At 53.3% G+C, this 108266-nt stretch overlaps 2 protein-coding genes across 3 annotated transcripts; one reads left to right on the top strand and one right to left on the bottom strand.

Moving 5' to 3' along the window:
* Nucleotides 1–2321: 2321 nt before the first annotated feature.
* Nucleotides 2322–59586, top strand: ZCCHC24 (zinc finger CCHC-type containing 24). Its single transcript, XM_047702308.1, has 4 exons — nucleotides 2322–2773; nucleotides 14713–14913; nucleotides 52825–52989; nucleotides 59326–59586. The coding sequence occupies exons 1-4, from the start codon at nucleotides 2528–2530 to the stop codon at nucleotides 59437–59439; spliced, it is 726 nt and encodes a 241-aa protein (XP_047558264.1). The 5' UTR covers nucleotides 2322–2527; the 3' UTR covers nucleotides 59440–59586.
* A 22985-nt stretch (nucleotides 59587–82571) lies between these two features.
* PPIF (peptidylprolyl isomerase F) lies at nucleotides 82572–89196 on the bottom strand. Of its 2 annotated transcripts, none has more exons than XM_047703127.1 (6): nucleotides 88908–89196; nucleotides 87704–87734; nucleotides 87100–87188; nucleotides 85333–85429; nucleotides 84724–84799; nucleotides 82572–83532 (listed from the first exon to the last, which is right to left on the bottom strand). In XM_047703127.1, exons 1-6 carry the CDS (start codon nucleotides 89109–89111, stop codon nucleotides 83397–83399), a joined length of 633 nt encoding a protein of 210 aa, XP_047559083.1. In that variant the 5' UTR covers nucleotides 89112–89196; the 3' UTR covers nucleotides 82572–83396. The 2 variants fall into 2 exon arrangements, with proteins under 2 accessions (XP_047559083.1, XP_047559084.1); XM_047703128.1 differs by lacking the exon at nucleotides 88908–89196 and adding an exon at nucleotides 88319–88473.
* Between the last annotated feature and the right edge of the window lie 19070 nt (nucleotides 89197–108266).

Here is a 108266-nt window from a genome sequence, read left to right as displayed (position 1 = left end):
TAGCAAACATTTGGGGATCATCTACTTTCGATGCAGCAGGCCTTGTGTAGGAACTATGGGGCAGGGGTGGGTGTGGAGAGGGGGTAAAAGGGGCAGAGGCCACCAGCATGGTTGCCAGGTATGACAAGAGCCCTCACAGCATCAAATCACTGAAGAGCAGGGAGCCCCTGAGCAGATGTCTCTCTAGGCTGGTGACAGACTCAGAGTTTCAGGCTGAGAACCATGACAGAAAGGTTTTGAGTAGCTAGCCCTTCTCCATGAGGCTACTTCACTACTTCCCATTTATTGCCTTATACCTGGTGGGACCTGCCCAGCCTGTGAAACAGTATGAATGTGTGACCCACACTGGGGAAAAATGCCAGCACTACAACATAACAGGACTCCCTTCACCCAGAAGGAGAGTGGGGGCCAGAGACGGAGAGCTCGGGGCTGGGCTTCGGTGCCTCAGGGTCTCCTCTGTGTTCCCCAGCTGCCTGCTTGTGCAACTGGAAGATGCCCCCTCTCTGAACAGCAGTTTTCTCTAAAATGTCCAGGGAAAGTCTAAATCGGTGGTTTCAAATCCTATTCCCCTTCCTCCCATCCTGGAACCTTAAAGATAGTAGTAGAGTTCCAGAGATGACTCCAAATATTTCCAGGAGTTATTACATTTATTTCTTTAAAAAAGTGTACCTTCTGCTTAAACAAATAGACTGAACATGATTTAAAATGTAAAGGGATAGGTCTCTGATAAAGAAACATAGATGAAAATAAACCTGGGATATGCACTATCATCTGTATTAATAATCACAGATTGTTTGATAGGCAAAATCTTTGACATCATTGAATGATCTGAGACAAAATCATCGAAGGGGCTCCTGGTTGGTGATATGGTGGGAAAGAGGGACACATCCCTGAAGACCATTCAGGTCCAAAAACCCACAGATGCTCTCTGCGTAGGTAGTGAGAGAAATCCTTGTGAAGGGGGTGGTGGAGAGTTGACTTTTATGGAATGTCTTCTGCTTACCAAACTCAAACTGGTCAGCTCATAAACATCCCTAGAGGAAGGATGGTGACCATCCCCATTTTACAGAGGAGAAAATAGGCTTGTTCGCTGAGGTTAGGCGCCATGCGGAGGTCACTGAGCTGGAAGGTTGCCAACTTGGCACTTGAACGCCCGGTGAAAGGGCTCCAGAGCCAGGGGTGCGGTGGGAGAGGTGACTACGTCCCCTTCAAACACCTCGCCTTTAGTTAGCTGCGATGGCTTAGCGCAGGCGCGGGATGACTGACTACCCCAGACTGAGAGGGTGAAGGCCCTGGGCTTCGGGATGTGTCAGGCCGAGGAGGGGACGGGGGCGGAGGTTTCCCCCAAGCATACTTGGAGTAGCTGGGTCGTTCTGGAAGGTGGGTGACAGTCGTCTTCCCGAGCTCCCCGTGTCCCATCTGGGGTCCTGGCGGCCCGCCGAAGCACCGGGTTCGGCTGGGGCCGGGGGTCTGGGCGGAGGAAAAGGCCGGCCCAGAGCAGAAATAGGAGAAGGCGGGGGGGGAGGCGAGGGAAGGAGGCGGGGAGTCCTTCCTGGGGCAGGAACCCGGGCCCCCCTCGGCGGAGCCGGCCCGAAAAGCGATTCCGCAGATGGAAGGAATTAAGTGGGAGGGGGAGGGTACTACGGTGATAGCGAGAGTAGGGAGGGAGGGAGGCGTGTGTGTGTGCACGCGTGTGTCTGGGAGGGGAGGAGGAGAGGCAGAGAAACACAGCAGACTAGACGGAAGTAGAAAAGACACACACACGCACACGCACGCACGCACTTAAGAGAGACAGAACCACAGAAGAAGACGACGAGCCGGACAGAGACAGGGGCCCAGGAGAGGTTAATCTGAAAGACAGAGGAGAGAGAATGAAAAAAGAAAAATCCGGCAAGAGAAACGAGTGAAAATGAAATAATTGCAGTGGATTTAGAAAGAACGAGAGACAGAAGAGCTCCAAGCAGAGCGAGAGCAGATTGATTAGGCCGGGGCTGTCCTGAGCTCCCTCAGGCTCCGGGAGTAGGGCGGATGGGCGGGCGCGGGGTGGGGTAGGCCCTGGAAGGGGTCCGCCCAATGGGCAGGCCCCCAGACCGCGGCAAGCACAGATGAGCCCTAATTCCTCGCTCTCCCCGCCCCCTACTCCATATTCAATGATACGGCCAATGGAAGGCGAGAACAGTGTGTAAGGGGCGTGGTCTATTTGGAGCCCGCCCCGGGAGCGGCTGCCGAAGGGGTCAGCACTGAGGCAGATAGCGGATCGCGGGGCGGGGCGGGGCGGGCCCAAAAGTTTCCTGCCCAACTTTCGCTGCCTCCTTCCTCCGCCCGCGCGCGCTGCGGCTGCAGTCGGGGGGAGGTGGCGGCGGCGGCGGCGGCTGCGGGCAGAGCGCAGGGCTCACGGCACTGGGCGATCGCCGTCGGGGCTCGGGCGGTGGGCAGTGGGCGCAGGCTCCCCGGTCCCCGCCCCTCCGCTGCGGGGGAGGGGGGCGCAAGCGGGCGGCCGGGGAGGGGCCGGCACCGCCGCCGCAAAATGAGCCTGCTGTCGGCCATCGACACGAGCGCCGCTTCGGTGTACCAGCCCGCCCAGCTACTCAACTGGGTCTACCTGTCGCTGCAGGACACGCACCAGGCGAGCGCCTTCGATGCCTTTCGGCCCGAACCGCCCGCAGGCGCCGCGCCCCCAGAACTGGCCTTCGGAAAGGGCCGCCCGGAGCAGCTGGGCTCGCCCCTGCACTCCAGCTATCTCAACAGCTTCTTCCAGCTGCAACGCGGAGAGGTGGGTGCCCCCGCGCGCCCCCGCCCTCCGTCGACCGCGCCGGGCCTTTTCCTATCGGCCTGGCTCTTCCTGGCCTGGCCCGGCCCGGCTCGGTATTGCCCGGCCCTGCTTGGCTTGGCTTCGTTCAGCTCTGCCAAACTCGCCACCCGATGTCCCCGGGGCGCCGGGAGCGCGTCACCTCCCGGCTGAGCTCGGCTCCCAGCAGCTCAGGCGCGGGCGGGGCCCTCTTGCTCCCTCTCCCAGCTCGGAGAGCCCTGTTGAAGCGAACTGGGGGGAGCCCGGGCTGGGCGGGGGGCTCCGGATTCTCTCCAGACAGCCCGGGCGCGGCCAGGGCGGAGAGCCCCTTCCAAGTGTCCTTCCCACGCCCAACCCCATCCCCCTCTTGGCCACCGCTCGCTGGGACCGGGAGTGCAGATTCTGCTCTGAGCTTCTCTGCAGGGGCCTAAAATCTTTTCTCCTCTGACCTCGGTGGTGGCTGACCCGAAGGGCACCCTGGAGAGCAGGGCTTTCCTGCTGTTCTTACACAGGGACCCCCAGATACATCCTCCAGCTGCTTGCCCTCCCCCAGCCACATAGGAAGTGGTTTTTGAGGGCTTGACCCCACAGACTGTGCTGTCCCCCGCCCTCCCAGACTGGAAGGAAATGAAAGGGAAATCCTCTTGAGCTCTTGGGAGGGGGGCTAGCCAGGGGGAGAGGTTTCAGCTGCCCAGTGCCTTCTCCAGAAACCTGGGCTGGCTGCTTTGCAAAGTCTGCCTGTTGGGTGGATTCGGTTACAAAGTGGAAGGGGCAGCGTGTCTTCCTCGCCAGACAAATACACAGATTGCCAGGACCTCCCAGCCCCTTTTCAGAGGTCTTCTCCAGAGCTTTCCTAGATACCACTCCTCTCTCCTTTCAGCTGGACTCCTCCTCCTCCTCCCCTCCCATCTACTCTGGTCTCTTTTGGGAATTGCAGATACCCTTCTGTGGCCTTCACTCATCTGTCTTCTGGCAGCTCTCCCTGCAAATGTGCAGGGGGAAGGGGTGGAGGAGAGGACACGCTTGAGGGTTCCTTTTCCTTCTGGGCCTGAGCATGGCATTTGGTTTAGGAGACTCAGAGTCCTGAATGAGTCAGGGACAAGGGCCTGTGAATGTGCGAGTGTGCTAGGATAAGAGGGGAAAGTCAGAGGGTCTCCCTTTCTGGTCCCATAATGTGTTCAACTCTGCCAGAGGAGGATGTGGACATAAAACGCTGACCTGAGGCATAGAAGTGGGCCAGTACCGCATGAGCTGAGAGAAGGACTGGTTGACCTGTGTTGGGTCCGTTGGGCATACCGCAGGGAGATGGGTCTGGAGAGCCACCCTTTGGTGCCAAGTGAAAGCATTTGTCTACCAAAGCTCTTTGTAAACTGTAAAGCACTCTCTCCACGGGAGGAGTTATTCTTGGCTGGGAATCCTCTCTCTTATAAGAGACTTGCCACCTCTTCAGGGAACTGGCTCCAATGACCGGCGACTTTGGAGTACAGGTTCTGGGTGGTTCCCCACTGCCTGGGTCTTTTTAGTTGTTATCTTACCAAACATTTGTTGAGTTCCATGTGCGCCCTTGGGGAAGCAGGGACAGATCAGTGAGGGCCCCAGATGAGAAGACAGGCAAGATGTTACAATGTGAGTGGTAGGTAGTTTTGTGTGGGTGCTGTGGGAATCCCAAGGAGGACAGTGGCCGTGACCCGTGTGACCATGAACTCTCACCCCTCACAGGTCGAGTGGGGCGGGGTGTCCCTAAACATCCTCTACTAGCCTTCCCCAGTTCCTACCCAGTGGTTGCCTTCTTCCCTGAATGGGGGTCTCTGCTGAGAGGCTTGGAAGTTTGGGGCCATCCAAAGTCTTCTGTAGGAGTAGGAAGTGGTGACTTCTGTTGGAAATATCTAACATTTCCATGAGATCCCAGTTGGATCTCAGTGAAACCTGTCTCTGGTCACTTTGCTGCTGCTGACCCCAGCTTCCTTTGTGAGGAGGGCCAGTGTAAAAGGAGCTGATAAAGGTTATGCAGAGCAATGGTAGAAAAAAGTCTCTTATGACCTGACTTTGGGGGAACGCCCTGTCTCTGCCTCTGCCTCAGTTTACACATTCATTGAATTTAGTCTCTGCTGCCCCTTAGGGTGGTATGGATGGGATTTGAGAGATACATACGCAAGCAGACAGGCCGAGCTGGGGGAGGTAAGAGGGGCTTCTCCTACGCTGACAGGCCAGTGGCTTCCTTGGAGGGGCTGGAGGGCTGTGCGGGCTGACTTCGGGATGGCTTTCTGGGCTGTCGACTCACTCGCTCTCACCCCTCACCCGCTTCACCTCCTAAAGCCTCTTGGAGCCCCAGCTGTGTTCCTGGGCTTTCCTGCATCCAGGGCTTAGCCAGTGACCTAATATGGCTCTGAAATAGCAACTGGCTGAGAAGGCATGAAAATATACCCCCCACCTGAATGCCACCGAGGGGCTGGTTAGAGAAGCAAATCATGTGTGGGCCGGAGGGGACTCTGTGAAGGGACCCAGGGACTCAGGAGCATCGCCGTTCTCTACAAGGCCTGGCAGGCCTGGTGGCAGTGCCTGCGGATGTGACTTGCATGCTGACCGCTGACCACGGCCTGTCTGCGCGGGTCCCGGTGCCAAGAGCCCACCCCCTCCCGCACCACCCCTAGGCTGCTCCCACCACAATAGCAAAACACCATGAATGCAGCTGGGATTTGGGCGGGGGAGTTGAGGACATGGGGGCACAGAAGCTCATTGTGCCCCTGGAACCTCAGCTCTGGAAGCTGAAGATAAGCCAAGGGTTCTGAGTGGAACACTGGCCCCAGGAGCAGAGAGATGGCAGAGTCTGTGTACGAGGGCAGGAGCGACACCAGGAGGTGTCTTGGACGCCCATGGGGGCTCTTCAGCTTCTCAGCGGGTGGTAAAGGTGCCAGGCCAAAGCAGGGACAGACATTTTGTGCAGTTTTTTAAAGGCCTCGGTCTAGAATATGGGCCCTGGGAGCTTCAGTTTCAACCCTTGATCTGTGGCAACAACTACATGTCTTTGAAGAGAGACTCTGGGGGCTCTTGGCTGAGCCCCTTCGCTTTCCTCTTAGGTACCAAGGAAGGCTGCTCTTAGAGAGAGTGGGGGGTTGGGTGGTGTGGGGGTCTTCCCTGCCAAGATTAGCTTGGAATTTAAATTCACAGCAGCGTAGGAGCTGTGGGACTCCACCTCCAGAAAAGGAGACATACCCCTCATTGTGAGAATGAGAATTAGCTTTTGGGCCCCTCAGAGGGATGCCCAGAAGCCCTCCTGCGTTGTGCCTGTACTCCCTCAAGAGGAGCTATGGCTGTCCCACTCCAAGTCAGAGTCGGAGGGCGGCTGTTATCTTTCCCTCTTCCTCCAGGGATAGAGAGACGTGGCTTTACAGTGAAACCATGGTTTGTGGAGGCTGGGGGAAGGGCTTTGGGGTCAAATCTGTCTGGAAAGCAAAAGACTGTCCTTCCCTTGGAGACACACAATGCCTCCCCCCGCCCCTCCCCCCAGCACTGTGAAGGCTCTGAGAAGTCCCGCAGCATAGAAACTTATTTCCCTCTCGTCAGCCCCACATTTCCATCAGTATTTGACCAGAGAATGTTTTGGCATAGAACGTTTGACAGTATTCTTCTGAACATCTCCAGGCCCAGGGACGGCTCCGTTAAGGCACATCTCTTCCAACCCTCAGGACATTCTTCCAGGAGCTGTTGACTCAAGCCCTCTCCCCAGCCCCACCCCAATCCTGGCGCTATCGACCCCAGCACTGCAGACCCCCTCGTCTTTGCAGCGCTAGCCTGTCCACTGAAGGCAGCAGGGGTGTCCCAAGGCTTTATGGACAGGGCTTCAGCCCTTCTGCAGAGAGGGCTATTAGAACCTTCGAGGCGCCACTAAGGTGTCCTGCTTTCAAGGGCCCCTGGGTGTTGACAGTCCTGGGAAGGTTTTGTGTGTCGCCTGTGCTGCCCACAGGTGCAGGTGAGCCCAGGCTGCCTGACCAGGGCGCAGGTGCAGACGAAGCCCCAGCCCGTGTGAGGATGGAGGTTTGCCTCAGTGGGGCTGAGAGTGGGCTTCCGGGGCTGGAGTTCGTTCCTAGCAACTTTCGTGGTCTGTGTGTGTTGGTGGGGAGGGGGTAGCGCCAGGTCCCGGGAGGGACAGACCTTCCAGACCAGCAGAGCCTGGGAGGCTGCCTGGCCCCTTTGGCCAGCCATGGGAAGCTGAGCTCTGACTCAGGCAACGAGGGCCGTCACTCGAGGGCCTGTAGGCCGAGGTGGCCCTATCCTCCCTCCGTCAAAGTAAGTTGACTGGGCAGGCCTGGACTCAGAGGGGAGGCCACACCTTGTGGACCTTCTGAGTCAGGTAGGAGGGAAGAGAGCAGGCAGGATTAGTAATTTGTAATGAGCAGTGGCAGTGAGCCAGGCTCTGTCAGCGCCTAAAGGGGCTCCTTGCAGAGAAGGCGGCCCCAAGTCATGGTCCCTTACTCTTGGGTAGGGCTTTCTTCTTGGCATCTCTTTCTTCATCTCTTTCTAGAAGAGAAAGCAGGCCTGGCAAGTCACCCTCAGCGAGTCGGTGGCCGGGCTACATCTAGAATGCCTCCATATTCCAGCTAGAACTAGCTCTGTGGCTCATTGTGCTGGCTGTCGCCTGGATTGTTCTCGGGGGCCCCAGTGCAAGGCAGGCAATCACCAGGAACATTCTGTCAAGCTCTGGGGCCTCTGATGTGTTGCCCCCAATCTCAGACCTTTTGAGGAGTGGTGGGCACTGGTCCATTCATCACGGGTCCCAGCCGTTGTGCTGTGTCCGTACCTCAGTCATACCCATGGCTTCAGCCCCTCCCCAGAGACCGGGTGTGGGGCTCCCTGGGATGGAAGTCCAAGGATGGCCTGGCTCTGGGGAGTCAGAGGATGGGCATGAGCCCTTGCTGGCACTTTTCTCTCATGGCGCAATCGGTGTGCAGCATCCCCATTGTCCAGGTGGGAAAACTAAGGCTCTTCAAGAGGAGGACGATACAGTCAGGGCATCAGTGGCAGGACTGGGGCTCCAGCTGAGGTCTCAGGAGGCTTGGTCTGTGTCGTGTGGCTGTGGGTGTGCTGGAGCATCATCTTTTATTCTGTCCTCCTCTATACTGTAAAGCTTCGAGAAGGCACTAAGCTTTGCACTGACTGCTGCTCGCACCTCAAATGCTCTTGCCTGCCCTCAACAACTGACAGATTCCAACTTCTATCTGGCACGAGAGGCTGCCCCTTCTCTGAGAGGCCTTCCCCAGCTGCCATGGGGGAGCTCACCTCCTTCCAGTGTCTGCGGCCTGTGGCAGAAGAGCGGGACATGCTTCTGGTGAGGCATGTCGTAGCATTTGCTACTGCGGACGAGCATCCGCTGTACGTGGGTCTGTCTACATTGTCAGCACGCTGAGAGTGGGAATCCTGTCTTTTTCCACCTGCTGTTGCTGGTCAGTGCCTGGGACTGACCAGTGTTCAGGTACTAAGTGGTTAGGTAGATGGGTGACTTGTGACAACATGAATGATCTCTTCAGCCTCTCTCTCTCTCTTTTTAAAAAAAGATTTTATTTATTTGACGGAGAGATAGAGAGTGAGCATAAGCAGGGAGAGCAGCAGAGGGAGAGGGAGAAACAGGCTCCCCACTGAGCAGGGAGCCCGATGTGGGGCTCCATCCCAGGACCCCAGGATCGTGACCTGAGCCTAAGGCAGCCAGTTAACCGACTGAGCCACCCAGGGGCTCCCTCCTCAGCTTCTTATCTCCTGTTTTATCTCACTGGCAAAATGTTTATGGATTGCTTGATTGGAAAAGAGCTGACTTGGGAGATAGGAAAGCCCTGTCCCTAGAGGTGTTCTAGCAGAAACTTAGGTATGCTCATGGTTCTTGACTCTGGACCTCTTCGAGAAGCTGAATATCACCAGAGTTCTCCTCAGTGCTCACACACAGAGCAGAGGCATCCATGCACACACAGACACACACCTTTGCCGTTATTTCAACGGGCTTCTGGCACCCCCCCGTGTTGACAACAGATCCAAACCGAGGCCACCTGCCGTAGGGGCTGCAGACCTCAGTGGTACCCTTGGACTGGCTGAATATTGGGGTCCCTTTCAGCCCTTAGGTTATCAAATTCATGCTTTCTGCTTTCATTCCATGACTACATTCTAGAGCAAGAGGCATCTGGTCCCCAGTGCTTATGCTCTAGCTGGGTGGAGGGCATACGGCTGGAAAATGTGGGCACCTGTCAGGTGAGCCGTGAGCTGGGCAGGAGCTGGAGGGATGGAGTCTGGAGGGAGGCTCTCCCTGGGACTTCTCTGTGTGTCCTGCCACCACTGTGCTCCTCCCTCTCTGGGTCTTTTCCTCATTTCTCTCTCCCCATTCCCCCCCACCTCCAAAAGGCACACAGATGGCTTATTTAAGTTAGAATCTCTCATTGAGCTCCGGCTGTGTACGGGGAACTGTGTTTGAATGGGCCTCTAGAAGGCTGTGGAGCCCTTGGGCATTCTTGGGCGAGGGGTTGCTGCCTCTGGTGATGGCTAGCCCTGCAACCTTCCTGGCCACACAGGAACCAAGCTGCGCTCTGACCACACCTGATAAATCTTCAGTCAAGATGCGAGTTCACTTTCCCATCAGCCAATGGGTGGTCTCCTCTCCCCGAGCGCAGTACACATCCACCTGTTCCTGGGGATGGGGGAAGGGTGTGACTCTGGGGGCTGGAGCCCCAGACAGACCCCAGGGGTAGAAGAAGTGCAGATCCCCTTGGAGAATGGGTGGAGCCATTTGTGAAATGAATGGTTTCTTGTGTTAAAGAGAAGGGTGTGGGTGCATATGTGTGTGCACGTGTGTGTGCATGTGTCCGTGTGTCTGGAAGGGGTGTGGGGTGACATTTTGGGCTGAGAAAGCAGTTGTCCAGCTGATGAAAGAAGAGTTGGGAACTAGGATCAGAGAGTCACCCCCCGCCCCATGCGCCCTTCAGAGCCATCTCTGGCCTCGGGTTTCAGCCAAGACTCAGCCTTTGCTCTGGTCACATTTCCTCAAATGCTCCCCTTGTCATGGCCTTGCCCACTGCCATGTCCTTTTCTGTGGGTGTTTCCACCTCTGTCTCCTCTCTTCTCTGCACTGGTTTCCTCTCCCTAGAGCAGGCTTCTTTGCACTTGCCCTAACCCCTGTCTGCCTCCCTCCCTCTGGACCCTCTCTGATCCTGGGAGGGCCAACAGAGTATGGCAGTTTGAGTCAGCCCTGGAAGTCTTGGCCTGCACACTCCAGGTCCCTCTACAGAACCCCCAGCCCGAGAACCCAACCCTTCATGCAGCACAAAGAAGGTGGTGCCTCATCTTGCCAGGCCTGAGGGGCTTGGCGATATGAAGTCACAGGCCCAGGGAGAGTGGTCCACCCCTGTGTTCTCCTTTGGCTCTCCTTACTGTAGGAGAAGCCAAGCCTGGAGGCCATGTGGGAGATGAAATGTAACAGGCTGACTGATCTGGGTGTGAGTCTCCCTTAGCCACATGCTGGCTGTTTTACCTTGGGCAAGTTACTCAGCCTTTCTGAGCCCCAGTTTCCAGCTCTATAAAATGGAGCCAATAATGCCCATCCAAATAGTGTTCTTGCAAGTATAAAAAGACCAGGAAAGAGAAAGGATCCAGTGAAGTCTAAGACACAAGCAGGATGAGAATAGATTTCAGCATCTTCCCCTCTAACTTTCCCCAACAGCCAAGCCAGAGCCTCAGAGAAGTTCCAGCAATGGGCAGGAGTCCAATGCTCCATCCCCCAGATATGGTATGAGGATCCCACACTTCCTGCCAGCTGCTGGGAGTGGGGAGGAGAGAGAGGTGGTCTCTTCCTTCAGGCTGGTGATTTGGGCCCAGTGGCTTCTATCCACCACAGTAGTGGGGCTGCCCTCAACCAGTGCCCATAGCGGCTTAATCTGGGGTGAGAGTGCTTTCCACTTCATCTGTGGCAACTCAGAGACCCCCCCCAACCTGAATCTTTAAGGTGTTAGGGCATTCACCGCCTCATCTGTCGAGTAGGGTTCCCAGACCCTTCTCTGCCTTTGACGATTTGCACCCAGGACAGTGGCAGGTATGAGGGATGGCAGAAACGGTCTGGGCTCTGGGGGTGACGGAATGTTGCAGAATTTTTGCCTTTTGATATGTCCAGCCCTGTGGGGAAATGAAGAGGCTTCAGAACTCCTTCATTCAAAGGCAGCAGATTCACGGGGTGATCCCCACCCAGCCTAGCCCTGACAGACAAGGCTATGGCCATGAGGTCCAGGAGGCCCCGGGAGGAGGCAGGGGCATCTGAGGCCTGAGTAAGAAGAAGGGATGGGTTCAAGGCCACACCACCAGAGGTATGACCAGATCGAAGGCCGGGTCCTGGAGGAGGTTGGATGGACACAGGGCACCCTGGGGGGACAGCCAGTGTAGAATTAGAGGGGGGAAGAGCAGGTGCCCCATGGGACACCAGGAGGAGAAGCATGGCTGTTAGGGAGTTCGGGGCTCCCTGATGAAGGGCCACTTCTGCTGGGCCTCACCCTCCAGCTATAGGCAGCAGGACTCAGAAAGGAGGTGCCCAGAGTGACCAAGTGCCCTCCCCATGTTGGGCTCTGGGGTGGTCTTTCAGTAGCTGGTGTCTGGACCCTAAGAAAGCGGGACTGCGAAGGTCATCCATGTTGCCCTCCTTCCCTGTTCCGGGTTCAGTTTACAAATGGGAAGCCCGAGGCCAGGCCTGCCTCCGCAGCCCGAGGGGTGGGAACACGGTGTGTCCTGGCCTCTGTGCCGACCCATCCCCGCAGGCCGGCCAGGGAAAGGTCTGAGAGCAGCTTGCCTTTCACCTCCATGGCCGGAGTTCCTTGGGGCTTGGGAGAGGAAACAGCTCGCTGCCCCACCCGCCCTTTTAGCCAGCTGGCAAGCAGGACTCATGGCCCTCAGGCCTGGCTGTGTGCCCTGGTCTGTGCCCTGGGCCTCTCTGGGCCTCAGTTTCTCCATCTGGAATGTGCGAGCAGTTGGGTCAGCTGTTCTTCTTCCTTTCCACTTGAAGGTGGTGTCGTCTTAAATTGAGGCTGAGGGAAGGGAGCTGGAGCCACCAGGAGGGACAGGCCAGAGCACCCGAGGGAGGCGGGCAGAGACGGTGAATAGGAAAGCTCTGACCTCGCTTCTCTTCCTGGAGCTGCTCGTAGGACAGAAGCTGTGACCCTCGTGAGGTAGAGGGTGCAGGTATCCAGCTGCTGGGGAGAAGACAGGCTGCTCGGAGGCCTCTGGCTGTCCAGGGACGCCCGAGGGGTCACCCATGGGCAGGGCAGTGTGGCCACAAGGCAGGGGAGAGGCTGTTCAGGGTGTAATTAATGCACTTTTTGGCACCCACCAGACTTCCCCTTCCTCTTGACAGTTTGCTGCCAAAACAGTCCCGATTCCTGTGAACTTGCTTAAATCTTATACAGAAAAAAAAAAAAAAAAAAGAAGAAGAAGAAGAAGAAAAAAGAAAAGAGAGAACGGGGGGAAAAAATGAAGAGGGCTGTTATTTGTGAAATTGCATTTCCCAGCCATGAGGGTGAGTCACACCATTTGGAGTTGGGAGTTTCTTTTCTGGATGAACTTTTCTCCAGGAGGCTGTGGTGGTGCTGCTCTCCCTCAGGCCTGTTTGGGTGAGGAGAAGCTTCCACTCAAGCTAAGGAGAGACCTGGGTGTTTGGAAAGGCCAGGTAGAGCCAGCGGGCCCTCTGGACAGACTGCCCTGGGGAGCTTAAACGTGCAGTTCTGGCCTGGGGGAAGGGGGAGCAGTGAGTTAGTGCGTCAGGGGGAGACAGTTTCGGTTTAGAACGATGAGAAAGTACTGGAAGTGGGTGGTGGTGGTTGGTGGTCGCAAAGTCATGGGCATGTACTTAGTGCCACGAAACCGTACGCTAAAAAACAGAACTAAAATGGTCGATTCTCTGTAATGAATTTCTTACCACAGTAAAGCTGTAGGCTCCAGGCTCTCGGTGCCAGGTGACTATTTTGGTAGGTAGGTCTGAGGTGGGGCCAAGAAAACCGTATTGGTTCAAAGTTTCTTAAGGCACTCAGTACAAGGTTGGACACATTTGCCTCATCTGTAAAATGGGACCACAGGTTGTGGTGAGCGTCGGCTGTCTTAATAAGTGTACAGTTTCCAGCCCCTGGGACACTGTAATTGCTTAGTAGATGGGACTGGGATCAAATCCTGTGGACACTGGACCCCTCTCCACACCCCTTGTCCAGAACTGTTGGTTGTCCAGAACTATCTCACACACCTGCGGGTATGGGAGACCCTCTGCCTCTCAGGATGGACCACTTTCTCGGCTCATCTGAGAGCTGGATAATCACCCTCCAGTGAAGGCAAGGTGTGGTATTTTGCACTGGTCCTGGGTTTCATGATAGCCCTGGGCAGTGGTAGAGCAGAGATGGTCCTCAGAAGCCTTTGAGTCCCATGCCCAGACATCATAGGCTGACTGACTGGGTGTTTGGCCTGGATGCCTTTTGGACGTGGTCCCTGCATCTTTTTTCCTAGGCTCCAGTCTAAACCTACAGGAGCAGGAACCACGGCCCAGAGAGGGAAAGGACTGGCCCCAGGCCACAGATCAGGGTGTCCAGGGAGCCAAGAAGAGTGGTGGTCCCCAGATGACGAGGGCTGTGTCCTCTAGGAGGGAATGCCAGGCCCCCAGAAATGGAACAAGTGGGGAGGCTGAGGTATACATGTGTGAGGGGTGGCATCTGTCCTGGTTTGGGGAGGGGTGCCTGATCTCCAGGGGCCTGCTCTCTGCTCCCTTCCCTCCCTGCCCACACGGAAGGGACACAGGAGGGACTGTACCCACTCTGAGCCTCCATCTGCCCTGTCTTCATAAGGGAGCCTGAGGCCACCTCTTCTCAGGGGCTGTCTTCCTCTAGAGGCCTGGGGACTTCCAGGAACAAGGCTGTCTTCCCAGTAGATCCAAGGCTCCCCAAGGTCTAGTGGTTCCCTGCTGGAATCCTTAAGCACCTGAGCGGGGACCAGAGGATGCCCAGGCCCCATGCCCAGGTTTGTCGTTGACCCTCCTGGAGGAGCTGCCTCTTTACGGCCTTGGCCTTGCCCCAGGAAAAGGGGACCATGGCTGTTCCCTGCCAACCTCACCACAGGCCCCACCTTTGCTAAATTCCAGTGTGCCTTGCTGCCCAGAGCCTGTGACTCCTATAAATAGAGGCTGTATACACCAGGAGGGGGCCTGGGCCGCGTCTGCTTTGAAGCCAGGCAAGACATCTGGTTCCTGTCAGCTGGAGGTGGGAGAGGTGGGAGAGGTGGGCCACTTCCTCCTGGGCTCACAGAGGGCAGGCCTGGGCCAGCCTCGGGGCTCCCCGGACATAGTGTGCACAGCCCTCATGCCACAGGAGACCAGGCAGAGCGCTGAACCTCAGTCTTCTCTTCTGTACGATGGAAACAATCCTGTACGCTGATGCCCCTCTTTCTTGTAAGATGGGAAAACTGAGTCAGCTGAGCGAGAAGTGACTTGTTTAAAGCACTAGTAAATGGCAAAGCCCCAGATCCAACAGGTTGCTTTCTGCTATGCCTGCTTACCTCCTGGGAATGTGTAAAGAACTAATGAGAACCGTCCTCCTCTTCCTCACTTCTTACTGAGTGATTCCTCAGTGCCAGGTGGGAGATACAGTGACCTCACTTGAGCCTCCTAGGAACCCTAGGAAGTGGCTCTCATTACTCCTGTTTTCCAGACAGGGCCCTGGGGGCCCAGAGCAGTTCACTGGCTTGCCTGTGGATGCGCAGCAGGAGTTAGGATATGAACTGGGGCTCTAGGGGGCCAGAGCTCCCGGGCAGCTAGAGAGTGTGCATTCACGAGTGTGCATGCATGTGCCCGTGGACATGTGCCCATGAGGCCATAGCTGCAAACAAGTGTGCCCAGGCCCGGGGAGCCCTCACATCTCTGTCCCTCCTCCCAGGCTCTGAGCAGCAGCGTGTACAAGAGCGCCTCGCCCTACGGCTCCCTCAACAACATTGCCGATGGCCTCAGCTCCCTCACTGAGCACTTCTCAGACCTGACCCTCACCTCTGAGACCCGCAAGCCCAGCAAGAGGCCCCCACCCAACTACCTGTGCCACCTGTGCTTCAACAAAGGACACTACATCAAGGACTGCCCCCAGGTAAGGCGCCCCGCTTCTCTGGGTAGAACAGGCCGAGCGGCCCCACCTCCCCCCTCCCCTACCTCCCTGTCCCCAGGGCCCCTTCCACCAACAAGTGGCCTTGTGCCCTCTGGTCTCCACCTTCCCCTCCTCTCCGGTATTTCTGAGGCACTGGCTGGCATGGATGGGACAGAGCCCCAGCCTGGGCCTGCCCTGGCTAGTGAGCAATCCCGGTGAGGGCCCCCAAATGAGGTTCCGGGCCTTCACATCTCCGCCAGTCTTCCTGCCAGGGTGGGTCCTGTTACAGTGGGGCAGGACGGGGGCCAGCAGCCTCCTCGCAGCTCTCCCGAGAGAGACCCCATCTCCTCACACTCACAGGGAAAGAATGCGGGCTCTGGGCCAGGAATCCAGATGTGCACCCCCTCCCCCAGACCCCACCTCTCCCTCCTCCGCAGCAGTGTTTCCTCAGTCTCCTGCCTGTAAGGGGGGAGGGGAGAGGGCCTTGCCCCTGACTTTGTGCCCCCCCACAGGGTAGGTCTGGGTGAAGGCCTTGGGCACTGCAGGCTGGGCCTCTCTCTCAGTGTGGGAAGAGGGCCAGGCGATGGAGAGTGTGGGGAGCAGCCCCGTCTCCCACCCAGTGCTTCGCTGTGATGGGCTGGGGCTCCTGGGGGCAGATCCCACTTGCAGAATGACTCCTGACTCTGGCCAACTGGGCTCTGGCAGCCTGGGGAGAGGGGGTAAGGTCGTTTCCAATACAGTACGAGATGGATCCGTGATTCTTTTCCCTATTATTTTTTCAAAATTTCTAATGTTTTTGTAATGTGTGTTTTTTGCTTCTATTTTACATATGTAATGGAAATGGGATCCTGGAAACTCAGAAAATCCATGTAGTCTTACCCTCCAGATGGTGGGAGCCCAGGGTGTGGCTGGGTGGGGCTGGGTGCCTCCAGACGCATGGAGGCCGAGATGTGCTTGCTGCTTGTGGCTCTTTTCAGGAATAGCTGTGCCGTGCTTTAGGTCCTCGCTGCGTGAAGTATGGCCAGGATAGCTGCCTGGGAGCTTGTCAGAAATGCAGTCTTAGGCCCAGCCTGTAATTGCATTTTAGTAGAAGTCCCGGAACCTGTGTATACGGGTGATCTCAGCCTCCTCCGACCCTTGGTCAAGAGAAGCCCACCCCTGACCCTGAGTGTGGGAGCTGGCCCACTGATGGCTGTTCTCCAGACCCCACTCCAGTGGGCGTTGTCCGCCCTCAGTATACGCAGGAAGCCAGGGGCCCTCGGGATGAGGAGGTCCCAGCACAGGGTAAGACCCATACCTCCCCAGGGGTTCTCCAGAAGGGATGAGGAGCAAGCAGGAGACTCAGGATCCCGTTGGTCCTCAAGGATGTGCCCCCGGCCCACCCTGGCAGCAGCCCCTTGCACCTTCCCCAGCTGAGCCTCTGCGAGGGGACTTTCAGTCACTTACCATACCTTGGAAACTTCCCTCATTGTCTCCTGCCTGCAGCCCGGGGCTCACAATTAGCCGACATGTCAAGTCTCTCATTAGCCTCTTGTTACATGATGCTTTGAGTGAGTTAAGCACTCACACGGGATCATTGAGCCAGTCTGTGGAGGTGCTGGAATTTCAACCCCGGCCAGCAGGTGACATTCAGACACCAACAGGGGCCCCTGGGGCTCCGAGGAGGTGGGCCATGCTGAGCTGGAGGTCTGGGAAAGCTTCCAGGAGAAGGAGAAGGAGAACTTGAGGGGGCTTGGCTGGTTGTTGGAAGAAGGGTGAGCAGTATCCAAAGGCAAGGGATGTTGAGGCAGCAGTGGAGGGACGGTGAAGGCGTGCAGGTAAGTGTGTGTGTGCATGCCCAGCCCTCTTTCCAGAGGGGCCAGGGCTCTCCTAAATGTGGGGACAGAAGGTCCCTGACCTCAGTGCCTCTCGACTTCTAGCACCGTGCAAACCCTGGTTCTTCCTTTATATTCTTTTAATGGATTACATAGCGAGTGCACTCGTGCAGGGCTCTTACCTCTTCTGCAGAAGGAATACTGGCCCATTTTACAGGTGAAGAAACAGAGTCTCAGAGAGCTGAAGTGCTGGAGAGAGGGCAGAGTGTCTATGAGAGCCCCAGGCTTGGGACCTCAGTGCTCTTTGCTTTCTTGAGCATCCATACCAATCCAGGCTGAGATGCCCATGACCTCTGGGGCCTCAGTTTCCCTCTCAAGCTGGTAGAGGCCCTCTTCGAGCTCTACCTCAAAACTGATTCTATCAGAGACTCCTACAGTCCCAGGGACCTCCTCTACCAGTCATGAGTAGAGTTCACAGTTCATCATCTGTGAAACAAAGCTAACCAGAGTACTAACACAGAGTAACGTGAAGATCCAAGGAAGTAATGCATGGAAAGTACTTAACACAGTGTCTGGCATACAGTAAGCACTTAATAAATGTTGGCTAGCATTATATTTTTTCCTCCTTTGGGTAACGATGGGGAGTGTGCCTATTGGCAAGGTACTAGAGATTTTGGCAGGCTGGAATATAATTAGATGCTCTCCACCCTCACCTGACCACGAACTCCAGGGGCAGGTGCTGGGCTGGATTCATCTCTGTATCCCCCTGCTGGACCAAGATACCACACACAGCAGACGCTCAGTGTAAGCCTTCTGGAATGAAGGAATGGGCAGACAGGCTTTTATAAGCCTGGAAACCTCTGTTTCAAATGAAATATTATGAGCTCAGTGTATAGAATATTTAGAAGTGGAGTGGGAGTGCTTGTTTTGGTAACACCTTTAGTGAGACAGAATCCACATACCATATAATTGACCCATTTAAAGTGTAGAAGTCAGTGACTTTTAGTATATGCAGAGCTGCTCAACCATTACCATGACCTATTATAGAACATTTTTTTTAAAAGATTTTATTTATTGAAGTAGTCTCTACACCCCATGTGGGGCTTGAACTCATGACCCTGAGATCAAGAGTTGCATGCTCTACTGACTGAGCCAGCCAAGTGCCCCAATTGTAGAACACTTTTATCACCTCAAAGAGAAACCTCATAAGCTTTAGCTGTCCCTACCCCCTGGCTCCCCAACTCCTAGTAACCCGTAATCTACTTTCTATCTCTATACATTTGCCTGTTCTGGACATCTCATATAGATAGAATCATCTAATATGTGGTCTTTTGTCACTGTTTTTTTTCACTTAGTATATTGCTCTCAAGGTTCATGCACATAGTAGCATTTATCAGTTCCATGATTTGGGAAGTGTTCTATCCTGTTCTATTTTCTATAAGAGTTTGTGAAGAATTAATATTAATTCCTCTTTAGGGGCACCTGGGTGTCTCAGTCTCTTGAGAGTCTGCCTTTGGCTCAGGTCATGATCCCAGGGTCCTGGGATCAAGTCCCACATAGGGCTTCCTGCTCAGTGGGGGAGCCTGCTTCTCCCTCTGCCTCCCTCATGCTCTCTCTCTCTCTCTCTCTCTCTCTTAAATAAATAAATAAAACCTTTACAAAATTTCTTCTTTAAATGTTTAGTAGAATTCACCCATGAAGCCATATGAACTTGGGCTTTCTTTTGTGGGTAGATTCAGATTTTCTATTTCTTCTAGAGTTAGTTTCTGTAGTTTGTGTGTTTTGTAGAATTTGTCTGTTTCATCTAAGTTATCAAATGTAGTGGCATAGAGTTGTTTGTAATGTTTTCTTACGATCACTTTCGTTTCTGCAAGGTCAGTTATAATGTCCCCCTTTTCTTTCTGATTCTTATAACTTGAGTCTTCTCTCTTTTTTTCCTTGGTCAATCTAGCTAAAGGTTTGTCCCTTTTGTTGAACTTTTCAAAGGAACAACTTTTGGTTTAGTTGACTTCCTGTACTGTTTTTCTGTTCTCTGTTACATTAATTTCCACTCGAATCTTTTAAAAAATTATGGTAAAATATATGGAACATAAAATTTACCATCTTAATTATTCTTACATGTATAATTTAGTGGTATTAAGAACAGTTGACCCTTGAACCACATCGGTTTGAATGTATACATGGATTTTTTTTTCAGTGAATACAATACAGTACAATAACTATTTTCTCTTCTTCATGATTTTCTTAATAGCATTCTCCTTTCTCTAGCAAACTTTATTTATATAGTATAGAATACATGTAACATGCAAAATATGGGTTACTTGACTAAGTTATTGATACGGCTGTTAGTAGTTAAGTTTTGGGGGAGTCAAGAGTTACACACCGATTTTTTTTTTAAACAACACTTACTTCTTCTTCTTTTTTTTTAAAGATTTTATTTATTTATTTGACAGAGAGAGATCACAAGTAGATGGAGAGGCAAGCAGAGAGAGAGAGAGAGGGAAGCAGGCTCCTTGCTGAGCAGAGAGCCCGATGCGGGACTCGATCCCAGGACCCTGAGATCATGATCTGAGCTGAAGGCAGCAGCTTAACCCACTGAGCCACCCAGGTGCCCTTCTTTTTTTTTTTTTTTTTAAAGATTTTATTTATTTATTTGACAGAGAGAGATCACAAGTTGGCAGAGAGGCAGGCAGAGAGAGAGAGAGAGAGAGAGGAGGCAGGCTCCCCGTGGAGCAGAGAGCCCGATGTGGGACTTGATCCCAGGACCCCGAGATCACGACCTGAGCTGAAGGCAGAGGCTTAACCCACTGAGCCACCCAGGCACCCTACACACAGATTTCTGACTGCTCCAGAGCTTGGCACCTCAACCTCCACATGGTTTAAGGGTCAACTGTACATTCACAGTATTGGACAACTATCACTATCCACCACCAACCATCACCATCCATCCATCTGTAGAACTCTCTTTTTTTGTGTGAAACTCTGTACCCATTAAGATACAACCCCCTTACCTTCCCCAGCCCCTGGCAACTACCGTTCTACTTTCTGTTGCTATGAATTTCATTACTCTAAGGACCCCGTAGAAGTGGAATTACATAGTATTTGTCATTTTGTGATTGGCTTATTTCACTTAGCATAATGTCCTCAAGGTTCGTTCATGTTGTAACAAGTTTCAAAAGTTCCTTTCTTTTTTAAGGCCAAATAATATTCCTGTGTGTGTGTGTGTGTAGACCACATTTTGTTAATCTAATTATCCGTCATTGGATAACTGGATTGCTTCCTCCTTTTGGCTACTGCGAACACCACTGCTATGAACATGTGCAGATAGCTCTTTGCGTCTCCGCTTTCAATTCTTCATTCTAATCTTTATCGTTTCCTTCCCTCAGCTTGTTTTAGGTTTAGTTTGCTCTTCTTTGTCCAGTTTCTCGAGATGGAAAGTTAGGTTAATGGTTCTACATCTTTCTTCTATTTTTAATATAGATATTCACAGGTATACATTTTCCTCTGAATTGCATCTTATAATTGTGCGTGTTGTCTCTTCCCGTTCCTTCATCAGAGAGTATTTTCTGATTTACCTTATGGCTTCTTCTGTGACCCACTGGTTATTTAGAAATGTGTTGTTTCATATCCACATATTTGTGAGTTTCCCAAATGTGTTTTAAAAATGATTTCTCCTTTCATTCCACTTTGTATTATTTTAGCACTTCTAAGTTTGTCGTGGTTTGTTTCATAGCATTTGGGCTGTCCTTTAGGATGGTTCATGGGCACTTGAGAAGCATGAATTCTGCTGTGGTTGGAGGGTTCTGTAGGTGTCTGTTGGGTCTAGTTGGTTCACAGTATTGTTGGTGTCTTCTGTCCCCTTGTTGATGTTCTGTCTCATTCTTCTAACCATTGTTGTAAGTGTAGGAGTGTTGAAATCTCTATTATTGTTCAGTTAACTATTTTTTCTTCGATTCTGCCAATTTTTGCTACGTGTATTTTGATACTCCTTTGTGAGCTACATCGATGTTGTAACTGTTGTATTTTCTAATGAATTGGTCCTTTTATTGTTCTAAGGTGTCCCCATTTGTCTCTAGTAACATTTTTGTTTGTTTGTTTTAAAATCTAATTTGTCTGATACTAGTATAGCTGGCTTCCTTATGGTTACTATGTACATGATAGGTCTTTGTTCACTTTACTTTCAGTCTATTCATATCTTTAGATCTAAATTGTGTATCCTGTAGGAAGCATGTAGTTGGATCTTGGTTCACTTTCTATTCACATTAACAATCCCTGCCTTTTGTTTGGATTGTTTGATCCATTCATATTATTGCTAATGCTTTTATTAATGCTCATTTGATATATGCAATTATTGATACAGTTGAATTTAGGTCTGCTGTTTCACTTTTTGTTTTCTGAATTACTCATGTCTTTTTTTGTTCCTCTGTTCCTCCTGTACCGCTTTCTTTTGCATTAAGTGATACTTTTCTAATGTGACATTTTGATTTCTTTAATGATTTTTTTCTACTTTTTATTTTATTTTTTTTTATTTAAAGATTTTATTTATTTGTCAGAGAGGAGAGAGCGAGTGAGCACAGGCAGACAGAATGGCAGGCAGAGGCAGAGGGAGAAGCAGGCTCCCCGCCAAGCAAGGAGCCCGATGTGGGACTCGATCCCAGGACGCTGGAATCATGACCTGAGCCGAAGGCAGCTGCTTAACCAACTGAGCCACCCAGGCGTCCCTTTTTCTACTTTTTAAAAGCTATTTCCTTAGTAGCTGCCCTGGGGCTTATTTTACATATCTTAACATATAAAATCTGCTTCAGATTTATACTGACTTAATTCCAATGAGATCTAGAAATGCGACTCCTTTATAGCTCTCTTCTGTTTTTCTGATTTTGGGGGCATTATCATTATACGTATTATATCTTTGTATGTTGCAAATTCAACAATACTTATAATCATTACTTTATGTAATTTTATGTGTCTCAGAGAAGCTGGAAGAAGAAAAGAGAGCAATTATATGCCCATAACTTTTGACATCTTAGCCCTTTAATTTCCAGCTTGTTGCTCTCTTCATTTGTTCCTGTGGACTCAAGTGACCACCTGGCATCATTTCCTTAACCCAAGACAGGTTTGCTTCTACCTGCCTCTTCTGTGCTGTTATTGGCAAATATCTTACATTTCCAAATGTTATAGGACCCGATAGTACAGTTACATATGTCCTGTTTTATGCACTTGCTTTTTAAATCAGCTAAAAAAAGAAAGGAAAAGAAAAAATTCATTTGTGCTATCTTTTATAATTATAAAACCACCTTATCAGAGCTCCTTATTTCTTCATGTGTATTTGCATTATGTCTGGGGTCACTTGCTTTCAGCCTGAAGAACTTCCTTTAGCATTTCTTGAAAGGTTGGTGTGCCAGCAATGAAATCCTGTGTTTTTGTTTATCTGGGAATGTCTTTATCTCATTTTCATTTCTTTTATTTTTTTAATTTTTTTTTTTAATTTGACAGACAGATCACAAGTAGGCAGAGAGGCAGGCAGAGAGACAGGAGGAGGAGGCAGGCTCCCTGCTGAGCAGAGAGCCCAATGTGGGACTCGATCCCAGGACCCTGAGATCATGACCCGAGCTGAAGGCAGAGGCTTTAACCACTGAGCCACCCAGGCGCCCCTCATTTTCATTTCTTAAAGATAGCTTTGCAGGATATAGAATTCTTGGCTAATGGTCCCCCCCGCAACTTTGAGCACACTGAATGTTACCCCCTGCCCTCCGGCTACCATCATATCTGATGAGAAGTCAGTTATTAATATTGTCGCAATTCCATCGTAAAGGATGTGTCCTTTTTCTCTTGCTGCTTGCAGCAGCATTTTCTCCTTGTTTTACTTTCTGCAGTTAATACGATGTGTCTATTTGTGGATCTCATTGTGTTTATCCTACTTGGACTTTGTTGAGCTGCTTAGATGTGTTAATTAAGATTTTTCATTGGATTTGGGAAGTTTTCAACCATTATTTCTTCAAATATTTTTTCTGCTCCTTTCTCTCCTCTCCTTTTGTGGAATGATTTTTCAGTGGTCTAAGTGCTTTTAAAATCTTAAATCTAGGGCGCCTGGGTGGCTCAGTGGGTTAAGCCGCTGCCTTCGGCTCAGGTCATGATCTCAGGGTCCTGGGATCGAGTCCCACATCGGGCTCTCTGCTCAGCAGGGAGCCTGCTTCCCTCTCTCTCTCACTCTCTGGATGCCTTTCTGTCTACTTGTGATCTCTGTCAAATAAATAAATAAAATCTTTAAAAAAAAATCTTAAATCTAACTGGGGGTAGAATGGAACCCTAGGCATTCACTGCCAACAGCCTGGATAGTGGCACCCAGGAACCGGGAGACACTCTGCAGCCCCCAGTGCAGTCAGGAAGGCCGAGGAAGGTTGGGCCTGCTGGCTCTGGCGGCAGTAAGAATGCCAGCTGGCTGTGAGAGAGGCATGGTTGCTCTCTGCAGGGCTCACCTCCAGGCTTACCTGTGCATCTCACATTGGCTTCTGTGCCCCAGCGTGGCAGGCTGTGAAGACCCAAGTGGCAGCGTTCCATTCTGAGCCAGGTGCACTTGAGCCTGCATGTGTATGGGGGTTTGTGGTGGGGGCTTGGCATGGTGCCACCTCTGTGCCAGGGATGCACAATCTGTCCAGGACAGAGCTGGGCCCAGAACATACTACGGAGTGTACAGGAGCCCTGTACTCTGTTAAATGATTCTTTTCCAAACTTAAGGGTGGAGAGAAATGTCCAGAGTTCAGTCATTGGACTGATGGGGCTTCTCAGAGGTACTGAGAGCAGTGTGAGGGGGATTGGGCACTACAGGAAGACTGGGAGCCCCCTGAAGCAGAGGCAGAAGGTGCTGGAAACCAATTACCAATGATGCTGAAGGGCAGCCCCTCTTTGTGGGTGAGGTGGTGCCTGGGCCAAAGTCCATCTCCAGCCAATGTCAGCACTGGCCCTAGAAGGTCCAGGAGTCAAGAATGTCTACCATTCAGTTCTTGAAAACCCCGTGTCTGCAGCTGTCTCCACCCTGTGCCAGGTGTCGAGTTCCAGGGTAATAATAATATTAATAACAGTGATACCAGTCTGTACACACTGAGTTGACCACTGAGCTAGGTGTGAAATATGCATTAACTCATTTAATTTTCTGAAAAACTCTATCAGGTCAATTTCCAGATGATAAAACTGAGGCCTAGAGAAGTTAAGTGACTTGCCTAAGGTCATGTAGTTAGAAAACAGCAAAGATAGAATTGGAATGTAGGCCTTCCTCATTCCAGAGCCTATGCTTTTTATTTTTTATTTATTTTTTTAAGAGAGAGAGGGGCTGAGGAGGGGCAGAGGAAGAGGGAGAGAGAATCTCAAGCAGATTCCCACTGAGCATGGAGCCCGACTTGGGGCTCAATCTCATGACCCTGAGACCAAGACCTGAGCCTAAATCAAGAGTCAGATGTTCCACCGACTGAGCCACCCAAGCATCCCCAGAGCCCATATTTTAAAAATTAGGTTCTGTGATCTGCCTTCACATCCAGACTTGGATCTCCACTGTCATTCTCAGAAAGTCAGGGTTCTTTACTTTTTTACTTTATTTTTAATTTTTTTTATATTATTTAAATTCAAGTTAGTTCACATACAATGTATTAATCGTTTTCAGAATGTCAGGGTTCTTTCTTTTTTTATTTATTTTTAGTCAGGGTTCTTTATAAAGATGGGTTTCTGGAGGGGCACCTGGGTGGCTCAGTGGGTTGGGGCCTCTGCCTTTGGTTCAGGTCATGGTCCCAGGGTCCTGGGATCGAGCCCCGCATCGGGCTCTCTGCTCGGCGGGGAGCCTGCTTCCCCTCTCTCTCTGCTTCCCTCTCTGCCCACTTGTGACCTCTGTTTGTCAAATAAATAAAATCTTTAAAAAAAAAAAAAAAAGATGGGTTCCTGGAAATGAGGAGGGATGAGGATGATGTGGGTAGGGGCCATAGCAGACCTGGCCTGGCCAAGCTGTTGTGTCTGGAAGATTGGAGCCCTGGCCCAGCCCCAGGGTGTCTGTGGCTCCTTGTGCAGTCAGGAAGGCCGGGGTGGGCTGGGGCAGCGAGAATGCCAACTGGTTGTGAGAGAGACATGGTTGCTCTCTGCAGGGCCCACCTGCAGGCTCACCTGTGCTTCTCACGTTGGCTTCTGCGCCCCAGTGTGACAGGCTGTGAAGACCTGAGTGGCAGCGTTCTGTTCTGAGCCAGCTGCACTTGAGCCTGCATGGGTATGGGGTTTTGTGGTGGGGGCCACCTCTGTGCCCAGGATGTACAGTCTGTCCAGGACAGAGCTGGACCCAGAACACACTAGGCTCCCAGCCCTCTCGGAGCTCCTTCTGTGTGCCAGGCCAATGCTCTGTAAGGCCCCATCCCTGTTCTCAGTGGGGTAGACAGAAACACTGCGGGCTGTTCAGGGTGGCCAGGCTCTGGTTGAGGTTCGTAGTGAAGGACTGCCTTGGCCTGGGGCTTCCTGTGAAGCCTCCAAGAGGAGGAGTCTAGAACTGGGGTGGGAAAGGCTTCCAAGCAAGCGTGTAAATAATGAGGGTATGCTTTCCGGGAAGCGCGAGCCCTTGGCCGTGGCTGGCGTGTGGGGTGCCTGAGGGGAGGAGGGGAGATGTGGCCACATCAGGTGGTGAAGGGCCCGTGTGCCAAGCTGTACAAACTTGGACTTTATCTGGAGGGCAAGGGGAAGCCATCCAAGGATTTAGGTGACATGCTCTGATTGGCATTTTGAAAGCTCACGGAGGAGGCAAGACTGCAAACAAAACCGGTCCAGTAATGTGGATGGATGATAAGACCAGACATTGGGCAAGGGAGGGTGAGCAAAGGTCGGAGGTGAGGGGACAAATTCTGGGCACTATAAGAAGGTACCATCTCTGGGGCATGGTGACCACTCTGGGCCACCTTTCCTCATCTCTAAAATGTATCTGCGATTTGGGGTCTGTGCCCTGATGGTCCACTCAGTGTCTCTGTAAGGAGGAAGCTGGGGTGTGCATGAGGGCAGGACATCCAGGACGGGCGTCCTTGCCCTAAGGCCCCTGTTCACCCTTCATGGCGGCTAGGCCCAGCCACACTCAGCCTGGCAGCCTCCCCATCAGGCGCTGAGCTGGGAGCAGAAATTCTCCAAACTCTCAGGCTCTGTCACTCTCCGGACATTCTCGGTGGTGGTGGGGAGGGGGCTGCTTATATCTTTGAGGGAGGTCTGAGGGGTGTCATCACCTGTGCCTTCTGTGTCCAGTGAAGGACCGGGCACTGTGATGGGTCTGGGGAGGGCCTGAGCCCAGGGGAGCTGCTGTTCCTGAGTCAGCATGCCCAGGGCTGCTAATGAAATCCAGATGTCAGACAGAAAACAATCATCGCCCCCACCCATCTGGCAGCTCGGGTTACTTGGAGATTGCAAAAGAAGAAGAAAAATAGAGCAGGGAGAGAATGGATCCTAGAACAGCTGAAACCTTAGAGCCGGCATATAAATAGTTTCAGGGTCTTGCTCAGATGAGGGATGGGAGGCAAGGGAAGAGCAAAGGCTGGCCCAGGGCCCTTCTTCCCCACCCCAATCTCTACAGCCCCTGGACCTTAGCCCTTGGATCGCTCCCCAGTCCAGAGAAGGCTGGGGTCCCTGTGGGGCTCTGTGACCACTAGCCCTTGTCCAACCCTTACCTGGGGTTTCCAGCCCCCCATTCCTGCCCTGACCTCACTGCAGGCCTGGGTTTCCTCTGGGGACAGAGGGGCTGGAGCTGGGAGGGGATGGGCAGAGAGGGACTGAGGGCATGCAGAATTTTCCCTGCAGAACCCTGGGCTCAGGATCCTTGATTAGTTAAGAGCCATCAGTGTGCTGGTGGGGAAACTGAGGTTTTCTCACAGTACCAGGCCAGGACTACATGTTATGAAGGATCCATAGAGTACGGAAGGAAGAAGGAGGGGAGAAGAAGGAAGGAAGGGAGGGAGGGAAGGTGGGAAGACAAACATCGTCATTATGTGACTCCAGCAAGGAAGGGCCGGCCCGGGGCTGGCGGTCTGCATGTGTACGCAGTAGTTCTGCAGAGTTCCTCTGGACCCTGGGGCTGGCCGCCTGGCCAAGGGGCTTGGGCTGTGATGTCCCGCACTTGGCTCAGGACCTGGAATGTCTCAAGCCTTCGGGGAATGTTAGCTGGGATGGGTGTTGACGGGGGATGGAGGGCCTCCAGATCGGCGAATAGGTGCTGACGCTGGAGAAGGACCCCAGAGCCAGTGCAGCAGCCTCTTCTGAGACTCCGTTTTTGTGGCTGGGTAGTTCTGAGCACAGACCCTGATGCCCGCCCTCCTGGGTTTGACCCCGGTCCTGGGATGTATTAGCTGCGTGTCTTTGGCAAAATTAATGGAATGTCCCTGGGCCTTGGTTTCCTCCTGTGTAAGATGGCAATCGTGGGATGTTATGAGGATACATGCATTACCTCATCTGTACTGCTTAACAGGGAGCCTGGCACCTCGTACACACGCCAAGTGGGATTTTTTTAATGACCATCATTCCTGTTATGCTCAGCTGGTTCGGACTGTTTTAAGACATTCTAGACGTCTGAGACAGTGCTTCAGGGCTGTGGGTTATTAGAGGGGGCCTGGTCCTCCCATCCCACCCTGGTCCCAGGCAGAAGGGGCTGGCTCTGGGACGGGCCAGAAAGGTGCAGAGGAGCCTTGGGATGGGGGCAGGGGGACCTCTTAGGCAGGGGTCCTAAGGCAGGAAGGTAGGGACTGGGTCCTGGAGGCTCCATTTTGCCCAAGTGGGTGCTTCAGGAGGAGGGTGCTAGGCATGGAGGGAAGATGCCCAGTGCCTCCTCTGGGCTGTAGCTCCCCTCTGGCCCAGGCTGAGGGATGGCCCAGCCAAGTGCTGGCCCTGGCACAGACAAGTGGGAGCAGCTGCAGTTGTCGGGGGAGGCAGGGCGCAGGGCGTGGGGGCTCCTTGGGCAGCCACTTGTCCATCCTTCCTGCTGTCCCGGGCCTGGCAGGAAAGAGCCCGAGAGGGCCAGTTTCACATCCTCAGCTGCCAGTTCTCCTTTTAAGTGGACCACAGAGGGTGACTTGGAGCTCCCAGCAATCTTGCCATGTCAGGTGGCCTTACCTTCTCAATCCTCTGCCCCTGGGCCCTGAGGGACAGGGATGTTGGCAGAATAGGGAGCCAGGACCCGTCCCTGGTCCTTGAACAACCTGCAGGGCTTAGTGGATAGAGGGCAAGCAGTTGCATCCTTGGACTGAATAGCTCCCCAATGTCACTTTCTCCAGGCAGGCTTCTCTGATTTCTCCTGTTCTCTAAGCCCAAAGGGACTGCTTTCCTCTGAACACCTGAAGGAGCCCATTCACTCACTCTTTAATTCCTTACCTGCCCATGGCTTCCTGTGTGCCAGGCTCTTGACCTGCCCCCCACTCACACAGTTGTTTTCCTCTTGGAGTAGCTCAGAGCCATGGAAACTTCTGACAGGGTCACCCCTTGGCCCCCTCAGCCTCACTGAGGACTGGAGAGAGCAGGGCAGTAGAATCTCACAGAGCTGGGCTCTCAGTCTGCACTTCTGCCTTTTCCCAGCTGCATGGCCTTGTGCCCATCACACAGCGTCACCCGGGTGTCTGTAAAATGGGCTCACCCACCTTGCAGGGTGTTTGTGGGAAATGGGCGCGCAAAGCAACTGATACAGAGCTTGGCATCGCACGGCCTTCGGGAAATGGCAGTTCTTGTTAGTCATACACGGTGCATTGTGGGGCCTCCCAAGCCTAATCAGCCCTCATTTGTAAAGAGCCTGCCTTCCCAGGGTTGGTGGGAGGTAGGTGAGAAGCAACCCGGGATGCAGTGCGCACCAGACCTTCCTCTTTCCTTTTCCCTGCCCCACCCCCACCAGCAGCTTAACCACACACACAGGTGCATGCCACACCTGCGCATACACATGTACACCTGGGGCTCTCAGCCTCTGCCTTAGCTCATACTATCCCCCCTCGCCACAGCACCCTTCCCTCCTCTCTTTCCTCCTACTACTTTCAGAGCCCAGTGGAGTCCCCCTCCCTCAGGTGCCTTTCCAGCCATCCTAGACGACCGGCTCTCCTCTCTGAACCCCACTTTTCATAACCAGCACCCCAAAGCCAGGCCTTCAATGGCTTCTCACCTGTACTGCCTCTCCATCTAGGCCCCAGAGGACAGAGCAGGTCCCTCGGGTGCAGGCTGTGCTCTGCCCCAGGCCTGGAAGGTGGCCCCACCGCTGCTCCAGGAGGCAATGCCTGCATGTTTGCCGTTTGAGGTCTGAGCCTTCCCCTGCCCCAGGACTTTGCCTGTGCCATGCCCTTGGCTGCTAATTCTCTCTCAGTTTCTCCTTCTTCTCCCAGCCCAGCCCACGTGTCCCCTTTCGTGTGGAGCATCCTCTGCGCCCCTCCATGCCCCCTGCCTTGCTGCTACCCCGGTTTGCTGAGCCCCGCCTAGTGGAGCTGATCTGCACACAACCCTCTGTCCTACTTTCTGGGGGCCTGGCCCAGGCGGGGGCTGTGTCTGCTTGGCCGGCAGAGGGGGCACGTGTGGGCTCTGGGGGCCGCTCTTGTCCCAGGCCTGCTTCTCAGTCACTGTCCAATTTTGGCCAAACCTGTCCTGCCCTTGGGCCCCCACACTGCCTGAGCCTCGGACATGGCGTCAGCCGGGGAGCCCATGTCAGAACCTGCATGAGACCCAGAGGTGGTGAGCAGGCTGATGTGTTTTTTTTTTTTTAAGATTTTTATTTATTTATTTGACAGAGATCACAAGTAGGCAGAGAGGCAGGCAGAGAGAAGTGGGGGGGCGGGGAGTAGGCTCCCTGCTGAGCAGAGAGCCCGATGCGGGGCTCGATCCCAGGACCCTAAGATCATGACCTGAGCCGAAGGCAGAGGCTTTAACCCACTGAGCCACCCAGGCGCCCCTGATGTGTTTTGAAAACTGTCAGCTTGCGCCATTTGCCCCACTGCCCAGCGAGCAGCCCAGTGCAGCCCACAGAATGTTTGCCTGAGTGACTAGACGGTATGTGGGCTTCTGGCAAGTGCCCTGTTCTGCGCCCGAGCCTTGGAGGCACATTCGTGAGGGCAGCAGTCTCCCTTCCCTCTGCATCTGGGGTGGCGCTCAGGGACAGGGCCTGATTGGGTCCTCCTGCACCGCGTGGTTTTGTCTGGCCTCTGAATTCAGGGACTGGTCACCACTGACCCGGCCTGCCTTGAAGAGCTGGGCTTTCTCCCCACCTGCTGCAGATTGGGCTGCGGAGAAGTCAGGCCGCCAGGCCAGGGAAGGATGCCCCTGGAGTGGGGTGGGGAGTCAGGGGCAATGAGACTTCCCTCCTGCCTGGCTCACAGAGCACGTCTCTCCGTGGCTGATGGGATTCTCACTGTAGCCTGGGCTGTTTCTGCAATCCGTCTGCCCACCTTCTTCTCTCTCTTCATCTCCCCCTCACTTCCTTTCTTCCTTCTTTTGTCTTGTAACAAAGCAGCACGGAGAGGTTAAGTAACTTTTTTCACAGCTGGTGAAGATTGGGCCAAGTCGGCCCCATCCCAGGGTCCAGCCTTTCCCACTGCCCCTCTCTGCCTACAAGAATGGTTTTGTCCACTAGGACACATTGTGCACCTGCTGTGCTCAGACCCAGGCAATGATCAGGCTGTGGGAGAAAGGGTGCCCCCTCTTGCCCCAGGCTTTCCTCACTGCCTTGTATCCTAGTGCTTCCCTGGCTTTGGCTAGGGAGGGAGGCTTTGTATGGGAGCTGGTGTCTCTCATCCCACAGGCTGGGGTGATGGTGAGGAAGGGGATGTATTTCCATGGTGGTGAGCCTGATGACAAGGATTAGAAGCTTCTGGAAGCCCAAGCTCCTCTACCCCTTGCTGGGGAGCATGAAGCTCAAATAGGGCCGGGGGTCCCCTCCTCCCACTGGACTTTCGAGCTCTGCCCATTCACCGGTTACTCCCTCTTCTGTGTTCCCCAAGATCTGCACACAACCAGCTTAGTGTTTTGTGTCCTGATTATGATCTTGGGGCAGGAGGGGCCCTGGAAGTCCTGGTGTGCAGTGAGCACTCAGCAAACATGAGCTACTTCTGCAGCTTTGAGCCTGGATGCCCGTGTCTGCTGTGGCACCTGCTGCAGAGCTGGGGCCACCATCTGGAGCAGGGAGAAAGCACATTCGCTGCCCGAGTGGGGAGCGTGCACGACGTGCAGGTGCTGCTCTAAGCACTTTTCACATGTTGACTTATCTGCTTCCTGCCACAGCCCTTTGGGCTGGGGATCCTATTTTCCCCGTTGCACAGAGAGCGTAAGTGACTTGCCCAGGGTCACACAGCACAGATGCCGTCCAGGCGGTCTTGCTTTAGAGGCTGTGCCGCTGTAAATTTGTGAGGGAGGGAGGAAGAACTGAACAAGACTCAAGTGCAGTGTGGGGAAGGTGGGGAGCTAACACAGGCTGAGCATTCTCTGGGTCCTTGCACATCATCAATGTCCTCAAAGACATCGAGAAATTCCCCTAGGGCCACACAGGAGCCAAGGGCATAGCTGGGGCTTGAGCCCAAGGAGCGTGGCTCTGCAGCCTCGCTGGTTCCTAACTCCCTGTTCTACCTATCCAGCCCACCAGGAGCTGGATCAGCAGCCAGTAAGGTTCAGCGAGAGCCCCATGGGGACCCCCGAGAGGCCTCAGGGCAGAGGAGCTGGCTTCCACCCCCAGGCCTACACAGTTATGGGGTAGGCAGGACAGGGAGCCTCTGGGTGAGGTCACTCATTGCTAAGCTGTGTGGTTCTAACCAACCACAGGAGTGTTTAGAGGAGGGAGCACAGCCAGGTGGGTGACTTAGAACAAGCCGCTTGCCCTTGCTCTACCTCAGTTTCCCTTTCTGTGCTATGATAAACATCCTAGCTGCCCCTTAGAGCTGCTGTGTGGATCTCACAAGCCATCAGGGCTGGAACAAATTGCAAGCCAAGCCGAACAAAAATAAGGAGTCCTTAGGGATAAAAAGATTTTATTTATGAACGTCTCAAAGTGTGGTCCTCGGACCAGCAGCAGGAGGCTGCCAGGAATGCAGAGCCTTGGGCCCTCCCCCAGCCCTGCTGAATCAGAACTGGCATTTTCACAAACTCCTGGGTGACTGTTGGGCACATTACAGTTTGGTCTAAGGAATATCTGGGCTCCCGCTTCCCCATTTCTGAGCCTTGGGTCCCCCTGGGCCCCCTTTCCATAGCCCGATAGGGGTTCTTGTGTGGAAATCCCCATCTTATTTTCGGAAGCGCTCTGGCCTGGCAGGGCTTCTGCCCCCGATAGGAGCACATCAGATTCAAACCAGGAACGGGCAGAGGCTCTGACAGCCTCTGTGGCTTTGGCAACCCTGATCAGGCCCTCTACATTTGTTTGGGAGCGCAGCAGGGCCGGCCAGACCTACAACAGGGGTGCAGAGGGGGACATCCTCAGCTGGGATGCTGGAGAGCTGGGGATTGCCTTTGAGCATGGGAAGGGCCTCTGTGCCCAGACAGTCTCCATTTTTATGCAGAAGGACAAAGGACTGAAACAGTGGCTGGAATGTTTTGGTTGGAAATAAGAAGGAACTTACTGATTGGGAACAAGCCAGCAAAGGATCTTGAGGGCTCCCACCTCCTTAAATGTATAGCCATGTTGCAAGAGGTCAGGAGGCAGAGGTGGAAGGGATTCCCAGAGGTTCTCTGTCCAGCCTTTCTGCCTTAGACTGTTTTGACATAGAGCAGGTGACTTGTCTAAGGCCACAGAGCAGGCTAGTGACAGTGAGGACCCCAAGCTTGTGACTTGCCATGCCTGGTGCATTTCTTCATTCAGCCTCTCTGGAGGCTGGGGATTGACATTGATGACCTTTGAAGTGTCCCTCCAGCCTCCCTTTGAAATGGTATGGAGGGCTTGGAGCATGCGGTTGGGGATGAGGGAGAAGCTGACTTTCTGAGTCCAGCAGCCTCCAGGTGTCTCACTCTGTCCTGGCCCACTCGTTCCCCGAGACCATCGGGAACACCCCTGGAGCAGGGGGGCTGTGAGATAGACACAGCAAGTTGGGAACTGGGCCCCCTGGAGACAGAAGGGTCCAGGTAGAGGAAGCAAGGGAAGGCTAAGAGCCTTGACCTTGGTATAGGGACCACTACTGTGGTCCTTGGACCAGTTACTTGCATCTGTTTGCCTACCTGCATGGAAGGAAGTGGACCAGGTCTGTAATTCTCCATTGGAGCCTCACATTAGAATCACCTGGAGAATTTTTTAAAAATTCGGTGCTGGAAATTCTGATTCGGGAAATCTGGGGTAGGCCTACCCACGGCATTTTTTTCAGCTCTCTAGGTGATTCTGGCATGTACCTTCGCCCAGGTCTGAAGTGTTGGGGAGCTCGGGCAGGTGCTACAGGGGAAGGACCTGGGGACACAAGATGACAAGATTCCATGGAACTTGGACATTCCAGGGGTCCCGCTTCTAGCACTGCATGATGTTCAGTCCCAGATTTCTTAGATTGCGTGATTATAAGGTGTTCCTGTTCTGTGGGAGGAGGCTTCTACACGGGATGATTCTGACACTTGGTTGTTCTGAATCGTATGATTTTAAGAGTCTGAGGTTCTGTGATCACTCCGTACCCGGACTGTGCGGTTCTGCACTCACCCCACTCTCTGGATTTCAACCTGCTCTTACTATTGTCCTTTAAAATGAAGATCCCCTGCATCTCGGATTCTAACATATTATTAGACTGACTTTCAAGGATTCTAAGAATCTAAGCTATTATGGTACTAACATTGAAAAAAAATTCTAAATTCAGCAACTCTGTGATCTGTCATTTCATCTAAGGCAGTTGGCCGCCAGGGCCCGGAGCCTGGCCTTTGTCTCCCCAAGACAAGGTGGTGATTGTGCGAGCTTGGACGCGTGCCCCCTCCCCTGCTTGGCCTGGCTGGCCTCTCTTGGGGGAAGGGGTGGGGGTGGGGAGAGCAGAGACCCCACAGAGCTCTCTGTGCTCCGGTTCCGGCTGTGTCCCCGCGGTAGAGGAGTGGAGGGCAGGGCGAGTACGAGGGCATGTCTGATCCGCAGCGGAAAGGCCGGTGGGCGATGCGTGTGGCAACATCTCGAGCTCGCTTCGTGCGTTGGCCCTGTCTCAAAACTGAGCTGTCATCTCCCAGGGTGTCAGTTTTGGCTCAGGGCACCACAGTCTATCCCACCCAAAGCCCAACCCTAAACACACACGTGCACGCACCCTGGTTCCAGGTGGGAAAACTGAGGCCTGGAAGCGGGAGGTGACTTGCCTGAGGGAGCTGGTTGGTGGCCAAGGCCAGCCCCTGCCAGGCGCCCTCCGACCAGTCCTCCTTAGGCCTAGCTTTCTGCACAGAACGACGGACCTTCTGTAGGACCAAGTCAGCCTTTAGGTCCCTCCGAGGCGATGGGGACCCGCCCTGCAGTTCAGGATCACACATTTCTGGCCGGCGGCTCACACACCAGGCCCAGGAGAAGCTCTCCCTGCCCCACCTAACCTCCCCTGGCCATTTCCTGCCTGCCAGACCACTCCCCCAGGACCGGGGCTGGGCATGCATGGGGGCGCGTTGGGCTGGGGGACTGGGAGGCAGATGGTGGGCTGGAAGCAGTGGGGTGTGGGGTGGGCATCCTCACTGTGTCACCTCGAGAAAGCTCCTCTCTGGGGACCGGTAGATCCTAACCGAGATTCTTTATTTTATTGGTTAGACGATTAACTGAGATTCTGTATAGGAAACCCTGATAGGCTGGGATGGGGCAGAGGCCGGCCTTGTCCATTGTCCGCTCCGCACCTGCAGCACCGACCTGGCCCTGGCCTGTTCCTCATGTTTGCTGAAGGAGATGGAGACTGGGCTTATTTATATTCTCTGGGTGGGGTGGGGGGGTGGTAATTTGGGATTTCGGACCCTTCTCTGGGTTTTTAACCCAAGGCAAGATAGGGAAGAAAGATTATAGAGGTGGTGGGCATCTGAGCTTTTAGACAGGTGTCCCTGTGACAATGATGAGCTCCGCTAGTTCCTGGGTCCCAACTCTGGGCCAAGCACTTTGCGTTCATCAGCTCATTAAATCTTCTCGGCTCCCCCCCAAACGCGTCATTGCTCCCCCTCCGGAGCGATGGGAAACCGAGCCTCAGAGAGGTTTAGCAGATCCCCCAGGTGCTTGTAGCCAGTCATGGCAGAGGCAGGCCTCGAACCTGGGTCGGAGCCGCATGGCCAGCGCCCTCTTGCACTTTGCACCTGGCTGGCTCAGGAGCTAGAAGGCAGCCATCTCCTCCCACCGCCAGGGCATAGAGAGACATTTTCCGGAACAGGGAAGGGCAGTTGCAGTTTTCCTTCCTTCAGCATGGTTCCCTCCATTTTCCAGAGAGTCATTTGTGTGATTTTGAGAAGTCCAGGGCTGCCTGTGGCCAGGCCTCCCCCCGATCCACTGAAGCTGGTGGGGATCGGTGTAGAGCAGGGCTCTGGGCAGCCCCACGCTCGGCACCCGTGCACAGAGCGCCGAGTGTGCATGCGGGCGCGTCCGCCCCTCGCCGATATGCTGGTACACACACTCGCACAGAGGCTCACGCTTCTGCCAAGCCCCCGGGGAGCCGTGAGGTTGACAGGAAGCTCGGCAGACCGGCCTCGCTTTGGGTCCTAGAGCAGCCTGAAGGGCCGCCGCCGTCCTCCTGACCGTTCGCTTCCCTGTGGGTTGACTCAAAGTGGAGCTGGCAGGTCATCTTAAGGTGTGTGCCTTTGAGACATTCCTGTGCGTGTCGTTCCTTGTGCAGGTTGCGTGCGCACGTGCATGTCTGCAGACCTGTGGCCGCCCAGGGCCCAGCTCGGTGCACAGGCTCGATGGCCTTCTGTGGGCAGAGCAAGGAGGCTCTGCTCCAGACCTTCACATGCCAGCATCTCCTAGGTGCTTCCCACCACCCCTGCCATCTGGGCCTTTTCGGTTGCTGGGAATGAAGCGAGGGTGGGAGACCGGGACCAGGAAGGAACACGTGTGGGATGGTAGGCTTCCAGGGGGCTTGTCTTGGGTGCCTGTACCGAGTTACTGGCCCGCCGTCAGGGGGGTGTGCCCTCCTGGCGACGCGGCCGGAGTCAGGTGCAACAGCCTTCTATGGCGTGGAGGCCCTCCGGGAGCCCTGGTGGGGCCCCAGCCTGGAGAAGCTGGTTCCAGGAGGTGCTCCTTCCAGCCACATCCAGCTCCTTCCCCTTCAAAGGGCCTTCTCCTTTTTGGGACTCCACACCTCTCCCACTGCCTCCTCCTCCCGGGCTCTGAAGAATCAGTTGTTCTGGGGCCGAGCCGGCAATGGGGAGCATGGGAGTTTCCAGCGTGGCCCTCCTGCCCTGAGCCTGTGTGCTCACTGGCAGGGGAGTGTGTGTGTCTGCACACATGCGCGTGTGTGTGATAATTAGCACATGGCAGGGTAGCTGACCGCACTTCCACGTCAGCTCTGTGGTGGACCCTGTCCCCAGGGGCATCTTTCACCGGCTCAGGTGACAGGGTTATCGGCAACTCTTCAGGGCGGGCCTCTGGGAAGGAGCCAGGACCGACCGCTGTCATGAGGCTGTCCCATCTACCGCTGTTGCCTGCTGCCCAGGGATGGCCCGACCCCCTTCCATCCATCACTGCTAGCCGCAGGGCACTGCCATTGCCCTCCCCTGTCCCCCTCCCCGCTGCTCCAACCACCAGCCAAGAGGGGGTCCCTGGCCAATCCCCATAGCCATGCAGGATGGTTGTGGTCAGACAACCTCAGAGTCATTCTTGACTCCTGGCTGTCCCTCGCCAGGGCCAACCAAAGCTGGGGGGTGGGGTGGGGGAGCGGATCTCTGTCTCCTGTTTGTCCTCTCTCCACTTCTCCCCAGAATGGACCAGCAGCTCCTCTCAGCAGCATGGGGCAACACCCCCTCCCTGGCTGGTGTCCTCACAACCAGTCCCAACCCCCATTCAACCCATTCTCCACGCGCAGCCGGAAGACCTTCTGGAAATGCCAGGCTCTTCTGACCAGCCCTGATTTTAAACCCTTCCCTGGTGCCCCACGGCTCCAGGACTACCATCCAGCCCTGCAGTGTAGGCCTAGGAGCCTGTGTGGTCTGGCTCTCTGGAAGCCCCTCCTGCTTCCTGCCACCCAGCCCTCTCCACGAGGGGTCCCCTGCCCTTCGTCTTCATCTAGCCCTGCTGTGTTCCCTGTAGCCTCCTCCCCAACCATCCTGGTCCTGTGCTCCCAGAACATAGGGTTCTGTTCCCCAGAGCACGTCTCTTGGTACGCAGATCACTGTTGAAGTGTGGCACTTTTCTCTGTTAATTTGACATGGCTTTACTGACTGTCTAGTACGTGCCAGGCTCTGTTCCTGGAACTGGGCATGTACCATGGTGAACAAGAAGACAGCAGAAGAATGCAGCTTGTGCTTTAGTGGGACGTCAGATGGTGAAGAAATGGGTACAGATGGGTGTGCTAGGAGGTTAGGTCAGGTCAGCTGGAGTTGTCGGGGACAGCTGCTCTGAGAAAGGGCTGGCTTGCTAGAGACAGGTGAAGCAAGGAAGGAGTGATGGGGGAGGTCTGTGGGAAGGACAGGCCTGGCTGAGGGAGCCGTAAGAACGGAGGGCCTGAGGTGAGGCAAGGATGTGCTTGGCCTGTTCAAAGATGAGCAGGAGGGCCAGAGTGGCCCTCCTGACAGCTCCACCTCAGAGGGAGGGCTGGTTGGGAGGAGAGGGGCTGAGGCATAGGAGTGAGCAAGTCCCCAGCCCTGTTCTCCCTTCTCCCACCTCCTCCCCCAGCTGGGCAGCCTTCCTCTAGGGGACATAGATGGGCACTTGTCTTGAGAGCCTCCTCCCCTCCCCCCGCCCCTCTGAACGCTCTCAGTGGGGACAGGAAGTGTCGGGCCTCGCCTCCCAGCTGCCCGGGTGGGATGCCACCGTGCAGGCTGGCCTGCCCAAGGAGGGACAGAGGCCCTATTGAGCTCAGTCTCTGGACCAGCAGGGACAATAGTCACACTGAGGACCAGGAACATCAGCCAGCATGCTTGTCCAGGAAGTCGCCAGGCCGCTGCCCGCCCCCCTCCCCAGGCCTCCCCAACCCCTTCTGACTTTTCCCTCTAACTACTTTTTTCAGGCTGATAGTAAGGTCCAAAATGGTCACTTTGTCCTTCACCTCCTCCCTAGAGGCTCCCTGCTCTGTGCCAGACCCATGCTGGGCCCTGGGATCAGAGAAGAATCCCACACGGTCTCTCTCCCCAGGGAGGGGGCAGAGGATGAGGCAACAGACGCACGAACCACGTTAGACATCCCACGTACCGCCTGCACAGGGATGTACAGAGCACAGCGGCCCGCAGCGGACAAGGCTGGGTCTACAGGGAGAGCTGGTAGGGAAGGCTTCCTGGAGGAGGAGGAGTTGTAGTTCTAAAGTGCTCCTACACCCTGGGTCCTGTTTTGAAGGCATGATGGCTGTACGGCATGGCAGGGGCGGACAGGTGTCTTTTACAGGCTCGGAGGTGGAAGGAAGCCATGGTCTCTACCTTGGGATGTGAACTCTGGCTGCTTCTCTGTGTGCTGTCCACTTACAGGCCGTCTGCAGCGGAAGGGACCTAGGGCAGGAATGCCAGCACAAGTCATGGGTGCCCATCACTCCCCAGCCCACGGGCACCTCCCCAGTCACACCCTCCTTGCCTGGAGAATCCTCCTCAGGCCAGTCCTCCGGGAGCAGCTGGAGTGAAAGCCAGGATGACCTACCGGCCCTTCCTGGCTCTCTTCCCCCGCTCTTGCTGATACAGGGAGACCGCGACCCATGAAGGGAAGGGGCTGGTCTCAGGTCACAGAGCATGTTGGTGGCGGCTGGGGCCAGGGTGCAGCTTTCCAGTGTGAGACTTCAGAGGCTGGGACAGATTCCGCCCCCCACCCCCGCCCCGTGAAGAAGAGATGCCGCCGGTCCGCAGTGGCCCCTCACTGCTTTGGAAGTGTAATATTGAATGAGATGCTTGGGTTTTTCTTTCCAACCTGACCGTAAGCTCCTGGGGCCCGGGGTTCTGTCAGTCCCACTGGGCACCCTGCTCCAGTGCCTCGTAGGTCGTTGGCACTCGTATATGAAGTGTTGAGGCCATGAACGGGAGACCCTGTGGCAGGAGGGGTAACCACAGCGACCACGCCTCAGTCCCTTCCCCACTCCAGGCCTGGTTGTTTGGTCCCCACTGGCCTGTGGAGGACTAGTGGGACCCCCAGGGGCAACACGGGCCCAGCCATGAAGCCGGTCACGTACCTGCCAGGACGTGGTAAGCTGTCAGCCCAGTTAGGGTGGTACTTGAGCTTCCTGTGGGGAAACTGAGACCCAGAGAGCCACAGTAGTGAGCTTGCAGGGGAGTCTTGCAACCTGGGCAGGGAGCTGAGCCAGAATCTCCTGACTTCTGGGCACCCAACCTGGCCACGAGCCCCCACATCTGTAGCTCAGAGACTGACTTTTCCTGATAGCTGGGCCCCTCGGGAGCTGTGCGTGCCAGTGCCAAGGCAAACAGCAGGGGCGGGGGTTGGTGGGGGGAGTGCCTGTAGGCCCAGAGTTCCTTTGCTCTCCTGAACAGACAGGGCCAGAGCCCCAAGCAGCCAGGCCCCCTGCTCCCTTCATTGTTCCCCGTGATGGTTTCCAGATGCTGAGGAATCACAGGTTTGGGGCTGAGCCAGGAGCGCCAGGCCAGCCCTCCCCCAGCACCCCGCCGCCACCTCCACCAGCGCCAGTCCTGCTTTCAAAGGGATGGCCCTTCCTCCCACCGCAGGCTGTCTCGGGGCTCCAGCCCGGCAGCCTCACTGTCCCCGCCGTCAGCCCAGCTCCTGGGGTGAGGAGCCCTGTGCTCCACTCCCGGCTCTGACCTTCACTTGCTATATGGCTGGGGCTACTCATTTGCCTTCTGGGTGCCTCAGTTTCCAGGGCACAGAATGGGCATGTGGGGAGGGGGGTGGGGCAGAGAAGACAGTGTCTGAGCGACACACCTACTTTAATATCATCTAGAGCCATGGTTTGCACAGTGCGTCCCTGGGCTACAGCACCGGCAGCACCAGCAGCACAAGGAACTTGTGAGAGATGCAAAAACTCGGGCCCATCCCGGACCTACTGGTTCCGAAACTGTAGGGATGGGACCAGCAGCCTATATAATAGGGAACCCCACCCCGACCCCCCTGCCCCGCTAGATGGTTCGGATGCAGGCCCAAGCCTGAGAAACAACCTGTACTCTAGGATTAGGAGTGTGTGGATCTTGAGTCAGGGAAATGGAATGCAGACTTCTCAGCTGTGTGGCCCTGGAAATGAGCCTTAGTTCCCTGGTAAGGAAAATGGGTCGATATTCCTCCCACGGTGCTGATTAAGCGAAACACTGAGCACCGGTCAGCCAGGTTCCCACACCACTCTTCTGGCAAAGACACTCGTGAGGGCTGGGTCGTCTGGCTCATGCCGCCACGTCAGCACTCTAAAGGATCTGGCTCAGAAGCCCAGCAGAGGGGCCCACACCCAGGCTGGGGGTGGCGAGGGCACTGCTTGCCCCCACAGGTATGAAGTGGGCCGTCATGCTGCCCAGGGGTCGTGGCCCAGAGTGACAAGACGAGCCCCCCCGGGGTGCAGAGACCAGAAAGGTCCCTGCAGGCAGGAGTGGGCAAGGAAAGTGGGCAAGGAAGCTTCCTCTGGATCGGGTGGGGAGACAAGGTAGGCCGGACAGAAAGACTGGTGTGCACAGAGGGGAATGTGAGAACGAGTACCGCTAGCCAGGAACCCCCACCCCGCCGCAGTGATGGGCACACACTCTCTTTCCTCATATGCAGCTGCCATGGGCAAGGGCAAGGACACCTCCCAAAATCAGAGTGGAGACCCTCTGGGAGGCACGTGGTGCTGTGGGAGTCGGCAAGGCCTGGGTTGGGATCTACTGCTTCCTGGCTGTGTGACATCAGGCAAATCTCCCCACCTCGCTGTGCCTTGGATCTCTCACCTGTAGGGATCAGAATGAAGAGGGAATGGCTGGTGGAGGTTACAGTGCACACAGGCAGGACCTGTGAGGGTTTTATGGCGGGGACCGTGGGGCCCAGGGAGGGGAATGGAGCGTCTGGGGACATGAAGCAGAGCTCCTCCGGAGCCATGATGCGCTGAGCACTCTTGCCCTGGGGACAGTGGGGAAGGGATGGTTTTGCAGGTGTGTGTAGTCCGCGGGTGAAGAAGTGAGGTCCGCAGCAGTCTGGGCTATGGAGGTGAGAAATGGGAGGCTTCTGTCTCCTCGTGAACCATAAGGGCAGCTCCTCCTCTGCTAGGTCCCCGCCCGGAAAGGGAAGAGCACAGGTAGGTTTGTGCTGTGGCAGTGGCCATGAAAGGCCCCCATATGCATCACATGTCCGTATGCACACCCACGCCCCTGCCCACAGCCTGTTCTCTGGTTTCCGTCCCATACCGTGGAACCACAGGAAAAGCCGGTGGTTAGCTGGGCTGGCCCATGGGAGCCTCTGAACCTCTGCTCTGCCCAAACACAGTTGCCACAGGTGGCCTCGAAACCAGTCCGTGGCCTTCGGGACCTCACCTGGCAATGAGGGAATTGGACAACAGCCAACAAGACTAGAGTTCAAGGCCTGCCTTTTACTTGCTTGGATGGCCTTGGACAGGTGACAAAACCTTTCTGGGCCTCTGTTTCTTCATCTGGAAACGGGGTCACAATGAAGCCTCCTGCAGGCCAGGAATGTGGCCAGTGCTGGTGGGCAGTGGACGTTCAGCACAGTCCTTTCCTGTCTGCGGTGGCTGTGGTCTCCTGAGCGACTCAGGCTCCAGCACTCACCCGTGGAAGGTTCTCAGGGGTGGACAGCTTGCTTCTCTTTCCACCCCTCCGAGGTCCGAGGAGATCGAAGCCCAAAGAGAGGAGGGACTGGTGTGAGGGCAGAGCTGAGGCTGGAGGTCGGGCCTGCAGCCTCCCTCCAGGCAGCCGTGGGAGCCCCAGCACTGGCTCTTGCCAGAGTGGCCCCAAACTGCTGACTTCAGGGTTTTACCGGCCAGGACAGATCAGATTTCTTTTCTGGCTCTGGGCCACCCTCCACACCCTTCCCCCATCGCTATTTTGAGCTGAGTTCCCCTGTCCCCTCCTCCTAAGGCTTTGGCCCTTGTACCAAAGCCTCATCCCAGGTGAAGATCACCACTAGGTACCCTACTGCAACCTTCCTGTCCCCAGCAGTACCCCTAGGATTATCGCAGAGCTTTCCTCCAGCAGGTGGGGCTGGGTTGGTCACATGTGGCCTGGCCTGGCCAGGGATGGCCTCAGATGTGGAGCTGGGGACCACCCAGCCTGGGGAAACAGTGTTGCCAGCCCGAGGTGGCCCTCCAGAGTGGTCAGTGCATCCCAGGAGCGGCGTCCTGTGAGCGGAAGAGCCCACACCGGGACCCAGCATTGCCCCCTCGCGCCAGCATGACTTCAGCCCTGGCCCTCACACTTCACCCATCGTGGGCACTGCCCGTGCCTGTGTGCCCTTAGAGCCCACGTGCTCCAAGCCCCGCCTGGGACTCCAAGGGAAGCGGGAGATACAGAGGGCTCCCCGTCCCCACCGCACACATACAGATGGATGAGAAACAAGAAGGCAGAAATGGTTAAATTCGGGATACAGTCTCCGGTATGCTGTATCATCTCCGGCATGCTGGAGGCAGGGTCAGGGCAGGACATGACCCGCAGCCAAGCAAGTGGTGCAGACCACACAGTCCCCTGGGAGTTTGGGGAGCTGGGACCTTCTCTGGGGGAGGCGGTGGGACAGTTCTCAGCTAGCGCAGGAGCTGGGGACTCAGAACTGAGTCCTCAGGGAGGGCAGTTAACTCTGTCTGGGATGGGGGAGGCCAGAGGGCGTGGCCTTTGAGCTTGGCCTTGAAGGATGCAGGGGCATTCCCCAGGTAGAGAAATGTTTAGGGCATCGGAAACAGCAAGAGCAGAGGCCTGGGGCAGGGGTGGGGGTGGGGAGGAGGACACAGCACTTGCAGAAAGTGATTTTGCTGTCCTTGAGTGTAGGTTTTGTAGGCGGGGGAGTAGCTGGCTGGCACTAAGGTGAGAAGGTCGTCTGGGTCCCGTGGTGAAGGGGCTCAAATGCCTAAGGTGTTTTTGCCTCAGTCCTGCAGTTGGGGGTGGGGCGCTGGCCGAGGCTGCGATGATGCTCATTAAAATACGCTGGGGAGGCTGCCCTGCTGACCCCAGGTTGTGTCTGCAGTGGGGGGAGGGGGGGGACAGTCAGACAGGCCACCCAAACGGGGATGTGAGGGGACCGGGAGGACTACTAGGAACCAGCGGTTTTCAGACTCAGTAGCATCCAGCTATGGGTCGACCGCAGGCTGGTTGCGAGTCTTCCATCCATCTCCTGCACCGGCCGCGGTGTGGGCCGCCATTCTCCGCAGGCGCAGTAGGGGAGGAAAATCCACATCTTTTGCAATCGCTATGATTCGGATGTTTTTCACCCCTTCGGACTGGCCCCTCTTCCCCTCCCCGCCCCTGAGTTCTGATCCATGCGGTTTGCTAGTGGAGGAAGGCCAGAAGCAGGAAACAGATAACTCAGGGAGGGGTTGTTCATGTGATTCAAAAGTCTTTGCTTTCCAAAAAGTTTAGCCCTGAAAGGCTTCACGTTGCCTGGCCTTGGGGTGGGGTTGGAGAGAGGGGTTTCTGCCCTGCTGTCACCAGGGCTCCTTGGGGCACAGGAAGGGAGCTAGAGGCATGTGGGGGCGTGGGCGGGGTGCCTGGAGGGGCTCCTTGGTCTCCGTGTGTCCGTTTCCGCTTTCCCTTGTAGCTCGCTTCCCACCTTCTCTAACCTCGTCCTGTCACTCCCTGGTCCTCCTCTCCCAGACTGCCCTGTCCTGCTGCCCTGTCCCGAACAGGGGCTCTTGGCTCCCACCCCACCTCACCCTCCCTGTCCTTTGTAACTGATGTCTCTGCCTCCCCTTGCCCTGCCTCTCTCTGCCGTACCACCGCACCCCCCTCCTTGTTTTCCCCTCTCTCTGGGCTCTTCCCTCCTCTCCACACCCCCACTCCGTGCCCCCTCCCCAGGGTTTTCCTGAGACCTTTTCCTGGCACTGTGAAAGCTTCCATTGTTCCCGGCACTTTGACAAACCCTAGTGTTGTGGAATCAGGATGGCATTTTTGCTGCGGCTTTGGGCTGGGAACGGGGCGGGAGGGGTGACAGGAGGCTGGGCTTTCTGGGCCCATGCTGGGCTGCGGCAGGAACCCAGAAAAGGGGAGGGGGCCGGAGGGAGGCGGCCAGGACACTTGTGCTCAGACAAGGGGGCCCTTGAGGCTCCAGAGGAAACACGGAGTGGCCTCTTGGAGCGTCCTTCCTCCCTCCCAGAAGCCTGCAGGCCGCCCAGCCCAGCCCACCTGTCCCTCTGATCCCTGCTTGGGGTCTCCGTGGACCCTGCAGCTGCAGACACTGAGGCGGCCCTCCTGCCTGCCTCCACGGGCCATGTGTGTGGACACGTGAGCGTGGGAGTCTTTGGAGGGTCCCCAAAGCAGGGAAGGAAAAGAGTGGGTCTCAGCACGGGACAGACTTGAGCCCAGAACCTGGTGCCACTGCCTACTAATTATGTCACTTAGGACAAAGTCACTGCCCCTTCCCAAGCCTCAGTTTCCTTCTCTGTCATTAGGGTTAAGAGTCCTGATTTTGTAGGGCTGTTGCATCGATTAGAGATCATCTCAAGTGTCACGCACAGGCTCCATGCCTGTCGCCTGGGAGGGGGACATGTAGACTCTGCCTGAGGATATGGGTGCAAGAGTGTTTCTACAGGTGTGAGTCTCACTTGGGCCACAGCTAGAAGTGTGTGGTTGACCGTGTCTGTGACTGGTGTAGGCCGCAGCTGGACAATGGGTCACGGGACTAAGCCCTTTGGAAGGCCTCACTGTGAGAACATTCCTCATCTGTCTTCCCGGAATATTCACCCGGCCTGGTGCAGACTAGGTAGTCCACAGCTGTTATTTGAATGAATGAGTGATTGAGGCAGGGTCCAGGGTCAGAGGTGGGGTCATGTTCCTAGAAACAGGCTTGTGCTCTGGTTTTCTCATAGCTATTCCGTGGAGAGGCTGTGCATAAGGAGGGAAGGATTGCTTTGGAGCTAGCAGATTGGGTTCAAGTCTTGACTCCATGGCTGTGGGATCTGGCACCTGTTGCTTGGCCTCTCTGGGCCTCAGTTTGTTCTTCTGTCAAATGCGGAGGCTGTGGTTGGGAAGCGGCTGACACATAGTAGGTGCTCATTAAATGTCGGTGTCCCAGATCCTCTCGAACAGCCCCCACCTTGCAGGTGAAGAAACTGGTAATGAGTGAGGGTGAGCAAGGGCCCAAACCTGGGCCTCTGGCCACAGCCCCTGTTCAACCCATGTTGGCCCACACAGCAGGGAGGGCAAAAGGGTAAGCCTGAGGAAGGAGGGGGGTCGGAAGAGGAGCATCCAGAAGTGGGGCAGTGCCTCCTCCAGGAAGGACCCCTAACATCCAGAAAGAGTCCCCAGAACCCTCTTGAACTATCCAGGAAGGGCCAGCACAGCTGCACAAATGGTCCTGGGACTATGACAGGGCCTCCTTGTGGAAGAGCATCTCAAACTCCCTAAACCCAGGGCTCTTCCTCTCTTGACTTTGGTCCCAGAGCTCCTCAGGCACCCGGCTGCAGCAGAGCAGGCAGACAGGGTGGGATGGGGAGCCGGCAAGGAGCCCATCTGGTCCCTATTTCCTTCCCCTGCTGCTCCCGGCTGCGGCCTTGCCTCTCCGCTGAACGCACTGTGGGCTGGACTCGCGCCCCAGAGCAGACAGGGGAGCGGGAGTGGGGCTGCCAAGATGCGCGTTGACTTACGGGCCCCGGAGAGAAAAGTGACCCTGTCCAGCAGGTCCAGCAGTCAGTGCCATTCTCATTCTGGAGATGGGGAGTCTGAGGCCCAGCGAGGGGATGGGAGGCCCCCAAGGGCACCCAGCGTGCCAGGACCCGTGCGTGACGGTACCAGCTGATCCCTGTTTCTCCGCGTTATGGCTGGGTGGGTTTCTCATCTTTGTGCCAGCCTGGCAGGGCAATGGAGAGAGTGGGCTCGAGTCAGGTGGCCTCGGTTCAAATCCAGACTCTTCCTCTTGCTGGCAATGTGGCCTTGGGCAAGTCCTTTTAACCTCTTTTTGCCTCAGTGTTCTTTTCTGAAGACTGGGACAGACCAGGCCTAGCGCACGAGGCGGTGGTGTTTGTAAGAATACCAAGAGAGCCTGGCCCTGGCAAGACCTGTGAGGAGTGTGGCCATTCCTCTGTCGCAGAGCTTGGTGAGCCGCAGGCTGCCCTCCCAGGCAGGCGGGGGTGGTGCGGCCAGGGTTGGGGTGTGGCTGGGGCACAGCCAGAACCCTAGATCCCGAGAGCAGAGGCCGTGTATCCTGGGGCAGAACCTGGCATGGAGTCCTGACATGACATGAGCCTCCGCAGTCCCACCCTGCTGCCCTCTCCTGGGCACTGGGTCCCCGGGATTCTCTGCCACGAGTTACCAAGGTGACGATGTCTTCCTGCTGCCAAAGGGACTCTATCTAAAAAGGGACCGAGGGAAAAGCAAGCTTCACCCTCAGGGCTTACTCTGGGTGGGACTCCAGGAAGCAGGGGCAGGGAAATGGACTGGCAGAATGACTAGTCATGTGACAGGTGTGGATACTTCCCAGCTGTCCTCAGTTGAGGGAGCGGGTAGGATCTAGGAGGTGGGAAGTCTGCTCCGTGGCTGGGGGCAGGGCAGCTCTTCCGACAGGAAGACCAGCATCCAGAGGTCGGCCAGTGTCCAGCACTCAGGCCCCAGTGGATGCACCTGCAGGGGCAAAGTGGGGGCAAGTATGGACAGAGTTGCCATCTCCATGGGCTGCCACCTCCGTGGGAAAGAGTAGGGCGCCCCCTCGTGGGCAGGAGGGGCTGGCAGGCCAGGGAGTTGGCTTCCTCTCCATCAAAGTCATACCTACTCCTTAAAGACAATTCATTAATTAGAACAGAGAATCCTGTCTCCTAAAGGCAACCTCTGAACACTTCTGACCTTTTTCCTTACAGCCTTTTTCATGCCCACTTTTCCTTTTTACGGTTTTACTTTAGGGAGTCGTTTATAGCCTATCACTTGTCCTGCTTTCTGTATAAACATTTTCCCAAACCCTTAAAAAAATTCCTCATGAGTATTTTAACGGTTCGCTGTCACTCATCCAATGAGTGTAACATCACTGAGGGAGCCAGAGCACTGGTGTTGGTATTTAGAACGTTCTAGTTTTGCACGTCATAAACCATGCTGTGATGAACATTCTTTTTTTTTTTTTTAAGATTTTATTTATCTATTTGACAGACAGAGATCACAAGTAGGCAGAGAGGCAGGCAGAGAGAGAGGAGGAAGCAGGTTCCCTGCTGAGCAGAGAGCCTGATGCGGGGCTCGATCCCAGGACCCTGGGATTATGACCTGAGCCAAAGGCAGTGGCTTTAACCCACTGAGCTACCCAGGCGCCCCCGTGATGAACATTCTTGAACACCCTGTTGGTCCCCAACTCTGATCAGTTCCTTAGGATGGTTGCCCGGAAATAGATTTGCTGGGGGAATGGACATTTCTAAAAAGTGTAAACGCTTGTTGCCTAGTCGTGCTCTGAGAATCTAGTAGGAAATACACCTGTTCAGCCCTACCCCCCCGCAGTGTCTGAGAGGACCCCCTCTCCACACCTGCTGGTCGGCTTTCCACGGCAAGAGCTGGAGTACCACAGAGGGGGAAGTGCCCTCAGAATAACCTGACCAAGACAGAGGCCCCCTCGGCAGCCTTCCTGATAGTTGTTTACCCAGCCCCCTGCTTGCATACCCCTAGTGACAGGGAGCTCACCATCTTACCATCAACCCTAAGAAATCGCATGAACTGTTGGGAAAAAAACCTGGAGCCATTCTGAGAAAGTGCCCAGATAATGTCAGCATCATCCGCCTGTCTTCCCAGGCTTCCCTGGATGGCTCCTCCCACAACCCCGCCCAGCTTTGCTCTTGTGGCTCCTAGGCCCGGCTCCTTTCCCCTCCCCCACAGCAGCCATGACCGTCCACTTCCCAGGCTGCCCCATGCAGGGATTCTAGCCATGGTGTGGAAGTCTGAGGACCCAGCCCCATCTCTCAGCTCAGTCCGTGGCCTGCTGTGTGTCCTTGAGCAAGTTGCCTTGCCTCTCTGGCCCCCAGAGGCCCTGTCTGTGCTACAAGGGGTGGTGTCTGAGCGCCACTGAGTTTTGCCGGGGTTGCTGGCTGATGTGATTCCCCAGAGGGGTACGTGGCAGGGGCCCGGGTCAAGAGAGCAGGTCAGACCTGGCACCCTTCCCAGCCAAGGCGGGCGGCCGCCCCTGCAGCGCGCTGGGCACTCAGCGTCTGTTTCATGTTGAAGTTTATGAGAAGAGGCCGGCCTTTCTGGGAGGAGGTAGGGGGAAAGTGTGGGGGGTAGAGGAGCCTTTGTTCCATCAAAAATTCCTCCTCCCTTTAGCCCTGCCTTCCTCTGTAAGCATAAACAGTGTTGGGATAAGTCCTTCCAGGAAGCGGCTTCAGCTTCTCGCTGCTGGGCTGAGAGAGCTGCCCGCTGGCCCGTCTTTCCCTCCCTGCATCATCTGCCTCTTCACCCCTGCCCTGCGGGTCACTTCTCCCCTCTGCCCGCAGGGGTGCAAAAGCCACCAGGCTGGGCTGAGCAGAGGGGCTGGGGGTTTCAGCTTCATGGTGGGGATCACTTAAGGGTGACAGCAAAAGGAAGCCCAGGGTAGCCTTGTGGCAAAGCCTCACACGCCGGAAGCTAGAAGCTCTTCGGCAAGTCCTGGCCCTGCCCCATGCCTCCGTTTCACCATCTGTTAAATGGGTTGATGATATTCCTTACCCCACAGGATTATGGGAAGAGCTGAGTGGGAGGCTGACAGGCCGTGGTGGTGCCTCATAAGCGTTTGCCCTCGCTCTTCCCTCTGTTCTCTGCTAGCAGCCCCCTGCAGAGCTTCCGTGGCCTTCCTCTCTCTTTCTTGGTTCCTTTCTGAAAATTCTAGAAGGTGAAGACACCTAACGCAGTCCGTTTTTTTGCCTGCCACCTCCCCGGCCCCCGGGGATAGCAAGCCCACCCTCCATCCAGGCCCCCTCCCATCTTTGGAGCTTTCCTCCCGTGATTTCCACCTCCTGATCTCAGCCCCAGCCTCTGCCTCACCCAGAATGCAGCAGCTACCAGCTCCAGCAGAAAATCACCTTGCTGATGTGACCAGGGAGCGCTTGCAATGCCCAGCCAGCCAGCCAACCCTTCAGCGGCATGAATGCCTCCCACCCTTCCAGCCTTGCAGAAGGGCGGGCCCCTACCATCCTCCCAGGTTTCTAGATGAGGAAACCAAGGCACAGAGAGGTTGAGTAACTGATGGAGGGTCCCCCAGATTGTCCCGGGCAGAGGCGCAAGGCCGTCACCGGCATCTGACTGTGACTTCTGTGCTGTGGGTCACGTCCCAAGCACGGGGGTGTCAGAGCAGGGCCCTCCCAGGGTGGGAACAGTGTGCTGAGGACCTCTGGTCCTGCAGGAGGCTGGGGTCCCCGTCCCTGGGCCCTGCCCAGCAGTTCACACTCCCTGATGGACGGCTCCAGAATGGCTGGTTTTCTAATTACACCGTGTGGTGTTGCTTCCCGACCCTCCCCTCACTCCTGCCTCTCATTTGCCGGCTTCTGTTTCTGGTGCACACTCTGTATCATCTTTTTCGTGGGGGTTTCCTTTCTGCTCGTCTCTGAAGCAGAAACCCTTTGGGAACCAAATTGTCAGCCCTGCCAGGGATCGTCATTCGGCTGGGTGCCCCTTCCCTCTGACACTCCCCTCCACCGCCCTTTGCCCCAGCTGCAGGGCCTATCCTTTTCGGAATCAAGCAGTCCCCTTTCAGTCAAGGGGTCTCAAATCCTAACCCCTGGTGAGTCACTGAGTCACCCCAGGCCTACCTGTCATTTCCTTTTGAATGGAGGTGCCTTGGAGAATGGAGACACTAGGGAAAGAGTTCACGTAGTACTTCTTTCAGGATTATGAGGAAGGGGGGGCCACAGAAGCTAGAGTGGCTTAGATGTTGACATTCCAGGCACCAGGTAGGAAAGGTAGCCCTGGGAGGGGTTAGAGGGCTTACCGCACACCCACTTGCTTGAGACCAACAGAGCTCAAAGTGCCTTCCGAGGCATAAGTTGACTCCTGCACTGCAGTGCGCCTTGAGCCTGGACGCTGAGGGCTCCGCTTGGCACTACCAGCCTCTCTCCCCGACCTGCCAGTGCCGAGAGCCAGCCCTGTCTTAGCGCTCAGACTGAACCTCCTCCCCAGGATATCATGGCTGGCAGGAAGGCCAAGAAAGATCCAAAAGACATTCGGCCGCAGGCCCAAGAGATCAGGACAATATTCTTGTCACTTTAGATTCACACACTCAGCACAGATGTCCCTTTTTAGTGTTTTGCTTGAAATTCTAATAGGCTGTCACCAAGTGGTGGTACTGGCTCCCTGGAATAAGACATGATTCCCAGAGGTAGCAATGATCACGTTGTGTGCTGCTGTTGTTCTGTGTTCGTAAACCGTAATAATAACTAACACCGCTGTTTTATGTATCAGGCACTGTTCTAAGTGTTTCCTGCGTATTATCTCAGTTAATCCTCAGAACAGCCTTATAGGGCAGTTCCTGTCATTATTCTTGTGAAGTAACTTGCCCAAGATCACAAAGCTAGGATTGGGATCCAAAGTCTGTGTGCTTAGCCTTTATGCACTCCTTCATACATGGGCAATTACCCAGAGGAACATTACTGTAGAAACAGATCACCTTGTAGTAAGCATAATGACACATGGGTTCCCGGAGGCTCTCGTTACAATGCAGATTCTAATTCAGTAGATGTAAGGTGAGGTCTGAGAGTCTGCATTTCTAACAAGCTCCCAGGGAATGCCGTGGACACAGTCTAGGACCCACACTTTGAAGAGTGCCGACGTAGAACCTGTGTTTAAACCTGTCTCAGACCTGGAGCGTGCAAGCCCCGAAGATACGATGTCAGTGCAGGGAGCCGCTGGTCGGAATGGAGAGGATCCTCCTTGGCCCCAGCTGATGGTCACCACTGAGATTTCTGGAGCAATGTGGTCATAGTTCTAGATGACATCTTCCGTTTTCAAACACTGGGGTAACGAATCCAACTTTATAAAATACCGTGCTGCTCGTACACAAGTGTTCATAGCAGTATTATTCATAATAGTCAAAGATTAGAAAAAACCCACATGCCTGTCATCTGATGACCAAGTAAATAAAACATGGCCTAGCCATATGATGAGATATCATTTGGCAACAAAATGGAATAAAGTACTGATAGGTGCTACTATCTGGATGGAGGTTAAAAGAATTACACGGGGGTGCCTGGGTGGCTCAGTGGGTTGGACCTCTGCCTTCGGCTTGGGTCATGATTTCAGGGTCCTGGGATCGAGCCCCGCATTGGGCTCTCTGTTCAGCAGGGAGCCTGCTCCCCCCACCACCGCCTGCCTCTCTGCCTACTTGTGATCTCTGTCAAATAAATGAATAAAATCTTAAAAAAAAAAAAAAAGCATTACACAGACAGAAGCCAGGCCCCACAGGACAATTATTGTATGACTATTCTGGATGGACTAGTTACAACAGAGAAATCTATAGACTGGTGGCTGCCCAGGGCTGGGGAAAGTGAGACGGTGGAGGTATTCTGTCGAGTGACTGTTAATGGATACAAGGTTTCTTTCGGGGGAGTATGACAGAATGTTCTAAACTTTGCTTGCAGTGATGGTTGTTAGACTTGGTGAGTATCCTGAAACCCATTGAATTGCATACCTTACATGGGTGAAATGTGGTGTGTATAAGTCCTATCTCGCTAAAGCTGTTTAAAACAAAAAGGAAAAAAAAAAAAACACCATGCAGGAGAGAACCAGTCTCTTCAACAGATGAAGTGCAGTTACAAATCAACAACAAAAATAACAAACCCCAGCAGAAAAAAAAGATCACCAAGGACATACACCAAGACTCAGCAAAGGAAACACGACGGTTCTTAAATGCGTGGGGAATTCTCTGTTGTTCGTGATAAAAGACATACACATCAAAGCCACTCTGAGAAAATTTTCCACCTAGATGGGCGACGGCAGAAACTTCCAGCAAGGAGATAGGACGTTAAGTTGGTGCCCCTGCATTGTGGTGCGGTGGAAGCTGGGACTAACTCGTCATTACCTTTCACAATTCAAAGTGCACGTACCCCACAGTTTTGCTTCCGAGCATCTGTCCTGCAAATGTCCTCTCCCATGTGCAAAATGTGACACCCACCCCCCACACACCCACACAATTATTCATTATAGGGTTGTCTGTACACCAACCCGGAAGCTCTGTAATGGCACTGGGCAGACCCTGGAGCTCCTGGAGACTCCACACTGGCACAGCCATTAAACACGAGTCAGTAGGACTGTGTGTCCTGATTCAGGGAGAAGATATACCATTATGTATCTTATAATAATAATAATATGCCCGAGCTAGATTATGAAGTGAAACAGGGAAGGCATAGAACCAATGCCTGGTGTGCCCATGGAGTGAGGGACAAGGATGTATGTGTGTCTGTGTATGCTGCATGGGTCTGTAAATGCAGAGCCCACCTCCGGGCTGGTGGGAAGGAAAGGGAGGTGGCCTCCAGGAGGGAAGCCGGTGGCCGGGCCCTGGGGGAGAGGAGACACCCCTTTGCTGTACCCCAGATTGCATACTTGTGCCCCTGTTGTCTCACCAACGACCATGCAGACCACACCTCCGGAGGGGACAGGGCATGCCAGAGATCACCTGTGTGCAGGTGCATGGAACTGCTAGCTGCCTTTTTATGCTGTGAGTCAGAGAAGTCATTCCTGGCCATGGTCTCGTACTTTGTTCCCTGAAATCTAGAAAAGATGTGAATCGCCCACCACCTCCTGTTCTCTGACTCCCTGTGTGGGTCTCCTAGCCTTGGGATTCCCGTGTGTGTGTGTGTGTGTGTGTGTGTGTGTGTGTGTGTGTGTGTGCGCACGCTCTGGGGGTGGCCTTGGCATTCTCTGGGTGGGGGTGTAAAGTGCCTTACCCCCTGCCTGCACAGGGAAGACTGTGGGGATCCTGTAAGGACATCATTTTGGCCTGGTGGGCCCCAAAGCCCTGTGTTTGCTTCCTGTCCTCTAGGCTCGCCCCAAAGGCGAGGGTCTGACCCCGTACCAGGGCAAAAAGCGCTGTTTCGGCGAGTACAAGTGTCCCAAGTGCAAGAGAAAATGGATGAGCGGGAACTCGTGGGCCAACATGGGGCAGGAGTGCATTAAGTGCCACATCAACGTGTATCCGCATAAGCAGGTGAGCAGGGCGGAGCTTGGGGGGAAGGAGGTGGTGGCCAGAGGGGCTCTCATGAGGGCCTGGGGGCTGACCTGGATAGTTATTGGGCCTCAGCTTACACCTTCATGTGACAAGGATGAGACCAGACCTCTCCAAGCTGGCCCTTTGTCGGTCTCCTCTGAAATGGGAGTGAGAGGTCACCACTTCCCTGGGAAGGGAAGGAGGTTAAAGGGGCGAGTTCAGCAAGACCCTGAGACTGCAGACCGAGGCGAGTTCTGAAACTAATGAGCTCGGGGTGCTGCTGCAGGCTGAGCGGGAATGCGGGGGCAACAGTGTGCTGCGGAAAACATGTCTCCTTCATTTGCTCACCCGCAGCTCCAGTGTTCCAGGCACCACACGTGGGGCTGGTGGCCAAGGTGTATATGGACATGTTGGAGGGTGGGGGGTGGCAGATGTGGTGAGGCAGCTCGTCCCAGGGAGGATCCACTCACTGTAGGCTGCAAAGAGGAGGTCTGTTTACTCTGGGACCCGAAGGATGGGAGGAAGCCAGACCTGTCACAAGTGGGGGACAGCAATCTCAAGAAGACCATATAGCAGGTGCAAATGCCTTGTGGCCTTATGGGCTTCAATACTCAAGGCCCAAACCTCAGTGAAGTATCAGGAGAACTGAACAAGAGGAATGGCGTGGGAAGCTGAACGGGGTGCTTCCCAGCCTTGGGGGCCACTCAAAACCCACAAGCAATAGAGCTTTCTGCTTTATTTTGAGATGACTCTTCTGATGTATGCAGAGACTAGTCGTGGTATAGCTGGGTGGTCAAAAGTGAGGAGACCAGTGGAAAAGTCATGGCTATAGTCCCATGCATGCTGGGAAGAGGGGTGGCCTTGGACCTGGGTCAGAGGCAAAGTGTCCCTGTGTTGGATGTGGAAAGTGAGGAAGGGGAAGGAACCCACGAGAACGGTCATCAGCCTGAGTTGATGGAAGTGGGCTTACTGGGGTGGGCAACCTGGGCTGTAGGCAGGCCAGGGTAAGACCCAGGTGTCCCAGATAAAACCAAGAGTTCTTTGAAACACATGTTACATTTGAGATGTGTCTGGAAATCTAAGTCAAAATGTCAAGAAGGCAGTTGGATTTGTTATGTTGAAGCTCATATGAGAAGTCAAGGTGACTCCTACATACTTGGGTGTCATTGACCTTAGGGTATTCAAGAAGTGGATGCGATTTCCTGCAGAATGTAGACGAAGTGGAGACAGAACTCCCCAGACCATGTGTTGCAGAATCCCAGCACTGAGGGGTCAGATGGAGGAGAAGTCCATCAAGGAGGAGAACTAGGGGGTGCAGAGTCCTGGGGTCGGGGCGTGCCACCTGAAGAGACAGGTGAGGCTCATGTAGAGATGTCAGGGATCATGGCCATGGAGAAGTGCCTTGGGGATTTGGCACTAAGGAGGTGGTCCTCAAACTTCCTGGGGCATTACTTTGACCTGGAGACCTTGTTGAATTGTGGCTTGGGTCTGCAAGCCCGGAAGTCGATACCCTGCAGGTTAGGCATAAGTGCGGAGTGGGGATGTGGATTCACAGCGACCCACTGGCTGGGGCAGTGGCCATGGAGCCATGACAGGGAAGGGAGGGGTTGGTGGGGCTGGGCTGCAGCAGGAATACCTTCACTGTCCACTCCCTTGAGGGGGTCTGACTGTAGAGAGCAGCAGAGCGATGGGGCAGTCGCTGCGGTAACACAGATGGCATTGAGGCAGGTGTGATGGAGATGGGAAGAGCTCAAGTGTGTTACAGGTAAGTGAGAAGGAGCCAGAAGGAGGCAAAAGGATGATGATGCAGGGACAGGAGGGCGATGCCTTACCATGGGCACAGGAGAGAGGGACATGGGGGTGGTTAGGGAGGTTGGTGGGTTTACTGGTGCAGAGAAGAGGGGCTTCCCTTCCAAGTCTTCTGTCTTCTCAAGAGAAATGGGACGGGAGGTTTTCAGCTAGATGTGAAGGCGAGGAGGGGTAGGGTGGCCTTGGGGAAGGATGAAGGAGGAAGTGGGCCTCCCAGAGAGATTGAACTGCGTCCCCAGCCCAGGGAGGTGTGAGGTCATAACTGTCACCAGCGCTGCCAGCCTGGTTCTATGACTTGCTTCAGCAGGGGTCACAGGGCAGGGGCAGGAGCAGGCCAGAGTCTGTGGACAGCGGCACAGGGCAGAGGTTCGCCAGGACTGCGGTTCTGAGGGTAGAAGGCTGCAGAATTGGTGTGTTTGCAGAAGTGTGATGGTGGGTGATCCTGGGGAGCCAGGGGGACCCCGATGGACAGGGAGGTCGGGGGGGCTGCCCAGCACAGAGAGCGGTGTTCTGAAGAAGACCACATCCAGGGTGTGGCCAAGGGGGTCACCAAGGGGGCAGTGGGAGAGGTCATGTTGATGACATTGTAGGGGCATTGAGGAACCAGGGCTGGGGCCAGTCTTCCCTGTGGAGGCTGAGTCACTAAGGATGGTGGGAGCAGGGGTTGGGGGTCTGGTGGAGGCAGGATGGAAAGGGAGGTGGACTTTGAGGCTCTTGGGGAAGGCACTGATGTTGGCTGAGCTCTGGTGGAGGGTGGAGGGGACTGGGAGGGAGTGGCTGAGGTGGGGGGAACAGCATTTGCAAAGTGGGGAGGCCAGGGTCAGGTACAGAGCATTGGAGGAGGTGAGGGGTGAAGCAGAGGTCGGAGGTGGGGGCCAGGCTGCATGGGGCTGGCTCCGAAGCCCTGGCTTGGAATTTGGTCTTTATTCTACCAGGAGCACGGCCAGGGGTGCGGCAGGGGTGGGGTAGAGAAAGAAGGGAGCCATCTGAGCAGACTCTTGTGGTGGAAACATTTTGTGATTTCATGCCCCTCATGCTGGCTTCCACTGCCTCTGTTTGCAGACCCTCCCTACCCACCCCCCGCAAACCCCAGGGTCTCTGTGGTTCCCATCAGCCACACTGCATCACGTGGACAAACAGACTCAAAACTGGCCATGGTGGTCCAGTGGACAGGGGTCTCCTGGCCCACATGCTAATGGCGTCGAGGGGGGAGACCGAGGCCCAGCAGTGCCAGGACAGGCCTGATGACCCATTGGGTAGGCCTGGTGTTGTAGGAACATGTCCAGGGTCTGGGGCCAAGGGTGGGCAGTTTAAAGGAGACATGGTGTCCTGGTTCCTGATTTCCTGCCAATTCCTGAGAAGGTCTGAGATCCCAGTCCAAAAACCCCTTCTCCCCTGTGTTGAATTAAGAGCTCACTCGCCTTTGAGCTGAACTCTGCTCTCACAGGGGCCCTCTCCTGGGCTCCATGTGCTTCTCACCTGGCCCTTCTCCCTCAGGGAAATTACAGGCGGGCTGGGGAGGGGGGGTGCCCTGAGAGGAGGACTTGGAGTCCCCACCCCCCAGCCCCCCCCCCCCCCCCGTGGTGGAGAGGGGCTCCTTTACTTCTCCTGCTGCCCACCCCGCCCACTGAGCTCTGACCTGTACGGCATCCATCCCCTGAGAACCCTCCACTTTCCCTCTCCTCCTTCCCCTGCCACATCTGTTTCCTGTCAGGCTCCAGCTGCAGCTCCCCTGCCCCCCAGGAGAAGAAAACACTGAAGGGCCTTGCCTCCCTGCTGGGGGTGGGGACAGCCCTGGGGTGATCTATCCCAGCAGCTGGAGGTTTTCCTTCGCTGGAGGGGAGTAGTCCTGACAGCATCCCCCAGCTCCTCCACTCAGTGGAGCCCGGACCCGTGGAGGGCAAGGGCACAGATGGGGTCATGGCCAAGGAGGAAGGGTGGTGAGGATATGGCAGGAATATTTCCCCGGGGACTCAGCTAGCTCCCCTGCCCGCCACCCGCCCCCAGTCCTCCATAGTATTAGCGATAGCAGCAATAAGTCATTGTGGGAATACTGGTGGACGCTGCATGTAATTATCTTATTTACTCTTCACAACCCCTTATCAAGTACGTACTCTTAGTTACCCCATTTTATAGAAGAGGAAGTTGAGGCACAGAGAGGTTAAGTAGTTTCTAGAGGTCACACAGCCATTATTAAGTCTTGCAGAGCTCTTTATGACCATAAAGTGCTTTAAGGCAGTCATCTCGTTTCCTGCTATCTCTGTCACGCACACTCTCTAAGTGTTCTTAACCTTCCGCCCAGCTTACAGAAGGGGGTGTTGAGGTTCTAGAGCAGAGAGCTCTTACCCAACAGCCTTGGGTAGATAGGGGAAGCTGCAGGCCCTTGGGCAAGACCCTTACTGTCTTGGAGCCTTGGTTTCCTCATCTGTAATATATGAGGATAGTAATAGGCTCCTTGTAGTGAGGTTGTCTGGTTAGGTGGTACGGTCTGCATGGCCATGCTTTGTGGAGTGTAAACCATGGGGGCGGGGGTGGTGTGGGACCTGCCTCTTCTGGCCTCTCTGGCCCCGCCCAGAAGACTGGTTCAGGGGGGTGCCCTGGCTAGCATGGAGAGTTGGGGAGGAGAGCTGGAAACCAGGCCAAGTTTGACCTAGGGGAGGGGAGACTTGAGGACTGCCCCTCCCAGACCTGTGGGAGCCCCTGTCTGGCAGTGATGATGGAGGGGAGGGATGGGGAGCCAGATTTTAGCTCCAGGTCAGGAAGCCCTTGTTAGAGCCAAGCAGCTTGGCTGGCAGGGAGCTCCCAGCCCTGGCTGGCAGGCCATGCCGTGGGCTGCTGTCGGTCTTCCTGAGATGCCTGGGAGAGCAGGTCCGGGGGCCTTCCTGGGCCTCTCAGCTTGGAATCACAGCTTCGGTGCCCCTTTCCCTGGTGGTGCCCCCCCCCATCAGTAATTACAACAAACAATGTGAGGAGCTCTGCTCTTTCTTTTCACTGAGTTGTAACAACAACCCCATGAGAAAAGTGTTGCCAACGTCCCCTTTTATAGACGGGGAGATGGACAATAGGAGGGACCAGGTGGCTTGCCCAAGGTCACACAGCTTGGAGGTTGTTCAAGCCCCTGTCTGACACAAAGCTAAACTCTTCCTCCTCTCCCCTGGCCAGGAAAGCTGGTCATGTTAAGGCCCCTTGAACGAGGCCAAGGCTCCTGTCCATTTTGCAAGCCTTCTCTGGGTGGCTTTAGGCTTAGAAGCACATAGATGGGTTTTGTGACCCTCGGACCTTGGACCTTGGCCTTCTGTCATCTCTGTGCTCTCCTCCTGGAGGTTTGGGGCTCTTCCATTTCCCAGACTGCTCTCAGTGTCTGCTTCGGACTGGGGATTGCATGACGGGCCCAAAAAGCTCGTGTACTGCTTTGGGGAAGATTACAGTCTGCCCATGGCTTCCCTCCAGGACCATCTCCGGTCACAGCCACTGACATCAAGATCCGTGGCCCCACAGCAGACTGTGCTTCCTGCCCCCTCTCCTCAGCATGTAGGTCCCAGCTGTCCCTGACCAGCTTCTTCTGCATCCCCCCACATCTAGGCAGGGGACCCTTCTACAGGTGGGGGTTCTGGGCGGGAGCTTCGACTGCCAGCCAAGAAACTCTGTGCCTCAGGAGGTGTGCCTAATAGCCTCCACAAATTTTCCAGGGAAACAAGTCTCTGCTGGCTTTTGTGAGCCAGGATGGGAGGGAAAGAGAGAGCAGGAAGCTCCTTATGTCCCAGAAGTGCTATCCTGCGTGCCTAATGGTGCCTAGTTTACAAACATCTAGACATCCAATTCCTCCCACTGCTCCACAACTGAGGTGTGATGAGGGCCCACTTTCCAGATGCAGAAACTGAGGCCCCCCTGAGGTCACAAAGTGCATGAGTAGCATCACAGGTCTGGCAAGCCACCTCCCTTCTCTGGGTCTCAGTTTCCCTGTTAGGACACAGTGGAGTTCTGCTCCTTTGGCCACTCAACGGACAGGGCAAGGACTGTGCCAGGCCCTGGGGTGAGGGGCACTGGCTGCTAACCTCACAGAGCCAAGAGCTCATTTACCCCAAGCCCGAAGCATGGCAGTGACATGTAGCCTGGGAAGGAGTGCCGAGTGTGCTGGAGGTTAGGAGACATGGGCTTGGGTCCCTCCTGCTCTGGGCCTTGCTTTCCTCATCTGGGTGATGTCTGTGTACCACCGTCCTGCCTGTGTCCTGGGCTTTCATGAGCTTCGGGGGTGGCTGCTCTGACAGTCCAGGGGGAAGCCAAAGTGGCATCCAGACCTTGAAGGTCCAAGAGCCCCTCCTCCCTGGGCTACGCACCTGCCACAGGCCAGAGGCAGGCAGGGCCCGGGTCCCTAGGGAAACAACCTCGGTGACTCCAGGCTGTGTCCGGGCACCCCCACCCCTGTCTATCTTGTGTTCTCTCCATCCCTCTCTCTGCATCTGTCTCACTCTCCCTGCTTCTCTCTGTGTTCCTGTCTTTCTCTCCACTCCCCCTTCCTTTCTGCAGAGACCCCTGGAGAAGCCCGACGGCCTGGACGTGTCCGACCAGAGCAAGGAGCACCCCCAGCACCTGTGCGAGAAGTGCAAGGTGCTCGGTTACTACTGCCGCCGTGTGCAGTGAGCCGCCCACCATGCCCGCAGCCGCCCGCCCAGCGGCTGCCCGGGACGCCGCTCCCTGCGCCTCTCCGCGTTGCCGTGTGTCCTGCAGCCTTACATGCCTGGGCGGGGGTGTCTTAGGTTCTCGTCTGATGTGTGTTGCCAAACAGTGTTATGGACGTGGCTGCCCCCACCGAATGCTGGGGCTCTCTGCAGGTGGGCCTGGGGTCTGTGTGGAGGGGACAGGGGTAAGCAGAGGTTAGCACCCAGGACCCCATAAAGCCCTTGGTGTCCCCTGCCAGCGGTCTTCCTCTGAGACTCCCTTTGGGGTGAGCAGCCTTATATTGGCCACAAGTGCACTAAATGTACTGTGAATCCCAAAGCCTGCGGGGGACTGTCTCCCCAAGACTAGCCAGGCCTCCTTCTCTGCCCACAACCTTGCAGTTTGCCATGTGTGCAAAGCCACTCTCAGAAAAGCCCTATATTTGTGTCCTGTTTGAGTCAGCAATCCTGGCGAGCTGACCCCTGTTCTAGCAGCTGCTGGGGAGTGGACATCTCTGCCCCCTGCCCACCATGAGCCCCAGACCCCACTGCCTGTGATGTCATTAGCATTGCATACCCTAGACCCAGAGGTCAGGGACAGGGAGGCGCTGAATGTTGGCTAGTGTCCCACAGTGTGGCCTGGGACACATCAGACAATGCCTCTCCCCGCCCCCACCACACACTTTCCCCACTTGGGATTAGATTTTGTGCTTGGATTGTGTCAGGCCCCTTCCCTACCCTTGTCCTTCGTCCACACCTACACCGGGGCCCACCCCTGATCGAGGCCGTGGGGCCTGGTGTGGAAGGCCCTCTGGCAGGACAGACACAGGCCTGGTGGTCTGGAGACCACCCTAGCTTCATGTGCCAGCCCTGCTGCTCCCACACTACGAGGCCTCAGGAAGGACTTCTCGACTCTGGCCCTTAGGGCACCCACTAGTTAAGTGAGAGAGGGTCTCCAGGGTGCGCAGGCCCAATTCGGTTCCAGTGTTGTGGGGTTCACATGAAGCTTTGTCCGGAGAGGCCCACCAAGCCCCACACTGCACATGGTCACCCATCACTCACTTCGAACAGAGCTGAGGGATGCTGGTCCTCCCCTGTCACCACCTGTAACCCCTGCCCTTCCTGATGTCCCCATCCCACCTCTGCAAAAATGAGTGAGAAGAAGCCCCCTCACGCGAGGCCAACCCATCGTAAGCTACAGAACCTCTCGTTTATAAAATGGGACAATGATTTCCTACCTCCCCCGGGAGCAGGGAGGCCTCTGGGCAAGTCACGTTGGTCAGGGAGACCACTGTCCCGGCTGGCGGGAGGGATCACGCTCGCCTCTCTGCTCTCTCCTCCGTGAGAAGCCCTATTTTTACTGTCCCATCATCCCTCCTTTCTCCCAGGGAGAGGGAGAGAGCCGGCTGGCAGGACCGGGTCCCTTGGTTTTGCCCCAACATTATGGCCTCTGTGGAAAAACAAACAAACAAACAAACAAAAAATTCAGACCGTGCAATGGGCCTGAAATTCAGTGTTTACCACGGCTCAAGGTCACCCAACTGGGGCCTGGTCGCCTTTTGTTTTCAAATGAAAATGCTGTGTACAACTGAGGGGTTAGAGGGAAGTGATAACCAGGGGTCCAGGGAGCAAGTTGAAGAGATGGTGTGAGTGCGTTTGCAGCCGGGGAGGGGGGAGGGGGGCGGGGGGCGGGTCTGCAGGGGAGATGGGGGGGCGTGCCCTCTGAGCACTTAACAAGAGGCTATTTGCTCCAGCTTGAGCCCGTGGCCACCTCCGCGCTACCCACAGGGGCAGAGGGCCCCGCAGCCAACTGTGAACACCCTACCTCCCACTGGGAGTCCCAGTGGGGACTGTGCCACCAAGGAGTCCCTCCCAGCGTCCCCTGTCTTCTCCATGGTGGCGAGGGGAGCTGCAGCCATCCTGGCCCAAGGATCTCTGTCCGCAAGGAGAAGCTGTCACTGTCGGTCACCCTGGTGCAGTGTGGAAGGTGGTGTCCGCAGTGGTGGGCGGTGTGAGGGTGTCTGCTGTGGGGACCAGGACCCAGCCCTTCCAGGGACCGGGCCCCGGGAGACCCAGAGCCTGCCAACCGTGCTGCAGTGGTGAGGGCAGCCCACACCCTAAAAAGAACGAAGGCTCTAGACTGCTGAAGGCCGGGACCTTCCCCGGGGCCAGTAGGAAATGGGATATCCCCTCAAAGTGACCTTCCCAGTAAGCCTGTCTACCGTCTGTAGAGCTGGCCGAGGTGGGGGCTGGGCCCTCTTGCCCAAGGCAGCCCCTCTCTGCACTGCCGACCCCTGCATGGCTCTGGCTGAATATGGGGGCTCTTTGTGGGCAGCCCCGGCCGGGTACTGTGAGGATTAAGTGCTCAGAGGGCCTGAGAGCCCGGGAGACAAGAAAGTGTGTGGCTTGTATGTTCAAAAGGGACAATCGCCTGCAGTTAGTAGATCTGGTGACCTAGTTGAGAGATAACGGCGTTTAACCCGTATGAAGTATTCGATAGTTCTACTTGTGAATTTGTATTTATTTTGAGTTATACTTGACACAGAATTCCTTTTTTAAAAATACTATGTGTGTATTTTGAAAAAAAAAATCATAGATGTTAAAATTTCTTCTGGTTACCAATTTTTCTCACAACACTGAATTTGTTACCTTCTCCCGAAAAAAAAAAAAAAAAATCTTCACGGTGATCTTTGTCTGTATATATTTGAGGGCCTTTTTTTTTAAAAAAAGAAAAAGAAAAAGAAAAATATAACTGTTTGATTTTTGAGATTTAAAAAAAAAGAGAGGCATTTTCAAAACTTCGGAGCTTTCAGGAAGGCACTAGAATATCAAATGAAGATGTCTGGAAGTATTTTTGCAAACCTTCTGTTTGAGCTGCAAGAAAATATTTATGGTGAGAACTTTTCTCTTTTTTCCTGTTGTTGGGTTTGTTGGGTTTTTTTTGTTTGTTTGTTTCATTTTGTGTTTGGTTTGATTTTTTACTATGCTTTGATCTGTAAAAAGTATGCAACTGAACTACATTAAGAAGGAAATATTGTCTACATAGAATATTATATGAAGTTGGTACATAATTCTGATGAGGAAAAAAAAAATCTTTGCAATTCTTTAAGCCATATTGTTATTCTGTGTTGTTTTCCTTGGATGAAAATATCAGTATTATGTAGCCAAGCATATTATTTGAGTGCTTAGACTTATTAATATGTTCGTGTCCTGTATTTATACATGTGTGTATTTTGGAAAGTATTGCTTTTTTTAAGGGAAGCTATTATTAGATAATGTAGCCAAAAAGGGAATAGTGACCCCTTTGAGCCTCTCCAGCTGAGGGTAAAAACACAGCATTGTAATCCATTCTTTTGCACCTTCTTATTATTATCTTGTTATTATGGTTATTAACTTTGTGGGGGGGGCAGGGAGTGGGCCAGGGGACGAGGGGGCCTAACAGTATTACACAGCCGGCTTAGGTGACTCACCAGCCCCTCCGTGGTTGGCCAGCTCCAAAGATGGCCTCCTTGGCCTGGTGGAGGGCTCCAGTCAGCAGGGCCCAGGAGGGAAGAGGAAACAGGAGGTTGACTTCTCCATGCCCCTCTTTGGAGCTTTGTCATCTGAGCCATGCCTCTGGACCCCATGCTCTTTGAACTGGGATGTGCCAACCAGAGCCCTTACACCTGCCTCCAGCATCAAATAGACTTGAATCTACTCTAAATGCATATTTAATCCAACATCACTACATTGTAGCCCAGGACAACAACTAAACTGAAGTGTGGGAGGCGTTCCAGCCTTCAGGGAGGTGGCTGAGCCGTCCCCAAGGGCTGGTGGCAGAAGGGCCCATCGCCATCTGTTGCCAACCTTGCCGTCGGACCTCCTCACTCCCGTGTGGTGACCCTGTCCATGTCTGTATTTGTTAATACGTGTGTGTCCAGCTAAAAAGACAAACAGAACCCGTGGGCCCGGCTCGGAGGGTGCATGGAGAAGGCTCCTGGTCTCTCCGAAGGGCCGCCCTCGGGATGGCATTCCGTTGTGTGCCTTATTCCTGGAAAATCTGTATACGGCTTGCCTATAGCAATATAGCCTTTTCATGCTGTATTAAAAGAACTTTTAAAAGCAAGAGTGGTTCATGGGTTTCCTTGTTTACGCAGAGCATCAGGGGGAGCTGGACATCGTCACAGATGCGTGAGGCCAAGCCGGGTGGGAAGGACTCTGAGCTGCTTTTCTCCTGTCCCAGGTCTGGGTCACCTCGTCCTTGCCCTGTCTCCATGCCATTGATTTGCCTGCTCCCAGCCCCTCTGCCCCCAAGTGGACAGTCTCTCCAGACTCAGGGCCCTTCCCAACTCAGGCCCAGACTGGGCGAGATTGTCAGCACATTAGGTCACACGTTAGCTCAGCAATGGGACTCCCGGGTGACCATATATAGGAGTGAATCTTCCTCGGAGGCAACAGCCCTGGGCCCCACTGCCCGTGGCCACACTTGGCCCTCTTGCCAGGCCCAGGATTTGGGCCTCAGACCCTGGGCATCACCCAATGGGCAATCGGAAATGTCCAGGCCCCCTGGGAAGTCCCCAGGAGAGGGAACAGAGGATCTCTCTTCTGAACGAGCCAGGATAAGGCCAAGCTGTCACAAGGTGGGGCTTTAGCTGAGAGCCACGGATGGGAAGCCATGGATCTTGAGAAGCTACCCACACCTGGAGCCCCTCGGACCGGGGCCAGTGCTCTGGTCCCTCTCAACCTTGCTATTCTTCGGAATCACAATGGGCCCTGTGGTCCCACCTGAGAGATGCTCGAGGACTTGGCCTGTGTCCTTAGGTCTTTAAAGCTCCCCAGAGAAGTCCCATGTACAAGGTTGAGAAATGCCAGGCTTTGAAATGGTCTCTTGCGGTCCTGTGGGGCCAGTGGTGATGTCAGGGATGGGGAAGCCGGTGGACAGAGGCTCTGGCCACACTGGTGGCAACCCCCGCCCCCATCCTCAGCTCTGGCCAGGTACTGCTGTCTAAGAATGTGCTACTTGGAGGGGGGTGGTCCTAGAAAACGAGGTGGTTATGTGAAATTTTCCAATTTTAAATTTTGGCAACTAGTTTACTGAAATTATAGATAGTATATAGGTCAAATCATGTGTCCGCGGGCCAGCCCTCGCCTCCAGACTGCAGCCTCTGAGACAGAGCAGAGAAAAAGTGGGGGTCCTTGGGATTAGGGACCACAGTGGGGGAGGAGCGGGGAATAGGCAGGAGCAGAGATCCCCGACTTCAGAAACAGGGAATGTTCCCCCTGTGTTATTTGGAGTGCCCAGTGAGTCCCAGAAGCCACCAGCCCTTCCCTGCTTGCTGGCACACTCACCCCCAGATGCCTGGCCTCAGTGTGGGTGACGTGGCTGACAGGGCCGGAGTCAACCTGAACTCGGAATCAGAGCTGAGCAGGGCAGTGGAGAAGGGGACCCAACCCTCACACGGTAGGAGGAGGAGGGGATATCTCCTCAGAGTGCCTGTGTGGTGACTGCTGCCCTCCCCAGTAGGGATCCGAACAGATCTGAGCACCAGAACCCTGCCCTGTCAGAGTGCCCCTGTACCCCACAGCCCTGCCGCCTCTGGGGATAATGTTCCTCCACTTCTCTGAACCCTGGGCCTCCCCAGGGATAGTGTGGCGATCAGACAGATCAGAGGGCTTTGTAAGCACAAGGCCCAGTGCCTGGCTTGGCACCCAGGGGTTCCCCAGGGACGCAGTACCCTTAATGTCGTTGTCTGTGACTCAGGCAGAGACACCTTCCAGAGATCACACAGGAAGTCAGAGTGACACAGGAAGTCAGAGTGGGAGCCAAGCCTCCTGCCCAGGACCCCCAGGTCCACTGACCGGCCCTGCAGGCATCACAGGGCGCCCGCTGTGCACCAGCTGGGGCTTTGGGGCGAACATTCGGTTATCTGCCCTGGTGTGCCAGGGTGCTCGCACCCATATGTGTGTTTGGTTTTGTCTTCCGTGGAAAGAAAACAAACCCAAGGTAAACACAGCCTGCATTTCGACATCTCCCAGAGCTGTGCAAACCAGTAATTCCCCTGGACAGGAAGGATTTCCGGTCAGACTTAATGTCCGTGTCCAGAGGCAGCTGGCTGCAAGGCCCCGGAGAGAGTGGACAGTCCACCTCAGAAAGGGGTGTCAGCGGGCTGGAGAAGGTGGCCCTGCGCTGGGCCGGCTCCTGCCTCCCTCGGAGGCTGCACCCACTCGTACCCCTCACATTTCTGTCGGGGCCATGTGAGGCCCCCAGGGAGGAAGGCTTGCCCAGGGTCACCCGGCAGGCAGGTGGCAGTGACAGAGTTTGAACCCCGAGTTCTCCATCCCTATGCAGGGGTGTGGAGGCAGCGCTGGACCTGAGCTCCAGGTCTAGGACCCTGAGCTGTGGCTGGTCCTCACAATGACCTGGGAGTCAGATCCCTGCTTGCCCTGACACCCTGACCCTTCTCCCCGAGGCCTGAGAAACCAGGGTCAGGGATCCAAACACCACCTCAAGCACCACCAGTGCTGCCTTGGCCAGGCTCCCCCATGGCTTCTGGGAGAGAGAGAAGGGGCAGGAGGGGCTGGGACAAGGGGGGCTGCCTGCTGGGGGAGGGCTGCCACCTCCAGAGTCAGGCATCTGGTTGTTCCCTGGAACTCTGTGCAGAGCCAGGAACAATCTGTCCTCAGGCACAAAGGCCCCTCTAAACTCACTCACTTTATCCAGAGCTGTCAGAGGCCCCGCGCACACCTCGCCCCAACACACACATATTCACACACGTTCACACACATGCACTGACACCCGCCCACAGACACGCCCGGCTGTGGCCCGCAGCGAGTCCTGTCAGAGTGGGGAGCGGGCCTGTGTGGGAGCCAAAGCCCGGACCCAGCCCCCTCACAGCCCCCCAGTCTGCCGGCCACCCCTGTCCTTGAAAAGTTTGGGGGCAACGAGGGGGAACACTGCTTCTGCCTCCACACCCCCAGGGCCAGCCAGGCCCAGCCAGGCCCAGCACCTGTACCTCCTCCCCCAGATCGTTGCTCTTCCTTCTCCCCAGAGCCTTGCACGCAGGCCAGCACCTTCCCACATCCTGCATCTCGGCCAGGAAGGGAAGGGCACTTTCTCCTGTCCCCACGCAGTCCAAGCTGGGAGCCGAGCAGCCGTCCTCTCTACAGCTGCTGGGCGAGCCCCCGCCCCACCTCTGGTCACACCTTGAGGCCGGGCTGAGCCTCCAGGGCCCCTTCGCACAGCTCTTGCGTCCCCCCGGGGCCATCTGAGGTCCAAGTCTGGGACTATGGTCCCTGCCCTGACCTCCATCTCTGCCTGCCCACCCTCATCCTGGCCAGGATTTGGGTGAGACGGACTGGACACGGAACCACAGCTCATCAGCTGTCGTCCTGAGCAAGTCACTGCCCCCTCTGAGCCCCGGTTTCCTCTCTCCTAAGATGGGATAATGCCGGTCTGTCCCCCTGAAGGTCACTGTTAGGATTAAAAGGAGGCAGAGTTCTTGGCAGCGAGAATGTGCTCAGGAACTGTTAGCTACTGCTGCCCTCACAGAGGTGGTGACGGCCCCCCGCCTGTGCTGCCTTGGAAGTGGGCTCCCCAGGGTCCCCCTCCACTCTGTGTTCTGAGACCTTCCCCTGGACCTGGTGGCAGAGGTGGAGCCCAGGCCTTGCTTCTGTGAAGGGACTTGGATGTGTCCGTTCCTGGGGCAGGAGGCCATCCTCCTCTGCTCCCCAGGCACCCACACCCTGTTCAGGGCTGACTCAGCTTCTGCCTCAGTTTCCTCCTAGGGCTGAGGCAAGAGGCCTCTGCCTAAAATATATCTCCTCCTCTCCTTTGCAACCTGACCCCAGCCCCGCACCACAGTGGAGTCAGCTTCAAACCTTGTGGTCTTAATCTCTCCAGACATTTTCGCTGGTTTAGAAGCCCCGCCCCCCTAAGCCCCACCCCCTCTCAGGGCTCTCGAAATAATGGGCCGTTCTTGTGCTGCCTTCTAGTGGCTACATCTGAGAACAGCAACTTCCTGCTGGGGTAATTTTTTCTCCTTCCCAATTCTAGTAAGTCCTGACCTCATCTGCACAGGGCTACCTGCCTCATCGCTTATGCACCTAGGAACAATACTGTCAAGTGCTAATACTTGAGTTTTATTATAAAAATAATGCATGCACGGGCGCCTGGTTGGCTCAGTGGGTTAAGCCACTGCCTTCGGCTCAGGTCATGATCTCAGGGTCCTGGGATCGATTCCCGCATCGGGCTCTCTGCTCAGCGGAGAGCCTGCTTCCCTCTCTCTCTCTCTCTGCCTGCCTCTCTGTCTACTTGTGATCTCTCTCTGTCAAATAAATAAATAAAATCTTTAAAAAAAAATAATGCATGCACGATATGAAGTAGGTAAAACTCAGGGAAATAGGAACTAGGATGTGAAAATACCCAGTGGCCCAACTTTCCCCAGAGATCACTACTGTCAGGGGTTTGGCCATACTGTTCCACAGCCTTTTTGCTTCTGTAAATCTGTGTGCGTGTGATGTACACACACACACACACACGCACGCACGCACACACACACACACACGTTAACGGGATTATACCTGACATGCTATTCTGTAACCAGCATTGTCTAAATCATCCTCTTGCCCTGTTAGCACACAGTCGGCCTCGTTTGTCTAACAGCTGATTGCACTTCTTTGTTGAGTAATGTATTTGTCATTTCCTTTTAGAATGATTTGAAGCATTATTGTTTATAAAAGTCAATCATTTTACCTTTTTAAAAAAGTTTTATTTGGGGGCACCTGAGTGGCTCAGTCGGTGAAGCATCTGCCTTCCGCTCAGGTCATGATCCCAGGGTCCTGGGGTCGAGTCCTGCATTGGGCTCCCTGCTCAGTGGGAGTCTGCTTCTCCCTCTCTTCTCCACTCATGCTCTCCTTTGCTCTTTCTTTCTTGCTCAAATAAATAAAATCTTTTTTAAAATAAAGAAATAAATAAAAGAAGAGTTTTTATTTAAACTCTAGTTAGTTAACATACAATGTACTATTAGTTTCAGGTGTACAATATAGTGACTCGACACTTCCGTATAACACCTGTCGCTCATCATGACAGTCCCCATCCCCTATTCCACCCATCCCCCATCCCCCTCCTCTCTGGTAACCACCAGTTTGTTCACTATAGTTAAAAGTCTGTTTCTTCATTCCCCTTTCTTTTTTTTTTTCTTTCACTTTGCTCATTTGTTTCTTAAATTCCACAAGAGTCAAATCATATGGTATTTGTCTTTCTCGGACGGATATTTTGATTAGCATAATGCACTCTGGCTCCATCCATGTCCTTACAAATGGCGAGAGCTCATTCTTTCTTATGGCTGAGTGAGATATATCCATATATCTTCTTTACCCACATATATATATCCACATATATCTTCTTTATCTTTTTCTTTATCAATTGCTGCACCCTTGGGCTGTTTCCATAGTGTAGCTATTGTAGACAATGCTGTCGTAAAAATTAGTGTGCATGTATCTCCATGAATTTGTATTTTTGTTTTAGAATTTACAAAGAATTTCGTATTCTTTGAGTAAATACCTAGTAGTACAATTTCTGGGTCCTAGGGTAGCTCTATTTTTAACTTTTTGAGAAACCTCCATGCTGTTTTCCAGAGTGGCTGCACCAGCCTGCATTCCCATCAATAGTGCAAGAGGGTTCCCCTTTCTCCACATCCTCGCCAACACCTGTTGTTCTTTGTGTCGTTGATTTGAGCCATCCTGACAGGTGTGAGGTGACATCTCATTGTAGCTTTGATTTGCATTTCCTCAATGATGAGTCATATTGAGCATCTTACCATGTGTTTGTTGTCCGTGAGTATGTTTCCTTTGGAAAAATGTCTATTCATGTCTTCTGCCCCTTTTTCAGTTGGGTTATTCTGTTTTGGGGTGTTGAGTTTAATAAGTTCTTTGTATATCTTGAATACTTACCCTTTATCAGGTAGGTCATTTGCAAATATCTTCTCCCATTCCATAGGTTGCCTTTTAGTTTTGGTGTTTCTTTTCGCTGTGCGGGAGCTTTGTTTTTTGATGTAGCCCTGAGAGTTTATTTTTGCTTTTGTTTCCCTTGCCACAGAAGACATATCTAGAAAGAAATTGCTATGGCTGATGTCAACAAGTTACTGCCGGTGTTCTCTTCTAGGACTTTTTATGGTTTGAGGTCTCACATTTGGGTCTTTAATCCGTTTCGAGTCTGTTTTTGCTTATGGTGCAAGAAAGTGGTCCAGTTTCCCAACACCATTTGTGGAAAAGACTTCTTTTCCCCATTGGATATTTTTTCCTGCTTTGTTGAAGATTAATTGAACATATAATTGCACATTCGTTTCTGGGTTTTCTATCCTGTTCCATTGGTCTATGTGTCTGTCTTTGTGCCAGTACCATGCTGTTTTCATCACTACAGTTTTGTTACGTTACTTGAAGTCCAGAATTGTGATGCCTCCAGCTTTTTTTTTTTCAAGGTTGCTTTGGCTATTTGGGGTCTTTTGTGGTTCCATACAAATTTTAGAATTGTTGGTGCATTTTGATAGGGATTGCATTAACTGCGTAGATTGCTTTGGGTAATAGAGTTACTTTAACGATATTTGTTCTTCCAATCCTGGAGCATGGAATGTCTTTCCCTTTCTTTGTGTCATTTTCAGTTTCTTTCATCGGTGTTTGATAGTTCTCAATCTACGGTCTTTCACCTCTGTGGTTAGGTTTATTCCTCGGATCTTATTATTTTCGATGCAATCGTAAATGGGATTGGTTCCTTAATTTCTCTTTCTGCTGCTTCACTATTAGTGTATAGAAATGCAATAGATTTTTGTACATTGATCTTGTATGCTGCAATTTCACTGAATTCATTTATTCGTTCTAGTAGTTTTTTGGCGGAGTCTTTCGGATTTTCTATATACGGTATCGTGGCTTCTGCAAATGGGGAAAGTCTGACTTCCTCCTTGTTGATCTGGATGCCATTTATCTGTTGTCTGATCGCTGAGGCTGGGACTTCCAGTACTGTGTTGAATAAAAGCAGTGAGAGTGGATGGCCCCTGTCTTGTTCCTGACTGTAGAGGAAAAGCTCTCAGATTTTCCCCACTGAGGAGATATTAGCTGTGAGTTTTTCATAGAAGGCCTTCATGATGTTGAGGTGTGTTCCCTCTAAACCTACTTTGTCGAGGGTTTTTATCAGGAATGGTGGTTGTACTTCGTCAAATGCTTTTCCTGCACCTGTTGAGAGGATCCCTATGGTTCTCAACCTTTTATGAATGTGACTTATCACGTTGATTGGTCGATCTTTTTTTCTTAATCATCTTTCCGGTTTGTGCAGTCGGAAGGTCTGGGGTCAGGAGAGCCAGGGTCTGACCTGACAGGTCTCTGTCCACTGTCATCGATCTCACCACTGTGCCTCTCCAGGCCCGTTTCCCCACCTACACAGCAGGGCATCCAGCTCCATCTGGAATCCTTCACTGTGATGACGGCTCTGGACTGTGACCCTAGAGGCTGTCCTAGGATCACCCACACAGGTTTTGGGCTGGTGCAGGGAGGAGGCCTGGGGCCCAGTGGGAATGCGGACAGTTGCGGAGAAGGACAGGCTGGGGTGCTGCCCGCTGCCCCGTATTGGGTGAGGGAGAGTGAGCTCTGACGCACGCTCCTTTCCTGCAGCTGGCTGAGGGCCGCTGGGCTGGATGCCTTCTCTCCGGGGACACCGTGGGCATCTATAGCCTCTTCCTCCTCCCAGAGCTGACCTGTGTATCACCCAATTAAGAAGAGAAAGTACTTCCTCATAAACAACTCCAGCAATACAGAAGATTTCAGCTTCTGGGGTCAGAGAGACGGGAGTCACCCTCCCAGTTTAAAAAACTAAATTAACGGACAAAATATGTGACACAATGGTGTCCAGCTGTTGGACAGAACAGGCATTCCTGAGAAAAGGGAAAAACAAGCAAATGGGGTGAGGCCTGTGGTTGCGGAGCGTGCTGCCTGGACGGTCTCCGGTTGCCGAGCCAGGCGGGGGAAGCCACACAGCCCAGCCAGCTCCCTTACTTGAGGAACTCAGGGAGCAGAGGCTACATAGAGTTTTCAGAGCAGAACATTGGAGAGAAGGGCGCCTGGGTGGCTCAGTGGGTTAAGCCTCTGCCTTCGGCTCAGGTCATGATCTCAGGGCCCTGGGATCAAGTCCTACATCGGGCTCTCTGCTCAGCGGGGAGCCTGCTTCTCCCCCGACCCCTCACCCCTCTGCCTGCTGCTCTCCTTGCTTGTGTGCTCTCTCTGTCAAATAAATAAATAAAATCTTAAAAAAAAAAAAAAAGAACACTGGAAAGAAGACAGCTGTACTGAGAATGGGAAGTGATGTGGAGAGGAGGAAGATCCTGCAGAGAGGTCTCCAGACCCATGCAGAGGCCCCTCACCCAGTTAGCTGAGAACAGATCGGTGCATATGTGTGAGGAGATGACCCAAAGCTGACCAAAGGACCGCTCCCCAGCCCAGAAGGAACAGGTAAAACCAAATCCCCAAAGCTCCCAGGGGGACAGAAATGGTTGGAGTCCTCACCAGCCAGATCAGGAAACCTCATAATAAACAGGGCAGACCACTGAGAACCACATGACCTCAGAAAGGGGACTAAATTAGTCCTTCCCTAAAGGGTGAGCTCATCTCTTCAACAAAGCTCAAAACCAAGCCTCAAAGAAATAAAACGGCCTCCAAATAACTTACTTGCATTCCGCAACAAAGCTTAAGAATGTTTACAGGAACACAACGATATCCAAAACATTTTAATGAGGTAAAATGTCTGGCATCCATTAAAAGTTAGGCATATAAAGAAGTAGAAATAAGTAAAAACAGACAAAGAAATCACACAGATAATGGATGAGTAGACATTAAAGCAGTTGTTGTAACTGGATTCTATATTTTCAAGAAGGTAGAGGAAAGCATAGACATGTTAAAAAGAAACATGGAAACAATATTTTTAAATACCTCAAACTTTTAGTGATGAAAATTTTTTTCTGATACAAAAAATACACTGGAAATTAACAGCAAATAAAAAGAAGAAAGGATTAGTAAAACCTGTACTTCCTCTGCGTTAGGCCCACCTGTCTGCTTAACCTGGCCTTAGACTGAGCATTTGTTTAAGAATAAAACTATGGTGGTGGTCTGGAAAAGAAAAGAAAGGGAGGGAGGGAGGGGAGAAGAGAGGGAGGGAAGGAGGAATAAAGGAACGAAGGAAGGAGGAGAGAGAGAGGGAAAAAGAGAGAGAGAGAAAGAAAGAAAGAGAAAGGAAGGAAGGAAGAAAAGAGAAAAGATTAGGGAACTTGATGACATAGTTATAGACACTATCCAAAATGAAATGTACCAAGATAAAAAGGGAAAAAAAAAGAACAGGGCATCAATGAGATGTGGGCAACTCCTGTTGTTCAAATTAGAAATCCCCAAAGGAGAGGAAGAACAGAACGATATATGAAGAAATAATTAACTAAAAATTTTCAAAATTTGTGCAATCTATAAATCAAAGGAGGACAATAAACCCAAGAAATATATAAAGAAAACCATATATTGCACCATAATCCAATTGCTTAAAATCAGGTAGAAAATCATAAAAGAAGATAGAAGGAAATGGGTACATTACATACAGAAGAACAAAGATTAAAATTGTACCATGCTTCTCATAAGGGGGGAAAAACATCTAAGCCAGAAGACAGGGAAGCAGCATCTTTAAATTACTTAGAGGAGAAACTGTCAACCTAGAATTTTAACTCAGCAAAAATATCTCTGCAAATCCCAAATCTGATAAAGGACCTGTGTCTAGAATATATAAAGAGCTCTTACAACTCAACAATATAAAGACAAATAACCCCCCCCCAAAAAAATAAAAAAATAAAGACAAATAACCCAATTTAAAAACAAAAGATCTGAGTAGACATTTCTTCAAAGAAGATGTACAAATGGCCAATAAACACATGAAAAGATGCTCAACATCCTCAGTAAAATCAAAACTGAAATGAGATAATATTTTACACCAACTAGGATGGCGAGAATTGAAAAGATAGATAATCAGAGGTGTGGTGAGGCTGTAGAGGAACTGAAACTCTCATACACGGCTGGTGAAAATGTAAAATTCTGTTGCGACTTTGAAAAACAGTTTGGCAGTTCCTCAAAACAGTAAAAAGATAATTAATATATGATCCAGTGATTCTTACACTATATATAAAGCAGTACAATATATTTGCAGGTAATCTGTGGTAAGTTAAACTATATATTGTAGCCCTACAGAAACCACTAAAAATATAAAATGAAGACTTAAGTCTAATAAGTCAATAAAAATGGGATCATTTGAGAGAAGAAAAGCTCAATCCAAAAAAAAAAAAAAAAAAGGGAACAAAAAGCAGATGGGACAAAGAGAAAATAAATAGCATGATGTTCAACTTAAATCTAATGATGTTGATAATTACATTCAATATAAATGGTTTAAACATTTAGTTGAGTGGCAGAGATTGTCAGACTGGATAAGAAAGCAAAGCTCAATGCAACACATGTGATCCTTTTCTCTTAGCTCTAAATTCTCCCTTGCCCTGCTTGTGATACTCTAAGAGTTCTCCTTTGCCATCTGGAATTATATTAAACTTTGTCAATAGAAGGCACTGGAGAGACATTTTATTCTTTATTCTTTAGAGTTCTCTTTCCCCTTAGTAGATAAACCCGTGTTATGTTTATTTTTTTTTTTTTATTATTCAGTTATAGTTAACATAGTGTGTTATATTAGGTGCAGGTATACAATATAGTGATTCAACAGTTCTATACATTTCTCAGTGCTCACCATGACAGGTGTACCCTTAATACCCTTGATCACCCATTCCCCTGCCCACCTCCCCTCTGGCAACCATGTTTGTTCTCTGTATTTAAGAGTCTGTTTTTTTGTTTGTTTCTTAAATTCCACATACGAGCAAAAACTTAAGGTATTTGTCTTTCTTTGACTGACTCATTTCACTTTATACCTTCTATGTCCATCCAAGTTGTTACAAATGGCAAAATTTTATTCTTTTTTATGGCTGAGTAGTATTCCACGGTGTATATATACCACATCTTCTTTATCCATTCAACTAGCAATGGATAATTGCTATTGTAAGTAATGCTGTAATAAACATAGGGGTGCATATATCTTTTCAAAGTAGTGTTTTCATTTTCTTTGGATAAATACCCAGTAGTAGAATTACTGGATCATATGTTAATTCTATTTTTAAATTTTTTTTGGAACCTCCATATTGCCTTCCACAGTGGCTGCACCAGTGTGCATTCCCACCAACAGTGCAAGAGGGTTCCCGTTTCTCCACATCCTAACACTTATTGTTTCTGATGTTTTTTGATTTTGGCCATTCTGACAGGTGTGAGGTGATATCTCATTGTGGTTTTCATTTGCATTTCCCTGATGATTAGCAATATTGAGTATCTTCTCATGTGTCTGTTAGCCATCTATATGCCTTCTTTGAAAAAAGTGTCTATTTAGATCCCCTGCCCATTTTTAAAATGGATTATAGATTTCTGGTGTTGAGTTGTAGAAGTTCTTTATATATTTTGGATACTAACCCCTTATTGGATACAACATTTGCAAATATCTTCTCCCATTCAGTAGGCTGCCTTTTGTTTTGTTGATGGTTTCCTTTGCTGTGCAAAAGTGTTTTATTTTGGTGTAGTCCCAATAGTTTAATTTTGCTTTTGTTTCCCTTGCCTCAAGAGGAATATCTAGAAAAATGTTTCTACAGCTGTTGTCAAATTACCACCTATGTATTCTTCTAGGAATTGTAGGGTTTCAGGTCTCACATTTAGGTCTTTCAACCATTTTGAGTTTACTTTTGGGTATGGTGTAAGAAACTGGCCCGCTTTCATTCTTTGGCATTCTGTAGCTGTCCTTATTTTCCCAACACAGTTTATTAAAGAGACTGTCTTTTCCCTATTGTATATTCTTGCCTCCTTTGCCATAAATTAATTGATCATAAGAGCATGGGTGTATTTCTGGACGCTCTATTCTGTTCCATTAATCTATGTGTCTATTTTTGTGCCAATATATAAATTTTATATTCAACCTTCCCTGTTAGAATTATTGGGTTGTTTCTCTATCAGGTTTGGACCCTGACCAATATAGAACTAACACTGGCCAGTGGTCTAGGAAATAACTCCACAAAGATGGGATTTAGAGATTTGTTTGGCTGTGTCTTTGGGCTTGAAGGCAGCTCTGAACTACCTGCCAGTGGGAAATGGAATGCTAGCAATGCATGGCATGCTGTGACATCACAATGAATCACGTTATCTCTTGTGATTATGTGACGGAGAGAAGCATGTGCCTTGGGAGGCCGGGTGGCTGCCCCACTTGACTATTACAGCAGCAATGATGATCATAAGGACTGTGATGTGGGATGAATTATTCTGAGCGTACTGGACAGTTCACCAAAAGAAAATGACAAATTCTCAGCTTACGTTCTGGTCAAGAACCACGAAGCTTCTGTAACAACTCTAAAAAGATTCTCTCATTTCTTACAGACACTAGGCTGATATCCCTTAAAATCAAACAAACATTTAATGGTTCAGGTTGCTGAATTAAATTTCGATTCATATCTTAAATTAATATAAACTCATAGTCTCCCTAAGTTTTTCATGTGAAAGGGCAAGAATGGGATCCTGAAATTTGTAACAGGGACATCTGATTGCATCAGAATAAGACTAACTTGATCCCTCATGTCATTCCACCCCTCCCTGAGCAGTGGAAGTAGCTTCCCTTCTGTGTCAGAGAGGAACAGGCTTCCTTGCTTACAAACACTGTGAGCACTTCCTCCGGGCAGGTGCTTGGAAATGCAATGCCCAAGACCCACCACCACCAGTCCCATAACTAGTTCATTCCTCAGCACTTTCCAGAGGAACAGGAGGACCCAGAGAAAACAGGTCATACACCCAAAGAATTGTGAGACTTCACGAATATATATATATATATATATATATATATATATATATATATATAAAGATTTTATTTATTTATTTATTTATTTATTTATTTATTTATTTGACAGAGAAAGAGATACCACAAGTAGACAGAGAGGCAGGCAGAGACAGGGAGAAGCAGGCTCCCCACTGAACAGAGAGCCAGATGTGGGGCTTGATTCCAGGACCTGAGACCATGACCTGAGCTGAAGGCAGAATCTTAACCCACTGAGCCAACCTGGCACCAGCTAATATATATTTTTAAGCGTATATATTGAGCTATGGTTCACGTGTCATACAATTCATCCATTTAAAGTGCACGATTCGATGGTTTTTAGTCTAGGCACAGAGACAGGCAACCACAAGAAGAGCCCATTTTAGGAGATTCCCATCATTGCCTTAAGAAACCTCATACAACTTACCTATCACCCACTTATCCCCCCACCGACACAAACTTCTTCAGCTTAGGTAACCACTAATCCACTTCCCGCCTTGATAGATTTTTCCCGTCCTGAACATTTCATATGAATGAAATTATATACAAAAACTAATCATGTGCTTTATGGTGACGAACATAACACAATCAAATAAATAAACTTTAAAAATAATAAAAAAAAAAAGAAATATAGTTTGTGGTCTGGGACTGGCTTCTTTCACTCAGTATAATGTTTTCAAACCTTTCCCAGGTGGTAGCACGGGTCAGCACCTCATTCCTTCTTATAGCCAAATAACATTGCACCGTGCGTGGGGCGCCTGGGTGGTTCCGTTGGTGAAAGCTTCTGCCTTCGGCTCAGGTCGTGATCCCAGGGTCCTAGGATCGAGCCCCACATCAGGCTCTCTGCTCAGTGGGGACCCTGCTTCCCCCCCCCTCTGCCTGCCTCTGCCTACTTGTGATCTCTCTCTCTCTGCCAAATAAATAAATAAAATCTTTAAAAACAACAACAACACAACATTACACCGTGCAGACATACCAGTTTTGATCCGTTTGCTCATTGTGGAACACTTGGATTGTTTCTACTTCTGACCGTTATCAATAATGCTCCTGCAAGCGTTAGCATAAAAGTCACTGTGTAGAAGTTCATTTCTCTCCGCTGTACACCCCAGAGTGGACTTGGTGACTCTGCGCAGTCATCTCAGGAAATGCCGGACTGTTTTCCAAAGCAGGTGGACTATGTTACATCCTAGCATCAGTAATCGGTTTCTCCCATTGCATGGCTTTTCACTCTCTAGGATGGTGTCCTCTGCGGCACAAACATTTTTAATTTTAATTAAAATGAAGCCTAATTTATCTGTTTGTTTGTGTTTTTCTTTTGTTGATGATACATTGGTGTCGTATCCATAATCCTTCGGCAAATCAGATACATTCCTCAGCAGTGCTGTCTTTACTCTTGAGCTCATTTGCAGATGTCTCCATTTCTGGGGTCGTTTTTGGTATATATACATATCTTTTTTCTTTTTTTTCCCTTGTAGCGTCTCCACTAGACTCTTTCTTATAATTTCTGCTAAAATTACTCCCCATCTGTTTGTGCATGTTGTCCATCTTTCTCCTACTAGATACTTCCACATAGTAATCCCAGTTATTTTAATGTCCCCCCTCTGGGAGGGTTGTAGTTGAGTCTGATTCTGTTGATGGCTTTAGTGACCAACAGTGTTTCTTCCTTGAATGCTGAACGTTACTTGAACAATAGAAGAGATAGCAGTGTGGTGTACACTCTGGCCAACGGGCGTGCTGCTCTGTATTTTGAGTCTATTGTGGGAAATTAGTCGATGGAGGCAGAGGTTGAGCTGGGTTTGGGTTGTGTCATCACTGTCCTTCCTTTTGGAGCCCCGTGGACTCATATAGCAGCAGCCAACTGTCCCTGGGGAGAAGTCAGGGTGTGGAAGGCTTTGTCTCAATGTTTGTACCCCACTTTCAGCTCAGTGTGGCATAGAAGGTATCTGTCTCTATGCCTTTCCTTCCCCGCAAGCTGGGAAGGTGGGGGGAGGGGGGCACATGGTCCTGGTCTGGCTTCAGTCTTAGGTATGTCTTGGGTGTGCGTCTGTTCCTCTCCAGAGGTAGCTGATTTCCGGTTGGTACCTGAATGGGTTCTCAGGCCCTGGTTGGCTTCTTGTCCTTCCCAGGGGGTTAGAGGATGTTCTCTTCTACCTTTCCCCCGCTCAACATGAACTTTTACCTCTTCCTGGGGATGAAGGGAATGCTGCCCTTTCCCTAGCGGATTAAGAATTTTGCTTCATAGTAGAACATCTGAGGAAGTGAGCAAGGCCTCATGCCAGGAGCTGTAGATCACTATGGACTGTCAGCAGCGAGGCAGGTCTCGGGCCTTTCTCCTGAGCATCTGGCAGAGGCCTGGCTGGGGGAGACACCCTGCGAGCCAATGTAAACTTGCTCTGTGCACAGGGGGCTCCAGCCATTCCAGACAAATCGGCCCTCCTTTGCCCTTACAATTCAATAAAATTTTACTGGATTTCATCTTCCTCACTTGTCCTGTGGCCGGGTCTTTCTGCAGTGCTCTGCCACAGGTGAGATGGTTTGGCTGTCCTCTCTCCTCGGAACTCAGATGACCTAGTTGCCTTTCTTTTTTTTTTTTTTTTTAAAGATTTTATTTATTTATTAGACAGAGAGAGATCACAAGTAGACGGAGAGGCAGGCAGAGAGAGAGAGGGAAGCAGGCTTCTTGCTGAGCAGAGAGCCCAATGCGGGACTCGATCCCAGGACCCTGAGATCATGACCTGAGCCGAAGGCAGCGGCTTAACCCACTGAGCCACCCAGGTGCCCCCTAGTTGCCTTTCTGATGAACTCAAGAGAAGTCACGACTTCATAGCTTACCCACCCTTCTATTGTTGTTGGGGCAAGAATGTTTCTTGTGGCTTCTCTATCCTAAGGCAATGCAGAACCCATAGCGATTATTAATATAATAGGGTTACGGGTAATTTAGATTCTCTGTATTTTATATTTATGGAACTTTTGAATTTTTACAAGTGTATTTGGTTTTATAAGCAGAAAAGAAAAATGAGCTGGGATTCTTCAGAGAAACCGAACCAATAGTGTGTGTGTGTGTGTGTGTGTGTGTGTGTGTGTATAAAACAGGATTTATTATAAGGAATTGGCTCACATAATTATGGGGGCTGAGGAGTTCCAAGATCTGCAGCTGGCAAGCTGGAAACCCTGAAGAGCCGTTGGTGTAGCTCCAGTCCAAGTCTGAAGGCCTGGAAATCGGGAGCACCGATGTGTGGAAGCTCCACTCCAACAGCCAGCATACTGGAGCCCCAAGAAGAGCAGATGTTTCGGTTGGGGGGCAGAAGGCTGACGTTCCAGCACAATTCTTCTTACTCAGCCTTTGGTTCTATTCTGGTCTTTAACCAACTGGATGAGCCCCACCCACCAACTGGAAAGTTAATCCCCTTCAGAAACACCCTCACAGACACATCCAGAATAATGCTTGACCCAATGTCTGGGCCCCCTATGGCTCATTCAAATTGACACATAAAATTAACCATCATAGTGTTACAATAATAATAATAGTACCATCATAATTCTGGACAGCCTCATAAGGCTGAGACTGATCTGGGAGGCTCAGTGGTGCCAAGACTTTCTCTATCCGCCCTGTTCCAGTGGCCTGGACACCCAACTGACTTCTGGCTTCCAGAAGCCACTCATTGAGAAATGTTGTCCAGTCTGAACCCACATAAGCCGGACCCTTCTCTTGATGACAAAGGAAGAGCTGAGGCCACCACACAGAGGTCCGCCCCTCAAAGGCACCTCACTGCCCCGAGGCCTTAGGAAGCCATGTTTGCTAGCCCTAGGAAGAGCAGTGGCCCACAAAGCTTGGGCTGGATAGGTGGTCCCGCCTCACCATCCCAGAGTCACAAGGCACTTTCTGAAAGTGGAGGGCTTGCTCCAGATTCCCAGAGCTTCCAGCAAAAAGTGTTTCCAGAAGCAACCAAGGACACTAGTGGTCTAGTGGTTTCCTTTTGAGTCTCGCCCACCCTGGCCTGTGCTCAAATTCTCAAACCTTCGAACTATTATTTTAAAATTCAGATTCCTAGATCCTACCCATGGAGATCTGTATTCAATAGGTCTCAGGTGTGGCCCAGGACTCTTCATGCGTTACCACCCCCCAGGACTCCTGGGAAATATTCACAGACATTCCTTTTCATGGAGCAACATGCTAGAGTCCAGAAGTGTGTTAAATTCCCCACATTCCCACACGCGCTCCACGAAGGGAGTCAGACGCAGAAAGCAAATCTTCCATGACTCCATATATACCAAGTCCCAGAATAGGCAAGAGGCGCGTACGGTGACAGAACTCAGTGGCAGCCCCGGAAGGCACATAGGGACAACGCTGGAGAGATGGAAATGTTCTAGAACTTCATCTGGTGTGTGAATTTGTCAAAAGGGATGGAGCTGTACACTTCAAATATGTGAGTTCTGTTATATGCAAACCATAGCTCAGCGAAGTCATTTTGAAAAGCTTGTCAGATGTTACCTCAGAAAAACGATACATTTCAGATGTTTACACACCGGGCTCCCATGACGTCACGGGATCACATCCGAGAGCATGTGTGTGACTCACTGCTTCTTTCCTGCGTTAGGTGCCGCGTGCCAATAAGTCACCCTCTTATCTGTGTATCAGGCTCCCGCTTGATCCAGGAAGACCAGCCCAGGCGTCCGAGCAGGGTGCTTAGGAAAGAACTGGAGCGTGGAGTGAGGGGCCCCATCTTCAGGAAACTCCGGGTTTGGGTAGTTCTTGCATTCCAGTCCCCTGTGCCGTACCGCACTCCTCTGGATGGAGGGACACACACACACACTCTGTGCTCATGGAAAAGGAAAGGCTCTGTGGGGTCAACACAAGCCCCACGGGCTCTGTGACCAAAACGCCTCAGAAATCACCATGGGGTTGACTGGTCACAACTTGAGGGGAGGCCCCTCACGCTTGCCACCAGCACCACTGTTTCCCTAGGGTCCCAGAGGTCAGGAGAAAACTCCACAGGGACAGAAGTTGTGGCTCTGACCTCAGAAATCATGAGCTTTGAATGTGGGGATCAGAGGACCAAGGGGCATTGGGGGAGGCCCCCACAGGGAGCCCTCTGGATTGGCGTGTCCGAGGTTCTAAGCCCGTTCTGCCAACCAACTCGCAGGGTTGCCTGGGGCCATGGTGACCCTGCTGGGGCCTCAGTTCCCCCATCTGTAAAATGTTGGACTGGATGATTAATTACCAATTATTATCACCATTATCATGATTACTGTTGGGTTCAAGATCCCTCTCTTCAAATGACACCCCTTGTAGAGCTCCAATAAGAAAAAAGAGGGTATCTGATTGAAAATGGGGTGTAGGGGCCCATGTCTCCCCCTTGTTCTGAGGACCCTACAGCTCTTAAGAATTGTTTAAAAAGTACTAGTCTAGCTGGGCTCCTAGTCCTTGCAACTGAGCTCTGGAAACTGCCCTCATGGAAACCCTCCAGGACTCCAAACGGCCCAACTCCAGCCACTGTGACCTCAGAATGACAGGAAGCACACATAACCGGACCCTGGGAACCCCAACGTGAAATAACTCTGTTCATATTGTGAGCAGAATGTAATGATTCTACTACTCGGACTGCCATCGCTGGCCTGCCCTCCCATTCCCCAGTCTGCCTTCCCCGTCACCTCAGAATCACCTAGAATTCCAAATGTAAGCAGCAAATCTAGGATAGTCAACTCCACACCTAACTTCTGATGATCACAGATCCTTCTCTGAGACTCTGACATGGGAAATGTCATCATCTGTCACTCCAGAGCACGCATTAAAATGACGGGCCAGGCCCCACGCTACGCACTTTGCACGGATCACCTTGGCCTCTCTCCACCTTGTGAGCCAGGCATTACTGCTACCCCATTTTGCAGCCGAGGAAAACAGACTCGGGGTCACCAAGAGGTGGAGCTGGGATTCTGGCGGGTGGGGGGGGTCAGCCAGTGCTCACAGCCAGGCTATGGGTTCTAAGATATCTTGTCTGAGCCCATCTCATCTCTGAGGATAACAGCACCATCCTTGGTTGCCGGAGTGATTAAATGAGATGGTCCAAGTAAAAACCCTCAGGGTAGCCCAGACGTGTGTGTGGTAACTCAGTAAAGATTGGGTCCAAATACTTGAGCTGTAAACCCTGCTTCCTAAAACCACCAGACACCAGACAGTCTTCTACAGAAAATAGGATTTATTTTCACATTTTTTCAAGTGAACACAAATAAATGTCCCACAAGTGTATTACATACAAAATCAGTAGATTTATTAACCACAGAAAAATCAAAGCCCTCCAGAAAAGACATGTCCGGGCCACTTCCATTCTTCACCAACTCACGGACTGGGCACAGTTCATGGTGGGTTTATTCCCAGGTTCGTCTGCATCTGCCCCCACGGTCTCCCCTCAAAACCACAGCAGCAAACCAAAAGGATTCACAGTGGCTGGGATAAGTGCTGTGGCTGTGGCCCCTTCACTAAAGCCCCAATCGTGTTCCAAAGGCCAAGCTCTGGGGTTCCGTGGCTTCAGCCACCAACTGGGGTCCTGCCACAGCACAGGGCAGTTAGTGTCACAGCTTCGTCTCTAGGCAATCTTGTTAATTAAATTATTTCAATTAGAAGAGATATAATGGCCCTTTTGCAACAGCTGGCCTTCCCCCCTCAGTTGAGGAAAGGGCAGCAACCTGTCCCTGAAGCTAAGCCATTACCACCCCAATGTCCAAGGCACGGGTGACCTTGGGCCGGCCAGATGAGGAGTGGTGATATCACATCCATGATGGGTGTCTAGAAATGGGGCGGTGAGGGAGGACGGATGCTGGGGAAGCAGCATGGCGGGCCTGGTAGAGATCTGACGCTCAGGAGAGGTCTCGCTCCAGCACATAGTGATGGTGGAAGGCGCACAGGCACCCGGACGGGGCACCGCTGCTGGCGCCTGAGGTGGCCGCCTACGTTAGTCAACATGAGTGCAGCTACTACCGGCCTAGTGCCCCGTGGCCGTGGCCAGTTAGCTCAGTTGGCCGCAGTCTGTGATGACGATCTTCTTGGACGTTTTCCCACTCCTGGAACCGAAAGATTCTATTTTCTTCACGACATCCATTCCCTCTTTGACGTGGCCAAACACGACATGTTTGCCGTCCAACCTGTGAGTCGAGCCAGGTAAGAGTAAGAGTAGTGCAATGTCACCCAATGTCACGGTCACCTGGTCGTGGAACTATTTAGCAGAGATGGCAATTCTGAAAGGGACCCACACAGAAAATCTGGACCCTGCCCTCACAGCTCTGGTACGAGGCCTTGCTGAGCGCCCCCAAACAGACCAGAGGGTCTCTCCTTTCTGGGGCCTGTGCTGCCTCCTCTGCCGTGTGACCTTGTCCTGGGCCACTTAACCCAAATCCTGGTAACCTCATCTACGAAAAGTGAATTATTCTTGTTCTGCACAGGGAGATAACAAGGCGTTAAACTCCTCCCAGGAAATAAGAAGTCCGTGTAAATGGAACAATCTTAATGGTCACGAGTGACAAGGTAAGAGCCAAGACAGCACGTGTGGCTCTCTCCATCTGAGAGACTTTCAAGAATCTAAACAGCCCCTTAGTCCAGTGCCAGCAAGGCCAAAACTGGTTACCACCTGGGGCAGAACTGCAGGACCCAACAGAGGTTCCATGGAAGTAGCAAAGGGCAGGCAGAGCCAGCAGGCACCTGCCCAGCCCTGACATCTGTGTCCCTTCTGGCCTGGGGGTTAGAGACAACCAGGACCAATCTATCACTCAGGCCTCTCTAAAGTCCTAGGAAATGGGCTTTGTGAAGTCTTAGCTCTTGTCCAGCTAATGTCCCCTCAACCCCATATGCCTCAGGGCTAGGATGCAGGGAACTCTGGGCAGAGGAACTTAGGTAGTGGGACAGCGACCAGGGAAGACACCCCTAAAATCCACAGGCAAGTGGGCCACAGACCTCCATGGTGCGTTCCAAGCTCAAGGTAAGCCGGGAAACAACAGGTTAAACCAAGCAAATAGGCTTCCACCACAGGCCACCTTGAGGCCCGTGAGTTCTACAGTATGTCCCAGACGGATGTGGTACAAGTCCTTTGGCACAACACATGGAGGAAATTCCAACTGACAGCAAACAGAAGCCTAACACAGACACAGTTCTAAGAACAACCCAAATTCCCCCTCAGTCCTTTCATGAACTTTACCTTCTCCCACAGGGACACACATCCCAGCGGAGGGCTGCCGCCCCAGAGCATGGTCCAGCCTCATGCTACCCTCCCCCGGAAGCACACAAACCCTTTTCTGGCTGCAAGGCCAGCCCTCATGTGGAGCCCGGGGCAAGGAACTCACCAGTCTGTCTTTATGGTGCAGATGAAGAACTGGGAGCCGTTGGTGTTGGGGCCTGCGTTCGCCATGGACAGGACACCTACAGAAACAGGCAGGAGTGAGCCAGGCTGCCCCAGGAGGCCCCTCACTGGGGAACCATTCACAAGAGCAGACAGTTTCCAGCACAGCAAGGACACTGGGGTCTGACGGTCCTGGAGCTTGAAGAGCATAAGCAGGGCCCAGAGGATGACTGGCTCCCTGGGGCCTGTCCTCCCTGTGCTGCCACAGGAAGGACAGGGCCTTGTGGAAGCTCTCCGTGGCAGAGCCAGCATGGGAGTTTGGTGCACTGCATGCTGGGTCTTAAACGTGACACAACGCTGGGTTTCCCTGAAAGGCTTTCTCCCCAGCTTCTCAAAGAAAGACTTGTTTTTAAACGGAGAGCTCAGCACGACAAAGCTCCAGGAAAACCAACACTCCAACCCAGAGTGCTGAAGGAGGGAAGGGGCATCGCTGGGTATCGGGAAATCGGTCCCGGCCTCCCAACCGTGGTGGGCATGGTGGGCCGGGTAGGCAGGCCAGTAGCCGGGTCAGAGCTCAGGGCACTCAGAACGGGGAATGGTGGTCCCCACTCACCTGGTCCCACATGCTTCAGTGTGAAGTTCTCATCAGGAAAGCGGCTTCCATAAATGGACTTGCCCCCGGTGCCATTGTGGTTGGTGAAGTCTCCTGCCTGCGAGCACAGAGCACCTTCTGAGCAGCCAACCACCAGAGCTGGCAGGAGAAGGCTGCTGTGGCACAGGGACGTGGCCCCCAACCCACTTGGGGCCTACCTAGCCAGAAGCCCCGCAGGCCAAGGGGTCAGAAAACATCCAAAGATGTCCGGACTCCTAGCTTCAATGTTTTCTGCCATTAATCACTACCCTACCTTCCAAATGATCCACTTTTTAATTTGGGCAGGTTTTCTAAAAGACTTTCACAGGATCAAATAGCTTTTCCGCAATGATTTGTAGATAGTGACCTAGAATTTTCTACCTACAGCTCTTGGAGGGGAGACAAGGAGGTGACCAGGGAGTCCGTGTTCCCAAGTATGGTCTGGAGGGGCGGGGGGAGCAGCAGCTGGCACAGAGCCAATTCCCTATGCTGAGCCCCACTTCTCCCCCATCACCAGGCCTTGCGGCCTCCCTACACCTTGCAGACACAGGACGGAGTCCCCCCCGGGTCTGGCATCCCTCCTCACAGCTTGCCCGAGGTTTCCAAGGGAACGGTGGCCGGAAGAGCCCAGCCCCTGGCCAAGGACTCACGGCTATCTTCCTGAGATATGGCCTTCAGGTGAGAGAGATGACCCAACCAGCCTGACCTAAGCACCCACAAATGCCAGTAAGGTGTCCCCAGACAGGATGATTCAAAACCCTGGCCTCAGCCTCCCGTGCCACCAACTCATGCCTCAGAGAGCCCTCCAGCCTTGGAAGGGCCCGCTCCTGCCAGCTGCTGTTCAGAGGAAGACCCTCGCCTGGCTCAGGACAGTCCCTTCAGCTTCTTCTTCATCCACTGCCTCCCTCAGGCAGAGCTGGGAGGGCCTCTGCGGCAGAGAGCCACAGGCCTAGCCAGGCATGTCCCACAGCCACAGCCTCCCTTCCCGTCCCTGCAGTCATCACATTGGACACGTCAGCAGGCCCAGCCCCAACCCACCGCCACTCACCGCAAAGGATGACAGCCCCAGGGAGGAGTGGAGGGAATGGGGCAGAGAACTCTGGGCAGGAAGGACTTCAAAGAGATCATGACACTCATGTCCCTGCCTCTATGGCCTGCTGGCCTCAAGACACCAACCCCTGTCTTACGGGGCCTGATCTAACAGAGGACAACCCCCAGCACAGCTGGGGTCCTGACCCTGGGAAGTTCTTGCTGTCCTCCTCTATCCCAAAACTTCTGACACAGCCTTACTGAGGTTTTTGAAAAAACAGGCAGCACACATGACTAAAGAACATTCATTTAACCAAGAAAGATGCCCCGCTCTAAAGGAGAAGCTCCGAGTCCAGACCCGTGCATTCTTGTTGGAGCCGTCTCCCTCCCTCCCTCCCACGCCAAGCACTCAGTGGGACACACAGGGGGACATGGCCGGAGACGGCCCAAATACGCTGATCCTGCAAAGCCTGAAGATCTACGCCCCGCCCCCGTGTACAGCTGGATCTCAATGCCAGTTCCCCGCCAGCCCATCCTGCCCCTGGCTCTGTTGCTCAACCGCCAGGGCCACCCAACCCACTCCACCCTCTCTGAGTGAGAAGACTGGCCAAGAGAGTAATGCGTCCTCTCCATTCAGTATCTCACAACCACCCTATAAGGTGGCCCCTGCTGTCCCCCCCGCCCACCAACAGCGAAGTGAGGCAGACAGGGCTGCTGTACCTGACACATGAAGGATGGAATCACTCTGTGGAAAGTAGAGCCTTTGTAGCCGAAGCCCTTCTCCCCGGTACACAGGGCTCTAAAGTTCTCTGAGGGTTGAAGGAAGACAGAGATCAGCAGGGCCAGGCCTCAACTCCAGGGTCACAACTCGTTCAAGCCAGCACCCTTTTACCCCCCAGGAGGTGAACAGGGGGTGGAAAGACCCCACACCTGCTCCCTGTGTCTATTCTGGCTGTGCTACCCAGGGCAGGTCACCTTCTCACAGCTCAGTGTCCCGGTGTCCAAGCACTGTGACAAGAGCACAGGCTCCTGGCAGGGAATCCCCAGGCCATGCAGCCACTGCCCCACCGGGCACCAGGAGGGAGGAAGGGGTCCCGGTGGAAATTTACATAAGGCTATACTGGACTGGTGGGCAGGGCCAACACCGAGGCTCAGAGAGGGACAGAAAGTTGCCACAGGGTTACCCAGCAGCTGAGCCTCATGTGGAACTCTCATCTGGCTGTGGGTCTTGGTGCCCCAACTCCTCTCACCATCCCACCCATCTGGCCTGGCTCCTCTCTCTTCCATCTAGACCAGACTCAGAAGGCCCCAAGTCCCGTCTTACCTGCTGTTTTTGGGACGACATCTGCCTTCAACTGTGGGGAGGGAAGGGGCCAAGAGAAGATGGTCAGTCCAGAAGTAGGTGATAGAAGAAACCTCCTCACCAACCAACCCCCACAGCGGCCAAGGAGCCCCATCCACTTGCCCTCAGCAGGAGGCAGCCTAGGCAGCTATCATCTCTGCCAGTTGTTTCCTGAACCCAGGCTGGGAGGAGGCAGCCTCGGTTTCCCTAGCTATCAGAAGAGATGACAGTACCATCCTGGCCTACTTCCAGGGGCAAAACTGGCAGAGCTTATACGGCTTCACCCCAAGCATCAGAGACTCAGGGCCGGGAGAGGTGCCAGTCCAAGCTCAATGCACAGAGGGAAAACAGGCTTCAAGGCAGGGGAGTGGGTGGGTGGGTAAGGAGAGGTTAGAGCCCCATCCAAGCAGGCCTTTTGAGTCCAAGCTTCAAAAGCCACCCTGGCACAAAACCACAAAATAAAGGGGAGTAAGGAGAGTGGTCTCCATTTTCCAGAAGGGAAACTGAGGCCTACCAGAGGTTCCTCTGTTCAAAAGAGGGTCTGGCTTGAGAGCCACACCTGAGCTTCCCTATTTGTTCCCCCTACTTGTTTCTTACTTTGTGAGTCCGGGAGCGTGGCGGGGTTGGAGTTGGGATGCAGGTCCCGTGGGCACTCTACCCCGACTTGCGGGGGGCCATCCGGGTCCGTCTGGGGTTAGAAGCCCCCCAAGGCCCGCCCTGCAGGAGAGGAGGCCGGCTGGCCTGAAACCACCTCTGCTCCTGCCCCAGCGCCGGGAGGCGGGGTGAGTCCCACCGAGGGGGCGGGGCCGAACACCGCATTACGCAAGGGCAGCCACGTGAGCACCCCGCCCGCCCGCTGCCCGGACCCTCGAGCCCCCCGACACCCGCCCTCGAGCTCCCGGGTCTGGGCGCTGACCCCGCGAGGTCGCAGGACCTCTCCCCGACCTCGGGGCCAGCCAGCAGGGCCGGGATCCCACAGTCAACGATCTGACCTTGAGCTTTCTCCTCCACACTTGCCCTCCCTCCCGCCTCCACTACTCCAAAGTGCCGAGAGGATACCGGAAGAGACCAATCAGATGCCCCCCTCTAGGGATGGGGAAACTGAGGCCCATGGCCAGGTGTGGAAGGCAAGGTCTCCCAGCCAGTTGGGCACAGCGCCGGGCCCGTCCCCGTGCAGTACGCTCACCTCCAGCACCACGCGACCGAGCGGCTGCCCGTCGGCGCCCACGTCCAGGTACACGAGCGGGTTCCGGGAGGAAGAGGACGAGTCGCGGGAGCCGCCGCCGCTGCTGCTGCTGCTGCAGGCACGGGCCGCGGGGAGGCGCAGCGGCGTGGAGCGCGGGAAAGGGAGCAGGCCGAGCAGGCGGGGACCGCAGCGCAGCGCCAGCATCGCGGCTGCGGGTCGGGGCGGGAGAGCGGCGGCAGGAGCGGAGGCGGCGGAAGCGACGGCTACGCGCGCAGAGGTTGGAGTCAGCCACGGCCCCGCACCGCCGTCTTTATTGGTCGGGCCGGCCTCGAGGCCCCGCCCCCATCCGCACTGCCCGCCCCCTCCGGGCCTGTTCGCGGGCGACCCCTGGCGGCCGTAGCGGGCGGCACAGCCAGGCGGCTGGGGCGACGGAGCGTGAGCTCCTTGCAACCGGTTCCCCAAGGACCAGAGACCTGAGGGGCAGACACCACCTGGCAAAAGGGGGCCGGTTCCATTTTGTAAGCGTCCCAGATTAAAAACAGAGAGAGGGAAATATGCTAAAACGTGGTTAACTCCAAAATAAGGGCATCCATATGTTTTTATTTGAATATAACAAAAATCTCCGTTTGAGCCCCTGTATAGGCCTCCCCTCCACCCATAGACCCTGCAGATGGAGAGATCAAGATAGACAGTGGGTGAGAGACAAAGAAGGTGGAGGTGAGAGGTGGACAAGAGTGAGAGGTGCAGGAGGACCTCCGAGTCCTAGTCTGGCCCTTTCTCCAGATGCTTCTGGACACCAGATCATCTTCCCACACAACTGGAACTCAGCAGGTCCCAGCGGGCTCTGGCCGGGCTCCAGCTCTCCACGGGGTTGGGTCCGATGCCCCCTCCCCAATGCCATAGGCGGACAGTTCTGGACCCTAGCAACAGGGTCAGCTGGCTGCTAGCTTCCCTCCCACCCCAGTCACCCCAAGAACACACCTGCAGGTCACACAGTACAGGGGTGATTCCACAGGGAATGCAAGGAAAAGTGAAAAGGTAAGGCAGGAAGAGAAGGGGAGCTGAGAACCCTGGTGAGGAGCTTCATAGAAGCGTGGTAGGGGTGGGGGTCCACAGTTGGTAAATAATAGGGGCCCAGGCAGAGCATCTCACCAAACACCTGTGCTCTCCAGATGGGAAATAAGTACCCAGAGTGAGGAAGGCACAGCCTGGGGCTAGGAGCACCCTGCACCTTTCCCTGTCAGCCTGCACCTGTCAGACCTCTCTGAGCCTCAGTTTCCCCACTGGAGAATCAAGATGGGGTGGTAGTCCTTACTCTGCTTCTTCCCAGGTCTGTTTCAAGGGTAACATGAGCAAGAGAGAGAGGCGTGTGTCGACCGTTAAGTGCTGTGCTGTGAGCATCAGTGATGGACGGGATCTAGACTGTCTTCGCTTCAGGTCTAGGGCTGCGACAGCAGTGGGTCTCAGCTGCAGGGGCTCAGAGGTCCAAGGGGCCCAAGAAGAGGGTGGAGGCTGAACCTTAGGGTGTGGGCTTGAACTGAGACCTGAATCAGCTCCTGGGAAGGGGTAAGACGGCAAAATGCTGGCCCGAGTAAATTCATAAGGTTAAAGCAGCATGTCTTAGGCTCATTAGAATTCTGGCCTTAGCCCTTTCCTAGAAGTTTACAGTCCGCTTCTCTTCTCCTGGCCCAGGAGGAGCCTGGTCACTCAGTGATGGCCCAGCTGCATCTTGGAGCCCAGAGGCTCCCCAGGGTCCAGCCCAGGATGGAGCCTCACTTTCTCATGATTATCATGCCCTGAAGTAGAGCAGGGCTGAATGGGGAGTCGGCTTGCCCCCTGCCCCATCTGGGGCCCTCAGGAGTCTCCCAGATTCCCCCCCCCGCCCCCCAGCCCCGCATCAGTGCATACTGTCGATTTGAAAGAGGAAGAGAGGAACCACCTCCCATGTCGGTTCCAGTTCCTTCGTTCACACAGCCCTTCGCTACACCAGGTGGATTAATGGTGCCCTGTGGTCCTTCAAGCCTGCTCCTGGGGGGAAGCCTCCGTCTATCCCCTACCCCAACGAAACCTGAGCAGCCCTAACCCAGGGAAGAGCTGCCTTCATTCACTCAAGCACTTTAGCTCTTGGAGCCCTTCCCCGGCCCTTAGTGTGTCTGCTTCCCCGCCATAGCCTGGGTGGCAGTTACATTTTGCAGGTGGGGAAGGAAAGTCCTAAGAGACAAGAGAGTGAGTTGCCTGGGGCTGGAGGGTTGGAGCTGGGAGGACTCTGATCCCAGGGCCAGGGTGTACTGCATAGGCCAGATCCTTCCCGCTGCCATCATGGAGCTGGGAATGGGGTGGGGAGGGCAAGAGAGACAATCCAAGGACAGACAACACAGCAAGAGAGAGGCTGAGGAGTTAGCCAGAGGAGGCTGTGGAACTCAAGGGACAGGGAAGATGGTTTCTGCCTGGGGGGATCAGCCTGGACACAACCACATTTGAGGGGGCAGAGACACAAAGATGTCCCCAGAGGGGGAATGAGCCAGAGGTAGGCCAGGGTACCTTCAAGGAAAGGCTGCAATGTTGACCATAAGCTGAAAGCCTGGGGTGTGGGTAGGGGGAAATCACAGAGGGTCCTGAAGGCCAGGCTGAGGTATAACGTTATTGGATAGCACTGGGGAGCCATGGATGGTGCCGTGCCCCCATCCCTACGACTCCAGACTGAGAACTAGCCTCATTCACTCATGTTACTCCTACCCCCTTTGGAAAATCAAATGTCATCACTCCCTCCTGCTTAAGCCGAAGAAATTTCCACCTTCCCCACAGGCTGAGCTGTGATGCCATCCTTACTTGTACTGTCCTCAGCGGCATCAGGAGGAGGGACGGTCCCTGGGCTGAGCCCCGAACGGAAGCATGCCCAGCCCTCGAGGACTCCTGGCCCAGGTGAGACTGGGCAGGTGTCAGCACTCAGATGGCTCTGAGGCTATTTATAGATTCTGTGTCATCCTCAGAAACAGCAGTTTCTCTCCACTCAGCTAAAGTGGCTTCTCATTCAGGATGTTAATGGCTTTTGTCACCTGGGGATCCTGTGGGATTCCTTTAGGTATCATAGAGCCAAAGTACAGACAGGTCACACTGACATTCAGGAGTGACAAATTCAGACACCTAGGGGGCCAGGCAGTGACATACACAGTGAAACATACTAGGCAAGTCTCTAGGGAGTGAGGGGAGACATCGCTGTGTCCAAACACCCCAGTTAGAGGGGCAGCTGCTTCCCAGGCCAGCCAATTGTGTACGTGAGACTATGGACCCAGTACAGTGGATCTTCTCTTTTTTCAACAAAATCTGAAAATCTTGGGATTTATGGAAATCTCCCCATTTTTTTTTGAAATCTCCCCATTTTTAAGTGTTGGGAACAAATTTTAGAATAAACATTGAATGAGCTGTAAACAACATATCCACAACATAGATAGGACCTCCGGGCCAGCATTTTGCAAGTTCTGATCTCCACTATACAGATGAGAGAACTGAAGCTCAGAGAGGCACAGGGACCTGCCCATGGTCACACAGCCCGGAAGTACCGGGACGGTGGACAAACCCCTCTCTTCACTGTTGCCAGGACCCCTTCTGCAAAAGTCAGTTGGCAGGCGTGTTTTCCAAGCACCTGTTATATGGCGAGCCTGAGATTTGCCCTGGAGATACAGGACAAAGTCTGGGATAGGCACTCACGGTGCCAGGTGGTTCTAAGTGCTATTGGGCAAGCCTCTCCCAGGCAGCCCGTGTTCGTGGCAGGCGTGCCTGTCATGGCTGTCATGAGGGATGAAGTTAATGGTGGTCCCGGAGACCTTCCTGGAGGGGCAGGGAGGGAAGTGCTATGGGCAGGGGGTGGATTTTCATGAATGATCAGTGCCAGTATCAGGTGTGGGGACAACGTGCCTTGGACTTCATTTCTCTTAGTTCCTTTAGAGGGGGCTGGGGTCCAGGAGAGTGTCTGTCATGGGCGGCTGACAGGGAACCTGAAGGAGAAGTCCTTGGCCGAGAGCTCAGAAAGCGAGCCACACCGCCCACACAGGCCCTGGGAAGGCTGCATTCTGGGCACTCCCCCGTGCCATTCCCAGACTTCACGGAGCAGCACGAAAGCTTTGGTGTCTCTCCACTGGCTTCCAGGAACCACAGGTGGGTCTGTTCCCGACCACGCTGTGAACCAGAGCATGGCGGGAAGCAGGGAGAGGCCTGCAGGTGAGGTTTCCCTTAAGGCCCAGGAGGGTGAAAGTCACGGTGACCAGAAAGAGGCCCAAGAGGAGGGTCTGGGGAAACTCCCCTTTCCAGAGTACAGCTGGGCTTTAGAAGTTGGTTGTGTGGGTTGTGTGGGCCCCTGGGAGAGGCAACCATCAGGCAGGGCTGGCTCCCCACCCATATCCTCCCCAGCTGCTTGGCTCTCCCACAAGCCACCTGGTCACAGGAAGAAGTGGAAGGAGCTCACTTGCTGAATGTACCTGCTAGCCACTTTAATGGGGACAGCGCTGGGGGCCAAGGAAGTCTTCCTAAGAAGCTGCCCCCAAAGGGAAAAGTTGGGAAGGACGGTGGAGGCTGGCCCTGGGGGAAGGGGTAACTGTCAGCCAGCCTCGGGTCCTGAAAGTGTGGGTTTTGAGACAGGCAGAACTCTCTAGAAACCTGGCTTCCTATTTCATTCATTCACGCCCCCAGCTTTGCTCTGCACCCTGCTGAGCTCCTGCCACTTTCTCCAGGGATTAGAAACATGGTGGTCATTGGACAGAAAAGTAAACTTATGTTTTCACTGGGAAGAGAGAGAACAACCATTAAAAAAAAAAAAAAAAAAAGGAGAAGGAAGATGCTCTTGGACAGTGGTTGGTGCTGTGCACAAGTGAAGCAAGGCGCCGTGCTCAGCAGGGGCTGGGGCCAGAGCTGAGGGGGCGTCAGTGTGGCCTGACCCAGGAGGAAACATTCGGACCAAATCACATGTCGCTGTGTGAGCTCAGGGAGGTCATTCTTGGCTTCTTGGAGCGTCACTGTCCTCATCTGTAAAGAGGGGTTAGTAATGCCCATGTCACAGAATTGTCCATATTCAGGAGAAGGACATGGTGAAGGGCTTTGAACATACTCAGGTCTTGATGAATGAACGAATGTAGGCATGCATCCCACCTAGCCCAGGCCCACGTGGGAGTCAGAGTCAGGGCAGAAAGCATGATTTTGAGGGAATGATATTGGGCCCTGTGGATATGTACCCTCAGGTGTGCCCATGGCAGTTTTATGAGTGGAGATTTTTTTTTAAAGATTTTATTTGTTTGTTTATTTTTTGAGAGAGACATGGAGAGCAAGTGAGCATGGGGAAAGGGAGAGAAGGGGGAGAACCTGGAGCGCAGGGCTCAACTTGGGGCTCGATTCCAGGACCCTGAGATCAGGACCTGAGCTGAAATCAAGAGTCAGATGCTTAACCAACTAAGCCACCCAGATGCCCCATGAGTGAGCTTTTACTACTGTCTGCCTAAGACTCCCCTTAATGATCTAATAGTGCAATCCTTACGCCAACTGGTATGTCCTGTTTGGAGGCCTCCTTGAGTGTATTCACGGACACTGCATCTTTTGATTCACAAAACAGCCTAAGAGGCTGGCTGGGCTGAGCTGTCACCTCACTTGATGGAAGAGGAGGCTGGAGCTATAAGTAGCGGGGATGGCAGGCCGCCCAGGGCGACACAGAACAGCCAGGATTTGAGTCGGGCTCACTGGGCTCGGGGTCTTTCTACTGTCTAAACAAAGTTATGATTTTCTTTTCTTCTTTCTACCTTTTCCCCATGCCCACCCCCATGGAGGCCGTCTCCAAGATGGCCCCCCGTGTTCCCTTAGTCGGCCCGGCCTGCTGCGGTCCTCTCACCCTGCATGTCAGCTGGACCGAATGACTCCCTCCCAGCAAACAGAATATGGCGCAAGTGATGGGATGCCCCTTCCAAGCCTGGGTTACAAAGCAGCCGTGCTTTCTGCCTTGGGCTTTCTCTCTCTTTCTCCTCACCGGCTGCCATACTGTGACACTCAGGCAGCTTATAGAGGTCCCCAGGTGAGCCACCAAGGCTGGCTAGCAACTCTGTGAGGGGTGGACCTTGGGCAGCCTGCCAACAGCCTTGTGAGTGAGCTTGGAGGCGGATCCTGCAAGTCCAGTGGAGCCTTGGGATGATTGTGGCCCCAGCCAATGGCCTGATTACAACCTCTGAGAAACTCTGGGCCAGAGGCATGCAACTAAACCACACTTGGACATTTGACCTTGGAAACTATGAGATGATAAATTTTTGTTGCTTTAAGCCCCTCAATATTGGGATCATTTGCTATGCAACAACAGATAGCTAATACACCCCCAGCCAGGGGCCTTTAAGGCCAGCTCGGATCCCATCGCTGCGCACACAGCCCGTCGCTGATCTGCCGTCTTAGCAGACGTGTGTCCTCCGCTGTTCTCGGCAGAGACCTCGCAGGCACCGTTGGAAAGAACCAACCCTGGGAGACAGAGCTGCCCTGTCTTGGTGAATTCGTGCAGTGGGCTGGCTGTTTTTGTCTTGTTCCTCTGAAGGTACACATGATGAAGGCTGCGAGAGAGGAGGAGCTGGAGGAAGCCGTCAGGGGGAGGGCCTGAGCAGGGGTTTGGCCCTGGCGTCTCCGTGGCCCCTGGGAAGGGACGGTGCCTCACTTTATGACTCCGTGCTGGGCTCTGTGCTAAGCACTTTCTTTCTTTCTTTCCTTTTTTTTTTTTTTTTTTAAGATTTTTTAAAAATTTATTTATTTGAGGGGCACCTGGGTGGCTCAGTGGGTTAAGCCTCTGCCTCTGTCTCAGGTCATGATCTCAGGGTCCTGGGATCAAGCCCCACGTTGGGCTCCCTGCTCAGTGGGGAGCCTGCTTCCCCCTCTCTCTCTGCCTGCCTCTCTGCCTACTTGTGATCTCTCTCTCTGTGTCAAATAAATAAATAAAATCTTTAAAAAAATTTATGTATTTGACACAGAGAGAGAGATCACAAGTAAGCAGAGAGAGGGGGTGGAAGCAGGCCCCCCGCCGAGCAGAGAGCCCAATGCGGGGCTCAATCTCAGGACCCTGAGATCATGACCCGAGCCGAAGACAGAGGCTTAACCCACTGAGCCACCCAGGCGCCCTCGCTAAGCACTTTCTATTCATTGTCCCGGTCCTCAGGAGGACCGGGCACAGTGAAGGTTATCCCTGGCTTACAAATGAAGGAATGGGGACCCAGGGAGGGTAAGCGATTTGTCCAAAGTCACACTAGTGAGGAGTCTGAAATGTTTCCCAGTTCTGCTGGGCTGTGTGTCTTTCTTCAAGAGTTGGGTGGGGGGCAGAGCTCCAAGCAGCAACTCTCAGTTGAATTACAACAGGTGTCATTCTCTCTAGGTGGCCTTTCTTCCAGCTAGCCTGGCGCTCTGCTTGGTTACTTAGATCCACAATCCCATCTAGTACTTAGGATAACTCTGCAAAGGACAGGCTGTGCTCCCCATGGAATGGATGACAACTCCCAGCCCAAGAGGGAGCCTATGATATGCCCAAGGCCACACAGATACCAGATGACTGAGCTGGATTTGAACCTAGGTCCAGCTGACTCCAAAGCTTGCACTGTCCTCCACCACTGGCTGGACCTCCCTGCCCTGCAGAATCTACCATTGCCTTCCAACCCTGCAGAGACAGTTTCCACTAGTACAGGGGAGCGACATGCCCTGAGTGTATTCGCACAGCCCTGCCTAGAGTCAACGGGAAAAAGAGCCGGCTGGCAGGACCCAAGAGGTTCTTAAGCGCAGCCCAGGTTGTCCTTCATGCGTGCCCCTCACTCCCACCTTTGTTTTCCATGCCCTGAGTGGCATCATTATGCTAAGGGGAGAGCCCCACTGCCAGGCTCCCTAGGAGTGGGACTCGAGCCTTTGCCAAGGCTAAAACGCTGCTTGGCCAGACCTTGTCTGAGCTCCGGGCTCTCTGCCCTGTGGCCGCGGGAGGCAAACAGCCTGTCATTCTGCAGTCTCCTTTTCCTTATTTGGTCTGCCTCTCCTATTGACCTGGCTAAGTTTCTCGAATCTATTGGCTTGACCCTCCATCTCTCCTTACTAACATTAACACCACTCACCACTCGATTAGAGTAAGTCCTCTGGCGGATCAGCGTCGCCTGCCTTCTAATTGAGGTGGCCCATCCCTGACGACAAGTGTTTGTCTTTTTTTTCCAATTAAAATAAGTGCTACGGTCCTAGGTGCCTGAGGACGACAAGCTCAGCTATCACTGACTGCGTGCTTCATAAGCTGCACTTGGTAGGAATTTACATTACCTCTTAATCCTCCCGTGGTCCTTAAGAAGAGGTTCTTGGGTTAACGGTTCTTTAGAAATGAAGTCTCCAGAGCGGACAGAGGTTATGTAAGCTGTCCATGGTTACACGGGCCTTCCCCCCCTAGGGTTAAATGAGTGGCTGAGCTATATTTGGCCTGGCTCCGCCTAATCCCAGGACTTGGCTGCTCTACCCTCTACTGTCGCTGAATTTTAGTACAAAAGGTCAGCAGGTGCAGGTCAGGCAGGGAGAGGTGTCCATTTATATAACAAAGATGAGCAGAAGCTCTGAAAATTGATCAACTCACGGGCTAAAACAGCATGTCAGTGTCAGAGGCCCCGGCGCTGGGCAAGTCTGGGTGTCAGGGGATCACCGTGCGGGCCTCGGGGACATGGGGACAAGCCCAACAAATACAGCAGGACACATCCTGGAAGGAGGAGGCGCAGGGATGCTGGGAATCAAGGGTATGCAGAGCAGCTCTAGCAAGGCTGTTCACTGGCCAGGAGAGGGGTGTGGGCACAGGGACCATCTCCAGGGTGACGGGAACTGTCCTGGGTGGACCACACAGTGGGGGTCTCCAGGCCTGAAGCAGGACCAGCAGGAGACAGATCTGGGCCTATTTAGACAAGAAAGCTCTCTTGTGTGTCTAAGCAAGTGGGCCTCCATGCCCTCCCCTGGCCATGGTGTGGCATAGGGAGCCACCAACTGATTTCCTGGGGGATGGCCAAAAGGACACAGAGTGACCCCATAAGCCTGAAGTCTTAGAGATCATGGCAGGGCAGGGACAAGTACCAGATGGAAACAAGGACAGTAGACGCCAGGGGGCCAGCAAGGACAGTGCCGACAGATGCCCAGCCCTGCTCTCTCGGCACTCCATAACCCCAGGGGCTTAGAGGTCATGCTGGGAGAAAGGATGGGGGAAGGGCCTTCCCCAGATGACTCAGATAGTTTCCACCATTTGGCCAAAACAGGAACTTGAAAAAGAAATTAAGTTCTGTATCAGAAAGTAAATTTAGTTGTGTTTCTTGCACACTTGGATTTATGGGCTACAATTCATATCCATTATGTGATTCAAGGCTTCCGAGCAACCGGGGAAAATATCTGCGATACACTTTAATACAACAGTTGTTCATGAAAATCAACAAGAAGAATGTTCACACCTCAGGAGAAAACACAGAGAGGAAATGGGGAGGCAGGTCACAAAATGCAAACTATAAATGGCCAGAAGCCCGAAGAAAAAGAATGTTCCAGCTCACTGAAAGACATGTCGGCAAAAGGGGGCGTCTGGCTGGCTCAGTCAGTATAGCATGTGACTCTTGATCCCAGGGTTGTGAGTTTGAGACCCCCGTTGGGCATAGAGATTCCTTAAAAAAAAAAAAAAAAAAAAAAAAAAAGGCACAGTATTAAAAAAGAGGAGTAGAAATGTCCACGGCAGGCATGGAGTGTCATTTTAGCCTTGCGTGCTGGTCCCCATTTACCCGCATGGGCCGAATGTTTCTTCGTGGTTCTTTACAGCAGCTTGAGCCTCCCTCCCTGACTGCCCCAGCGGCCCGGGCAAGCACTGCTCCCACTCCTGCCTGCGAGGCCTGGGGGTTGGCAGGGGATGTGGTGGGGACTCAGGCTGCCACGCTCTGAAATCCACCCTCGCGGTCACCCCTGAGCTATGCTTACAGCCACTAACAGAGTGTGACAGGGGTGCTAAGGCAGCCCCCACTCCTGGGAGACGCGGACCCCTCCGGCCGCTGATTTGGGCCAGAGGACTCCCCCAGCAGCGGTGCAAGAGGATTCCATCCAGCCACACTGCGTCCCCACCCCCTGCCCCGGTCCCACAGTCCCTCTCTTTCTCCTCCCCGCCCCCTTCCTTCCATCCCTCTGTCCTTCACTCAAGGGCAGACTTGAACAGCAGTCTGACAGCTCTCCCACTCTTCCCCTTCTCCCACCCCATTTCCATTCATGGGCATTTTCCTTCATATGCTTCTTGGACATCTAATCCTGTCTTGGTGTCTGCTTGCTAGAGGCACCCGGCTACAGCCAGCTGGGGCTCCTCCACACACAAACCCGGCTCTTTCCCCGTGAGTCCGCTGCTGCCGATAGGCCTCCTCCCTCCCTAAAGGCCATGGTGTTGCTGCACTCTTGTCCTAGAATGTCTACCCGGAGCCCACCAGGATGGCATACAAGGGGGATTACGGTACTAAGAGATTCCCCACCAGCTCTCCTGTCCCCCATCCCAGGGAGGCATCACATGTACCCCCAAACCAGTCTGCTCCTGCTCTGCCCCCATCAGTGAGCCATAATGAAGTACCACAAGCTGAGGGGCTTTGACAACAGAAGTCTGTCCTACAGTTCTGGAGGCCAGAAGAATCAAGATGGCCGTTCCTTCTGAGGGCGACGACGGTAGGGTCTATTCCAGGCCTCTCTCCTTGCCTTGTAGATGTCGTCTTCACCCTGTGTCTTCACATCATCTTCCTCCCATGCCTGTGTGTGTTCAAAATTCCCATTTTTATAAGGACACCAGTCACTGTGGACTAGGTTCCCCCTAATGACCTCATCTTAACTACAACAACAACAACCTTATCTCAAAGTAAGGCCACCTTCTGAGATCCTGGGGGGTGAAGACCTCAACATAGGTCTTCAACCCTTAGTGGGGTCCCACAGCAGGCCACTAGGGACTCAACATCTCACCAGTGTTTTAGCAAAACCACTCTCCTTCCCCTCCTCTTGTACCCGCAGCTTCTCAAACCCCTCAGGACCTGGTCGTGAACCTCAGAGAAGCAGGACTCGGGGACCAGAATGATGTCAGAATTGTCCTTCCCTCCGATGACAGAAATTTGTTCCTGGACAAGGCTGGGCCCAAACCTCACCTGGGAGACTCCTCAGCCTCTGGCGAGGCCTTTGGTAGGCCAAGCTACCCGTTCACCAGGTAGACCCAGATGTGCCAAATCCCATTCAGACTCCAGCTGGGAACCCAGTTCCTAGACTAGAGTTCTCTACCTGCTGACAGCATTACGCCTGCTGCTTCCTACTTCAGGGCTATTATGGGGTGATGTCTGTAAGGTCCTTTGCCTGGCATGCTGAGCACTCAATGAACAGTTACTGTTACTACCCTTATTTCCAGTGCTATGAACTTGGCTGTTTCCTCAGAGACAGGCATCATCTCACTTCTCTACCCTTCTTGTGTGTGGCACCTATGGACCCCCACTGGGACAAACAGAAGACTTCTAATCTGGAAGCTTTCAGAGCACCCAGGACCCCATCAGATGCTGAGGAGCACAGTGGATGGGCTCGGAGAACTTGCACACTTCTCTGACCCGAAGACCTGGGCTGTTGTTAGAGGATCACAGAAGGTATTTGACTTCTGTACATGCCAATTCGGGAGAAACACCCATGCAGCCTGGAATGTTCTGGGCTGTGATTGTGTCAACTAGAGAAGCTTCCCAGGCGCTGCCCTTGAACATTCAAGGTTTCTAGGCTGCGAGGCTTGTTGACAGGCTCCCAGGTGGTGATGAGGTTAGCAGCAAACGCCTCTGAACACTCGCCTCCGCTCACCCCGAAGCTCGCTGCCCTCCTTGCCCCACCCATACTCATCTCTCCAGGGGCTTCTCCTGGCTCCTTACAGTGGCCATTCCTCAGGCCGTCACTGTAGCCAGCGACCAGCGCCCTTCAACACAGCCTCATCAAAGGTTGCTCTCTCTGGCGCCAGGCTGTCATTGGATGTCTCCTGGTTTCCCACTGTCCCCTCAAGCGCTCCTTCTCATCGCCTTCTCAGCCTTCCCTCCACCCGCCTGGCCCGTTTGAGTGGACCCCCCAGAGATCTCTCTTTTGCCCTTTCTCCTCTCTGTCTGCTCTCATCCAGTCCCAGGACTGCTCTGGGCCCAGCAGGGGTAGTCGGGGAGGGGCATTGGCAGGAGGCTGAGCATCTCTGGATGAGGGTCTAAACCATCAGCTGGCATCTGAGAAGTCCTGCAGTGGGGGAGGTCGTCACAACTCGATTGGAGCCACCACTGGCAAGAGATGGTCTTCCACAGCAGGGTTTCTGACGGCAGGATGTGGGGCTGGGGCAGGGCCAAGTTCTGGCGGATAGGGAGGCGGCTTTCCCTCCTGACATCAGGAGGTGGAGTCAATCCTCTTCACCTGACTATGGGCTGGCCTCAGTGACTCACTTCTAACTGCTAGAATGTTCCAGAAGTGAGGCTGAAGGTCTTCCTATGCCAGGCCATAAAGGCAACACGCTTTCACCGGATTCTTGCTGTGCTATCCAGCTGCAGGGCCATAAGGAAGCCCAGGCCGCTCAGAGAGGCCACCTGAAGGCATTCCAGCTGACAGTCCCCGCTGAGGCTCCCAACGGCCAGGCATGCACAGGAGAGGCCTTTGAATGAACTCCAGCCCCAGTGTCCCCAACGGCAGTCGCCTGATAGCCCCTTATGAGAACTGCCCAGCTGAGTCCCGTCAGCCCCCAGAGCCAGGAGAGGGGCTAATAACAATGACTGCCCTTGTTTCATGCCACTAGCTTTGAGATGGCTCATTACACAGCTGGAGTTAACCAGAACGTCCCGTGGGGACATGTGGTGGACCCCTGACAGCCTGTCAGGAGCCCTCCCTCGGCACCTAACCTTGTGAGTCTCTAGAATCTTCAGACAACACGGCCCAGTGGGGACTCATTACATCTCCGCCCCCCTTCCTCCTTCTCCCAGACATCAGATGACAGCACAGTCATCTGCTCAGGCCACCCCAGGTATCCCAGGTGTCCCCTTCGATCCCTCCCTCTACCTGACTGTCCCATGCCATTTATCCCCAGTCACCTGTCATTTAGCAAACCTTTGTGGAGCCCCCACTCCACGTTGAGCTTTGTGCTGCATTTGTGCAGATGCCAGAGAGCAGGACTTCCTGGTCTGTCTCCCAGGAAGCTACAGTCAAGCAAATCATTCATTGCAAGTGGCACTAACTCTGATATCTTAATACCTGTGTGCCTCGATTAACATTCAGTCCCTCATGTTCTTTTAATCATCCTTTCCACGATGAAGAGATTATTAGCTCCAGAGATCACTGGCTTCATTTTTCAGGTGAGGAAACCGGGGTGCTGAAAGGCTGAGGGGTGGTCCTGGAAGTGATGGCGGTAGGAAGTGGGAGCACCAAGAAAGAACTTCTTTCCAGCCCATCCCTCTCCCCCCATTCCACTTTGCTGTTTTGGAGGTCCTGCAGGTTCTCTGGAAGCAGAGGCTGAGACGGGTTTCCCTGGGGATCATGCCTATGAGAGACAGAGCGGGCAGCAGGACTGGGCAGGGGCAGCCCCAGGCTTCCATGCAGACCCAAGCCTGGGCCCACCCCATGGGAGCCCCGGAGCACAGGTGGCTGCTACAGGAGTCCCCTGGGCTCAGAAGCTCAGGCCGGTGTATCCCCGCTGTGCGCAGTTGTTTCTGGGGCTGCCCAGAGGAGTGTGAGCTTGGCGTGCTGCAGGCTTCCTCCACCCCTTGGCATCAAACCTCAAGTACTTTCCCGAAATGAGCGCCCCAGCTGCCCTCCGTGGCTGCCTCCTGGCTATCGAGACAGCCTCCCTTCTAGTCCTTCTGCCCAAACTGTGTCTGGAGCCATTGTTCTAAAACACACATCTCTCCCGTGAAATCTGCTGATCATTCCCGTCTCCCACGGGGTAAGGAACAGCTTCCTGAGCTGAGCCTTACGGCCTCCACTATCCCTGCACCAACCATCTAGGGACATGGGCTGTAGAACCAGACAGCCTGGGCTCATACTGTACCCCCTCCCCAAGCCCACTACCTGGGAGCCTTGGGGTGGTCATTTATGTTCTTATCTGTGCATATGTACATACATACTCCGAAGGTGGCTGTGGGGGTCCAGTGAGAGGCTGCAGGTAAGGCAGCAGCACAGAGAAAGGGTGGAAATGACCTTCTTTTTAGCTCAGACCTGCCTCTCGGTCGGCATGGCCATAAAACCCACAAGGGGCTGACGTCCTGTCAGGGGTTCTCTGTTACCCCTAAGCTTCTGGAGGAAGAGTGAACAGAGGGGTCGCTCTCAGGTTCTCTTTGCTTGTTGAGGGACCAGAGAGGTGGGGAGAGGGAGAGGAGGAGTCTGTGTGACTGTGTGTATGTGTGTATGGTGTGGGGTCTGAGGCTGGGGCCCTGGGGCCTGCCCACCCTCCTGTCGTCCACCCCTACTCCAGGCCCATTGGGCACAGCGGTTGGGCTGCTGGGATCAGACCTGCCCCCGCCGCACCGGCTGCTGTGTAGGAGGCCTTGTTTGCTGAGGATCCTAGTCCCGCCTGGCGCCAGCCTGCCCACAAGGCTGAGCCCCTCCTTAGGGCAGTCCCCACAAGTCGTCTCCTTCAACAAAGGACCAGTGTCCTCCACAGGGCAGGTGTGCAAGCAGGACGGCAGCCAGGCCTGCCAGGGACTCCGGGCGGTCAGATCACAGATGAGTGACCAGGGCTGGTAGGGGCCGGGGCCAGCAGGCTGGCTCTTCATTGTTTTTGTTGGTTGTGAGCCACTGCCCCTAGGAAAGGGTCAGAGGAGGGAGGCTGGCAGAGGTCCAGACTGGGGAATTGAGAGGCGTGTTTGCCAAGCTGGTGGCTAGGGGCTAGATGAGGGGGCCCTGGGAGGGGTGCGGTTTCTCTTCCCTCCCCAGTGGGGGCCCAGGCCACACCTCAAGCCCCTGGTCCCAGCTTGACTTGAGACAAGCAGAGAATGGAGTCTGCCTCCTGTAGCCAGGAAGGAAGCCACCATTCTGCATAGTAGCTTGGGCCCTCCCCACCCCCCGAGCCCCTATTTCGCTCTCAGTCAGCTCCACCAGGCTACTGACACTCCGGCTCAGGCCCACTGCCGGCCAGTCAGCCCCAATGGAGCTGTGTGCACCCACCCAATGCCAGTGGGAGGCCACCTCTGAGTACAGGCTAGTCCCAAGCAGGATCTGAACTGGTGGTGGGCCAGGGCTGCCAAGCATCTCGGGCCATATCAGGGAAGTATCTAGAATGAGGCAAGTGAGAATCACCTTTGCTATTTGTAGCTCAGAGCTATGGGAACCACACTACCTACAAATTCTGGAGAGAGTGCCATGGACTGAGGACAAATGAATGGAAGTTTCGGAGAATAATGAACAAAAGTTACAGATTTCAGGACATGGGGTTGGATAGAAATCTGTCAGGGATTCCATGTATGTTATGTTTTCCCCACTAGTAACTCTGCTACCATTTCAGTGTCCTGCTGTCTGTTGTCACTCAGTTCACCGGGATGGCAGTAAATGCTTGGTGGGTCCATGGGCAGAAGGATGGATGAAGGGGCGCCTGGGTGGCTCAGTGGGTTAAGCCGCTGCCTTCAGCTCAGGTCATGATCTCAGGGTCCTAGGATCAAGTCCCTCGTCGGGCTCTCTGCTCAGCAGGGAGCCTGCTTCCCTCTCTCTCTCTCTCTCTCTCTCTCTCTGCCTGCCTCTCTGTCTACTTGTGATCTCTCTGTCAAATAAACAAATAAAATCTTTAAAAAAAAAAAAAGAAGGATGGATGAATGTGTGGATCGTGGTGGAGGATGGACGGGAAGGGCAATGGGTGGGTGGATGGACGGGTGGTTGGGCAAACTGGTCCACAGCTGACTTCACAGCTGGGGCTGGTGAGTAATAAGTGAGTCCTGCACCAGAAGGAGGCCAGAAAGGAAACCAGCATAACCTGTACTGGCACAAAACATAGGCTTCTCAAAGATCTCTTGCAGGGAATGCAAAGAGCGGTAATCAAAACAGCAAAGATGGAAAACTTGGGTTTCATTTTTCTTAAAAAATTGGACTCATTAACATTAATGATTTCTGGGCATTGTAAGACATCATTTAAGGATGGCTGGGTGGCTCAGGTGGTTAAGCGTCTGACTCTTGATTTTAGCTCAGGTCCTGCTCTGAGGGTCATGAGCTCAAGCCCTGCGTTGGACTGCACTTTGGGCAGGGAGCCTACTTTAAAAAATTATTTAAAAATAAGATAAAAAATGAAGCCATAAACTGGGCGAAGGTATTCATAAGACATTTATCTGTATATATGTTTTGGAGCATAAGGAACTCCTATACATTGACACAAAAAGGAAGGCAGCCCCGTAAACACTGGTCAAAAGACTTGAACAGGCATTTCACAAAACAAGGGGCATCCAAATGAGCCATAAACATACGGGAAGGCATCAGACATCACTAGTCAACAGGGGAAAGCCAGCCGAAGCCCCAGGGAGGTACCATTATGCAGCCACTAGAACAGATAGAGTTAAAAAGTGTTGGAGAGGATGTAACATGGCTGGGACTTTCATACATTGTTAGTGGGAGTGTAAATTGGTACAATCACTTTGGAAAACTGTTTGGTAGTTATGTACTCAAGTTAAAGATATGCTTACCTATGATCGAGAAATTCCAGCTCTCAGTGTATCTCCAGGAGAAGGGAGTTTGTGAGTCTATGCAAATACTTTACAGGGCTGTTCATAAGAGCTCCAAACTGGAAATGACCCAAATGCCCATTAACAGTGAAACAGATACAGACCTAGTGGTACTTCCGTACGATGGGATGCCACTTATCGAGAAAAAAAGGAAGAGATTATTGATGCATACGAAGTGGGTCTGTCTGTCTCCCAGACAGTAACTTGGGTAAGAAAAGCCAGAGTATAGACTGTATGTTTCCACCTGCAAGAGTAGGGAGAACTAATCTGTGGTCAGAGAAGTCAGAATTATGGTGATTTGCAGGGGTGGGGTTGCTGGAAAGGGGGTAGCCTTCTGGAGTTCTGGAAATGCTCTGTATGTTGTTCTCGGTGGTGCTCTGTAGAAGTCATCAAACTCCACATTGATGATGGGTGCGATCATCGTACTTTTATCGTACACTTTTATGGTATACAAAACATTTGGAAAAATACATCTGAGTTTCCTTGTTCCGGAAGAATTAGGTACGAGGGCATGGGAGTGGGAGGAGCCTAAAGGGAGTACTACCATGTCCCTTCCAAGGTCCACAGTTCTTGGGACTCAGTATAAAACGTCTCAGAGGAATTCCTTGGCAGAGGCTGGTCTTTGCCTGGGGCAGGGGGCCAGATCGGATGTCAAGGAAAGGGTGCACCTATGGGGAAGCCCACGAGGTAGAGTCAGTGATGACAAGGTGACACACATCTGGGACTTTCCTGCCAGCTCTGCCCCAGGCCACTGCTCACCTCAGCTGCTGAGGCACCCCAAGGGAGGCAGCTGGGGTTTCTGTGCCTCCCTGCCCCACTATGTGGTATTCTGAGGGGAGGGTAGGTAGGAAGGGAGGAAAGAATCTTTGTGGTGCCAGCATGTGCCCACCCAGCAAAATCAGAGGGATGTTGGCCTTGAGCTACTCCCCTGCCCTCTCGGGGTCTCTTCTCTGTTATATGGGGAGCTTGGGTGATACCTTCCAGGTGGTTCCTATGGGAGTGTCCCAAACCACCCGGGAGGTGAGGTGGCTTGCCAGGCCCACGCCCTTCTCCCAAAGAGCAGCAAGCACGCTGGAAAACCTGCCAGTCTGCTGACCTCACAGAGCTGAAGTCACCTGTGCTGCTTCTCCTGTGAGTCAGGGAGCAGCATGAGACTCCCGCACAGGTGACAGGACAGGAGGCTTCGAATACCCAGAAGGGGAGCAGCCTAGTCAGGAAGCCCACGGGGTAGACCAGGAATAGGGTGAGGGTTAGTCTGCCACAGGTGCCGAGAGAGGAACCTGGGAGTCCCCTCGCCTTCTTCCTCTCCCCACTGTCTCCACTGCTGCCTATCAGGAGTGCCCTCTCCTTAGCTTCTCCTTAGCATCTGGCTCGTCTATCCTCCCTCCCCATTCTGCACCCGTGCCCTAGGTCCAGGCCCCAGCCTCCACCTTAGAGGCTACAGGAGGCCCCTCCACATGCCCCAACCTGAGCACCTTGGTCCGTGTTCCTCAGGCTTCCAGAATGTGCTCTCCCTACCCTGGCTTTAGTCAAGTACACCTGATAATCGATAAGATGCACCGGCCTTAACAAAACCCAAAGAGGGTTCTATTTTGTTTTATCTCACATGAGCCAAGACCCAGATCCTCAAACCTCTTCTTGTGAAATGTTTTAACCTAAAATCAAGACTGGACATTCATTATGTAGAAATCTTTCCTAATTTTTTCTCCTTTGGCTCATTATTCCAGCACCTCAAGAACATTTCAGATCCTGATTTTTTTTTTTAACTCCCTTCACCCATTTCTCCCACCTCCTACCCCTAACCTCTGGCAACTACCAGCCCACCCTCTGAATCTCTGAGCTTCTTTTTGTTTGTTTCTCAGAGATTCTACCCATAACTGAGTTCATATAGTATTCGTCTTTCTCTGTTCGACTCGTGTCACTTAGTATAATGCCCTTGAGGTCCGTCCGTGTTGTCATAAATGGCAAGAGTTCCTTCTTTTTATGGCTGTGTAGTATTCCATTGTGTGTGTGTGTGTGTGTGTGTGTGTGTGTGTGCACGCATGCACGCGCATGTGTGTGTCACACTCTTTAATCCGTTCATCCATTGATGGATGCTTCGGTTGCTTCTGTGTCTTGGCTATTGTCAATAATGCTGCCACGAATGTAAGTGAGCATTCACCTTCCTGAATTCGTGTTTCTGGTTCCTTCAGATACATACCCAGAACTGGAATTGCTGGATCTTATGGGAGTTCTAATTTCAATTCTTTGAGAAACCTCCATACTCTTTTCCACAGTGGCTGTACCAAATTAGATTCCCACCAACCGTGCACGAGGGTTCCCTGTTCTCCCATACTGGCCAACACTTGTTATTTCTTGTCTTTTGGATAACAGCTATTCTAATGGGTGTAGGGTGATATCTCATTGTGGTTTTGATTTGTATTTCTCTGATGATTAATGACATTGAGCACCTTTTCATGTGTCTGTTGGCCATCTGTATGTGAGTTTAGAGAGTTTTGACAAATGTATACCTCTGTGTAGCTAACACCCAGAGTATAGGGCATTTCGACCATCCTGGAAAGCTCCCTTGTATCCCCTTCAAATCACCGATCTTTCTTCCCAAACAACACCTGTTCTGACTTCTACTCCCACAGATGAGTTTTGTGGGTTCTTGAATTTC

This window comes from Lutra lutra, chromosome 14 (genome assembly GCF_902655055.1).
Source record: "Lutra lutra chromosome 14, mLutLut1.2, whole genome shotgun sequence".
Lineage (NCBI taxonomy): Eukaryota > Metazoa > Chordata > Mammalia > Carnivora > Mustelidae > Lutra > Lutra lutra.
This window is presented reverse-complemented; position numbering and strand designations above follow the sequence as displayed.

Bases quoted from the DNA above. Each gene is read 5' to 3' on its own strand.
- ZCCHC24 (XM_047702308.1), top strand. From the start codon at position 2,528: ATGAGCCTGCTGTCGGCCATCGACACGAGCGCCGCTTCGGTGTACCAG. The intron at 14,914-52,824 runs GTAAGGCGCCCC...CCTGTCCTCTAG, and splicing joins ACATCAAGGACTGCCCCCAG to GCTCGCCCCAAAGGCGAGGG. The intron at 52,990-59,325 runs GTGAGCAGGGCG...TCCTTTCTGCAG, and splicing joins ACGTGTATCCGCATAAGCAG to AGACCCCTGGAGAAGCCCGA.
- PPIF (XM_047703127.1), bottom strand. From the start codon at position 89,111: ATGCTGGCGCTGCGCTGCGGTCCCCGCCTGCTCGGCCTGCTCCCTTTC. The intron at 87,735-88,907 runs GTGAGCGTACTG...CCCTCCCCACAG, and splicing joins TCGGTCGCGTGGTGCTGGAG to TTGAAGGCAGATGTCGTCCC. The intron at 83,533-84,723 runs GTGAGTTCCTTG...CTCGACTCACAG, and splicing joins TGCACCATAAAGACAGACTG to GTTGGACGGCAAACATGTCG.